The sequence below is a fragment of the Girardinichthys multiradiatus genome, chromosome 8, assembly GCF_021462225.1.
Source record: "Girardinichthys multiradiatus isolate DD_20200921_A chromosome 8, DD_fGirMul_XY1, whole genome shotgun sequence".
NCBI classification, from domain to species: Eukaryota; Metazoa; Chordata; class Actinopteri; order Cyprinodontiformes; family Goodeidae; genus Girardinichthys; species Girardinichthys multiradiatus.
The window spans coordinates 16304153-16448331 of record NC_061801.1 but is presented as its reverse complement, the minus strand read 5'-3'; the positions used below and the strand labels follow the sequence as shown (position 1 = coordinate 16448331).

At 39.0% G+C, this 144179-nt stretch overlaps 1 protein-coding gene across 2 annotated transcripts; it reads left to right on the top strand.

Annotated features, from left to right (window-relative positions):
• Positions 1 to 29880: 29880 nt before the first annotated feature.
• ntng2b (netrin g2b) lies at positions 29881 to 137240 on the top strand. Of its 2 annotated transcripts, none has more exons than XM_047372963.1 (39): positions 29881 to 30238; positions 31182 to 31925; positions 48733 to 49376; positions 86647 to 86819; positions 89370 to 89399; positions 90674 to 90781; positions 97742 to 97828; positions 99746 to 100105; positions 103059 to 103172; positions 104273 to 104359; positions 104452 to 104559; positions 104726 to 104827; positions 106562 to 106666; positions 106883 to 106957; positions 107176 to 107262; positions 107482 to 107544; positions 107866 to 107964; positions 109053 to 109127; positions 109233 to 109349; positions 109470 to 109568; positions 112950 to 113051; positions 113309 to 113416; positions 113585 to 113686; positions 113934 to 114035; positions 114735 to 114836; positions 115094 to 115201; positions 115364 to 115465; positions 115602 to 115709; positions 115866 to 115967; positions 116112 to 116228; positions 116365 to 116466; positions 117202 to 117279; positions 117421 to 117498; positions 117587 to 117694; positions 120101 to 120208; positions 122106 to 122180; positions 125079 to 125246; positions 135744 to 135878; positions 136764 to 137240. In XM_047372963.1, the coding sequence occupies exons 2-39, from the start codon at positions 31707 to 31709 to the stop codon at positions 136982 to 136984; spliced, it is 4878 nt and encodes a 1625-aa protein (XP_047228919.1). In that variant the 5' UTR covers positions 29881 to 30238; positions 31182 to 31706; the 3' UTR covers positions 136985 to 137240. The 2 variants fall into 2 exon arrangements, with proteins under 2 accessions (XP_047228919.1, XP_047228918.1); XM_047372962.1 differs by having other exon boundaries at positions 117406 to 117498.
• Positions 137241 to 144179: the final 6939 nt, after the last annotated feature.

The following is a 144179-nucleotide window of genomic DNA, read 5'->3' as shown; positions in this document are numbered from 1 at the left end:
CATGCCAAGGATGAGATGTGATTGGAGTCCATATCTACAATTAAAAACTAGAATGCATTTTATTTTAACAAAAAATGTGCAAATAAAACCACTGGTGGCACATTAGTTATCAGAAATAAACACCAAGAATTAAATCAAGACTCTTTTTTTGGCTGCATTGGAAGAGCCGGTTAACTATAAATTCAACAACTAACACAAATGTCCTTTAAAAAAGCCATTAGCACTACAAAAATCTGGGAAAGGTTATAATGTAGTCTTCAAAAAATTCGGAGGCCACCATTCTACATTGATATTGATGGTTTACTGGCGTAAAACATATAGAATAGTTGCAAACATTTTCAGGAATGCACAGCATCCTAAACAAGGTGAAACTTTCGTTTGCTCAGTGAAACTCCAAAAAGTCCACACTTGATAAGAACTTCTTTGAGGGTTACTTTCAGGGCACAGTAGGGTTGATGCTCCCTGCAGGAAGTGATAGAAGGATGAGTTTGGGAGTTCAATGTTCTACTGGTGGCTGAGGTCATTTTGTTCCTCATTAATTGACGCAAACTGTAAGATGATATTTTGTAGAAAAAACAAAATCTACACAATTATAAGTCCAGTGAAAGAAAAATGCCAAAGTCATGCCAAAATCTTCAAAGCAACCAACATGAGCTCATATCAAAAATACCTGGTCTGCACTGGGCCTCTTGGCAATGGAGTTTTTGCACTCTCTGCCTTTTAAGGTCCAATATGCTCAGATATTCAGCTTCTCCTCAAGGCCTTCTACTGGCAGCTCCTACATGACAAAGCAACATTGATTAGGATGTAACCATAGTCAGAAAAAACTTACAATTAGTACACAAATATACAAAGCATTTAATTGTACATCAAACTTTTCTAAAGCTATTTGACATAAAAATATTTGGTTGCATTTAAATGCATGTACTTCTTTCTAGAAAGGGATACAAAACATCTCCAGGGAGGGACTTACAGATGCTACATCCCATAATCACATAGTCTGTAAAGATTTTGGTGGCCTCCATGGCTTGATACGAAAGACCGACATGGCAAGCAAATGGAAGTAAGACAAAAGAAAAAGTAGTAAAATTGGAAATAATCATGAAATAATTCTAAAAGTTGACCAGATCTAATAGAAAGATAAACATCAGAAGCCAGTTTCTGATCTTGGGTTTTGACCTGTTGATATCTATTTTAGTGACTTTTGATTTAAAATTAAGAACAGTAATCTACAGTATTTACCGTAAATATTTTTACAGCCTTGCTGAGAGGTAACTAATACTTTGTATTAGGATCAGAAGCAACACCACACTGTCTGTGAAAGAGTAGCCCCTTTAAAACAAAGTTCTACTAGAAAGAAAAAAGATTAAGAAGATGCCATTCTAAGCCCTCTAAGCATATTATGTTTTAACATGGTTTTCTTTTTGAAGCGTAAACATCAGTCCCTGTGTGTGTATGTCTTGGAGAATGTGGACTCTTACCTGAACCTTACGATTTACAAAAACCACCCAATATTTTAAAATTCAACACTTAACAATTAAGACTGAAAGAGGTTTAGGATAAAACAGAGCAACTTTGCTGTAAGATGTTCAGCCTTTCTGTTACTTGCTTAAAGTCCTTCTCTCGTTAAAAGGAACAGCCTAATGGTAATATCAACATGCCTCTGTAGAAAATAGTTTTCTTCGAGGCAGCTTCTTCCACTTCTTCGTGCTTTCTCTGACTTGGTTTAAACACTTAAATAATACTTTAAAGTACACTTTAAACACACATGTGAACTTTTTTTTTTTGCTTCTCCTGTATATCTACAACACTGTACAATGTACACTAATTTGTTTTCCCTGCTTGAAAGACTGTTAACAGATCTAAATGACATTTTACATGGAAGGTAAGCTACATACAACATGTCTTACCAGTCTATAAAAATGAAAGGTTGCTGAGCAGACTGAGTCTTCAGTTCGTTCTTATTTTCCATCAGGGAGAAAGTCCAAAACTTGAATGTTGGTGCAATTGCAGTGTAGAAAAGGTGATTGACAAGAGATGTGTAAAAGAGATTTAGTTAGAACATATCATTTTGAGTTTCTATAGTTTAAACTGTATTTTTACTGAGACTGTGCAAAAGACCAAATTTTTTTGTGTATTTCTGCAAATGGCACTAGGACCACTAGAAGGAGCCAGAGCAGCCTAATTGTTTCAGAGATTACCTGTCCCATATTCTACTGTCAGGACATACTGACAAATATGTAAAACATACATTTTTACAAAAGTTACCTACTGCAGCTTTAAACCAAACCACATGCAAGAATAGTAACGCAGAGCATTTTCTTAGAGCATTGTCCATTCTCTTCACAGCTTCATATGTTTTTGGGAAAGTCTGGCTGATGATGCTATGGCTTTGTAGGTTTTGGTGGATACATTCAAAACACATGAATTGTATGGGTTCACCTCCAGAAGTCGGGCTTATCCCCGGGTAAAATTTATACCTGAAGGTGCCACATTTATCTGCTCGAACAGCTAAACAGAATGTCCAATAATTATATTTACCAAATTTAATTGAAAAATTTGATAAATGTGATTTTTGTGTCCCAGACATTAACATGTTATAGTGTGAAATATGCATATCAACATTTCAATAACAACAAAACAGACCCTGTGAAGATGCTGGTTGACGCTGGTTAAAGATTGTCAGCATCCACAACAAAACACTTGGAAGGAGCCATTACTCCAAAACCAACATAAAAAGCCAGATTACAGTTTTAATATACACTCGGAGACAAATACTTAAATTTTTGGAAACATCCTGTGATCTGATAAAACTTAAATTTGAGTATTTTCTCTGAATGATCACCGTAACATTAAGAGGCATTTAGAACACCATCACACCATGTGTGAGCAAGGCAAACAAACTTGCCTCGGTTACACCTTTCTTGTGAAGGAACTTGCCAAAACTACAGCGGAACGCTTGTGGAAGCTCTGATTTGTTGTCAGACAACACACAAAAGACGTTTCTTTTTATACAGTGGCTTTCTTGTTGCAGAGATCATCTTAACTTTAGGCAACCACAGTTTCTACAATTTGAACTATGAAGGTGCAAAGATGAGAAACTATGAAATAAATGCTTAGAAGGACAGTAAAAGTGAGGCAAAATTCCAGGTTCTGTGAAATGACTCTCTCCTTTTAGTTGTGCAGGTCTTACAACAAACATATTGATCGTGCTTACATTAACGGGTACTTTGAGAGCTGCAGAGGAGAAGCCTGCCCTGGCTTTACTGCAGTCCTGGAATCACTCAAACAGCAGGGCTAATCTCTAGCCAGACCCCCACCCAGAGCTTATTTCATTCCCATCCTGCATGGGCAGTAATAATGCACCTATATTAACACTCATCACCTTTACTTCCTTACCCCAAGTCTGTACGTTGTGGGAAAATATCCCGGTAGTTCTACAGAAAGGCCTCAGAATGATCAACACACAAACACATACTTAGTGAATACACAAAAGTGCAAATGCACTTACCTGAAAAACAGCATATCCTGTATAAAGAATCACAAAACAAGAGAAACCCAGCCGACAGATTAAAAGCATCAAGGAAATCACCCAGTTGTTGTGGAGCAGGAAAAATAATTGCACGAGAATCAATGCTAGTTGTCTGGGCCTAATAAGGGCGATATCGAGGACTGGAAGAAGAAACGCTTTTAAGTCCAGCAGACCTTGGGTCCACATACACGAAACCCCCTGCAGTGCGCAGTCACTGTAGGGTGTGGGATCAAATGATAATTAACAGTTTCCATTCAGTGATGGCACACAGTCCTGATGAGCTGCAGCAATGTTCACACAGATGTTTCAAATCGTTTGATTCAAAAAGGAAAATAAAAAGGCTAAAAACCACAACATGGTCAAAGGTTTTGATGTTTGGTGGCCAACTAGTGCAAAACACATCTTTGAACAAAACTTCAAAACAAAAAGCAGCCATGTGGCCAATAATAACTGAAGAAGAAATCAACAATTTACATGTAAACTTTAGTTTAATGTGATAGGATTATAGAGTTAGAAAGTACAAACATGTTTTTTTTATTTTACATGAGTAATTAAATAATATTTAGTTATATAAAGTGTTTGTTAAAAGTAATCATGCGCATTTTGTCAAGAAACAACTACAAATATGTATGCATATGTATTAAGCTCCTTTTACCCCTCAACTAAATTCAGTACAACCAACAGCTTTGAAAAGTTACTAGATTAGTTACTATAGTCCACCTTCAATTAAGATAAAAAATACATACTTCTTTTTCTTGACATTTTATTTAAAAAAATCGTATGTCAGAAATTATTTATAATCTTGTCAATAATCATTGAAAAAACCTGTATTTGCATTATTTATTGAGGAGCTTATTTTGCATGTTTTTACTAGTATTTTGAGAATGTATCTTCGGTTTGTGACAGATGCTCTGTGTTTAATCTGAAGAAAAAGGGGTGAAAATTTAAATCTGAAGATATGGGATGCAAAACTGAATACATATGCATGCCACAATTTCTGATTTTCTTTTATAAAAAAATAAGCCATGTATCATTTTCCTTTTATTACACTTTTATTAAGTATACACAACGTAATTCATTGCAGTTTGGGATTTTAATATGACAAACTGTGAAAAATTTAAAAGGTATGACAATTTTTGGAAGACAGTATAAAACAGTAAGGTTTGCATGTGAATAAATGACTGCATATCTGAATAACATCTGGCCAACATGGAATAACTTTAGGATTAAAAACATTTGTATCCAATGCATTAATTACGAACAACAAATGGAGGAAGATGGTCAACTGTGTACCTTGTTTTGCTGTTCCATCTTAGAGGGATAATTAAACACACATTCAAATGCTAAGAGATTAGAGGATATAAAATATCAGACTAAAGTTGGAATTTTTTTTTATTTTTATTAAAGTTATTACATAAAATAAAACAAAGCCTGTTTTAGAAAAAAAACCTGAATAGATTTTCTCGGACATATGGCATACTGAGCATGGTCGGGACAACATACAAATGCATTATTCATAAAGTTCCCCAGGATAGCAGTTCATTGCTGCTTTTAAGCCTCCAGACTCCCTCCCTCCCCATTCTCTTTCACTGTCTGGGAAGACTTCCAGGACTGGAACTAACTCCTGTTTTTTCCCTCCAAAGTGAACCATAACCCAGGGTGAGAGAACTATAATTTTGCACATAAACAACTTTAGTTTGACATTTCTTGCAACATGTTTTGTCTTCAGTGAAAACCTTTCTGTGTCTCTAATGGAATATTTTTCACACTTTACTTCAAGTACTTTGCTTCATATATCAATTTTTATGGTATTAAACCTCCCATTAAACCTAGCAAAACCTCCCATAACATGAAAGTAGTGAAGATGCCAGAGTGGCACATCCAAGGGGCACTGTGTAATTTTTGGGGTCCCTGTGGCAGACCACTTTTTCCAGTAGTAATGCTTTAAAATGTCCAAGCAGCAGCAATGCCCACAATCCTCTCCCCTTTATAAAGTCCAGTATGTAGGACGCATTAAATACAACATCAAATGGCCCACACACGTTTACATTCTGAGCTGCTGGAAACTTGCCTTGCAGTGAGGAGGAGGAGGACCTGTGCCAGATATGGATATGAAGTCCTTTTGGAAAGATAACAAACCACAATCTATTTTTCCCATGTTTCAATGCTAATAAATCATGGTGCAATTGTGAATCTCAAATTCCAAATCTTAGATTGGACCAAGATATGAGTTGTATTAAAAGTTGTATTAATATACAACATTTTCTCTTACAGTTTCAGTGTAAGCCATTCGGCTAATTTGAAGGCTGACTTTCTTGTCTCTTAGGAAGTTAAAAATTAGAGATGCTCCGATAAGAGTTTTCTGTCCAAACTGCGGTTTCCAAAAGATTTGAACCACTGCCAACAATTTTAGCTACTTTGTATTTCTCTTTAAGAACCATATTTAACAGTGTTGAGCATCTTTTTTATGGATGTTCTGCCTTAAACAGGAGAAATTAATCCCTGTAAGAATGTTTGAAAACAAAGAAAAAAGATGACTGAGTTTACATTTCCAACTGTCTGTAGTATTAGTGATTAGCATGGTTAGCATTAGTAGATGTAAACAGCAGTCTTTCATGGACCTTTACTTTAACTCCCCGATCTTAGTAAACCCCTTTCTTAAATTCCTTTTCCATAGTCTTTAAAATCTTTGGCTTCCTACCTCTGCCAGACTTGTTTTATGCTGCGTCTGAATGTCTTGACAAAACCCCTCACACTGGTTCTTGACTCTTGGAAACACTGTGAATGATGTTTATCCTCAACCTGCTTTGTTAACATGAACAATTTTTTTCTCAACTATAAATTGATTTATTTTGTTTTGGCACCATAAATTTTCAATGGACACTTGAATCCTTACTGAAGTCCTGTGTGAAAATTGGAATAAACGCTAAGTTTTAACTTGATTCTTTGAGAATTAAAGCACATCATTGCATAACAGGGTTAATGCTTCTTGTTAATAAACAGGCCAGTTCTTAATGGGGTTTATAATTTTCACCCTGGCTTTTTATTTTTTTGTAGAATTATATGTTTTCTGAGTGCAGTATAAAATAATGTAAGCATCCAAAATTAACAAAGACATTTGAAAAATCAGTGTTAAAACTGCTTTGCTCTGTTTAACAGCACTTGGGAAAAGCTTTTAAAACAGTTACATTTTCCTCTGGACCTGATAATTTTTCCTTAATTGTGAAAAGATCAGGGCTGCACGGTGGCGCAGTTGGTAGCACTGTTGCAGCAAGAAAGTCCTGGGTTCAATTCCCGGCCAGGGGTCTTTCTGCATGGAGTTTGCATATTCTCCTCGTGCATACGTGTGTTCTCACTGGGTACTCCGGCTTCCTCCCACAGTCCAAAGACATGCCTGTTAATTGGTCACTCTAAATTGCCCTTAGGTGTATGAATGAGTGTGAGCATGGTTGTTTGTGTGTTGAGCTGCGATAGACTGGCGACCTATCAAGGGTGTGCCCTGCTTCTTGCCCATAGACTGCTGGAGATAGGCACCAGCTTCACCGTGACCCACTATGGAATAAACGGTATAAAATGACTGACTGTAAAAAGATTCACAAAGTCACCCTACAGTGTGTACACCATACTATTTAAATGCATTACATTCTCAATGTACAAGGAACTGTAAGGCCTGCTGTTGATCATTTTTATTTTTACATATACCTGTCATGTCTGGGAACTCAGGCATTCAGAATATTATGACTGCAAAACTTCCCATTGCCTCAACAGATTTTGCTCTGCAAAGGAGGAGTCCAAACAAATCCTCCTCTTGTAATCTTTATTTTTATTGGTTTAGTTTGGAAGAGCTACCTGACGATGCAGGCTGAAGGGATAAAAAAAGAGAGAACAGATGTTGAAGTGGCATTGAGAAAATAATGAAATATTTACGAGACTTTGACAGCAAAGTAGCTAAAGATACACTTTAAAGGCAATGAATTTGTTGTTTAATGCCGAACAAGAACACAGAAAACACTTCTAGAAGAAAGATAAATTAGTTGTTTACATCTTGTTTTCAATTAGTGTTCAACTTGATTTGGCTTCTTAATTTTTAGCAAAAAGGTAAATAGATGTAAGTAGATACTAAAAGGTGGAGAGTAACTTTAAAAGAAGAACTCTTTTCACCCTTATATTACATTTGAGGTTTATCACTTTAAGGTATTCTAATTTTATTAAAACTGTTGGCACAAAACATGTAAAATCCAGAGTTTTGTCATATTTGAGTTTAGTCTATTTGGTTTTCTTATGTGTGCATTTATGCTGCTACATTGTCACATTAATCTATCTGTTGTTTCATTAAATGTTGAACATTGGTGATGATAATGGCACATATAGATAATATTACAGTGTATAATGGGACATTGTGTGCACATATAAAATTATAATGTAATATAAATAGATTCCTTCAGCCTCATATCCATTTCCCCCGTATCTCTAAACTGACCCATGAACTGTTAGATGTAGAGCTTCCAAAGACACCAGCCTCATTACCCAGGCTTCTCTTTGCCTGAGCCAGGTCTTTTATACCCCCGAGGAAGGACAGAAATAAACAAAGACCACCACTGATTGAGAGATGGAAACAAAACACTGTGGCAGGAAAAGGTTACAGTGGCTGTTATATTGTTCAGTGGCCGCTGGCTTTCAGTCATTAAAAAAAGACTTCCAATCATCTGTGACAATATCTCAGTTATGCAAGAAGTGTCACTATAAAACAGCTATTCACATGAGAATTATGTCATTTAGTTACTGCTTGCAAAGCAGTGTTCCATTATCAGAGACACGTTAGCAAAATGTAATAATTTTGAAATATGTCAATATCAATAAAGTGTAATGACACCTTTATTGATATACATATACATACTAATTTACAAAGTCTCCACAAAATGTGATTTGTACATTAGACTGTTCTGTCAAATGAATAGCATATTGTTTTCCCATATTTAAATGAAGCATCCGGCATGGGAAAAGCCAGCCTTATGAGTGTTTAGGTGAATGATAGCCAGGGCTAAAAGGCCAACGGGTCAGTGTGGGAGCAGAAAGTTTACTAATTTAAAAATGATGAAGAGACAACTGGTTTTCTCTCAAGAGCCGACGCGTGGGACCTTTTATTCAGAACGCATCTCTGAATACATCTTCATACAAAATCCCAAAGAATCCCAGAGAATCCCTGACACGAGTCAAGATATATATACACAACAGTCATATCATTGTTGTGTATGTAAGACTTTTTGACCAATCAGATGTACCCTTTCACTTACGCACATTTTGGCACTCACAACATTGATTCTCAGGTGCAGTTCCGAGAATAGAAGTCCAGCCAAACATCTGGAAAAGATCAGATTGGCCTATGTGATAGTTTACAATAACATTCTCATCATTTATCTGGACTGCTGAACCAATGTCAAAGTGACCTGGCTGGAGTCATGAGATTTCCTAGCCGAACTGCAATAACAAACCGATCAATCATTCCTCACGCTAAGAACTTTTCTCTAATGTAATCTGTTCCCAGACAGGCCTGTTTCCTTATGCACAGAACAAAGAATTCACAGAATTCATCTTTGCATATGGTAAGAACAATAATAACACTTTTAATCTAACAAGATTAACAAATGTTAATCAGAACTATCATTAAACTACAAAAACTTGAGACCGGAGCAGACGTTCTGCATGACAACAACCTTGAACATAAAGCCAGGGCTACAGCAAAACAGTAAAAGCATATTTATGTGTTAGAATGGCCCATTGAAAGTCCAAATCTGAAACCAATTGGATTGAGAAGTATTGCTGTTCATAGACACTCTCCTTTTAATCTGACTCAGCTTGGGCTGTTTTGCAAAGAGGATTTCCAGATGTCCAGAAATATAATTTCCTTAATTAACAAAGCAGACAGAGCCTAAAAGACTTGCAGCTGTACTATCCGGTATAAGGTCTTTCACAGAGTACTGATTGATGGACACTGAACATGAATGCTCACTACACTTTTCAGATTTTGTTTGTAAAATTGTTTTAGAAAACCACCCTTTTTCACAATTATGCACTGCTCTGTGTTGGTCAGTCACATAAAGTCCCAATAAAGTACAGTGGTTATAATATTTCACAATAAAAATTAGTTCAAGATGTATAATTAAATTTGCAAGGCACTGTTAATTTTCCTGTTAAAGAGTGCACAAATGGCTTGGTTAATTTCAAACATTTATTGTTATACTTCCACAGTTTGAGCTATTTTAATAAAATTAGCACGCTGTAAAAAGTGAAAGTTCCTGTGAACATGTGAGTGTTCACCCCCGTGGAGTTAAAGAATAAAACGTGATTTTCAAATAGTATCTTTGTGTGATTACCTTTTCCAAGAAGCAAGGACAACTATGATCTGATGCAATAAGGGTGCAAATTGCTCCCACCTGCTGCACTTGCTGAGCTTGTTTTAATGTGAGCGTATGAATAAGACGCGGTGTGCAAGAAAATGGAGCTAACAGCAGGCACTGTGCATTTTTTCTGGATAAGGGCCTCACTGTCTGCAAAAGAACCTTGTACAAAAACCAAAATATATTCTTTGTCCACCACACACATTTTATAAGAAACTATATAGAGTTTTATAAAACATCAGCAATAATTTTTACATATACTTTACTTCCCATTTTACAACATGACATCATGTCCTCTGTGTGTGAAATAGGATAGACACTGCATGTAGACAGATGAATGAACTGCAGCTACAGGTGACAGGAGGGGTCAGAATGGCGGAATAACCCCCGGGATGGAACAAGGGCAAGGTTGTATGAGTGAATCAATGAGACGAAAAGTTGGTATTGATTCTGCTGGATTTATCCCCCTCAATGTCAACGAGTAACATCAGTCAGATGAAGAGGCTGTGCCCCGTTTGCCTGAAGAGCAGCAGGATAAATCTCATTCTCCCTTCTACTGCTCATTTAATGAAGTATATAATGGTCTGAGTAGGCTGAACGACTGTTAGCAGACCATTTTAGGGAACAGACTGTATATCTGTTATCCTCCTGACTTTAATATGCAGCAAAACCTCCTTTGGAAATTAGGAAGAGTGCTCACACAAGAAAAATTGCACATTTATCCTTCAGTTACTGGTAATTTTGAGATTCAGCTTTTCTGGTGTAGCTGCTCTCCTGCTGAAGAGTGAAATCCATTAATTAGGTGTTGATGTAGTGACTGAGAAATCATTAAATAGCACCATTTAAAGGAATGAGTCAATAAAAGTTCAAAGTGGTACATCAGGATTAGTCAACCTTCTCTCGTCTGTTATGAATATTCTCTAAAACAAACATAAATAAGTGGTTATATTAAGGTGTTACAAAGTTAATAACCTCTAAAATCATAAAGCGTGCTCTGAAGAGGCATAACACTGCGCTTGAAAGCTAAATGACAGAACTACTAAAATCTTGAAAATGTGAATTGTTTGTAATTATACAGAGGATTATCTCCTCTGTAGGTTTGGAGCAAAGACAAAGAGAGAACAACCATGATTAAACATTACACTTAGAATACATAATCTTTCCAGTTTTTCCACGGATATAACATGTTAAGACTAATTCAATCCCAGGACAAAACATACAATAGTGACGAAACAAGGACATTAGAGATTGTTCAGATGAAAAAAATATGTTTTTGTTCATTTCAATAATTTTATTCCCTCTGTTCCATTTAAAAACAACATTAAGAGTAATGCACATTTTTCAATATGTCCACTTTTTTAAACCTTTTTATACAGTATGGTTTGTAGCAATAGGACACAGCAGCTATTAACACAAAAGTATTTTTTCATGCTAAATAAAACTAAAGAAAAATGCAAACCCTAACAGATTTTTTTTTCAAATCAACTTTAAACATGATTTGATGTGTAATATAACAGACTTTTAAATGTTCAACTTAAAGTCAAATGCGTTTGGGACCACAAAGTGAACTCGATCACTCTGAGGGTTTTCTGGTTTCTAAAGTTTACTTCTTTGACTTATCCATATATTGATTGAAAACCATGCTGAACATGATACAAATGTCTTTTCATGAAATGCATTGACTACACTGTATTCTTTATACCCTGCTTTAGAAAAAGTATTCATCCTACTTGATATTTTCTGATATTTTGGCACTTATGACAACTTATGACCACTTATGAACATTTGAAAAGTGTGACATAAAATTGTGTTCGTTCCCCCCTAAGTTAATATTTTGTAGAACCACCTTTTGCTAAAATTACAGCTGTGAGTCATTTGGGATGTCTTTGCCAGCTTTGCACATCAAAAAACACAAAATGTGTAAGAAAGCTCAAGCTTAGTCTGTCTGAATGGATGGATAGTGTCTGTAAACGGCAAATTTCAAGTCTTGTCTGGGCCTTTCTAACACATCAATATTCTTTTGATCTAAATAATTTCCTTAATGGAACATAAATCTCCACCTCAGTCTCAAGTCTTTTGCAGCTTCTGACAGGCTTTCCTTAATTTAGCTGATGGGAAGATGGATCAGATGTCACGTCCCTGCTGAAGACAAGCATCGCCGCAGCATGATGCAGCCACCACCATGCATCACAATGTGTGTTCAGGATGAGATTGAGTATGAGTTTTCCATCCCACTTGGCATGCATGACAAAAGGTTCAACTTTGATCGCATCTGACCAAAGCATCTTCTCAAATATGTTTGCTGTCTCCCCTTGTAGAAACTGGTTGCAATAGATTTTATTTAAGGATATCAGAATGAAGAGGGCTAAATTTCTACTGAATACATTTTGTAAGGTAAGGTAAGTTTATTTATATAGCGCTTTTCAGTAATGAGACACTCATAGCACTGTACATGAGGAAGAACAATTACAATACGATCACAAAGAAAATAAACACAGATACAGATACAGAAAAACAAATCAAATGACACTTATAATCCTTGGGAGTAATAATAATTAATAATCCTTCCAAGTTTACTGGTAGAAATTGGTTCCAAGCCACTCTTAATAATAAAGCATCTTATGCTAAAAGAAGATGATAATATTGATAGTCTCATCATTCCACTGAATTCTAACCAGGGAAGCTGAGTCACTGGTACAAAACAGCTTTAATCCACATTTTCAGGTGCTAATAATATATTGCTTTTACTGGTACTGAAGTTGAATTAAGTAATAACAGTCCATTGTAGTCTAATTAAGAAAGCTGGGTCATTGGTGTAAGAGCAGCTAAAGTCCAAATTACTAATAATATTTGGTTTTCACTGCTAATCCTTCTGATAAAACTAAAAATCAATGCAAAAGTAATGAAATACTAATAATAATTGGCTTTTGCTGGTAATCCTTCTGAGAAATCTGAAAATCTATGAAAAGTAATGAAATCACACAGTTAGGTAAAGTAAGATAGGAGGGAAAAAAAATCATATTTCAGACTATTCTTAGCAGAATAGAGTCTGAAATAGTACAAAAAACCTCAGCAGGGGTAAGCAACACACGCATAAGTAAAGATTCAGCAAGAGTACAGTGGAATCTTGAGGGTGCGAATGTAAGTCTGAGTGTGTTTGCAGGAATTAGACTGTCAACACTGATAGTTGCGCCATTGTCCTTGAGAAGAGAGGTGGAAGTTTTATCAATCGGCCGCATAGTCCTATCAGCACATAGCTGGTAGGGGAGTGCTGGTGAAGAGCGTCGTGTTTATATAACATCCAGGAGATATTTTGTCGATAGCCAGTTAGCAGAAGTTGCCAAGACCACATTGGGGCACCAGATTTAGAAAAACAATAAATGTTGTGGTTCAGGCAGTTGTGAATTTCCAACTACCATGAGTTTTACTAGTATGTCTCAATTGCGAATCCAAATAGCCAAATTTCTGGTATTTTCCGCAGATCTGGAGCGTACAACTTCTCCAACATTATATCCTTTAACCTCTGAGTCCAACTGCTGCCAGGCTGCGATTCTGTTCAAGAATCGTGTCCAGCTTGCGATTTTGCTCTCTTAACATTCGAGTCTGAGTGTTGATCGTTCTACAGACTCCTTCCAACATCGCAGGAAGCTTTGGGATGCTTTGAACAGCTGCCCACGTTTTGTGAATCACTCGATAAGCCAGGTAACCACCAACTCCAAAAAGCAGAAATCCTGTTATCAAAAGTCCAAATATGTACACATTTTCTACATCCGCGACTGACCTTGTAGTCAGGCACACAATCTTCCACTGCTGCCAAGAATCCATTGTGTATCCAGGGAAGAACGTCCCGTCTGGACAAGGGGGTCTCCTTTACCCTATCCTTCCATTGAAAAAATTTTTTTTTATCAATTACAGGTCCTTCTCAAAATATTAGCATATTGTGATAAAGTTCATTATTTTCCATAATGTCATGATGAAAATGTAACATTCATATATTTTAGATTCATTGCACACTAACTGAAATATTTCAGGTCTTTTATTGTCTTAATATGGATGATTTTGGCATACAGCTCATGAAAACCCAAAATTCCTATCTCACAAAATTAGCATATTTCATCCGACCAATAAAAGAAAAGTTTTTTTAATACAAAAAACGTCAACCTTCAAATAATCATGTACAGTTATGCACTCAATACTTGGTCGGGAATCCTTTTGCAGAAATGACTGCTTCAATGTGGCGTGGCATGGAGGCAATCAGCCTGTGGCACTGCTGAGGTCTTATGGAGGCCCAGGATGCTTCGATAGCGGCCTTTAGCTCATCCAGAGTGTTGGGTCTTGAGTCTCTCAACGTTCTCTTCACAATATCCCACAGATTCTCTATGGGGTTCAGGTCAGGAGAGTTGGCAGGCCAATTGAGCACAGTGATACCATGGTCAGTAAACCATTTACCAGTGGTTTTGGCACTGTGAGCAGGTGCCAGGTCGTGCTGAAAAATGAAATCTTCATCTCCATAAAGCTTTTCAGCAGATGGAAGCATGAAGTGCTCCAAAATCTCCTGATAGCTAGCTGCATTGACCCTGCCCTTGATAAAACACAGTGGACCAACACCAGCAGCTGACACGGCACCCCAGACCATCACTGACTGTGGGTACTTGACACTGGACTTCTGGCATTTTGGCATTTCCTTCTCCCCAGTCTTCCTCCAGACTCTGGCACCTTGATTTCCGAATGACATGCAGAATTTGCTTTCATCCAAAAAAAGTACTTTGGACCACTGAGCAACAATCCAGTGCTGCTTCTCTGTAGCCCAGGTCTGGGGAATGCGGCACCTGTAGCCCATTTCCTGCACACGCCTGTGCACGGTGGCTCTGGATGTTTCTACTACAGACTCAGTCCACTGCTTCCGCAGGTCCCCCAAGGTCTGGAATCGGCCCTTCTCCACAATCTTCCTCAGGGTCCGGTCACTTCTTCTCGTTGTGCAGCATTTTCTGCCACACTTTTTCCTTCCCACAGACTTCCCACTGAGATGCATTGATACAGCACTCTGGGAACAGCCTCTTCGTTCAGAAATTTCTTTCTGTGTCTTACCCTCTTGCTTGAGGGTGTCAATAGTGGCCTTCTGGACAGCAGTCAGGTCGGCAGTCTTACCCATGATTGGGGTTTTGAGTGATGAACCAGGCTGGGAGTTTTAAAGGCCTCAGGAATCTTTTGCAGGTGTTTAGAGTTAACTCGTTGATTCAGATGATTAGGTTCATAGCTCGTTTAGAGACCTTTTTAATGATATGCTAATTTTGTGAGATAGGAATTTTGGGTTTTCATGAGCTGTATGCCAAAATCATCCGTATTAAGACAATAAAAGACCTGAAATATTTCAGTTAGTGTGCAATGAATCTAAAATATATGAATGCTAAATTTTCATCATGACATTATGGAAAATAATGAACTTTATCACAATATGCTAATATTTTGAGAAGGACCTGTACGTTGAGAGTCCAGCTGACCAAATCCATAATTTAAAAGTTTAGAGGACATGCAAAGCGAGGCTCTGAGAAAAATACAGACAAAAAGCAGAAGCAGGGATCAGCAGGGAGGGAGGGAGAGAAAACGCCTGTGTCTTCCACCGAGAGCAAGAGAAAAGCTATGTGAAAACCACATAGCATTTTCCTTTCTCTTCATGTATGTGCTATTTTGTGTCTACCACATAAAATCCAAATAGAATACACTGATGTTAATGGGTTGTAGTGTGGCAAAGTTCAAGGGGAATGAATGGTTTTGCAAGGCACTGTACATAGGTGGCAAAGCCCTACTTCAGTACACTCTCCTTGCAGAGAATCCTCCTCACAAACACCTAAATCTATAAGGAGAAACTTTTTGAACACAACAAATGTATAAACAAGTGAGCAGAATCACTATTTGAATGACCCTTCTAAGCTTGTGTCAGTCATTGTGGAAGAAATTTGTCCCCGACAAAGAAAGCTGGTCACCATGACTGCAGCTGGGCATTTTTAGAAGTGAAACTTGTAAATGAGTGAGTAAGTGGGGATGAAGGTGTGAATGGCTGACTGCTTCATGGAGTAAGATGATGGGCTAAATGTTGAGTGTAACCTTTATGAGTGAAATGAGCATCCATGTGCTGGAAAGGCACCTTCAGAGTCTCTCATCGATCACATCACATCAAATGAGGACTTAGAGGAGGTTCAGCCACACTGCAGCAGAAAGAAGGCCGGTGTTGTGCAGCACCTGAACAAATACACACAACTGCAGTGCAACTCACACATGGATTCATAATAAACATGTCTGCCATGAAACATAAAAGGACTATAAACAACGTTGATTTTCACAGTCTGCTCCTTGAACATACAGAGACACCCACCACTGTGGAAATTGGACCCAGTGGGGCGCCAGACACCAACTGGGTTCTCTACAAATGCTGTTAATCTCAGATTTAGCAGCTTGTCGCCCCTTATTACAAAGTGACTGATATGAAGAGCAATGTAGAACAATGTTTCCTTGCGTGTTATTTCTGCTCATGTAAGCATACCCTCTGGATTGAAGGAAAAAAGGCTAAATACAATAAATAATAATTAAAACCACATTGTGGTGTAATTTCTTGGAGATAATCAATTAGTTGTGGCTAGCAAGATTTACATGTCTGCATTTCAAGGTATTTGGCTGTTTAATTTGTGTTCTGACCAAGTTTTTTGTTAGACTGGTTATCAGGTGTGATAACTGCAACCTGCTGGAGATGCAGCTTTGGCCTCTGTGTTCATTGTTTTTGATTTGTTGCAGATGCTCAGTATGTTTGGCTAGGTTGTCAGCATATTAGGATCACCTGGGCGCATAAAAGCTACCTCACTGCAGTTTTTAGCAAGTTCAGGGAGAAAAACTCTGAATCAGGTTTCACAGCGCAACTGGACTTTGATTTATTCTGTTTTTGATCTTCTGTCACACTTAAATAATTCAAATCATGTAACATATTTTAATATCAGAAAATTGTAACCTCAGCAAATACAAAAAGCCGTTTTCAAAATGTGATTTCATGTACTAAAGGAAAACAAAACTAAATCTAAACCAAACCGACCTTGCCTGAAAATATAATTTCTCCCCTTATTAAAACATAAATTAACTGTGATTGATCACATTCTCTTTTTCAATTTCACTCGCCAAAACCCAGACCTGACTACTACCAGACCTGCAGAATCAAGAAATTATTTATATACCAGTGGGGAGAACAAGTATTTGATACACTGCCGATTTTGCAGGTTTTCCCACTTGCAAAGCATGTGGAAGTTTTTAATCTTTATCATAGTAACTCTTCAACAGTGAGTGATGGAATCGAAAACAAAAATTCAGAAAATCACATTGTGTGATTTTTAAGTAATTACTTTGCCTTTTATTGCATAAGTATTTGATCACCTAACAACCAGTAAGACTCCTATCTTTCACTGGCCTGTTAGTTCTTCTTTAAGGATGCATTCACACCAGGAAAGTCCTTTAGTCCCCTTGTTTGGTCCAGACCAAAAGAGGATTTTATTTTTTTGTTTGGTGCGGTTTGCTTTCACATTGTACTTTTTGCGAGTGAACAATCATTTGTAAATAAAGCCAAGCGGGTGACGATCATTGCTCCCATTGGACAGTAATGACAGAGGCGGGACAGAGCACAGACCCAGAAATTTAGGAAAACAACTGTAGATGTGCTGCGTGCAGCAACTCTGTTCTGCATATTTGTGCCGTTATTACATTTGCAATATTGTTAGAGTCAAGAGCAACTCATTCAACACAGATTTTGCAAAGTTCTATTCATAATTTTTTGAATGGTGTCAGAGAATGCATGTGCCCCGTCCCACAACATGCCAGTTGCATTGCCAAGCAAAATACAGTTTATCAGGTATGATTTGAGTACAACACACACCTTTGCTACTGGCTACGGTGGCTTGTTAATTCCAAAGAGATGTACGTTTTCTGTAGTTGGTTCAGATCGGGGCCGGTTCATATTCAGACCATATGTGGACTGCACCAGAGTCCTTTTGAAAGTGGACCAAGACCACCTGAAAAATTGGGTCTCGTTCCGGTTGTTTGATCCGGACCAGGGTTCGCTTGAATGTATTCACACATGCACAAAAGGCCCAGACCAATGGGGGAAACAAACTTTGGTCCGTTTAAAGCGGACCAAAAGTGGCAGGTGTGAATACACACTAAGAAGCCTTCCTGTTCTCCACTCAGTACCTGTATTAACTGCACATGTTTGAACTTGTTATAAGACACCTGCCCACACACTCAATCAAACAAACTCCAAAATCTACACAATGGCCAACACCAGAGAGCTGTGTAAGGACATCAGGGATAAAATAGTAGACCTGTAAAAGGTTGGGATGGACTACAGGAAAATAACCAAGCAGCTTGGTGAGAAGGCAACAACTGCTGGCGAAATTATAAGAAAATGGAAAAAATTCAAGATGACAGTCCATCTCCCACAGTCTGGGGCTCCATGTAAGATCTCACCTCGTGGGGAAGGTGAGGGATCAGCCCAGAACTACACAGCACGACCTAGTCAATGACCTGAAGAAAGCTGGGACCACAGTCTCAAAGAAGATCATTAGTAAAATCCTGCAGCGCACGCAAGGTACCCCTGGTCAAGCCAGCACATGTGCAGGGCCATCTGAAGTTTGCAAATGGCCATCTGGATGACCCAGAGGAGGAATGGGAGAAGGTCATGTGATCTGAGACAAAATTAGAACTTTTTGGTATAAACTCCACTCGCCATGTTTCGACAAAGAAAAAAGATGAGTACAACCCCAAGAACACCATCCCTACCATGAAGCATGGAGGTGGAAACATCATTCTTTGGGGATGCTTTTCTGCAGAGAGGACAGGATGACTGCACTGTATTGATTGGAGGATGGATGGGGCCATGTGTCGGGAGATCCCACCAGCTCCTTCCCACAGTAATACTACTGACTTCACTTGTCTAATCACTGCTGACCAAAAAGAACTCAAAGGCCTGTATCAGATTTTCCAAAAAACGTTTTGATGAAAAATATTTTGTGGATTGACAATAAAAACAAAAAATCTTTTTGGAGGGTATGCATGCCATTACATTTGTTGTAAAGCTGAAACAGCATATCAGAGAAACAACATTATACAGACAGTCAAACATGGTGGTGGTAGTGTAATGGTATTAGGCTGCTTTGGTGCTTCAAGACTTGGATTAGTTTCTGTAATCGATGGAACCATGAACTCGGATCGTCCTGGCCATACGTTTGTGACCCTAATAACAAGGGTTGTTGGGTGTTGCAGGAAGACAATTAACTGAAGCACATCAGAAATACCACCTTTGAATGGCTCAACGTGAACGATCTGCATGCACTAATATTTTCGGGCAGTCGGATGAACTTTCACTGCCCGATCAAGCCCACAGGCGATACAGATTTTAGTGTTTGAGATGCTAAAGCTAATGGGTGGTTGTGGAAGTGTCAACATGGCAAAAAAAAAGAGAGAAGAATGACAAAATGTGGGTTAATCAAAACCAACATAATCATTGGCGTATTTAACAAAAACATGGCAATTGCATGTTGTCTTAGGTTTAGGCAGCCCTAGTTTAAACAGTTTTTCCCATGCAACACCTCAATGATAATTGTTTCACTCAGACACTACTAAACAAATAACTGACAGTATTTTTTTATTTCATTTTATTGAGTTAGAAGGGAATTAAGTTACTTTTGCTTTAACTTGGAATGCTGCCTCCCTTTATTTGTTATACTTTTGAACACGCCTGATCTCTCAGTTGTTTCATTTCACTGCAAACCAGTGTTCAATGATACATAATTAGTGTATGGCTAATTACCATACCAATACTGCGTGCATAATCAAATCTAATTCAGCACTACTGCAGATACATTTTTTATTATGTCACCGATAATGACACACATTTCATGCATTTTCCCCGTGTATTAAAACATGCATATATATCAGTGGTTCAGTGGAATGCTGCCCATGAGGTACGCAGAGGCACAGTAATGCACTTCATTGATATAGGTGCCTCATTCTGTGTATGATATTATTGTGAACCAGAATTTTTTACAAAATTGTTATGGTTTGGTGTCTTAGCACAAATCAAAAACTTAAAAAAGGATTATTTTAATTACTGGGTGTACCATAAGAAAAACTGTCAAATTCTCTGTTTTATTTATACAGTACAGACCAAAGGTTTGGACACACCTTCTCATTCAAAGAGTTTTCTTTATTTTCATGACTATGAATATTGTAGCTTCACACTGAAGGCATCAAAACTATGAATTAACACATGTGGAATTATATACTGAACAAAAAAGTGTGAAACAACTGAAAATATGTCTTATATTCTAGGTTCTTCAAAGTAGCCACCTTTTGCTTTGATTACTGCTCTGAACACTCTTGGCATTCTGTTGATGAGCTTCAAGAGGTACTCACCTGAAATGGTTTTCCAACAGTCTTGAAGGAGTTCCCAGAGATGCTTAGCACTTGTTGACCCTTTTGCCTTCACTCTGCGGTCCAGCTCACCCCAAACCATCTCGATTGGGTTCAGGTCCGGTGACTGTGGAGGCCAGGTCATCTGTTGCAGCTCCCCATCATTCTTCTTCTTGGTCAAATAGCCCTTACACAGCCTGGAGGTGTGTTAGGGGTCATTGTCCTGTTGAAAAATAAATGATGGTCCAACTAAACGCAAACCGGATGGAATAGCATGCCGCTGCAAGATGCTGTGGTAGCCATGCTGGTTCAGTATGCCTTCAATGTTGAATAAATCCCCAACAGTGTCACCAGCAAAGCACCCCCACACCATCACACCTCCTCCTCCATGCTTCACGGTGGGAACCAGGCATGTAGAGTTAATCCATTCACCTCTTCTTTGCCGCACAAAGACACGGTGGTTGGAACCAAAGATCTCAAACTTGGACTCATCAGACCAAAGCACAGATTTCCACTGGTCTAATGTCCATTCCTTGTGTTCTTTAGCCCAAACAAGTCTCTTCTGCTTGTTGCCTGTCCTCAGCAGTGGTTTCCTAGCAGCTATTTTACCATGAAGGCCTGATTCACACAGTCTCCTCTTAACAGTTGTTCTAGAGATGTGTCTGCTGCTAGACCTCTGTGTGGCATTGACCTGTTCTCTAATCTGAGCTGCTGTTAACCTGCGATTTCTGAAGCTGGTGACTCGGATGAACTTATCGTCCGCAACAGAGGTGACTCTTGGTGTTCCTTTCCTGGGGCGGTCCTCATGTGAGCCAGTTTCTTTGTAGCACTTGATGGTTTTTGTGACTGCACTTGGGGACACTTTCAAAGTTTTCCCAATTGTTCGGACTGACTGACCTTCATTTCTTAAAGTAATGATGGCCACTCGTTTTTCTTTACTTAGCTGCTTTTTTCTTGCCATAATACAAATTCTAACAGTCTATTCAGTAGGACTATCAGCTGTGTACTGTATCCACCTCCTGCACAACACAACTGATGGTCCCAACCCCATTTATAAGGCTTGAAATCCCACTTATTAAACCTGACAGGGCACACCTGTGAAGTGAAAACCATTTCAGGTGACTACCTCTTGAAGCTCATCAACAGAATGCCAAGAGTGTGTGGAGCAGTAATCAAAGCAAAAGGTGACTACTTTGAAGAACCTAGAATATAAGACATATTTTCAGTTGTTTCACACTTTTTTGTTCAGTATTTAATTCCACATGTGTTAATTCATAGTTTTGATGCCTTCAGTGTGAAGCTACAATATTCATAGTCATGAAAATAAAGACAACTCTTTGAATGAGAAGGTGTGTCCAAATTTTTGGTCTGTACTGTAGCTAGGAAAATAACTTCTCATTCATATTTCTCCAAGTCATAAACTTCCTCCCATCTTTACTGCAAATCTGTTTTTCATACCTAATTGTGACATATATTCTCTAGATATTTTTTAGGTTTTTTAAACATGGGCCAAGATTATTGTTTGTTGATGGATGGCTCAAAGTACGCAGACTTTCATTTAGCCATTACACATCATCTGCTTTAGACTGTTTTGTCATGAACCACCACTCAGCATGGTGAAAAGTATTGTGTTCTTGTTTTTATTGACTAATTATACTGTATTTATGTCTATTTACAGAAATCCTCATCTAAAGTGTTGCTGACTACTGAGTATTCTAAGGGGAGATAATATTTTTTCCAATTTAAGCTTCTCTTAATTGGCTTCTTGTTAAATTGAGAATAGAACTGAACACTCTTCTTCCATGTAAAGCCCCTAATTACCAAGCTCCATCTCATATTAGAGATCTGATTGTTCCATCTCAGACTAGAGGTTTACTGCTGGCTGCGAGAGTTTCTAAAAGTATATAAGGGTAAATAGAATTGAACTGAATTGAATTGATTGCAGCTTACCTGAATTTAACGGAATCAATTTGAATTTAACTGAATTCAATTAAACTAAATTGACTCCAGGGACTTAGTTGGGACCTGGTCCTAATAAAACAGAACATCCCTTCCGGGATTCTGGTTAGAAGACAAACTAGGGTTAGAATAAAGTTGTCAACATGAACTTCATCTTGTGAAGTTTATGGTTATAGGCTGTGCACACTAAATGAAAATCAATAAAATGCCCCAATAAGCAAAGATTAGTGAGCTTCTCTGTGTATATCTTCTTTCTCTTTCAGCTTTTACCTTTCAGGGCCACCAGAGATAGTCATCTGCTCTTGACTTGCACAGCAGATGTGGCAAAGGTTTTACGCCGGATGCCCTTCCCGATGCTGGACGAGCACAAATAGGACATAGGACACTGCCCCCCCTATATATATATATATATATATATGTATGTATGTATGTATCTATATATAGATATCTATATATATATATATATCCTCTCCTTGAGTCGACACCTTAACATGGTGGATGGTGCAGGGGTTTGAGTGCTGGAATGATCCTAGAGGCTATGTATGTTTGAGACCTTTATGCCAGACAGAGACTCCTGCATCACTTCACTCCTGTGTTGTCCTTTCAGCAAACAGAGAGAAGGAAAATGAGATGATTCCTGTCCTGAACCATGTCCAAACCCTGCAGGTGGTCTTGATGAAGGGTATATTTTTTTTTATCAAGGTCTGCCAGCTAGGCTACCCTGACAGTCCTATCATCTGCCAAAATACAAACATAGAGAGGGAAAGAGAGGGGGAGAATAGAGATCTGTAAAAGAAAGAATGCAAGGAGAGTCTTGTCTGTTTTTTTAATATGATATACACGAGTCTCAAGAATAAAAAAAGGAGGAAACTTAACAACAGAAAACATGTCTATATGAGCTGGTAAGTACAAAACAAACTCTGTTATTTGGTGTTTTTTAAATCTTCACCCTGCCATTCTGCACTTTGCACAGTAAAAGATTAACAGTGACAAAGGAAATGAATGCTGCGACGCATTGTTTGGCAGCATACTGTAATGCTTACAAGTCTGGACATGTTGTTCTATTGTTATTGATGCTCTTATTTGGGTGGACATAATTTAATTCCAAGAAACAGTATCACTCATTCATCATGTTGAGGGTTGACATTTCTATCAGGCTTATCGATGCACAGTCAACTAAATTTAGTAAAGTGTAAAATCATGTACAGATGTGGATAGGTTGCTGTTGGTTAAAAATGACCATCTTATATGTTACAAGAGAAACACAGAGAAGTCTTTTACACAAATCGACCAAAATTCTATCAGCCTCTCAGCCTACACATGTAACCTGCAGCCATTTGTGGAGAAAAACTGTTCAGTGCTTAATCATACTAAGTCACGTTTCAAGCCCGGCTGATGCTCTCTGACCACCGCTGAATCAGTGATGAACTTTTGATTTGAATCCTGAGCAACAGGCTACTGAGGAGAAAATATGACAGCTTGCTGCAAAGGTTTCAAATTCTGCTAGCGGTTAAAACCTAAGGCACCTTTTTCGAGGTGTAGAATTGAAGGTGAATGCTGCTGAATCATTTTTCTCAGCCTACGACAACGATACGTGCTTCATCTGCGACTTAGCAACCGCTTGTTAGGTTCAGAAGGGGCCTTTTTACCGGTTTGAGTGTAGTGTCAATTATAGGCCTGTGTTACTCCATATCAATAGCCTCTGATGGAAGGTGCCAGTGTGGGGAGGGAGATATTTCCTTTATTTCATTGCTAACAGTCCCATCGAGTCAAACCCTTAATGTGAAAAAGGGTAAAAAGACATCCAGACAAAGATGGCCCAAAAGGATAACTCACTTGTGAACTGACAGAGTTAGATCATAATTTCCTCAGGTTCTACATTTTTTTCTGTATCTACACATTTTTATACATTTTGTTCCTTCTGTTTCCTTAAGATTTGGTCTAAAGTCTGAATTATGGAATGTCAAAATATGTGAACTGGGAGTAAGTGCCCTGTCTTGGTATAATAGTTTTTTCACTAGACTCATGTTAAAAAAACAATGGTTTCCAGGACTGGCTTTAGCTAGTGTGGTTCTTGCACGAATGGTGCTGTGGGTGAGTCTCTCCTTGTGCCGTCCCAGAACAATTGCTTTTCAGATCCTAAACAAACAGTGTAAAGAAATTGTAAAACCTTTAGTCAGGTGAAATCAGTTGACTAACTGATTTACTACTCTTTGCCCTCAAGAATGTGTTTTATGGCACAGTGAAAAGCTTTGCTGGTGTACATTTTCCTTTAGATAGTCACTGAACATCAATCCCATCAGCAAGAGGTTTAATGTCCATTTCAATTTGCATATTTAACAGAGAAAACCTGCACCCAGTGTTATTGTATTATTAATCTTTCTTTCTAAATACTAGGACATTTGAGGTGGTACACCAATATGTCAGTCAGTCAGTCAGTCATTTTCTACCGCTTATTCCATAGTGGGTCACGGGGGAGCTGGTGCCTATCTCCAGCAGTCTATGGGCAAGAGGCGGGGTACACCCTGGACAGGTCGCCAGTCCATCGCAGGGCAACACACAAACAACCACACACACACTCATTCATACACCTAAGGGCATTTTAGAGAAACCAATTAACCTAACACCAATTGGTACACCAATATGGATATCATTTATTCAGGTAGGAAATTGAGATTTATTTTTCCTTCATGCTGATATGATAGAAATGTGAAATTAAAGGGTTAATTCACAGCCTTTCTACAGAGTCTATTTGTTTTCTTTTTTGCTTTTCACCATAGAAATCATGCCTCATGAAAAATGCAGGAAGAATACCTAAAAAATATAAACAGAAGAAGCCTTCATGATATTGTTGTTAGACTATTAAGTAATAACTAGTTAGGTGATGTTTAGGAATGAATCGATTCTTTTGAACGGCTCCTTACCTTGAACAATAATACTCGAGTCATAGTTAGTGTTTTACTTCTTTGCTTGCTTATAATACTACTTTTTCAATGTAATTTAACTTTAAATTCAAACTAAATTCAATTCATTTCAAAAGTACTTAGTTCATCCCAAAAGGAAATTGAATGTTGTAGATCATATTAAACAGGTTTCTTCAAAGAGCCGTTGTAGATGCTGATGGCTGTGGGCAGGAAGGATCTCCTGTAGCGCTCCGTCTTACAGCACATCTGAAGAAGCCTCTGACGGAAGACACTCTGTTGTTGTAGGACAGTCTCATGAAGAGGATGCTCAGGGTTCTCCATAATGTTCTTCATTTTATGAAGTACCCTTCTTTGCACAGTGATCTCCAGAGGAGTTCCCAAAACAGAGCCAAACTTTTTTTTATTCTCACATAAAATGTTAAGTCTGTATTCACAAATCTTCTGCAAAACCCTTTGTCATTTGCAAGCCTTGAAAGAGGTAAATGTTTTTGCAAAACATTTACCTTTATACAATCAAAACTATTACCTGTATGCCTGTAAATCTCATGCAACATTGTTTCTCCTCTCCACTTGACATTTTTGGCAGGTTTAATTTGACACTTAGTTTACTGGCATGGGTGTTTATTTCAGTGGTTGACTCAGAGATTTGTTTGTCCAGTGTTATGATATCCAAGAAGCCATAGAGGGAGCTCTTGAAAAAATAAACTGCCTAACTCTGTATGGCTGTGTATGGCTGTTTTAACTTCTGACGAGCCAGGCAAAATCCTAAAAAGGTACTGACTGAAAGTAAAGCTAAAAGACAATAAAAGATAAAGTGCAACATATGAACAATAATGTACTACTTAAATCTCGTGGAGATAAAAATAATAACTCCAACTGAATCATCATAAATTAACTGTGATTAACTACATGTTATGGAAAAATAAATTCAGTTTCTCCCATCAGGCATTGATTACTGCCACACCTGTAAAGTTAGGAAATCACTGAATCACTGACATAGAACATGCCTAACAACATGAGGTAAGCTAAAATAGTTTAAAAAGCAACACATTATGCTCCAGTCTTAATAAGGTCAAGAACCAATGAGAACCAGTCACTGACAAACACTACTCACAAAAAGTTTGGGATATTTGGCTTTCAGGTAAAGTTCATGGAAAACGTAAAAAGTTCATGCTACAGTGATATTACATCATGGAAGTAGGGCATTTAAGTAGAAGCATGCCAAACAATGTATTAAAACAAAAACCAACAACAGTGCTAGGTATACCACAACAAAAAATGTCAATGTCTCAATAATGATTCATGTGTCTTCGAGCATCAAATTACAATGCTTGACAATGATGCCTCATGCTATTCACAAGCAGACTTATTGTCTGCTGAGGCATGGCTTCCCACTATTTTTGAAGGATGGCCCTCTGGTCATTGAGGTTCTGGGGTACAGAGTTACGAGCCTCAAGATGGCGACTCAGCCGATCCCATAAGTTTTCTGGTGGCAACAGTGGCTGATGCATTGTGCTCTCCTTGACGTCTGAGAAGTTGTTGGTGGCCATCATTTCTGCTCATTGTGAATTGACTTTCATCAGAGAACAGCGCTGAGGCTCCCTGGCCCATGCAAGACCACGATGCCTGTGCATGGTGGTGTGGTCAGGTACCCTTGCAGGTCATCTAGCACATGGACCATGGTGATGTGAACTGTTTTGAATGGTCTGATGTGACATGTGTGCCTCTCACCTCCCTAAATGTGCCTGGAGTTAAACGGCATTCATCATCTGCTTCTGCAGGGTACAGTTCAAAATTAAGCGGTCATCGTTGTAGGATGTGGCCAAAGGAAGTCCACCTCTATGCCTTTCTGTGACTCTTTCAGTCTCTCTGTACCTCTGTTGCAACCTGCTGATGACACTCTGTGACACTCTAAGCTCAAAAGCCACTTCTGTCTGGTAACTTCTGTTTGAAGCCACACAATGGCGAGGTACTGTTGATCAGATGTCAGGTGTTGTCTTGGTCTCATGATGCCAAAATAAGAACAACATGATGAGGAGGACAATTAAGATACCAATTCTAATTGAACCAAGAAATGTATTGGTCAAAACGTGGATCAAACATGTGTTGTAAATTTTGAGAACCATAGTGTGATCCAGTACCCATAAATGGATAAAACAATGAAAGTTTTTAATCTTCCTAGAAGTGGCTGGCCTTCCAAAATTACTCCAAGAGCACAATTAAGACGTATCCAAGTTTTTACAAAAGAACAATATCTAAAGTAGTGCAGATCTCACTGGCCTCAGCTAAGGTCAGTGTTCATAATTCAACAAAAAGAACAAGACTGGACAAAAATAGCACCTACCTTCAAAACAAAAAAACCACTGCTGACCAAAAAGAACAGAAAAGACTATTTCACACACAACAAAAATAATAAAGAAAGACTTTTTGATGAGCCTTTTCATAAAATATTCTGTGGACTGACACGACAAAAGTGGAACCTTTTAAAAGGTGTGAATCCCGTTAAATCTTGTATTACACTAACACAGCACTGAAGACAAGAAGGATCATCCTCACATTCAACATGGTGTTGGTAATGTGATGATTTGGATCTGCTTTGCTGCTTAACGTATCGTAATTGATGGGACCAGAAATTTCTAAAAGTTATTTTGTGACCTCAAGCTCCAGTGCACTTACAGACTAACTTCCAGCTGTCACAACTGTTGCTAATGATGATACATCGTTTATTAGGTTTAGAGGGGCAATTATTTTTACATAGGAACATGTTTGTTTGTTTTTGTCTTACTTAATGGGATCTGTATTTGAAAACTGATTTTAATGTACTGTGTGGTAATATTTGTCTTATATTAAAATTTGTTTTATGGTGTAAAACATGAGTGTGATAAAACAGCAAAAATGTTTGTTTGTTTTTCTTTCAACGGCAGGCTCTTGTGGTAGTCAGGGCGTCGAGGTGGATTGAGTTCTTTGACACAGATTCTTCCCCTAGAGGCTGTTGGCGGTCCCTGCACAAAGCCCCGGTTGAGAAACGGGTAGATGACTTCCTGTGGAGGGTGGTACATGGGGCCATACCTGCAAACAGGTATCTGGCACACTTTACTCCTGCGGGGGTGGGTTCCCCTTTTGTTCTACAAATGAAATGATAGAACATGTGTCAACTCTTACTTGCAGTTTTTGCTGTTTTAAAAGTGTTGCTTTAGAAATTGGTTAAAAGTTTTCCTTGTAGGTTTTTCATTTATGATCACAGATGTTCTGTAAAGAAAAAAAAAAAAACATGTTCATGTATTGTTACATTTTATTTTGGAGGACGCGAAGTTGACACTCTGGTGAACACGGCAAAATCATACAAGGTAAGAGGGTTCTGAATATGTTTTTTATGTTTCTAATAGATTAATTGCTGCGGCTAAAAGTCAAGTTTATAATAAACTTACAAAGAATGGAATACTTTTGCAAGGACATGGGTAGTACTTAGTGCTTTGCATTCAGTTTATTTGTCTATTTATTTATGAAACGGCTTACTGGTCATTTTTATTTTTAAATAACTGCGTAGCCTATTAATAAAGGTAACTTAAAACTCAAAAAACCTTCTTTCTTTCTTTCTTTTCTTTAAGTCTTTTGCTCCTGGTCAGTTTGCCCCATTGACAATTTGTGCCCCCATTTCAGAAATCCCAGTTGTCATTTTGTCCCGTGCTACTTTCGTTTCAAACCCGTGAACCTTTTCGTAGTAAATCGCTGCATATCAGATTGTCTCTCATGATAGTTAGGCATTTTAATGAATTATGGAGAGATGTGAATTACACTATTTCACTTCTTATTTACTTTTGGACAACTACACTCGGAGATTATGACCCCTGATCAAACTGAAATATTTGTAAGTGACATCCAACTTCTAGAAATCCTACTGGAAGAGCGAAAGAGCCATTGCCCCTAGATTTTCCGTACCAGCACCATGGACAGCGCATACGTTCCGCATAAGAGCCATTAATTGCATTACAAAAGGTTTAAGGCAGTCACTTCTTTTTCTTTTTTAACTTTAGCTTATAGGGAAGTATAAGAGAACGTTATGTCATATGCCATAGTGTGTGATCATTTTTGTTCACTGTGATGAAATCAGAAATTTAAGTCACAATTACTTTAAACGCGACAATAAACTAATCTACTACAAAAAAGTGGTATAAATCTTGTTTTAAATCCAAATCTGGGTCGTGTCGAAACTGGTTTCGAACTACAATTACATCGCATGCCGCTCCGGGTTCCTGCTCGGTCATTTATACTGAGCCGGGCGCCGGTTGGACCTGATGGGGGACAGTTGAGAGCAGCAGCGGACACGGGAAGTTGCAGCGTCCCGTTTCACGAAGCTGGGCTGGAGCAGATAAAACCTGAGATAGTGATTGAAAGTGATGGTAAAAGGATTTAGCCTTGGCATTAACATCAGAGAGGGAGGGAAAAAGAGAGATACAGTGAGTGAGTGAGAGAGAGAGGGAGATCGGAAACAGACAGGGAGAGAGGAGGAGGGAGGGAGATATTTTCCATAAAGCCCTTTCCCCCCTCCCTCTCTTTTTGCCCTTGAGCATCCCGGGTAAACCCGAAGCTTGTAAAGTGGGAAGAGGAGGAGGAGGGAAGGAGGAGGAGAGGGGGGGCTGATCGGGGCGGGCTCAAGCCTTTCTTCAAACTCAATATTTTATACTTTTGATACTCCCTGACGGTGGAATTCATTCCTCTTTTCCCGGCCGATCCCAGATCTAGGACACCGCTGAGCCATCAGTGCTCAGCCATCCACGGTGTAATAAAAAAAAGTATCCAGCGGACTGCAAAAAATACAACAAACAGCGCGCCGGACAGATTGATATCGGGAGTACAGTTAGGACGGCGGCGGGGAGCGAGTACAGTGGATGATCGGAGGGAATTTATACAGCTCAACGGCCTCTTAGAGACGCGTGCAAGAAGTACGTTTTCTATCTGATCAAGCATTTTGCAACAAGGTGCGTTTGTTTTACTGCACATATCTGACATAGACATGAAAAGAACCCCTTAGGGATGGTCGGATTGGACAGACGGGTCTTTGATCTTTAATTGTACTTAATTAGGAAGAAGCGACGAGTGGAAAAAAATGTTTTTGTAGTGTGTAGAGTGAGTGATGCTGCACGGTCGGGAGCATAACCGTGGAAACCGACACACCCCTGAATGATCGGTGCCGGGAAATTGCTTCGCTTACTTGACAAGTGAACAAAGTCTGCATGGGTCGGGACAGGCTGTTCACGGACCGGACTTCTGTCACTAAGGGGGGTAAAGGTCGGATTACAATCCCTGGAGATTACGATGGGGCGGGGGGAAACTCTTTACTGTATCATTTATTAATGTATTCGATCAAAAAATTCTAAATGAATTAAGTGATTAATTTGGCTATGAAACTTTCACAGTTTCAGCTCAAAGTAGATTGCGCTCTTAAATCAAGAGGTTTGTTTGGTGCACTCAATTAACCTGAAGAAAACTAACTTTATTCGTATGAAGATGCAAAAATATTCTTTTAACTCTGTTTTTGCACAAGCTGAATTTCAAACAACAATATGAATATATAGCCCATTTAGATTTTGACTGGTACTTTTTATAGTGTAATCGTTGATGCAACATCTGTAGCCCACGCTGCAGCACAGCAGCAGCACGTGTTCTTACGCACGAGATTAAGACACACAGAGTGGCGCTTTTTGGCGGGTTTTATATAGAAAATAATGTAGAAACATAATGCAACGTAGATTAGAGGGAGAAACTTCAAAAGTGTACTTGTAGTAGACATAAATAACTGGTGAGGCAACTAGTATGATGAATTCCGTTCATAAAAAGTTTACATGCTGCAAAAGAAGAATCTGTCAGGTATAAATAATATAATTCTATGATTTTGTTAACTTTTCCTTCTTTTGTCCTTAGAGCGCTCCAGATCTATGAGAGGAGCCCAGGCGGTCTGAACTCCTTCAATGGATCTACCCGAAGACGCAGCAGCTCCTTTTTCATCTTCCCCGACAGGCACTTTTGCTCCGCTGCAGGACCCCGCTCTCTGAAACATGGATCCCCGTGAGCATCTCCCACCCAACTCCCTGCAACATTATGGTAAAAGTGCACGCTGAGATTCATCTCTGTAACGGTATCCGCCTATCTTTTCCTGGGGAAGGCAGACGTCCCATGAAACAAACTTTCTCCCCTCTCTCAGTTCTCCTGGGGGACGTCAGTATTTGTCAGGCGACACTGAGTGAAAGCTGCAGATCCACTTGTCCCATCACCTGGGGGATTTGAATAAAAAAACAAGAGTCAAGTCCTTTTTAACGTCGTGTAGTGGTCAGAATGCTCACTCTCACCGTGTGATCACCGCTCCATGCGCTTTACCTCTCATCTGAGCTCTGTGCCCCCCTCACCCTGTGTCGGACCCTGCTCCATACACCCCTCCCCAGTCCTGCAATGCTCCTTCGGGCAGCGTTGTTGCTGTTGCTGCACTGTTTGGCCTCCACCCTCGGCCAGTACAACATGTGCAAGTCCCTAGTGAGCACGGACGAAGGCTCGGTGTGGGAGCATTACGCATGCCAGCCCAGTCCCGCGTCCATGAAAGACTACATGCGGATCAAGGTGGATCCGCCTGGAATCACGTGTGGAAATCCACCCGAAAGGTTCTGCACTCTGGTAAGTTTATCCATGGACCCATGATACATGATTTTACCATTTATCAATATAATAATACATAAAAGGTAGAATAGAATAGAATAGAAATAACCTTTACTGTCCCTCATTGAGAAAATTTAGGTGTACCAGCAGCAAAGTGACAGGAAATCGAAGCATGCAGATTCACACAAAGTTAAAAATACAAAAAAACAGAAAGTGGGAACAAGAAACAGTACAGAATAAACAATACTTTGCAGTTGTTAAAAATGGCATGTTCCAATTTAAATAAAAGTGTAACTAAGGATAATTTTAAAAATGCACAACATGTGCACATATATTTGTGCATAAAAAAGAACAAGAGACTATTTACAAGAAAACGTGCAAATACCAGTAGTGATGTAACAATACTGCAACAGCTTCATGCATGGGGTGGGAGACATTGTCTAACGTTATTTTTTGTCTCCCACCACCTGCGCTAGGTAGAGGGGGCATCCTAGGACAGAGCTGGGCTTCCTGGTGCTCTCAAACCTGCAAGATTTTTTATTAGAGATAGTTTGTGATATTTTAGAACTTAGGGTGTGCCAGAAAGGATTGAGTTGATGTGAATATTAAGAGTGAGAAAATTTGTGAAAAGCAAGAAGTTGGAGCAGGATTTACACTTACAGGGCTTGACCTTGAAAAAATACAATGCAGACATCAGGACCTTTCACTTCCAAGGACACTAAATGTCCTGCAGGCCAGTCCTGGCTAATAAAGGTGTAATAGTTTGAAATATAGGGTAATACAATCTCAGTCATAAGGCTGCAATTAGGCTTCTTTTTATTCTCTGGCTGAATGAAAAGTTTTCTGTCTGAGCTTTGACTCATGTCTTGACTCACTGTGTGTGAACGACGAGATGTTTTTCTTGACGATCGACCCGCTGTCACTGAGCTTCCATTCATTGGTGATGACCGCTGCTGAAGGCGCCAGACTTGTGTCCAGAGGCGTGACTCAAAATCTCAGAAACAGTGTTAGAACAGGATTGTAGACCTCTCTATATCATGTTATATAATCATGCAATTCTGTTAATTAGGTGTTTATCTGCTATGTTAGAGGGGATTTGCTACTTTGGAAGAAATTTTGCTTTCTTTGGGCATCGACTAGTAATTAACATGTGAAGTTTTCCATTTAAACAGGAACATGCATACATTAGATATCTAATGGTTAATGACTTGTTTTAGCAGCGGATACCACTGTTGTCTTGAGTGAAACCTCTTGACTTTAGAGATTAGATGGACTGGAGAGAGGCAAGACGTGAAGTGATGCCTGCTGCCATAACGTATTGACGTCTGCCCCCTAATGGTCCAGGCCTGGAAACTTCTATAACTATGTTTCTGAGCGAGCAATGATGAAATATTGATGCACTCCTTAATGGGCTTCCTTACAAGGGGTTGGCCGGCGACGCTTCATCCCAAGGATCCTGAGTGTGCTGCACAGCTGATGAGACAGAAAGAAAGAAAGAAAGAAAGAAAGAAAGAAAGAAGGGTGATGGAGGGTGATGGAGGGTGATGGAGGGTGGGACAGGAAGGAGTCTTGCCTTAGTCAGCACTTTCTCATTGGACAGGAATTGCACAGTGGAAAGTTTTGGTTCCTGTCAGGTCGTTTGTGGTTGTGGGGATTGAAACAGCTCCCAGAGTGCACTGATTAGGGGGTTAGATAGTAAAGTTTACAGGAGAAATGAGAGATGTCAGCTGAATATTCCAAAATATAGTGACCACTTTTCTCAGGTAGGCTGTTTTTCTGAAATATTACCATCCATTGAACATGTGAAGGTTCCTTTGCCCCATGTTTCCTGTAGAATGTCGAGTATTTCTTCGCTGCTTGCTTACGTTCAACACACCAAATTGGTATTGGCAATCATATATTAATCTGCACCACCCATTGACCGATATCAATATATATACCACATTTTTCAAAGGTTTCCAAACTATCCATAAACAATTTTCTATCATACCATTGTAACCATATAAAGTGCCGAAGGGACCTTCTTTGTCTTTGTGAGGCATAGGAAAATGCAACAAAGCCCTTCACCCACTTGTTGCTATGCACTGTTGGTTGACAGAAGAATGTTTGGCCAAATGAAAGAAAAATTCAGATAGGGAAATATTTCTGGTTATGACAAACACAGTTAGTCATTGTGTGTACACTGAAATAGCTTTTAAGGTAACTGCTTTAAAACTACAGTTGGCAACATTGTGGCATGTCTCATGTAGAGCCTACTGCAGGCTCTACATGAACAGAAAGCCTGTCTAATCAACCACCTAATATCAGCTTGTCATACTTGAGTTTTTCTATAAAAAGCAGATTGGCTAAAAGGTACCCGAGTCTGCACAGTAAGTACATGAAGGATAGTGTTACATTTTGGTGGCTGTTTATTTGACTTTTCCATTCTTTACACCGATATATCATATTAACTGTAGCATTTAGGATGTTAGAATATTTTTGGTAGCAAGGTGTAATAAGGTTTTATAAAGTTACGGTTTCAAAAAGATAACCAAAGGATTTTCTGTCACGTTGTTTTCACAATTTAAAGTTCCATTATTGAGATGCCATAAAAAGTGCCAGAGGGACCAAAGTTTTGTCTGGCTATGTGGAGCTTTGAGTAATGCAGTGCTGCCACTTCCTTACCTGTCACTGCACACTGCTGGACAGCTGGCTGAATAAGGGTCCTACACATTTGCACCTGCAAGAGAGACAAATTAGGCTTTTTGGAAACATGTCTAGTCATGCTTGTGATATTTTTCTACAAAGAGCAGAAAGACAATAAGGTATAATTTTCTGTGTGATCAGCTGGGGTTTATTTGAAGTCTCCATGTCAGAATAACCTGCAATATTTTTCCTGTTGTATGCATTTTGTAGATTTTCTGTCTTAAATAAAAACAACAAATACATTTTTTATATTTTAGTTTTAATGTTTTATGTAAATACCATACAATTGTGGTATTTTTAATTAAACTGACAATCTCACTTCAACCCATGCTTGATTTGCACATCATGTTTTTTTCAGGGCAACTGCATTTTGCCCCTTAAACCATCCCGAGTTTTAGCAAATACACAGAAAAGTCAGTGTCTATCCTAATTGGTTTACTTTCCCACTCACTCATTGCGCAATCCCACAAATCAAGAAAAAATCATCACACTTGGGAATTGAAAGAAAAACCCAAAAACCTGAATATCCCAATGCGCCGTCGTTCGAGTCGTTCCAGTATAAAAAGACTTGCAATAGACTGCGGGAAATGCAAAGTATTTTTTCCCTCCATCTCTCACCCTGCAGTATGAGTGCTACCACACACTCTGGAAAAATTCACTTTTCGAAGCATAGTGGCTTCCATTGCTTCCATTGCTTTACAGTAAATTTTGCGCCCTCCTTCTCTTTAGGGATCCATTTTTTCTATTCCATTCATCTCACTCGTTTCTTGGGAATGCAGCATTGTGTCAGCACAACCAAAGCAGCCAGCATCATATTGGCTTCTTTCAACGTGACACGCTTCCAGCACTTTGAAAAAGATGCTACTGTCACCAGTGAGGAGCTTCAGTAGTTTTTTGTAGTTTCATAGTATAATATCTACTATAGGGCTTGTAGAGGGTGATGGAGCAAAAGATATTCGAGGCAGGATGCTGCAGATAGGCAGCTAATGATGAGAAAGAGATGAGCCAGATCAAAGCGAAGCACCAAGATGAAACCCTACAACTGTCCCGCAGAGGTATTCACAGTGCCTGTCTTAAAAACGTAGCATTTACATGGGTATGGCTGTTGTTTGTTGCAGTGTTTTTTGGTTTTGAAACCAAACCTTCAATCAACTCTTTCCCTTGGGTGGAGAACAGAGAGCAGTCAAATGCTAATAGGAATGTGCATGTGTGCTGGAATGTGGCGTTAACAGGGACCAGTGTAGATGAGTTGACTGTGGGTGTGCATTAGTATGTCTAAGGAAGACAAACACACACACACACACACACACACACACACACACACACACACACACACACACACACACACACACACACACACACCTTGCTGTTCTACAACAGATTTGCCCATTTTAGAAGCTAGAAATCAGCCAGCTCTAAAAATAGACGAGAAGAGAGAGGAGCCGCGCAGCAGTGGAAGAGGAGCATGCAGAAAGGGGAGAACGATGGCAGCTGGTAGTGTGGATCAGTGCATCTCAGACTGGGCCTATGGCCATAATTCAGGCTCACTGCCTGGTATAGCCTTGCCAGACCCCGATGGCCCGCCCTGCCCAGCAGTGGGCCATCAAGGCCCCGCGAGGTTGGGGGGGCATTTAAATCCAGCAGTGGGCCATATCTAGATGCATCTCCTTAGTGTAAATGATGGAACCAAGGTGGCCAGTGTCCTGATAAAACTCAACTGGGGGTGAATTTGGGTGCAGCATGAACAAGGTTTCACGCTACAAGGCATACAGTAATTGGCAGAGGGAACAGATAGTTACGGAGAGCAGGCAGCGAGAATGAATGTACACACAACGGACGTGGGGGAGGGTGCAGTGATGTAATGGTGTGGCCCGTTTTCCATTAGGACACAGTTGAAAGTGATCTGAGAGAGTTTAGATGTGCTGGCAGAATGGCAGGATAGTTTTAAGTGAGATTTATCCTTCACGGAGGTGATTCTAAGAGGGATTGGCCGCAGGCGCTTAAACAGCCTGAGGTGGACTTGGCAAACCACCTTATCAACCAGTCAGGATCTCAGGACAGATACCTGTTTGAAGAGGAGAAAATGTGTCAAGAGGCTAAGAAACAATTTGAGTATGATTACCACCACAATCAGTAACATGGATGACAATTCGAAAGCATTTTTTTCCCACTGTTTACTTTGACCAGTCAGACATTTTTCTGCCCTACACATAGTGATCGATACAGATACTTCGAAAATAAAGACAAGGTTTCTTTTAAAAAATCTTGAGTACCTAAAGAAAACTTTGCTTAACTTTTTTTTGTTTGAAGTGTTAAATAACTTTTGATTACTCTCGCTCTTTGTTCCGATTAAGACTTCTCTCATTTCAGAGGGGTTTTTACATGATGCGGTCCACAAAAACATTTACTAAGTAAAAATATATACCTTTAGCTTTCTAAATGCATTAAAATAAACATAACATCTCTAGGAACTGTCCCTGTATTGCAACACAAATGTTTGCATGTTTGCTTTTAGTTAAAGTCAAAATCAGGAGAATTTAAATATGGCCCAAGGCCAACATGTTAGTCAGAAACTTGAAAACTAGGTCTGAACACTTGAACTCAACTGGAGAGCAATTGTGCAATTTGAGAACATCTTTATGTCTTGCTGTCTTTGTGTAAACAGTATATAAAAGAACTTCAATTTATTTATTTTAGAACACGTAACAAGTGTATTGGAGTAATTTAGAAACGGTCTTATTAATTAACTAAATATTTGCTGGATAACAACTTTCTTTGCTCTTTTTTCCAATTTCCATTTTAGTTTTTCACCATATTCTCATCTTTCTGCATGTATTCTTTTGTATTGTATTATATGGGTAATGCACAGTTTAACTGTTCAATTGGATGTGTTTGTAAAGTGCTTAAAGATGTACCTGTCACACCTGATTCCCACTGCACGGTGACACAGTTGGTAGCACTGTTGCCTTGCAGCAAGAAGGTCCTGGGTTCAATTCCTGACTGGGGGTCTTTCTGCATGGAGTTTGCATGTTCTCCCTGTGTATGTGTGGGTTCTCACCGGGTACTCTGGCTTCCTCCCACAGTCCAAAGACATGCCTGTTAGGTTAATTGGTCACTATAAATTGCCCTTAGGTGTATGAATGAGTGTGTGCATGGTTGTTTGTGTGTTGCCCTGCGATGGACTGGCGACCTGTCCAGGGTGTACCCCGCCTCTCGCCCATAGACTGCTGGAAATAGGCACCAGCTCCCCCGTGACCCACTATGGAATAAGTGGTAGAAAATGACTGACTGACTCACTGACCTTCATCAAATGACTGAATTAACTCCTTAGCGTATAATCAAGTTCTAAAGAGGTCTCCTAATGACTTGTTACTATTTGATTATTATTGGATTCTGGTGTGTCGAAGCAACTAAACATCGTAAAGTTGCAAAATATTGTCCCTCAAGGATTAAGGTTTGAGATCCCTTTAAGAATGAAAAATATTGAAAAGAACTGTTTGGGAAAACCCAGCTTCAATAGATCGACATAATAATGTGCACAGCTTTGTGCCAAAATGGCAGAGGAACATTGGAAACATATGGCAGGGGAATGGCCTTAATGGATTCAGAAAGACATGATTACAGGACTCAAAATTATTATTTAAAGGTTGTATTACATTGATGTAAAGATGAGGTCATTTTAATCAATGTCAGTTGGATAAAGTTGAAAAATGTCAGGGGTTCAGAGTAGCAAGGAAATGAGGTGTAGATCTCTAGGTGAAGTAATGACAAACTTTAGGCTGTATGAGGTACTTTAATTAAACCTGATGGCAGTTAAGTGACATCCTCTAAGGTAGCTGCTGTGTTTTAGCAAGAACAATAATGCCTTCTAATAAAAAGTGAAATACTGTAAGTGTGCTGCACTTAAAGAAATCATTTAATATTCTGTTACACAATACACAGCTCAGTTGATTTAAACCCCTAAAACCATTTTCTTGCTTATCCTTTGTGGTTGGCTTAGGCTGAAAAACATCAATAAAATATAGCAGCTTTTCCCTGAATTCAGCTCTTGAGTGCTTGCTGAGAAAACAGCAACCGTGCTGAAAAATGTGGTTCTTCCAGAAAAGTGCATCTGCTGTACGTGCAGTCTAAGCTAAGTTTTTTTAAATACCATGTCCAGGTCCAACTGTGGGAACTTCAGCAGGATGAGCTCAGCTGCTGCTGCTTCGGAGCAGCACGATGTCTCTGCTCTGTCCTTCTCTCCTCCTCCTCCTCCAGTCACACATGCCTACAGTAAACATTTTTTCTTTCCTTGCACACACACAAACACACACACACATGCAGACACACACACACACCGAGAGATAGACAGACATAAACAACACCTGCCCACGCAAACGCACACCTAAGATACATTTACACGCACCGAGAGCTGTTTGGTGCTGGGGAAGACATTTCACAAGAAACTGATAAACAGTTTTTAAGGTAATTAAAGCAAAATCCTAGGACATTATATTGCACTTTATTCATAAATATACCACAGCCATGCCAGAGTTTAGATATATATCAGGTTGAAATGACATCTGAAGAAAATGGCCAAATGAGCAAAAGGTGACATGCTGTTAAAAAGGAGTTTGAGATAAAGCCTTTATTTGATTTTTTTATGCATATTTTATAGTTTCAATGGAACAGACACTGAATCAGTTTGAGGGTGAAAATCCTGCAAATAAAAACTGAAAGTTTTTATTCGAGGGATTTTCACCAGAATTGTTGCCAGTTTCTTGGACCTCTTAAAGCTTTTGCCAGCCCAGAAATCGTAGAAATTTAATCAATTATTTTTATTATTTGCTGGTAAAATAAATAAATTAGATTAAACTTTGATAGTGGTGGCAACTGCTCAACTGCTACTGGAAACAGTAAATACTTTGCTACATTTGCTAAATCAAGTGTTGTTTATTGAGTATTTATTGCTCTGATTCCCACTAAACTACAATCAGCTGTTAAATCTGTGTCTTATTAATCTGTTCTTTTACACTTGTGCAGAACTTCTGACCTCATCCATCTGTGACGCTTTTTTCACGTTTGCTCCTCCTGAATTCAGATAAAATTTTTATCTAATTTCATGGCTACATCTTAAACACATATTATACATTTGCTTTAAAAATGATTAGCTGTGCAGTGGCGCGGTTGCTAGTGCGGTTACTTCACAGCAAGAAGATTATGGATTATGGTCCTTTATGCTTGGAATTTGCATGTTCTCCACATGCATGAGAGGGTTTTCTCTGGGTACTATTGCACCCTAACACAGTCCTAAAATGTGCATGTAACGTTATTGGACAGCTCAAAGTTGCCCTGAGGTGTTTTATTTTATTCTATTTTTTTGCCCTGTGATTGACTGGCGAACTGTCCAGGCTCTTCTGCCTCTCGCCATTTATGACCATTTATGCTGCTTTGTTTCTTATTTAGTTTCAGTCTGCAGCTGTCTTTGTGTTTAAATTTCACATTTGTTTCACAACTGCAGTCCTTAAAAGATAAAGAGCTTTCTTTGGGTGCCAAATGTTTGGAGTCATATACTTATATTAATTAAACAATTGAAAGAACCTTTTTTGGTTAGGGATACCCTCATATTTGGATTTCCCCCCCATGTATGTGCAGATTTGTCAGGCAACAGAAAACAGAAAAACCACATTCATTCGCCTCAAAAAGAACTTCCAGTATGATGGAAAGACATCATAAGTGAAAAAGCAATATCCCTTTCCCATCCCTTCTGTGGCCTTTTTAATGGGAAGGTCGTTCTGTTTGATGTTTCCTCAAAACATAATAAATTTTGTTGTGTGCGGCTGCCTTTATTCCCCTTGCCGCCAATATAAAATAGAAACTTCTGAAACTGGAAGGAGAAAAAGGAACAGGAGAGCACAGCAAAATGTTTTGAGTGGAGAAAAATGATCATAACACGAAGAGAGATGAAAAATAGGACAGCATGTAAAAAACTATAATTTCCATGTAAATACATTTGGGCATCCCCCAGTGGGCCCACCACCTGCAGGGGGAACCGTGAGGGACCGGTGCAAAGAGGATTGGGTGGCAGACGAAGGTGGAGACCTCAGCGGCCCGATCCCCGGATGCTTAGGCTGGCTCTAGGGACGTGGAATGTCACCTCGCTGGGGGGGAAGGAGCCTGAGCTTGTGCGGGAGGTCGAGAGATATCGACTAGAAATAGTTGGGCCCGCCTCCACGCACAGTGTGGGCTCTGGAACCCATCTCCTTGAGAGGGGTTGGACTCTGTTCTACTCTGGAGTGGCCCACAGGGAGAGGCGGCGGGCTGGTGTGGGTTTGCTTGTTGCCCCCCAGCACAGCCGTCTTGTGTTGGGGTTTACCCCAGTGGATGAGAGGGTCGTATCCCTGCGCCTTCGGGTTGGGGAGAGGTCTCTGACTATCATTTCAGCCTACGGGCCGAGTGGCAGTGCAGAGTACCCGGCCTTCTTGGCGTCCCTGTCGGTGGTGCTGGATAGTGCCCCTCCCGGGGACTCCATTATTCTGCTGGGGGACTTCAACGCCCACGTGGGGAATGACAGTGACACCTGGAGAGGCGTGATCGGGAGGAATGGCCTCCCCGATCTGAATCCGAGTGGTGTTTTGTTATTGGACTTCTGTGCTAGTCACGGATTGTCCATAACGAACACCATGTTCAAACATAAGGGTGTCTATCAGTGGACTTGGCACCAGGACACCCTAGGCAGGAGGTTGATGATCAACTTTGTTGTCGTATCATCAGACCTTCGGCCGCATGTTTTGGACACTCGGGTGAAGAGAGGGGCTGAGCTGTCCATTGATCATCACCTGGTGGTGAGTTGGATCCGCTGGAGGAGGAGAAAGCCGGACAGACCTGGCAGGCCCAAGCGCATAGTGAGGGTCTGCTGGGAACGCCTGGCAGAGCCCTCGGCCAGGGATGTATTCAACTCCCACCTCTGGGAGAGCTTCGACCAGATCCCGGGGGATGTTGGAGACATAGAGTCAGAGTGGACCATGTTCTCCGCATCTATTGTCGATGCTGCTGCCCATAGCTGTGGCCCTAAGGTCTGCGGTGCCTGTCGCGGCGGCAATCCCAGAACCCGTTGGTGGACACCGGCAGTAAGGGATGCTGTTAAGCTGAAGAAGGAGTCCTATCGGCTGTGGTTAGCTTGTGGGACTCCTGAGGCGGCTGACGGGTACCGTGAGGCCAAGCATGCTGCGGCCCGGGCTGTGGCAGAGGCAAAAACTCGGGCCTGGGAGGAGTTCGGTGAGGCCATGGAGAAGGACTACCGGTTGGCCTCGAAGCGATTCTGGCAAACCGTCCGTCGCCTCAGGAGGGGGAAGCAGTGCTTTGCCAACACTGTTTACAGTGGGGGTGGGGAGCTGCTGACCTCGACTGGGGACATTATCGGGCGGTGGAAGGAGTACTTTGAGGATCTCCTCAATCCTGCCATCACGCATTCCCTGGTGGAAACAGAGGCTGGGGACTCGGGGTTGGACTCTTTCATCACCCAGGCTGAAGTCACCGAGGTGGTTAAAAAGCTCCGCGGTGGCAAGGCTTCGGGGGTGGATGAGATCCGCCCTGAGTACCTCAAGTCTCTGGATGTTGTAGGGCTGTCATGGTTGACACGTCTCTTCAACATTGCGTGGCGGTCGGGGACAGTGCCTCTGGACTGGCAGACTGGAGGGTGTGTTCCAACTACAGGGGGATCACACTCCTCAGCCTCCCTGGTAAGGCCTACGCCAGGGTATTGGAGAGGAGAGTCTGACCGATAGTCGAACCTCGGCTTCAGGAGGAGCAGTGTGGTTTTCGTCCCGGCCGTGGAACACTGGACCAGCTCTACACCCTCTACAGGGTGCTCGAGGGTTCATGGGAGTTTCACCAACCGGTTCACATGTGTTTTGTGGACCTGGAGAAGGCATTCGACTGTGTCCCTCGTGATGTCCTGTGGGGGGTGCTCCAGGAGTATGGAATTGGGGGCCCTTTACTAGGGGCCATCCAGTCCCTGTACGAGTGGAGCAGGAGTTTGGTCCGCATTGCCGGCACTAAGTCGGACCTGTTCCCAGTGCATGTTGGACTCCGGCATGGCTGCCCTTTGTCACCGGTCCTGTTCATAACTTTTATGGACAGGATTTCTAGACGCAGCCAAGGGCTGGAGGGGGTCGGGTTTGGGGACCAGTGGATTTCGTCTCTTCTTTTTGCAGATGACGTGGTCCTGCTGGCCCCCTCTAGCCAAGACCTACAGCATGCGCTGTGGCGGTTCGCAGCCGAGTGTGAAGCGGCTGGGATGAGGATCAGCTCCTCCAAGTCCGAGGCCATGGTACTCGACCGGAAAAGGGTGGCTTGTCCTCTTCAGGTTGGAGGGGAGTTCCTGACTCAAGTGGAGGAGTTTAAGTATCTCGGGTCTTGTTCACGAGTGAGGGAAGAATGGAGCTGGAGATCGACAGACGGATCGGTGCGGCTGCCACAGTAATGGGGGCGCTGTGCCGGTCCGTTGTGGTGAAGAGAGAGCTGAGCCGAAAAGCAAAGCTCTCAATTTACTGGTCGGTCTACGTTCCTACCCTCACCTATGGCCATGAACTTTGGGTCATGACCGAAAGAACGAGATCTCGGATACAAGCGGCTGAAATGAGCTTCCTCCGTAGGGTGGCCGGGCACTCCCTTAGAGATAGGGTGAGGAGCTCGGCCATCCGGGAGGGCTCGGAGTAGAGCCGCTGCTCCTCCACATCGAGAGGAGCCAGTTGAGGTGGCTCGGGCATCTATACCGGATGCCTCCTGGACGCCTTCCTCGGGAGGTGTTCCAGGCACGTCCCACCGGGAGGAGGCCCAGGGGACGGCCCAGGACACGCTGGAGGGACTATGTCTCTCGGCTGGCCTGGGAACGCCTTGGGCTCCCCCTGGAGGAACTGGAGGAGGTGTCTGGAGAGAGGGACGTCTGGGCGTCTCTGCTGAGTCTGCTGCCCCCGCGACCCGGTCCCGGATAAGCGGAAGACGACAAGTACGAGTACGAGTACATTTGGGCAGAGTGCTTTACTTACTTCTGTTTTTCACTCTTGTTAAAGTAATAAAACTCGTAGTGGCAAGTTTACTTGTGAAAGGTAGTCTTTAAGAGGTCAAAGAGCATGATCCTCACAATCACAGCTATTGCACAGATACTACAGACAAATTTGCCAAAAAAGCAATTTACTATATGTTTGCAAAAGTATTCACCCCCTAAACTATTTCAAATTTTGTCACATTGCAACCACAAACCTTAATATAAAGGAAAAAAGGCAGTACAGTAAATTAATATTGCAGGAGTCCAGTTCAGGTTGAGTTGAATACCATGTAGTAACAGTGCCTTTAAAAGAGATTTAAAGGTTTGGTGGGTCAGGGCAGATGTGCCTGACAATCATAGAGCCAAAGCTATGGTGGAAAGATAAAAGCACATCCATGTGTGTATGACCCAATCAGTGTCCAGACCAGCATACAACTGAGAATCAGTGGCAAGAATTTAACAACTGAATTTGTAGTGAAAGGTGGTTCTACTAAGCATTGGCTCAGGGGAGCTGAACACAATCAAAACCAAAATCATGTATTTGGATGTTGGTTAATCACAATAAAACCTAATAAAATGCATTGACATTTGTGTTTGTAAGGTGGCAAAATGGGGAACGTTTAGAGGGTTTTTAATACTTCTGGAAGTCACTGTAGGTGCATTATTGTTTAGGTTCCCAATGTCATCCCACAAGTCAAAACAAGAAACCCTCTCATCACTGGGCCATCATGGCAGCTGTTGTGATGGAGGCAAGAGCCCAACGAGGATAATTGCTGGAGGGGCTTAGCGACATGGGCCACCTGCTGCAGCATTAGGCCTGGATCACACAGAGAGAGTGTGTTTGCGGGAGTTTGTGCGTATCCTGGCGCAGATATGCCGGGAGCAGGGACAACGCAGTGGCAGGCGGCGGAGTGGGATAAGGAGGACAAGGTGCACAAAGGGCTTAAACATAGCCTCGTGTAAGGCTCTTGTGGGGGATGAAAATCTTTCAGCCTCTATTATTGTACTGTACATATCACCACTACTGTAGCTAATCCTGAAGGGCTCTGTGAGGTCAGCGCAAACTGATGAGCAGCAGCATGCAGCTGTTTGACACAACCAACAAAGTGTAAAGAAAAAAAAATATTGCATCGGTCTTCATTTCTATCGCTGCTTGTGTGGCTTCATTGTGCACAAAACCACTGCACAAACCTTCTGTGTATTCCTCTATCAGAGCACGAGCGCTAACCTGGAAGGAGTTTGCTCTTTATCTGGGACAGGATGACAGTGCGGTTATTTTTAATCGGATTTGTGGGTCGCGGGTCATTTCCAGAACAACAGCGTACTAATCTGTGCTTCCATGTGTGTAAACATGTGTCTGGTGCAGGGTCGGGAGGTGCGCTAACTGAGGGCGCAAAGGCAGCTGGACCTCCAACAGAGCAGCAACTCTCACTCCTGACATCTGCAACAATCTTCCTCATCTGATTCTAATTACCTTGTCTGTTTGCAGTTGTTTGCATCCAAGGTAGATTATCATCCTAAGTGTGTTTGTGCTGGCAGTGATCTCTATCTGAGTTGCTGCAATAGGTATAATTGAGTTATCAGGTAGTAAACAATCCTGCTATGTGAAGCAAGATGTATCATCTGTAGTTTGCAGTATATAGATACTGTCACATCACAGCTGTGTTTTCACATACATTATAATCCCAGATTTCCACAGCACCACCTCAGCGTTTGCTTTTGTTTAGAGTTTTCCCACTCTGTGTTGTCACCATAAATCAGATGATTTATAATCTCAGCCTCACAGGATTCCAACTTTTTCCTTTTGGTATTACTTCGCAAGACTGGCTTTGAGTGACTGCTCACTTTCCCGCCGAACAGCCAAACCGTTGCCGCTTCTCACTGGCTCTGGATTTGAAAAAGTGAACGTCTGCAAAGAAGCAGTGACACATGATCTATGCTTGCACAGTACATCAATATAATGCAGTATTGCTTTCACGTTAGAGCTTACATCATAAAGAAGAAACTGCTGTTTCATGTGATACTCCACCCAGATCTTTTGAAAATTGACCGCTCAGCCTCTGGAGAACTGAAAGGAGGCGATAAAAAGTTGAAATTCACAATAGTTGCAAAAAGACAAAGTTTTGGACTTCATGGCCACTCCCACAGCATTTCTCCATCTGTATGCTCAGCATGTTGCAATACTGATATTCCCATGCAAAACCTGCACTGCAAACAGATCTCTGGGAGGCTCATTAGTGTGTGCTTTGGTTTGAGCATGTTAAAGTGCCCTGCGGATTTCTGCCTCCATTTTCCATGTATGTGGTGAAAGGGAACTATTTACAGGCACCCTTTAATGCCCACAGGGGGTTTGAGTTTGAGGGTCCAAATACAAATTATGGGTGAAATCACTTTTAAAATTAATGCAGTCAAATGCTGCTTCACTGATCCCCATATTAATCTAGTTCTAACGTACATAAAATAAAATATTTAAATGTAAATTTTTTTTAGTTTGCATGACTTTTTCACACTGTCCAAAAAGTTGCACATGATGCTTTTTTTTTTTCTCTTTCTTTTGTATAAATGCTCAATAGAAATACTGATGTTGGAAGGTAATGCTTTCATGTTTGTCTTCACTCTATATGATAAACTTTCACTTCCCTCAAACATTAGGCACCGTATGACTAACTACTGTTTTAAAATGGCAAAATAATAAATTGTGTTAAAGCAATGTCCACAGGAACAGCAATACTGAAAACTACTAGACACACTTACTACGATATTTATATTCCAAACGTTTGCCAAAAAGCACAATAAAATAAACAGTATCTAAACATTCCCAGTGCTTTAGAAGCAATGGCTTATGGGAATTATAAACTACTAATTTTTGCACTTACCATAGCAGTTAGCTGTGCTGCAGTGGCATGATAACTCGCAATATAAACAGTATCAATAACTTGAAATTTATATTAATGTTTTCTGCCCTTACATAAGTGAATAATAAGAGCATCAATTGAAATGTTGTGAAATTAATTCTTCTGATCATTTGATTTGGCTTATTTATGTGCTGTACCACCAACTTTCCTCAGCTGATTAAATTTCCTTTCACTATTAAATCATTTAGTAGGTAAGCAAGAATAAAATGTATTGATCATTTTATCATGGTGTTAACATATAATGAAACCAAATTGCACTTCTCTTGTCTGGCTGAATAAGTATCTAATACAGATAGGAGATCAAGAAGAACTTATGAAGGGAGCAACGCCGATCATAATTCTTGATGTAAAAGCAGCAGGAAGGTGTTCTTGGTGATCTGTGTGACTCCTTGCTCAGCTGTGTCTTTCAAGCAGCCTGTGTCCAGCCCCAATTGTAGTCAGCTGTTGTAGAAAAGCAATGGGTGGCGATAATCCTCACCACTTTACCTCTTTGGGCTTGCCTCGGATATGCTCCACAGGGCCGGCATATTCATGTTCTGCAGCAGAGCCGTTGCTTCATTGCCTGTAAAAAAGGATGTTAGATGCCAACACCACTAACATCTCAGTGAAAAACAAAAAATAAAACAGCAGTCTAACATACATTCACATTCAAAACAATGAGACTCATTTGTTAGATCGAAAATGCCTTCGTTTATAACAACCCTTAAGCAGGATTTAAAAATACTTTTCATTAAGCCCACATTTCTGAATTAAGACTTTCCTTCTAACTTTCTGTGTAAACTACAGCTTGTTAATGCTAATGTAGTAAAATTAGAACGTCCATTTATTTCTCAGGAAATTAAAGAGGAGGATGAATTACTGCAACTCTAGAAACCAGGATTAATGTCAAGAAAATTATTCTAAACCTAAACAGAACATGTATTTGAAGCAAGTATTTGATGATTTGTTTTTGTTTACTTTTGTATTTAATTAATCAGTTGATTTAGTCAAAAATAAACCACAATAGTGAAAATATATAACTGACTTACGATAGAGGTAGGATATGAATGTGTGCAATTATTATTAGTTACAAGAAACTCTAAAATTATCTCAACTAAAAAGTTGAGAGAATTTAAATCTTAGAGATATTAAAATATTGTGTGGAATACAAGAGTTGACTCATCTGACAGACTGCATGACTTTAATAAATAGTGGAGCAAATAATAACCCTTATCAAAGTAATTAATGCTTCCTGGGGGCAAACAATGAGTCTTCTGAATATGATACAATCCAAACAGCACCAGAGCTGAATTTAGCAAATTAAGCACCAAGAGAGATGAGCGCAGATCTCTGGGAATTCTTTGTGCAAATATTTTGACTTCTGTTTTGAATGGGTGTTTCAGAAAGCTGGCAGATAGCAGTCAGCAATGTGAACTTTGGATCTAATCTGTTCTTTGTGAGTTTTCCAGCCACCCGTCTGTAACCCGAATTTGGAACGTTACACTTAATTTATAAAAGAAAGTTGTTTTTGAATATAATACATTTGGTGAATTTATTTGTGACCACAGTGCAGTTAGATTACCATTTTGTAATATGATTTTAGCATTGCAACAGACCTGATGTATTTTGGAATATGCAAATATAAGTAAGTGGGTGATGATTTTTTTTTCAGGTCATACAAGAAGATCTATAATCAGAGCGAAAGACATTTCTTACAGCAGATGGAAAGAGGCTTGTGGGGCTCTGTGAATAATCCTGTTGACTTTTGCTTGTGTAGCAGGGCAGCAGTTTCAAAGTCTTGGCATCAGTGGAAGTGGAGGATCAATTCTTTAGAGTTAAAGTGTGGCAGCACTCTGCTGCCCGTGCAAAGACGGTGATGATGCATGATCCCCCTGACCTTCACACTTCCTGCTGTGTTGTTTAGCAAGTTTACTTTTCAGACCTTCTAAGTGGCTTGGCAGGGTCTGCATTACTTAGTTTTTTTTGTTTTGGAGGAACACAAAATAGATTCTTTCATAATTGAGTTGTGGACATTGTTGGAGCAAGTTTGTATAATTAGAGATTATATTGCCTTGGAGGAGAGAATTGTACCTAATAGTGCCAAAGCTTTCTGTACTTCAACTGATACTTATTTTAATACATGTCAATTGCTTAATCAAAATATTATTAGTTTTAGTTATTTACTTTCCTTGCTGCTTTGTCTTAATCTCTTTTGTAGGAGAACCCATACTTGTGCAGTGACGAGTGTGATGCCTCCAACCCAGACCTGGCCCACCCTCCTCAGTTGATGCAGGACCGTGAACGCAACGGCCTAATCACCTATTGGCAGACAGTAACCTGGGGTCGACACCCAGAGCCCCTGCTGGCCAACATCACCATGTCTTGGAACAAGAGTCTGGAGCTCACAGATGATGTCCAGATCACGTTTGAATACGGCCGTCCCACAATTATGGTTCTGGATAAGTCCATGGACCACGGGCGTTCCTGGCAACCCTACCAGTTCTATGCTGACGATTGCCAAGACGCCTTCAACATGCAGCCCAAACGAGTGCGCGAACTCTCGCCTACAAACCTCACACGGGTCATTTGCACTGAGCAGTACTCACGCTGGGTCGGCTCCAAGAACGACAAGAACGTGAAGTTCGAGGTGAGGGAGCGCTTTGCTGTGTTTGCAGGCCCCCGGCTGCAGAACATGGACAACCTGTACACCCGCATGGAAAGTATGAAGGGACTGAGGGACTTCTTTACCTTCACCAACCTGAGGTTGAGGCTGCTGCGGCCTGCGCTCGGAGGCACCTATGTCCAGAGAGACAACCTGCTAAAGTACTTCTACGCAATCTCCAACATTGAGGTTCCTGCCAGGTGAGGGATAAATGTTTTCTTGCTTACAGGTCCTTCTCAAACAATTAGCATATTGTGATAAAGTTAATTATTTTCCATAATGTCATGATGAAAATTTAACATTCATATATTTTAGATTCATTGCACACTAACTGAAATATTTCAGGTCTTTTATTGTCTTAATACAGATGATTTTGGCATACAGCTCATGAAAACCCAAAATTCCTATCTCACAAAATTAGCATATTATTAAAAGGGTCTCTAAACGAGCTATGAACCTAATCATCTGAATCAACGCGTTAACTCTAAACACCTGCAAAAGATTCCTGAGGCCTTTAAAACTCCCAGCCTGGTTCATCACTCAAAACCTAAATCATGGGTAAGACTGCCGACCTGACTGCTGTCCAGAAGGCCACTATTGACACCCTCAAGCAAGAGGGTAAGACACAGAAAGAAATTTCTGAACAAATAGGCTGTTCCCAGAGTGCTGTATCAAGGCACCTCAGTGGGAAGTCTGTGGGAAGGAAAAAGTGTGGCAGAAAACGCTGCACAACGAGAAGAGGTGACCGGACCCTGAGGAAGATTGTGGAGAAGGGCCGATTCCAGACCTTGGGGGACCTGCGGAAGCAGTGGACTGAGTCTGGAGTAGAAACATCCAGAGCCACCGTGCACAGGCGTGTGCAGGAAATGGGCTACAGGTGCCGCATTCCCCAGACCTGGGCTACAGAGAAGCAGCACTGGACTGTTGCTCAGTGGTCCAAAGTACTTTTTTCGGATGAAAGCAAATTCTGCATGTCATTCAGAAATCAAGGTGCCAGAGTCTGGAGGAAGACTGGGGAGAAGGAAATGCCAAAATGCCAGAAGTCCAGTGTCAAGTACCCACAGTCAGTGATGGTCTGGGGTGCCGTGTCAGCTGCTGGTGTTGGTCCTCTGTGTTTTATCAAGGGCAGGGTCAATGCAGCTAGCTATCAGGAGATTTTGGAGCACTTCATGCTTCCATCTGCTGAAAAGCTTTATGGAGATGAAGATTTCATTTTTCAGCACGACCTGGCACCTGCTCACAGTGCCAAAACCACTGGTAAATGGTTTACTGACCATGGTATCACTGTTCTCAATTGGCCTGCCAACTCTCCTGACCTGAACCCCATAGAGAATCTGTGGGATATTGTGAAGAGAACGTTGAGAGACTCAAGACCCAACACTCTGGATGAGCTAAAGGCCGCTATCGAAGCATCCTGGGCCTCCATAAGACCTCAGCAGTGCCACAGGTTGATTGCCTCCATGCCACGCCGCATTGAAGCAGTCATTTCTGCCAAAGGATTCCCGACCAGGTATTGAGTGCATAACTGTACATGATTATTTGAAGGTTGACGTTTTTTGTATTAAAAACACTTTTCTTTTATTGGTCGGATGAAATATGCTAATTTTGTGAGATAGGAATTTTGGGTTTTCATGAGCTATATGCCAAAATCATCCGTATTAAGACAATAAAAGACCTGAAATATTTCAGTTAGTGTGCAATAAATCTAAAATATATGAATGTTAAATTTTCATCATTACATTATAGAAAATAATGAACTTTATCACAATATGCTAATTTCTTGAGAAGGACCTGTATAGTGCTTTGCTCTTCTGCTGACAGAGGTTTACATCTTTTATCAAGCAAAGGCTTACTATGTATGAAAAAAACTGCAAAAATGTTTTAGGTATCTCAAAATAATTTTTAATAAACAAGGAAGAAGGCAACGATGTTGCTGGTCATTTTGTCCCTATACCGTCTTGTACGTTTGCAGTTCGGTCATAATTGGGAATAAAACACATAAATGTGTAAATGATTGTTTCTATATGTGGGTAATAGATTATATGATCTGTGTGGAAATCAATAGGAACAGGCTGTAATATTCAATTATTTTCCAAATTTTCTTTATTTAAAATTAAGTTGTCAGGTCTGGTATGTACTACCAATAAAGTTAAACGGAGACACAACAGTTTAAGTACATGGGCATAAAAAGGGTTGTTCAATGTTTAATAATGAAAGCAGGAATAGATGAATGGAATTGTTTGGGTAGAAATTAGGGGCATGTTTTGGGAAAGTTTCAAACTGACCCAAAACCAGGCGAGATTTAAATCATTCATTCATTCATTCATTCATTCATCCATTCATTCATTCATTCATTCGTTCATTCATTCATTCATTCATTTATTCATTCAGTCATATCTGTCTTCAGGTATTATTAGTGACGGGTTCAGAAAAATTCAAAATATATGAGGATTTATGTTCAGTTGAAATTTTTATTATTTCTGAATAAGCAAGTTTATAGAAGTCAAGTCAAGTCAGTCAAATCCATCTGATTTTATGCAATAGTATCTACTAAATTATAAAAGAGACGTGAAAGTTGCCAGTGGGATCTACAGCTTGAAGCAATGTGATGTTAAAACTATTCGAACAAATAGAGAGAAAATGTTTTTTTTCTACAAAACATTATTACTTTGTTTGGGTGAAATTGAGTTTTTGGTTACCTGTTCTTATATTATTTAGAGGGTTTTTTTGCGTTACAGACACACACACACACACACACACACACACACACACACACACACACACACACACAACATACTTGATTAAGGCGAGAAAGAGAGCTTATAAGGTTACACTGTTGCAGATTTAGGGTCTGTTCTGACTCTTTTAGCAAACTCTTTAAATAGTCCACTGAGAAATTTGTTGTTAGAGGTGCTTGTATGTTTTTTACAAACTAGACCAGCATTTTGTGTGGAATTCTCAGTTGTGAACGTCTAAAAAGGCTGAACTTCTTTACCTAACATGTAACAACAGCACTGTAAAAATATTTGCCCTTACAAGCAGAAGTCCTGCAGTGAAAGAGTCATTTCACAGATTCTTTTTGCCCCTGAAACTGATCCGAGTCATTAAAAATTAGGGATTTGTACATATCAAGTCCCAGTCTGATACTTCATACAAAACAATGCATTTTAAATGCTTATTATCTGATTATCTGTAAGCATCCGTTTTTCTTGACACCAACAGATACTTTGTCCCAACCAGCGTTTCTGCAGTACAACCTCAATAACATCACTTAGTTGGGAAAGCTGTTATCATGTTTTGATAATGCGTCACCAAAATAAGCAAAGATTTATTGATGAAACAGCTTTATCATTCATTTCTGAAGATCTGACCTCACGTATAGCTAGTCTTTAATAAACTCTCATCTTTGTCCTGCAAAGTTTCCACTTTGCTAATGTGTTAGGCTGACATTAGGATGCTTCATTCCTGTCTTGATATGACTTGTTGATTGGAATGTTTTCTACATCATAAACTAAACAAAATCCTAAAATGTAGTAATTAAAGTTTTAGCTCTTTTGGATAGCTTGGTTTTTCCAGGGACTTCTTTAACAATCATTTAAAAATATCTTTATCAGGACCCTGACCCACACATCTGCTGACAATGTAAATGATGATTCCATTTTCAGAGTTTATTTACAGAAGCAAAGATGGCCAATGGGATTTGTAACTTTCACCAAACAGCAAAAACGTAACGTGGTTACCAGCCAGCTGTTAATCAGGGCTCTAACAGGGCTCAGGTTCTGTTCAGTCCAGACACTGGGAGAAAAACTCAAAACAGCAGGTTGTGTTGTGTGATTTCTGAACAACATGGCATTCAAGAACAACAAAGTGTTAATGTCTCACATGACTATTACACTTGGGCTATTCTAAAAGCCGTTTAGTTCTTTAATAATTTACTCTTAAAACTGGTTGAAGCAGAGTTCAGGTATTACATTCAAGCAAAAGTAAAGTAACTGTGTTTACTGTGCTTTAACCAGTTCTTCATTGCTGCACAGTGGACACGTGGTTTACACTGTTCCCTCTTGACTAGACGACTGCCATTTTGAAACTTGACTGTGGTCTGTGTAAATTTTGAATGTTCCCTAATCATGTATGTTAGTTCAACTGGCGACTCTAAATTGTGCCTTAGTCCTGAAACTGTGCATGGTTGTGTGTCTCTTTGACAAACCAGTGTCTTCTCCTCTCATCTGTTAGGTAGCCACTGGTCTTCCGGTGACCCTGAATAGGGTTAACTGAGTACAGAAAATGTATGGATGAAAGGATGGTCTGAAAAGTTATGCTTTGTCAAACTAACAGCAATAACCTATGTATTATTAAAATTCTTTAAAAGAAAAGTAAAAATATATCACAAGTAAGTACAGGGATTGGACAATGAAACTGAAGCACCTGTCATTTTAGTGTGGGAGGTTTCATGGCTAAATTGGACCAGCCTGGTAGCCAGTCTTCATTGATTGCACATTGCACCAGTAAGAGCAGAGTGTGAAGGTTCAATTAGCAGGGTAAGAGCACAGTTTTGCCCAAAATATTGAAATGCACACAACATTATGGGTGACATACCAGAGTTCAAAAGAGGACAAATTGTTGGTGCATGTCTTGCTGGCGCATCTGTGACCAAGACAGCAAGTCTTTGTGATGTATCAAGAGCCACGGTATCCAGGGTAATGTCAGCATACCACCAAGAAGGACGAACCACATCCAACAGGATTAACTGTGGACGCAAGAGGAAGCTGTCTGAAAGGGATGTTCGAGTGCTAACCTCGGATTGTATCCAAAAAACATAAAACCACAGCTGCCCAAATCACGGCAGAATTAAATGTGCACCTCAACTCTCCTGTTTCCACCAGAACTGTCCGTTGGGAGCTCCACAGGGTCAATATACACGGCCGGGCTGCTATAGCCAAACCTTTGGTCACTCGTGCCAATGCCAAACATCGGTTTCAATGGTGCAAGGAGCACAAATCTTGGGCTGTGGACAATGTGAAACATGTATTGTTCTCTGATGAGTCCACCTTCACTGTTTTCCCCACATCCGGGAGAGTTACGGTGTGGAGAAGCCCCAAAGAAGCGTACCACCCAGACTGTTGCATGCCCAGAGTGAAGCATGGGAGTGGATCAGTGATGGTTTGGGCTGCCATATCATGGCATTCCCTTGGCCCAATACTTGTGCTAGATGGGCGCATCACTGCCAAGGACTACCGAACCATTCTTGAGGACCATGTGCATCCAATGGTTCAAACATTGTATCCTGAAGGCGGTGCCTTGTATCAGGATGACAATGCACCAATACACACAGCAAGACTGGTGAAAGATTGGTTTGATGAACATGAAAGTGAAGTTGAACATCTCCCATGGCCAGCACAGTCACCAGATCTAAATATTATTGAGCCACTTTGGGGTGTTTTGGAGGAGCGAGTCAGGAAACGTTTTCCTCCACCAGTATCACGTAGTGACCTGGCCACTATCCTGCAATAAGAATGGCTTAAAATCCCTCTGACCACTGTGCAGGACTTGTATATGTCATTCCCAAGACGAATTGATGCTGAATTGGCCGCAAAAGGAGGCCCTACACCATACTAATAAATTATTGTGGTCTAAAACCAGGTGTTTCAGTTTCATTGTCCAACCCCTGTTTATACATAAAAGCAACTGTGTTTCAGCCTCAAATCTCATTACACCTTAATCTTTTAAAATGTACTACTAACTGTTTAATAGGCTCTTCATACATTTATGGAACTGTTATCTTAAGCTCTTACATGAATTCAGTAAGTTTCTCCTTTGGTGTAGTGCATTGTAAAATATAACAATTAGAAATACTATGGGCCTGATCTGCTAAGATCCCAAATAAGAAGCGCTAAATTGTGTGTGTTAAAAAAATAGTACATGCTATTATGGGCCCATTGCAGGTTATTTACTAAGATTGCATGCACAATTGATTACAGGTACAAAAGTGGTGCAGAAAGCCGTATTTAAATGAGGATTTTGCGTGTGTTACTGGCTGTCACTATGGAGAGTTTAGACACATTCAAGTACGCACACAGGTAGACCTCAGGTGGTGTTGGCAACTGCCCTTTTGCCCTGGATAAGAAAAAGACTCTCTTTGCTGGAGCTCAATTTTTTTCTTTGTTCATCAATATTTAAAAATAAAAATGACCCCCTCTGCTATCAATGCGCTCCAAAATGTTTTAAAATTTGACGGGCATTTATTTGAGTGCACACGCCCCCACCTTGCCCCTCCCTCCTCCAACTCTACTTTTTCATCGCGCAGTTTGGAGTGCAGGATCAAACAGCTGCAGCAGCACACTTCTCCCGTGACCCGCATGAGACAGACAGGCAGACAGGTCAGTGTTTCTGGAATCTCAGAAGGGACAAAGAACAAAATGTAAAAAAAAAAAAAAAGCTTTCAGGCACACATTCTGCATATTCCTAAAGGTGCACACAAGTTAGTTTTTTTATTTTACTTTCCTTTAGTGTCCCTTTACATGCTCCGTAATGCTTTCATGTTCTCTGGTGGCTGTTAATGTTGAGTTTTGAACATGCCACAATATTTAAGTTCAGTCCAGGTTTTCCATTTTGTTTAATTGTATAAAAAAGTTAAATAAAATGCATACCTCAAATGGCTTGTGAGAAATGGCTTTGAATCAGATTGGCCTGTGTCTGCAGTTCCATTGCATTAATCTGTCCTGTGCCAACATCTTTTTCCCCCCACCTGTGCAAACGTCTTTTTTCCCCCCACATACATGACCTCATGAATATGTTGTGGAACATGCAGCAAACTATAATCCATAAAGCCCTTTTTTATAGAAGCATTCCTCCAGTGCAATCCAGACAACGATGTGCCAAACATTTATGGTGCGCGACAGTTGTCCAGATGCAGGAAGCTGCAGCATTAAAAGTAGTTTTCCATGTGTTTTTATACATGCAAGCCTTCAGTAGATCAGGCCCTAAGAGCCTTGCTTCTCAGTTTTGAAACTTAAGCACATAAGAGGAAAATTTCAGGGAAACATGGTTGACAACAATCCAACTCTGCAAAATGTACAGCATGTAATGCGCCAATATATATATTTTTTGCAATCATAAATGACAGACAAAAAAAATCAGCTTGTGATGAACATACCCACTGGCTTTGACATGCACACAGAGCGACTGTGATCAGAGGGCTTAAGAATGACCCCCAGTCTCAGCATGAATCCTGGTGTGCCTGTCACTGGACAATAATAAATGACAGAAATAAAAGGCCTCCGTGGTCGAACATAAACCCTGATCCACATCCTGCCAGGGGATCCTGAAACCCTTACATAGCAACTTTGTGACAGTGAACAATGTTCTGGCGATCATGCACCTGCTCAGCATCAACAAGCCATCTCTTCTTCAATTCAGTTATTATTCCAATCAATACAGTGGGGCTGACATTTGAATGGTATTTAACATCCTTGTTGGGATGGGTGTGCAATGGGTCGAATTTGTGTATGCAAGTCCATTTGTGCGTGCGCGATGTTTGGGTTGCTGAGCACAAAGGGGGGAAGTGAAAATGAGCGGCTTAGTTGACCGATGTGAGGGTCTGTGAATGCGTGTCGGCGCGTGGGAAAAAGGTGTGGGGAGTGTTTGATGAAGTCCTGAGTGGATGCTGACACAGCACGCATACACACACACACACACACCAAAAGCCCTGCAGGTATTGATCACAACCACTTTTCAAGCTCAGCATAGAATCAGAGAGAAGGGCTATCAGCCCAGTATTCAGGGGGGCGAACAGTCCATCACAAAGCCATGAACCTAAACCAAACCCAGTAAATCTAACAACCAGCCATCAAAGTTTTCTAAGCCATGTTCAGACATGTCTGCAATTCATTCTGGTCACAAGAGAGAGAGAGATCAACAAGAAGGCTGAAAGCTGCTCAAAGTACAGAAAAGTTGCTCTGGTTTATCCTTTTAACCTTGTATCCTTGCTTAAAAACAAGATACAACCTCTTCTTCTAACATAAATTATTAACTGATTACAGCAAGCCTAGAAAACAAACGTTTGACTGCTGTTCTCAAATATTCTCATATTGTAGTTGTAAAATCTGTAAAAAATCAGATTTAGCTAAAATTGGCAGGTAAAAAACTTAAAAAACTGGAGATCGTTGCATCTCTACTCATTTATGGTTTGAGCTTTTATTAACTTTTTTCAGAAAATTCTTAAAATATTACTTCTCTACTGGAAAACTGTGTTGGTGGCAGCTTGTGATAGTGTCAGCATGCACTAAATCTGATAACAGAGGACCCACATTTAGCTCTGAGGAGAATGACTGAGGCCAGTCCGTCTTCCGCCTTGGCCACCCGCACCTCCCGTAACATTATCACCAATCAATAAGTTATTCTGGGCTGCCGGGAGGGGTATTAGGTGATAGCGGTGGAGGAGTCCTCAACAGTACAGTACAATCAGGGGTGTCTGATGCTTACGGCTGGGAAATTGATTCTGGGGAGCAAGACGATTAGTCAATGCTCCCTGGACAAAAGGGTAAGCTATTTCATCTCGTCTCATCTGGCCTTAGTAACATATTGGGATTTCCAATGCTTAAAATTTGAATAATGAATATTTCACTAAGCTGGTGCTCCATCGGGGATGGCACACTGAAATGGGTTTTATATGATCAGGACCGAGTGGCAGTGTACCGCAGGTCGCCACAGTAATGAGATATGCCGACATTATCAATGGAGAGAGGTTTGTAGTCACTTCCTGGCCGTATCGTCTGCCCTGGCTCCTGGCTGAGGCTCCTGTTCAGAACCCAGTTAAAAGTAATTATTATTAGTTGACTGTTCTTAATGTTCTAAATTGAGGCTGCACAGAGACAGCAAAACAAACTCTTTTTCCATCAATCAGTAAAAATGTTCTCTCTGCAGGATAAGTCCCTTGTATGTGTGCTGTCAGAGTGACTGGCCAAGGTCTAACAAGCCTCAGGTGCTCAGGGATAAATACTGCTGTTGTATCAATACATACAGAGCCCAATAAACCATTAGGTGCAAACGTAGGCAAGTTTAGGTTGATGAAAGGGAGATTTGTCAACAAGATGAAAACGTTCAGCAGACTGCCTCTGAGAGGGCAGCCAAAGGTGGAGCAAGTATTTTGAACCAGACAAAGACAGAAGAAAGGTCAAACACAGACCGATTCAGATTGGACCGAGTCAACAGAATATGATTCAGCGTCACTCAGTTCTCTCAAGGTTAAATGGGATGTGCTGAACCACTGCCTCCAGTATAAACTCTAAGCAAAGGTGTTTTAGATTTTAAAAGCCCAGGGATTTATGTTCATTTTGCAGGCTGGATTCAAACTGCAGATGAGGGTATTTCCATATCACCAGTGAACCATATAAAAGCTATCTCTGACCATCAAAAGATAGAGTAGCAAAGTCTCAGCTCCATCATCATTTACATCAGTGAAATGATATTCGCCAGGAAGGCTCACTCATGAGTACGGCTCTCAAATTCTCCCTTATCCATTCGACCTCCATCTCTCCATGCCTGCAACCTTCTGTCCCATCTGTCCGGACTGTGGCGCGGACTATAGCAGCCCACTAGTCTGCATTATGGGTTAGACATAGGGTCATGGATTGGGCCTTTTTAATGAAATAAACAGCAAATCATATGGTAGGTCTTTATAATGGAATAAAGCAAAGGCTCCAAGCTCAGGAAGAGCCGACTAAGTGGATTAAGGCCAAGAGAGAGGAAAGGAGATGGAGCAGGATGAGGAGCTAGACGAAGTCTGCAATGTCTTTTTTCATCCCTGCCTCTCCAGGTTTGTAATCGCTGCAGCATCAGGTTCTCTTCTCCTCAACTTCTAAATTTGATTTGATTGGAGAAGATGACATTTAAGAGAAGCCAAGTAGTCTGAGTGTCTCTTACTGTGTTATGGCAGTTAGCTGAATCAGGTGTAAAGAGCAACAGTCAGCAAATGTGCCACATTACACCACTGATCTTTCTTCCATTACAGCAGACATCGCCAGTCTGGTGCAAGTCAGGCAAAGTTCATGAAAAATAATTATAGCATTTGAAATATAATTATTTATTTATATTTAGAAATATATATTTTGATGTATGTTGAATTCTGCCAGGTGTAGAAGAAAAATAGCAAACAAAGAAATGTACAGACAAGGCTTTCTTACAATAAATGCTTCGATGAAGCAAAATTAAAGGCACTTTCGTGAGTGTGTCTGGACAGAGATTTGTGTCCTATGTAATCTCAGAATTACAGAGCAGTCTTAGGTCACCTGAGGTGGCACACTCATTGATAAATGCTCATCGATAAACTCATACAAAAGAACTAGCTACCTGTTTAGAGTATTGCATTTAAATGATTTGTGCCAATCCATCTCAAATAGTTGCTTATAAAATATCTTTTTTGCTGAACAATGTGCAAGTTCAAGACATTTTATTTGAGAAATGTTTACTTGGACCAAAAAGTTTGACTGCCCAGCCTGTGCAGTTTAAAAATAGTTTAAATACCTTCATTTGTATTATAGTAATGATAGTAGAAAACCGTGTACTGACTGGGCTCTAGACTTATTCCCTAATGGCACTCAGTAGGTTCCATCTTGTCTGAAAGTAACAACTAATTATTTTCCAGTGGTGCGAATTTGCTAACCTGGCAGGAAGCAAGGTATTCAAATATTATGTTTTTTTTCTTCTTTTTATTCACATGGTCACGTTGTTTCATGACTGCTCGACTCATTTATCCGCCGTGTGTCTGTGTTTCTCCCAGTGCTATTCTGCCCCCCCAGCTGATTGAGCTAATGTGCTGAAAGGTTTAAGCTCTCCATCTCCTTACAAACTGGCACAGGAAACTTTCCATTGCTGTACATGTTGTTAGCACCAGCAAGACTATTTAAAACGTCAGCTTTCATGTGTCTCTCAGTGTTTGTCTTTGTTTGGGGCTTTTTACCAGACGGAAGCAGAATTTCTTTGTAATTCTTCATGAAATGGTAATATATTTGCTTCATTAAATGTTCCAAAACTTAGATATGAGAAAAATACTTCAAACGGTATTTTGAAATATTCTTAAGAAACTAGTTAGTATTTTTTCACCAGTGGCCTCATTTATAATTTTAAATGATGATAATGGGCAGCAAGATGTTATTGCCTGTCTGCAGCTAACAGTAAGCCAGAGGCCTGAACAGGTCCCAAATCAATCACCGGATAAGACACATAGACAGAGACACATCAGAAGTCAACCCTGCACGGCATGAACATACGGTACTCAAAACATGGCCATTTTTGACAATGAGAAGAAGCCAGAGTGCCCAGAGAAAACTCGCCACAAAAAGATATGTAAATCCCAGATGCAATCCAACAGTGTAAATGTTTGGATGAGGCTTTTTGGAAGATGTTGCCACTTAAAGTGCACTTGTAGTTCATGCTTGTTCTAGCTTCTTCAACCACTTGGACAGTCTTTTCCTTCACAATTAGCCCCTTTAGGAACTCACCAAATCAGTGTGAGATTTTAATGGTATGAAAGCCTTAATTAAAACTTAGGCCTGGACTTCACCTCATTAATGTCAACTAATTAAATACAGAAAAGTATTGCATTAAAAATATTACCCTCAATCACACCTTCCTTAGTCCCCTCATTTCTGGCAAACTGGTAACAGTGATGCACACATTCCAACCCAGTAGGTGGTGGTAACACACCTGAAGTTTGTTTGTCTGATTCAAAGATGCACAGGATCCATTGAGTGCAACAGGAATAATCCCAAAGTATCATCTCGATGCAAAACACTGAATCGATATTTTAGCATTGACACCAGAGAAAATGTTAGGGACAACAGCCAACCACAGACCAGATGATGGGGTTCAGAGCCGAAATAAGTGAGTCAACATCTGACATGACTTTTTAGATTTACATATATGTCTTTTCATTTATTCAGTCATCAACCAAAAAGATTTGAAATAACAAAACCTTTGTTTATAGTGTCAACAATAACTACTTGTTAGCAAGAGGTTGCTAACTACTTGTTAGCAATGTGATTAATTACTTTGATGAATTAATTACAAAGTCTCAAATTAATTGATTTTTTCACCTGAATTCCACAACAAAACACCACATTTTTACGGTATTTGTAAAGCCAAGAAACCATCTAAACCCTATTCTTTGCCCAGATCTAAGTATTCTCGTCCATAATCTATTTCCTTTACATATATAAAAAGCACAATTAGAAGAGTTTTACAAAATACAATTGCATATTTTAGGACCTCTCTTCACCTTGTATTATGTCACTTCTGTTGCTTCTTTTTATACATTATTATTATTGTTTGTTTGTAACTTGTGTTTGTGTGCTTTCATTTGCTGGTCACTTTCCTGGTAATACGTGGAGAAGATTTGCTCCGGGGACAAATAAATTATTCAATTCTATTTACCCAAAAAACATCTGACACCAACATTGTTAGTGGACCAACTATGACTTCCCAGATTGTCTCCGTATTATTATACATGACACCAAAGTGGGAAAAATATTTAACTCAATAATAATGAGAGAAAGATTCTATCATTAAGTCACAGAAATGTTGGTCAGTTAAAATGCAGCCCTGTGTGGTCATTTAAGTCTGACCTCTCTACTAAAGAAAAATAATAACCATCTTTCATCTTGGAAAAGTAAACCTCAATCATTTTAAACTGTGAAAGGAGAAACCAGAGTGAAATTTTGCACCTTGTTTAGAGTCGGTTTCCCAGACTGAGAGGACATCCATGTCTCACAATGTCCTTTCAGATGTAAGTGCCAACAGAAAGGCTATCTTCAGTGACCAACTGCAGGGGATTAAAAAAGGTCTTGCTACAAAGTGTCTGTGACAAACTGTAGATCTCACCGTGGAACCAAAACACTGAACCCAGCTAGAAAAAGTAGTCTGAAAAAGTCCACTACTTTCCTACAGAGGCTGCTTTTTTGCCAGCCCACAAGGATGAATGAAGCCTCTGTTCTGTTCAAAAGATCCTGTAGAAGCTGTAGCTTCTCTGGAGACCAATGCATGAGTGGATCTGCCAGGTTCACCTTCTGCTTATCAACATGCTGTTCACTGTACAAATGAAAGGGAAACCAAACTGATTATGCACATCTGTGTGATTCAGTACAGCTGGTTGTTATTGAAAAAATATTCACAACCCCCGTCAGGTTGTGTCTTTTCCAGTACTTATGGAATTTGGAACTAGTTTTAGAAATATTTTCTTTCTACTATATGGTGCAATCTTTTATTGAAACTTTAGAACGAATGTGTAACACTGATTAAATTTTTTAATTCTATTTTGTACACTTTACTAATGCAGCATGTTGTGTTATATAAATGCAAGTGTAATTATTCAATGCAAATTCACTTTAGTCTTGAGCTGTTTGTTTCAGGTAAAAAAAATCTTAGAAATTCAGTTTACATTTTTCACGTGGTAAAGATGTTTATGCATTATTAAAATAAAAATATTTTTCATTACTTTTGGCAAAATCCCCCACTTAGACTCCAACATTTTGTTATGATCCCTGAGTGTTAAATTTTAGTTTTCATTTCTGTCTCTGTTTTCACTGTTTCCCTGTTGTTTATGTTCTCTATGTGTATCAGTTCATTTATTTGGGTTCAGTTTCTTATTTCTTGTGTTCTCTTTATCCTTATGATCTTTGTACATCTAGAGTTATTGTTAAAATTCTTTCCTGGGTTTCTTTGTGTTTCTGTTCTGGTTTGTTTATTAGTCTCCCTCCCTCCCTCAGCTCCCTGCTTTTACTCTTCCTCAGCTGTTTCTCATTATTACCTAATTGACTCACCTACAGCCTAGTGCCATTCTTCTCACTTCCCTCAGCATATAAGCTCTCCCATTCTCATTGTTCTCTGCTGAATCCTGTCCGCTTCCTGCCGCCGGATACTCTAGCTTGCCTTGCTCTACCTATTGCTCTGTCCATGTTCCATGTCCTGATCTCCTTGTGCCACCCCCCCTGTATGTTTTGTCTTTTGTCAATTAATTCATTCTATTCATTATACTACTTTCGGACTCTTGTCTGCATTTTGGCAAACAACCAACCAAACTTGACAACTCCATTTTAAACACATTTATTCAGACACAAAGGCACTAGATTTATTTATCTATTTATTTATTTTTACAAACTTACTGATGCCACATTCACTCATTCCCCTTCTGTTAACACTCGGAACAATCCCATTTTGACAATAAAGTATATAATAAACTATTCTAATATAAACTTTCACAAGGTTGGAGCACATAGAGAAAGGAATCTTTGCATAATTTTCTTTATCAGTACTGGGTCCTCTCTTATGCTCGTTTCTCTTCAGCTCTAAATGAATTAAGCCAGAGGAGTGGGAGGGAAATGGAAGGTTGATTTTGTGTTTGGTAAACCATTTCCGTATTTGCTTGGCCATATGTTTTGGGTCATTAACCTGTTAAAAAGAAGACCAATTTTTTAATGTTCATGGTGTTCTAACAAGGTTCCCAGGGTTGGTGGAAGAGAAACAGGCACACAGTATCACAGGTCCTACACCAAACCTTTACCTTGAATGTGATCTCAAAACACATTTTTAATTGTTGTTTTTTATATGTTGGTTACTCAAAGATGCCACACGTTGTTGCAGGTCGCATGAGTGTGCTTTGGAGACTACTGTCCATTGTTGCAAGATAAACATAGGTCTCATTCTTGATTTGTCCGTCACAGGTTTGTCTGTTTTAAACTTTAACACTGATTACCCAGATGATAGATATTGGTAGGTTTAGGCAAGTAGTCATTTTCTTGTAGCCCTTCCTGAGTGAAGAGCAAAAGACACTTTATTTATTTAAATGACATGTTCCCTTGTCTTTCCCATTTTGAAGAATGGCTAAGCCACATCATCTTTTTATCCCAGGGAGACGAGAAGTGATGGATTGCAAATTAAAAGCTTATTATTTAGATCAACTAAACAAAACGTATAAAAAGCATTTTTGCAGTTATTTATATTAGTTCTTAAGAAGTGTCAGTTGGTGTGGCACCACTGGATTTAATAAAACAATTAATAATGTAGTATAATATAATAATAAAAATGCTAGAGCTTCAACACGTCGTTACCACAGGTGCCTTTTTTGCCTTTTTGATGGAAGTATAACAGAGCAAAATGCTAAATCAGAGGAATTACAAACCCTTTAAAGGTAAAAGCTTAACATTTATGACCATTTATTAAAAATAAAGATAAACTGTTGCAGAAACACACTCATTTAAGCTTGCAAATCACCATTATAGAACCCTTGTGCAGCAACACTGTATCCTAAGGGAAGGACTAATTAGACCCCTTAATGGCTTTCTGCTGCTAATCCTACTTGTACAAAGGTTTCAATGGAAGCATGAATGAGGATGACAGAGCAGATAGTGGAGAGCCTCTGTGTTTCAGGGATGGCCCCTCCACTGCCCCTACACTCACCCTCTCCTCTTTGGTGCCTTTAGGTTTTGTGTGTGTGTGTGTGTGTGTGTGTGTGTGTGTGTGTGTGTGTGTGTGTGTGTGGGTGTGTGTGTGTGTGTGTGTGTGTGTGTGTGTGTGTGTCTCAATGAGCGTGTTAGAGCGACTTTGACTTTGGAGACTGACTCTCTTTTTTTGAAATACCCCAAAGTTTTCTTTTCCCGTCCTTAGCAGACGGAAGGTGAGCGGATGGGAGGTGTAAGTCTGGATAAAGGAGAGAAAAGAGATGCAGGCAGATGATGGATTAACTCCTAGTTTCAGAGGACTAGCTGGGGTGTGAGATTTTGTGATGAATGATGTGCGGTGTGAGGCTCTGTAAATATTATTCACCAGTTTACACGGCCACCATTTATCCATCCACACAGCTGAAATCTTTGTATCGCACTGGAGGGAATTTTTTTTTTTGTGACGGAACCAACAAAAAGTTGTACATTACTGTGAGGGAGAATGAAAAGGGTATATTTATTTTAGCATTTTTGCATTTATGTTCATTCATTTTTACTCTGATACCCTTAAATAAAATCAAATTACCTTCAGAAAGCACATACTGTAAATACCAATATTTACAGTACACCCATGTTTAATTTAAATACAGTATAAAGCTATGAATACGGCTGTTCTGTGAAGGCCTCAGATGCCTCATTATCATTGAAACCGTGTAACATAGTGGAGCAATATTTAATACATTATCTGGAAAGAATATGGCATAACTGTAACCTACATGACCAAGAAAGTATAAATCAGAGAACCAGCTAAGATGACCATGGTAGCTCTGGAACTCTGGAGGAGCTGCAGAGATTAGTAGCTCAGTTAGGAGAATATGTAAACAGGGGAACTATTTGTGGTTCACTCTAAAAATCAGGCCTTTGTGGAAGGGTGGCAAAAGGAAGCCATTACTAAAAGAATCCATCAATGGGACACAGAAAACACATGGAAGAAGGTGCTGTGGTCGTGTATTCCAGACTCCTTAAACACTATGTTTGCTGGAAAACTAGCATTGCCCATCACCCTGAGCAAATTGCTCCTATGATGAAAAATGGTGGGTGGAAGCATCAAGCACTATGGGTGGTTTTATAGAGTAGAGACAGGGAACCAGTCAGAGTTGATGGGAAGATGGATAGAGCTAAATACAGGGGCAACCCTAGAAGAAAAGCTGTTCCTGGCTGCCAAAGGTATGAGACTGGATCAGAGATTTACCTTAATAAAATAGAATGGTTTAAATCAAAGTATTTCCTATGGCCCAGTTAAAAATCAGACCTACCTCTTGCTACAAAATTGAGCAAATGAGTTGCTCTGCATAGACACTCCTTATCTAGTCTGACTGAGCTTGAACTATCCTGCAAAAAATAACTGCAAATTTACAGCTGTAACTGTAACCTAAGGTAGTTACAAAACTATTGACTCAGGCAGGAAGAATTCAAAATGCACAGCAGCACTTTCCGGATTTTTATTTATTTAAAACAACTTTAAAAACAATGTATAATTTAACTTGATTTCTTTCCACTTCACAGTTTTAAGCTGCTTTATGTTAGTCTGTGTCATAAAACTCCAATGAATACATTGAAGCTTGTAATGGAAAAAATTTAAACAGTTCAAGTTGTCAAATATTTTTCAAAGGCCTAGTGTAAACCAATGCTTGATATTCTGGTTTCTGCACAGGACACTTTCACTTTTGGCCCCTCCCATCTTGCACAGACTCCTCCCCCCTGAGTTATCTCCCTTTGAGGCAGCCAAGCCTTGGAAACAGATCACTTTTTAAATCATTCATGAGCACCCCTGGAAAAGAAAGGCATGCAGAAAGCTGCGGAAACGCATTGAGGAATGTGTCATCATTCCTTTCATATGCAATGATTTATGACACAACGGCTGTAACTGATTTGATAATCACAGTTTATTTCCTCTCAGAAGGGAAGAAAGTTATAGTCAGCGATTTTGCCGGTTTTCCTTTCATTTCTTCTGTCTCACAGATGAATATTTTTTGCTTCCTCATCCCCTTCAGTAGATTCCTCTTCTCTTCTGCTCTCCCAGTTTCCCTCCAACCTCATACCCATAAACATAATTTTAATAACACAAACACAAAAAAAAGAAGAAACCTCTTGCACTGTGTCTTACCTTACATCCAGTGAGAGAGGAATCTCTTGATACCGTAAGTGTGCTCTAAAGCTGAAAAGCAAGCTGGGAATTAAAAGCGGGAGAACATGGGGTTCAGGGAGGGTGTCCTTGAAGAGATAGATTGTTCTCAGTCAGCCACATTAATTAGCATAGCATTATTACTGACATGTTGTGATCAAAAACACACTGCCATCGTTATCATCGAACTGTCTCTGTCATTACACCCACAGTGATGGGTATGGATAAACAACTCATCAGCTGAAGCCTAAATGTGTGAGAGAGAAAAGTCTTGTGTGTTTTAATGAGAAACGTTTTGTCTCATACTGTCAGCAGTCTGTGTTTGATGTCAGAGACTTTCAGTTTTACCAAAATCTGGTCCTATCATGGACCTGGATGACAGACCTTTTAAGCCATTTAAGTCAGCCAGACAAATCTTTAGAGGATGTCATTTACACATGGAGTTTAGGAAACTCCTAAAGCATCTAAGAGCCAATTAATGAACAGTTGGGTATGGCTCCCATTAGACTGAACACTTCTGGCTTCCAGTGAATGTTGCCCAAAAGTTAAGCTTCATATGACATTTTATCTTAATATTGTTAATATTTTGGATCTACAACAACTAGGGGTAGGCATGGGCCAGTATGAGATTCCTGTAAGTTAAAGTACCACATGTGATGGTATTTAAACAATATTTAAGGTAAATGTGTAAAAATCCAGTGGATTTTATTCAAGAAATCACTGCAAGGGAGAAGTAGCATATTTATTATTAGTTATTTTGAAATATAATCCCTTTTTGCTTTGCCTTTTTTTTATCTTTATAGTATCACAAGTACAGCTAAAAAACAAACAAACATGAATATCATGAGAAACCAAATGCTACACCAATTGCCTTGCTGTGTTTGAAGAAATCCCAAAAGCTGAATTTTTAAGATTAATTCAACAATCCCAACGTGATATACATTTTGTTATTCTCAAATAGTTAATTTTAAAAATTCCTCAGTGAAAACCTTGACCATCTTCAGGTGATTTTAGTGATGGATAATTTATCCAGGGATTGGCTTTACCTGATCATTTGAGATTAATTGAAAATAATCAAACAAAATGTCCAGTCAGTTCTTAACTAGACACTCTTTGAAGTTCTAAAATATAATAAAATCTAACTATTTTCACAAATTTCATTTGTCTACTGCTGAATAATGTACAGAAAGTGACTTTAAAACACTCCTACTGAACACAGATTCTTTAAAACCCAGTTTCAGATTGATAAAATTTTTATTGTTTGTAAAAACAAACAATAGTACTCTCATTGTTTTTAGGACCACCTTGGATTGTGTCAGGCTTGAAAAGTACAATAATTAGCCAGCTGAAACCCAAGACTGAAATATGCCATAGTGAGTACAGTAACTTTTATGTGAAATCTCTTTGTTAAAAAGAGGATTATATCTGTTAATATGATATCAGTATATTTTTGTTTTGTTTTTGTCTGTTGTTTTTGGGTGGGGGGTTAGGCAAATGGGCTTTGTAGGGGTAGGTTAGTGTGACGCAAGAACCACCACTGCTTATTGCACAAACACTTACATAAACAGGCATGTTTGCTGGTTTTTGTTGGTTCTTTTACATCACAGGTGTCAAACTCCAGTCTTGAGTGCCAGTCTGCTACAACCTTTAGATGTGCCTCTGCTTCAACACACCTGAACCTAATAATTAGGTCATTAGCAGGATTCTGGAGAACTTGACTGCATACTGAGGAGGTAATTCGGCCGTAGATTCAGGTGTGTTGGACCAGGGACACATCTAAAAGTTTGAGGACACCGGCCCTCAAGGACTGGAGTTTGACATCCCTGTTTTACATTTAAGCTTGTGAGGATTGTAGGTTTTGTAAAGACAAGTGCATTAATGCAAGAGATAAAAGGCTTTTTTAAAGCGATAGTTAAGGTAAGAATTTGGCATTTAGCTATGACAGTTCACATTGGGAGTCCAATGGAGAGTTATACACATCAACAGTAAAACTGTTTTTTTTTTTTTTTCCAGTTAATAATTACCAACTATTAATCAGTGGTTTAATCCTATTTCTAACAAGCAGTAAGTAATTATCATAATAACAATGGCTTTCATTTAAAGAGCAGGAATAAGAATAACCACAGCTTTGTAATGAATAAAAAAACCAAAGGTCATTTCATTAACGGCAGAATTACGTTGCACACTTGCCTAAGAAGAGTGTCGTTGTGTGCTAAACACTAAACCATTTACACTAAAAAATAATTGTAAAATATAGAGGTTTGAAGAATATCTCATGATTACTGAATAAGTGTAAGAGTTTCTGTTACCCTTCAGAGTGTAGCCAAAGACAGCCATTGCCTTTTTCTTTTTTTTCCCCTAATTAGGACCCCCAAGTTTTAGTCCTTGTGCTAATTGTCTTGCTAAGTGCACAAGTGGGTTGTGATGCTTTCCTTTATGCCTTCCCCTCCTCTGTTCCATCCTCCTCTTTTCTTCGCCTCTCTTCTGGCCCGCAGCTCAGGTAGCTTTTCAACCGCTAAGACTAATGATGTTCTCTCAGTCTCAAGGTTTTGGTAGGATAATTATATTAACCCTTGTCCTCTGGATGATCCCAAGTCTGCTCCCTCTCCCCAGGCATCCTCCCCTCCATGGTCTCTCAGGAGTTAAACTTTAATATTCAACAATGGGTGTAAAAGAGCCATGAACACTATTGTGTGTTTTGTTTCAGCATGTATTTCTGTGTATGTTTAAGGGCCTTCGGGAAGATTTCACATATATAGTTTGACTGTTCCAATAAGGAGGCACATTACAAATATGAAAATCTGAGAAAGTGAAGTGATTGTGTGATCAAGGCCAACAAGTTCAGATGTGCTTGTGTCTTCAAATATTAATAACCTGTAAAAATACATCATGACACATTAGAGGTTCAAAAGTGCATATGTTAATTTTTTATGCTGGGGAAACAGACATCAGAGAAAAGGACACAGAAGTCAGGCATGGGCTCTACTTCTTATCCAAAATTGTTGCTTTTTTAATCTAATACATAAACAAGAAGCTGATATACATATCCCACAAAGAGTTATATCACCCTTCAGGGGTTTCGAGGCGCTGCGGGGGAACAGAGGAAGGATCTCCCAACAAACCCCATCTTATCCCAGAGTTTCTGCTTCTTCATCACTTTTTTATTCCTCCCATTGCCTCCCATCTCCCATTGCTACTTTCTCCTTGTTCACATCTTAAATAAGAGAACATTGAACAACCCCCATCCCCCCATCTCACACCCAATTTCCTCTCACCCCAGGTGTTACTCTTTGTAAGAGTGTTCATTAAAACAAATTCAGCAGCAGTAAGGAGTCTGCAGGGAGCTTACATTCTAATATCAAGCATAGTTTTATGGTGATTTCAGGACATTTATGGCTGGACGAACAAAGGCTGGGTCCCTATTCTGTGTAAGTGGCGTTAAAATGCATTGACATGTTTGCCTCAGTAAGACGGTGTCTGTAGTCTGCGTCATTATTCCCCTTGCATCACTATTACAATTTATGCACAGTCTATAATTATCAACCCCACCCCACCTCAGCAGAGTGAGCCTTCGCAGTGGTCATTTGCTTCAGAAGGTGCCTCGATTAATGGGTGATACATTTCAGCAAAAAAATATTCTAAGTACAGCTTGTCATTAGTATCATGGGGTGGAGTTGCTGATATGGTGCTTTCACACAGCTTCCCTTATCCCCCTGTAGCCTAAACAAAGAAAAAGGCATGCTGAAAAAAAAGCTGGTCCTTTCATTTAACGTTTTCAACCTTAAAATGTCCTTATTGTGTATTTTTAATGTAAAAGGAAATAAATCTTAGTTGGGGGACCTTGGTGATATATGTAAATATATATATAAATTGTGACTAACTTATATATACAGTACAGACCAAAAGTTTGGACACACCTTCTCATTCAAAGAGTTGTCTTTATTTTCATGACTATGAATATTGTAGCTTCACACTGAAGGCATCAAAACTATGAATTAACACATGTGGAATTATATACTGAACAAAAAAGTGTGAAACAACTGAAAATATGTCTTATATTCTAGGTTCTTCAAAGTAGTCACCTTTTGCTTTGATTGCTGCTCCACACACTCTTGGCATTCTGATGATGAGCTTCAAGAGGTAGTCACCTGAAATGGTTTTTACTTCACAGGTGTGCCCTGTCAGGTTTAATAAGTGGGATTTCAAGCCTTATAAATGGGGTTGGGACCATCAGTTGTGTTGTGCAGGAGGTGGATACAGTACACAGCTGATAGTCCTACTGAATAGACTGTTAGAATTTGTATTATGGCAAGAAAAAACAGCTAAGTAAAGAAAAACAAGTGGCCATCATTACTTTAAGAAATGAAGGTCAGTCAATCTGAACAATTGGGAAAACTTTGAAAGTGTCCCAAGTGCAGTCGCAAAAACCATCAAGCGCTACAAAGAAACTGGCTTACATGAGGACCACCTCAGGAAAGGAACACCAAGAGTCACCTCTGTTGCGGACGATAAGTTCATCCGAGTCACCAGCCTCAGAAATTGCAGGTTAACAGCAGCTCAGATTAGAAAACAGGTCAATGGCACACAGAGTTCTAGCAGCAGACACATCTCTAGAACAAGTGTTAAGAGGAGACTGTGTGAATCAGCCCTTCATGGTAAAATAGCTGCTAGGAAACCACTGCTGAGGACAGGCAACAAGCAGAAGAGACTTGTTTGGGCTAAAGAACACAAGGAATGGACATTAGACCAGTGGAAATCTGTGCTTTGGTCTGATGAGTCCAAGTTTGAGATCTTTGGTTCCAACCACCATGTCTTTGTGCGGCACAGAAGAGGTGAACGGATGGACTCTACATGCCTGGTTCCCACCGTGAAGCATGGAGGAGGAGGTGTGATGGTGTGGGGGTGTTTTGCTGGTGACACTGTTGAGGATTTATTCAAAATTGAAGGCATACTGAACCAGCATGGCTACCACAGCATCTTGCGGCGGCATGCTATTCCAACCGGTTTGCGTTTAGTTGGACCATCATTTATTTTTCAATAGGACAATGACCCCAAACACACCTCCAGGCTGTGTAAGGGCTATTTGACCAAGAAGGAGAGTGATGGGGTGCTGTGCCAGATGACCTGGCCTCCACAGTTACCGGACCTGAACCCAATCGAGATGGTTTGGGGTGAGCTGGACTGCAGAGTGAAGGCAAAAGGCCAACAAGTGCTAAGCATCTCTGGGAACTCCTTCAAGACTGTTGGAAAACCATTTCAGGTGACTACCTCTTGAAGCTCATTAACAGAATGCCAAGAGTGTACGGAGCAGTAATCAAAGCAAAAGGTGGCTACTTTGAAGAACCTAGAATATAAGACATATTTTCAGTTGTTTCACACTTTTTTGTTCAGTATATAATTCCACATGTGTTAATTCATAGTTTTGATGCCTTCAGCGTGAAGCTACAATATTCATAGTCATGAAAATAAAGAAAACTCTTTGAATGAGAAGGTGTGTCCAAGCTTTTGGTCTGTACTGTGTATATATATACATATATATATATATATGTATATATATATAAGTTAGTCATACAACAAATATACGTGCTTGTAAAAGAGCACAATGATGTCACATGTATTTAATGATACATGTGACATTAAATAGGTACTACCTATTATGTTTACAAATCAGGTAATCCTGAAATAATCCATGAGCATAAATAAGGAAACACAGGTCAACACACACTCATTGCTTTGCTTCTGTTGATGTTTTCATTCAAAACACTTTGCTTACATCAAAGTATAGACAAAACACAAGAGTTTGTTCTCTTGCTTCATGAACATAGTGCTTTATTTTGAAATTTAATCTAATCTTATGTTGCAGCTGCTCCTCTTTCTTGCTGTGGATACTGCAGGAGCCCACAAAACCTGTCACATGACACGGACAGATAGGGAGCCTTAACAACCATCTCTTTCACTGTGAAAGAGTGAAAAACCCAGATTTGTTCGATCAACAAAATAATGTGATCTGTAGTGCCTAAAATACAGTTTAGCCAGATGTGCTCATGAAATAGACTGTTTTCTTACAATTGGCTGAGTAACATGCAGCTTTACAGCTCACTAGGGGCATGGCTGACTAAATTGCAGACAGTACAACAACAACAGATTTTAGGGATTTACTTTTGTCAGGGAGTCTGCTAATAACCTTTAATTGGATTACAACATCCCTAGTATCCCTAGTGGTCAAACAGAAGAGTGCATTTTGTTTTAGGGGATAGGGAAAAGAACCAATTCATCCATTATTCTTTAATTGCAGTACAAATAAACAAATAAATATAGACAAGTAAATATAAAGGATTTAGGGAGTTTATTCTGCTAGGAGTTACTGATCATATGTGATCCAGGTTCATCTCTTCTTATTTGGACCTGCAAACGAAAGCAGAGATGGCATCATTTTATAAACTTGTAAGCTTTTATTTGAATTGAAATGCAATAGGTGCCTCGCTTTTCTACGCTTGTCTACTTAGTTTTTTCTTTCTAATTAAAAAAGTACAAAACATAAAACACATACTAACTAAATAATGCTACAAGGTCCCAAATTAATTTGTGATCTAGTTTTTTCCCTATGTGGCTTTATACCACAAAAGACTGCCCCCTAAATCACTGCTTATGTTTTGTGTGTTCATTAAAACACAAAACACAAAAGACTGCCCCCTAAATCACTGCTTATGTTTTGTGTTTTAATGAAAGTCCTATCCTCATACACATGAGGTGTCATCAAAAAACAAAATCCCACACTCTGAAAGCAACATATTACTTCCCCCCCCTATAGTTTTAAAAGGTCAGCAAAAACAACACACAGCTGGCATGTAACCCACACCTGAACTGATCCAATATATAGCCCTCTCACTCTCAGCAGACTATGCTGCAATCATGAGAGTAGTCCTCTGAGGTCTGGATGGGAGAACAGGACGTGCCCCAGCTCCATTATTTACCTGTTTGGTCTTGTGCATACACTGCATACTTCAGAGAGAGGGTGCCTCAAAGCAAGGTCCGGTTTGCCTGCTGCTCTTTACGTGACCCAACACAACCAATCACAGGGCTGCTCTCAGGTTGGAGCACCAGCACAACACGCAATAGCCATTTATTTTATGCTGTGTTAATAATTTACATGTAAGCTTAGTCCCACAAAGTCTCTCTTATGCCCTCCATCTATCCCACATTAAAGTGCATGGTCACAGACTGAGGCACTTTCTTACTGAAAGCATGCTGTGCTAAAATAAAGAATTATCCCAAAAACACACCAGGGAGTTTACACATTCACCATCCAGCATCCGTACTGCACACACAGGCTGCAAAGACACATAAGGTGTGGATAGCAAAGACATTCAAGGTCATTCCTCCACTCTGAATAATTTAAGACCTCCTTTTGCTTGACGCACCTCTCAATGTTTTATCCAGGGCCAAAAACAACCAGTAGCCCCTTGACATTAAATGTATTTAACAAGTAAAAGCACTATGTGTGTGTGTGTGTGTGTGTGTGTGTGTGTGTGTGTGTGTGTGTGTGTGTGTGTGTGTGTGTGTGTGTTGTATTCAAAGGAATAGCAGACACTCAGTTCTTTGGTCCTGTTTTTTCATGTTTGTAGACAGTCTTATAGAAAGTAAGAGGAAGAGAGGCTCAGGGCCCCCTACTGACAGAAAGCTGTAAGTGCAATGCAGAAACAAGAAAAGATATGGAAAAAAATGACTGTCAGGCAAGGTTTTGCCTGCAATCTAAATTTATTTAACAGCCATAACAATTTGACCATAAATATAGTAAAATAAAAGAGTGATTTCTGAATGCCCACAAATAGGCTCCGACCAGATGGTAGGAGTTCATCCTGTAACTGGTGGGTTTCTGGTTCTAACTTCTTCTCCGTCCATCTAAGTCTTTGTATCCTTGAGCAAGACACTTCACCTGCCTTGCCTGCTGATGGTGGTCAGACTGTATGGTGCCATCATTCTGCAGCTGTGGCTACAATGTAGCCTACCACGGTCATTGTGTGAATGTGTGAATGAATGGGTGGATGACTGATTGTAGTGTAAAGTGCCCTGGAGTCCTCGGACTTGATAAAGCACTATATAAGTGGACGCCATTTACCATTCTTAGTATAATTTTAATATCAAGGTGCTAATTCCTGTGTTGGGGCTTTCAGGCTAAAAAGGATGCAGACAGTGGTATGCTTTGAAATCTATTCCTCCACAGCAGAGTACAGAGCAAAAGAGGCAGTTTTTCAAGGTAACAAGTAGATAATGGCTATTTTTAATGTGCAAAGCCATAGTGTTATCAGCTATAATAATGTTTTTGCCTCGTGGTAAAACCAAGGGAACTAAAGTTCTTAGTGAGACAGGGAGGAATAGAAACAACCTGGGAACGAAAACCATGATCAGTCAGTATGATCCAGAGAATACAGTGGGGCTTGTGAAAAGGTTTAAACACATTCACAGTTTAGTTTCTGATCGATCTGGTGCAGTTTGATAGATTCAGATACTACCCTACTGTATGAACTAAAACGGTTTTACTCACTTTCCTGATGCATCACTAAATTATGACATATCACTGTAGTTTTTAGCAGTAATATGTCAAGACTGATATTGTGTAATTTAAATCAAGACATGTACAAGTTACTGAGTTGTTCTACTATGTGCATTCTCATATTGGCCTATCTGTCACAGGCATACAATCTTTAGGTTACTTGTGAATCATAGTTTTAGCCAACCAGCCATGCAGTTGCTTTTTGGATGACTCATATTTAAAAAGCATTTTTTTTGTTTCCACACTTGGTAAAAATGTATATTAGGGCATTTGCAATTTTTATTGATCTAACCAGAATGGGTTTCACCTATGTAATAACGTGTATTTTTAACTGTAAAAGTAAGTTTATATCAATAGTTTTTTTTTATACACAAATGCTTTGTGAATTTTAATTTTAGAGTTCATTATTACAGATGAAGCAAATGTAACTGTTGTGCAATATGAAAATGAGCGTCAAACTCCGATTGGTTAAGGCCCTCTTCACTCCATAGGAAAATACAGCTTTTTCACAAAAAATGCTAAATACTGATCAATTACAGGAAGAAAAGGAAATGTATCCAAGGAGTTTGTATTTTTTGGTGTCCACAATGAAAAATGAGTTATATAGAGCTGGAAATCTCTAATTTGGTTTTTAACTAATTTGAAAGTCTGGAACGAACTGACAGCAAAGTGAGAAACGGATTGGAACTCAGTGCACTGTAATCCCTGCTCCCCACATTCCTGTAGAGCAGGTCGGTTATAGATTATCTGTTTAGTCTTGAGAGAGAGTGGAAGCGCAGATGAGAGGATGGATGGTAGTGAGAGAAAGAAAAAGAGGTGAGGTGTGGTGAAGAGGGGTGTGAACGTTTGAAGAGCCCTCTGTTCAGCTGCGGATGGCTGCACTTGACGAAAAACATCGATCCTCTCCCTTCAGAAAAAGATATTTATGAAGCTGGAACATAAACGCAGTCATGTCCAATTAGCTGCTTTGTATTTACGAGGTGAGACGGGGAGAGGAAGTTGGAGGAGACGTGGTAATAAAGACCTCAGCTTAAGCCAATAAGGCGTGGAGCCGATCATTGATCTCTACTTCGTATAAACTCCCACCCTGCGCTTTGTCTCCCCTGCGATGCTTTGGTTACACAGTGTTTGAAGGTGGACGCTGTGTAAATCCAGTGTTAATGTGTTTTGGAAAATAATTAGCTTAGAAACATTTGTCTCCTTCAGCATATGTCTTAATTAGTTGTTTTATTTATTTATTTTAAAAATTAATTAAGTTGTGTGTGAACCAGTAGTAAAATTGTTGTGTACATTTAATGCAACATTAGCGTCAAAAGACCTTTATTGTCAGTTCGAGAGGAGTGTTTGTAGGACAAAAATGCAAACAGGAGCTTGGGAGTAGCATAGAAAGTAGCAACGTTTAATGAGGCTGAACAGGTAAAGAACAATCCAGGAAATAAAACAGGCAAAGTAACTGACATGAAACAGGGAGGCAAACAGTAGAATCCAGCAAATGAGAGGAGAAGAACCAGGCACCTATATGCAGAAGAGAATGGCGAGAAATGGCATGGGGAACAGGTGAGAGTAATCGGGTGTGTATGAGAAACAGCTGAGACCAAGGAGGGCTGAGTGGCCTGAGGGAGAGAGGAGTAAATGAGGAGAATATGAGAAGGGAGAAAACACAGGAAGAATTCCAACAGAAATATCTAAATACAACAAAGCACAACAATAAACCGCGAACCTGATCTACAATGAATGAACAAATGAATGAACATGGAAGTGCAGAGAAACAGACAAGAAAGAAACTCAAAACTCAAACACCTAACAAAGGCAATGAATAAATGTTATTTTTGGCAGCATAGCGGTGCAGTGGCTCTTGTGTTGTTTGCATGTTCTCAGTGCATTAATGTGAGGGTTGCCTTTAATTCCTTCATTTCCAACACGCGTGTTGATTCTGCAGTGCCTTCTAGCCCTGTTGGCATCCATGGTAAATGTAATGAAGTGTAAAATGTAATGTGGAAGGAAAATATTTATATTTCCCAAAAACATCAGCAAAACAATTTAAAGCCTTTCCATATCTTAGTGGGATTGCAGAGTGAACACAGCAGTCTAGGAGGGAGACTCAAAACTCTTTCTCCAAGTTGTAGGATTTTGTCATAGCAGATATGGTAGAAACCTGATTGCATAATTGCATAAGTCACATAAGCTATTATTTGTGAAATAATGCATAAAGATAAGCTTCAGCTCACATTAAAGGTGCCCTTTATAGTATACCCTGGTGTCACATGTATAGGCACTCCCATTAAATTCCCTTAAAATAAATGAACAGAAATTAATACTTTTCACTCTATTAGTTGATCAGTGGTATTTTTAAATTGTAATACATGACTTTTGTTTTCATGAGAAATAAATGTGATAAGACCCAAAGGCCCCCTTTTTCTTAGCCTGTCTTCAAAATGGGAAAGACAAAAAAATACATGCCTTTCAAGTGAAGCAGATGCATCTTGATCATCATCTAAACTCACCCAAATCAACAGTCAGAGCAATAACAAAAAAATTAAACTGTGACAAACTAGGCTGGACAAAATCCCGTGTTCATCTTGACACCATGCACACTGATCAAGTTACAAAGGGAAATCTCCAAAGCTCACTTTTAGAGGACTTCAGCAAAAAGTGGCATTGAAGGCTCACCAAGTCTCTATAATAACCATTTCTTTTAAAGCTACATCTTAACCAGGGGCTTCCATCTTAGTTAGTCTTCATTTCAACCCAGTGTTATTTTCCCACCATCCTGAATATGAAAGAATGGGCTTAGAAAAAGGATGGATGGATGAACATAAAGTCAAGTTGGCCCGTGTGTCATCAGCCAGCCCTGGTTTCGTTTTAAGCCTTTCTTTCCTTTACAAAAACCTTAAGACCCTGTGCTCATTAGACTCCACCTCCAGTGTTATTACCAGAGGTTGTGGAGCCTATTGTGAGTTTTTTCCAGAAGAGGGAGCAGTTAAAAGTGTAGAATGGCCCTTCTCAGAGACGGTTGATCGAACACAGAGTAGAGGGAGACCTTCTGGTCAGAGCTGCTTCAATACAATCTGTCATCACAGGTTAGAGCACACAAACACAGACCCTCCTCCTGCTCCTCCTCTGAGTTTCATCACTACAAGCATGGAGGCAGGCAGACTGTCATGGCTTTGACACAGCTGCCCTAATCTGTGCTGTACTGACTGCTCAGCCCTCCGTATCATCTAAATCCCCTCTATTCTCTCTTCAGACCTCTCTTCTCAAGCACATGTCCACAACCCAATTTACCCAATGCACTGTTCGGTGAACACTTGTGCAACGAGCAGAAGCAAAAGAGCTAAAAGGTTGTGGCGACACAGACTGACAAGGTCCGAGTCAAAGAGGGAGATGGAGGATAAACAAAAAACGAAAAACGTGTAAAGAACAGCTTCAGAAGAAAGTTTTTTGGAGAACATTCAGCAGGACTAAATAAAAGAAAAAAGTGAGTGATAGCTGTGTCCCTGGTGAGCAATGGAGGAATGCACATAAACTGCAGCAAAGAGACAGATAAAGCCCCATTAGCTAATGCTTCCAGCTGCTTTTTTAGACTGTGCCACCCCATGACTCCCCCTTGAAGTTTGTTTATCTTTCTTCTTATTTATCCCCATAATTGCTGCATCTCTGCTGTCTAAATCAGGCATTCTCAAATCATGAAATACTCAGGGCAACATGACTGGAAAAAGACAGTGTAGGGAGGATGGACTCAGAAACACATAAGTTAGAAGCTACAAAGAAGATACTGCCCAATGTACAATAACTGTAGAGCCTATTATTGTAGATAATGATGGGATATAACATAGGTATTTATTAACAGTACACACTTTTCTTATTTTTATGCTCAAAAGGAAACAAGCCCCGCATGGATTTTTTACATAATTATTATTTTTCTTTTTTATTGAACCCTGCAGAGGAAGAAGGTAGTGAGAAGAAATTTCCCCCATTACATGCTCCTTTGATACCAGAGCAGAATTCATACTGTTTACTATTATCAGCATTTTATTAGATTACAGAAATTCTAATAAATCTTGAATTTAATGCACATTGGCGGTGTAAGATGCGCATGAAGAAATATGCCCTTATTATTTTCTGCTGAAACAGCCTACGCTCCAAGCCAGCAATCCTTAAAGTTGTTTCACCTGAGCAGAAAATAACACAAATACCACTACTACATTTTGATTTCCCATAGCTCCTCTTTTTCCGCACTGTTTTGGTAGTTCTTCTTCTGTTGTGGTATTGTAGCGCTGTTTGTGGTGGAAAAATCGTTCAAAACAGAATGGGATTGTATCACCCACAAAATGTCCAAAAGACGTTACCTAGTGATCGCTTTTTCCCAAGACGGACTATTCTGGGGAGTTTTACTGTAAATTCATTTTGGTATAGTAAGTCATTTTCTAGTTTCCAACAGTAGGCTGTGCCTCCTGCTGGTATGAATGAATAACTGCCTTTTTTGCTGTTTATCACATTTATCCATGCCAATTTCACAAATCTGTTCAGATGCTTCCAATGTACGTCAAAAGATAGGCTGTGTTGTTAATTAATAGTTCTATATACTGATCCTATTGCTAAGGTCAGTTTGAATGCAAACATTTTACTTAAAAGTTAAAAAAAATGTGCTTTAGTCACCTAAGCATGCTGGACTAAAATAAAAGTTAATGACAATGTGAAAATGGAAAGGTTTCACACCTGGTGATGATGCAGCAGAACACTGTTAATTCTCATAGTTGTCAGTTGTATGGGATGCCGCCACTTGCATTATAATACTGCTTTGCTTCTACAAACCTCTGACTGAAGGCACAGGGAACTCTGATGGCTTTTTTATTGTCGTTGAAGTTTTTTTATATATATTCAAGGCATCTTATTAAAGCACTGTGACTGTTTCTTTGAGAAAGACCTAATCTGTTCCTAAATAAACTTTAGAAAATGCTACCTTTAACTCAGAATATGAAAAAATAAGGGTTCATTTATGAGGATGTTCACAAAGTTTCATATTAACACCCTGGTATGATTCATTTAAAATGCAGAGCAGAAAAAAACAAATACACATGTGGCTTACACACATTAACCAACCTAAAGTAAGTGCTCTGGTTGTGGGATTTTCCTTTCCTTTTCTTCGTTTCCTTTTCTCTGTAATGAGGGTTTAGTTAGTAATAGCTATGGAGTACTGAAGCATACAGCATATGGGCCACATTGAAGTGATCTCTTGGATGTGGTTTCCTTTTATCATCATATCAAAATATATTTTGATTCCGTTGTATAATTGGGTTTTTTGTCCACTTGCTGTCTTTTTATGGTGTGTTCATTGTGTCACCCACACCCTCTACACGTGTGCATGCATATGCATGCAAAAGACAAACCACATGGGAAACTGAAAGAAACTGATGCCAGTATCACAGAAACTGCACTGAGCAGATTGATGAGCAGAAACACTGACCTGTAATTACTGCAGCTAATTAAAACTCCGATTTATGAGTGGGTTCTAATGTAAAGAGGAATGAATACTCCTTCTGTTTTGAAAAAAAACTCTCCATTTCTATTTGCTCTTCTCTGTCTTCATTTAATCTTCCTGCTTCCTCCCTCGCTAAGTAACTAAAAACAATTCTGATGGATCCAGCTGTCCCATCTTTACTTCCTTTGTCTCATAGCTGCTCTCCTGCTTTGATGACTTTGCAGCAAAGGCAGACATCTTGCACATTATCATACGATTGTTCCCATGTATTATTTGTGAGTGAAGGGACTGAAAAGAGGGATGGGGAAAATCCCAGAGCAACCTGTCATATAGCAGAGAGACACATTACTCAAAAAGTCAGTGTCACATCATTCATGCGGAAGGAGTGCAAGGCTGGAAGTACTCGTGGTCTTTATCGGCAATATTGTGAGGTTGAGGTCAGAAAATTAGGTCAAGGGGATAACATGTCCAAGTGCAACTCAGAGGGTTTTAATTACTTACTCTGCCTTGCAAAATTATTCAAACTACTTGAACCTTTTCACATTGTCACATTTTAATTCCAGACATTAATGCATTTTAGTGGGCTTTTATGTGATATACCAGAATAAAGTATTGCATACTTGGGAAGTGAAAGAAATAAAAAACAAATTACAAATAAATGTATAAAACGTGTGGCATGCATGTGAATTCACACATCCACCTACCCATCAACTCTGAGCAGCTCTCCTGTCACTGCTGAAGAAAGGCATCGCCAGAGCATGATATTTCCACCTCCATGTTTCACTGTGGATATGGTGTGTTCATGAAGATGTGTAGTGTTTCGCATCTAGGTAAAAAAAAGTTTAGTTTTGATCTTATATAACCAGAGCACCTTCTTCCACAACATCACAATTGTGATTTTATGTTGTGTGTGCAACATAATATCTCAATAAAAACATTGACATTTGTTGCCATAACATGATAAAATGTGAAAAAGTTCTAAGAATATGAACAATAAATAATTTTATTTTTTACAAAATGGCAATAATCATTTAAAGTTGTGCAAGCTTTAATGTCAGCCTAAAGTATGCATGTCATCTATATAATTGCTAGGACAGGCTAGCTCTCTTTAAATGAGACCCCGCTCCCATCAGGCCTGCAAGACACAAATTGCCTCACACAACACCTAGAAAATCACTCTGTTCTCCAGTATTGATTTAAGCTGCAACTCTTAGATCCTGCACTCAGCAGTGCTTCTACTTTCAAGATGAGACAGATCAGATTTATCAGCAAAGATGCGGGAGATGAAAAGCAGTGATATGTTCAGCGCTGTCAGTCACTCAATGCAGGCGTTAGTCACAACACGTCTTTTTTTCCCTGATCTGTTGTCTGTCATCTGCACTTGCAAACAAATGCATCCCAAACACATAGAGTAGAACCACACATACACACACCTGTCACATTTGACACACATTCACTCTCTCATACTGACTGTTTTCTTCTTGAAAAAGAGATTTCCAATTTCAGTCTTTCCTATGTGGACAGCTCTTGTCCTTCAGGATGCAGGCAGGAAATGAGGCTTTGTTGGTGGATGGATTCTCCGTGGCATGTCCTGTCAGAGGAAGATGGGGGTAATTCATGGGGCCACCATCAAACTCGTGATCTGAGACACAATTTTTCCATCAACTCAGTTCTTGTAATTATAGTCTTTGCAAGTTTTATTATTTTGCATTTGTTAATGCAAAATTAGAGCGGAATTTCGAGACTACTCACTACATGCGCCTTAAAAACAAAAATAAATGAAAAATATGACAATGCCGTAGATTAGTGTAAGGAAAAAATATTGAAGCAGTCATCTCGTCTAGAATACAGAGGCCATTCTTTGAATATTTGATGTAGATGGATAGGTGTTCACTCCGGTGGAACAAACTGGATTGGAATCCAGTCGCTCAACTGGAAAAGGCTGTAATTTCAAGTCATACTTGCAGAGTGTCCTTAAGATTCTCATTTCCTTCATAGCAGACCTGCAGTTTGTGGATCAGTACACCTGGGCCCAACCCTCTGCTGAGGTCGACTGTGCACTTGTGCATGCACACACAGCAGAAATCAGAGATACACACACACATACCCTGGAATTTCACAATGTGTATTTAGAAAATAATTAAACTAATAGATATTTCTATTTGACAAACTACTTTAAGAAATTTGGAAATAGAGCATAATCATGTAGCCTAATTACATTCAGTAAGAGTGGCAGCTTTGGCTTCACACCATTTAGGTGAAATGTTGATTTTAATATTGTGTACAACTACAACTAAAAGTGTTATCTCACTTTTTTATGTGTTAATTTCTTGAGTGATTCACTGATGTTGCAGTCCTTCATGTTTTAGTTTTCTTCATTGTTAAATTTTTTTCTTCTTTGTTTACTTAACAAATATATGTTCATAATTTTGAGTGAAAGGCTATAATAAATATTGGCCCAAGAACAGATTAGGGTTAAGGAATAAATAAATTGGGAAATATTTAGTTTATCATCTTTTTTTAAGCATCAATTCTCAAAGTCCGCATTCTGACCTGGACCGAATGGCAGGTCAATCTGGACCCAGCCCACATCTTATTTTCAGTCCACTGTGGTTTTAAGAATGCAGAAAACACACAGCTGTGAAATAGAAGCCATTGTAAAATGAACAGAATGATGGTACTTTGTGGATTTGATGTAAAAAATCTGGGCTTTTCTCAACAGTCTGTTGAAATTGATTTATTAAAGCAATGCACCTAGTTTATGAAGCAGAAGAACAAGTCTTTCTGTTCAAATATGATTTAACTCAAGCTGCTCAGAAAACATCTTACAAGCCCAACTGTAAGTCAAATCAGAACAGAAAGGAAGCAAGTTATGGGTTTGCTTACTACAGGTCCTTCTCAAAAAATTAGCATATTGTGATAAAGTTCATTATTTTCCATAATGTCATGATGAAAATTTAACATTCATATATTTTAGATTCATTGCACACTAACTGAAATATTTCAGGTCTTTTATTGTCTTAATACGGATGATTTTGGCATACAGCTCATGGAAACCCAAAATTCCTATCTCACAAAATTAGCATATCATTAAAAGGGTCTCTAAACGAGCTATGAACCTAATCATCTGAATCAACGAGTTAACTCTAAACACCTGCAAAAGATTCCTGAGGCCTTTAAAACTCCCAGCCTGGTTTATCACTCAAAACCTAAATCATGGGTAAGACTGCCGACCTGACTGCTGTCCAGAAGGCCACTATTGACACCCTCAAGCAAGAGGGTAAGACACAGAAATAAATTTCTGAACGAATAGGCTGTTCCCAGAGTGCTGTATCAAGGCACCTCAGTGGGAAGTCTGTAGGAAGGAAAAATTGTGTCAGAAAACGCTGCACAACGAGAAGAGGTGACCGGACCTTGAGGAAGATTGTGGAGAAGGGCCGATTCCAGACGTTGGGGGACCTGCGGAAGCAGTGGACTGAGTCTGGAGTAGAAACATCCAGAGCCACCGTGCACAGGCGTGTGCAGGAAATGGGCTACAGGTGCCACATTCCCCAGACCTGGGCTACAGAGAAGCAGCACTGGACTGTTGCTCAGTGGTCCAAAGTACTTTTTTCGGATGAAAGCAAATTCTGCATGTCATTCAGAAATCAAGGTGCCAGAGTCTGGAGGAAGACTGGGGAGAAGGAAATGCCAAAATGCCAGAAGTCCAGTGTCAAGTACCCACAGTCAGTGATGGTCTGGTTGCCGTGTCAGCTGCTGGTGTTGGTCCACTGTGTTTTATCAAGGGCAGGGTCAATGCAGCTAGCTATCAGGAGATTTTGGAGCACTTCATGCTTCCATCTGCTGAAAAGCTATATGGAGATGAAGATTTCATTTTTCAGCACGACCTGGCACCTGCTCACAGTGCCAAAACTACTGGTAAATGGTTTACTGACCATGGTATCACTGTGCTCAATTGGCCTGCCAACTCTCCTGACCTGAACCCCATAGAGAATCTGTGGGATATTGTGAAGAGAACGTTGAGAGACTCAAGACCCAACACTCTGGATGAGCTAAAGGCCGCTATCGAAGCATCCTGGGCCTCCATAAGACCTCAGCAGTGCCACAGGCTGATTGCCTCCATGCCACGCCGCATTGAAGCAGTCATTTCTGCCAAAGGATTCCTGACCAAGTATTGAGTGCATAACTGTACATGATTATGTGAAGATTGACGTTTTTTGTATTAAAAACACTTTTCTTTTATTGGTCGGATGAAATATGCTAATTTTGTGAGATAGGAATTTTGGGTTTTCATGAGCTGTATGCCAAAATAATCCGTATTAAGACAATAAAAGACCTGAAATATTTCAGTTAGTGTGCAATGAATCTAAAATATATAAATATTAAATTTTCATCATTACATTATAGAAAATAATGAACTTTATCACAATATGCTAATTTTTTGAGAAGGACCTGTATGCCAGCAAACCCTTTCCTGCAAAAAGATTTTTAATAGATGTGATGTGCTCATTTATTAAAAACCTTCTGTTTTCACGTAGTTAGAAATACCTTAATACATAATTGTGAACACTTCTCCTGTTTTAGGTGAAGTGTTGTTAGAAAAAGTGTGGCAGGTTTCTCCAATCTGTTGAACCGTGGAACACTTCAGGGATGGGTGGATGTCTAGGGGATGAAGGGAGAATGAATAACAGCCAGAAAAAAACACCCAAAACAAAGCAAAAAAATCTTCCTGAACATAGTTACTGATAAATGATTAAGCTGGAACACAACACCAATAGTTTTACACAGCTGTACAAAAACACAGAATTATTCCCAGAAAATTTAGGGTATTTTCCTATTGAACTGTTGAAATTTCAAACTTTTCTAACCATCTCTGGATGTCCTTAATTTTTATCTCTCCTGATGTTTCAGTGTCCTGTTGCACTTCATTTATTTTGTTTAGTCTTGTGTGTAAAACAGGGTAAAAATTTGAAAGGTAACTGAGTTGATAGTGTTTATAATGAAATTTACTATAAAATTCTAGCATGAAGATCTAATTATTTTGCTTCTAAGCTGTAAGCAAATTTAATAAAAGGGATGTGCTGTTCACTAAGTGTTGCAGGCTTTAGACCTTATGTAGAAATTATTAGATTTTGATCTTTGAACATAACGTTTGAGAATGCCTGGTATGAAGCACAACACAAAATTTTCACATTTACTTTCTTGGATGCAAAAATACACATAAAATGATATTAAAATGCCTGCATATAGATTTACTGTTCACTAGCTGATATATAAATCAACAAAACATGTGATTTTTGCAATTGATCAATAAATCAACTAATTAAGATAAAAGTTTATAATTTTTTCAATTTACTCTTTGGATAAAGCAAGTAATGCTGCTCGTGAAATCAAATAACAGAATCAGACGGAGTGACAGCTGTACAAACTGTGCGAACAAACATCAAAACAGTAATAGGATGCTGCAGCTCTGTCAGTGACTTCTGAGGCAGAACTGAATATAAGTGAGACCGAAAAGTGACAGTGAACACAATGAACCTGCACATCAGAATAACAAGTCTCAGGGTATTGCATAAGTCAGTTAGTTTTGTAGTATACTGCTATTTGGGTAGCTGATGGATTTTGATTTCAGGAATGTTTTTGTTTTTGCACCAGCTGTCTGTAGCTGCTCCTGATTTTTTTTATATTCTGCAAAAACAGATGTTTTATTTCCATAAACACCCTGGCTATAATTACAACTTCCCCCCCGCAGCCTTCAGTGAGTCGCAGTCTGCAGTCTCACATATTTTATGACTGTTTTCTCTGATTTCTCTCAAAGGTGTAAGTGTAACCTCCACGCCTCCCAGTGCCTGCTGATTGAAGGGAACCTCCAGTGCCAGTGTGAACACAATACCACTGGGCAGGACTGCCAGCGATGCAAGAAGGGCTTCAAAGCCAAGTCCTGGAAAGCAGGTTCCTACCTGCCTCCACCAACTGGAACCCCCAACACCTGTATGTACCTGCTTCTGTATGCTCCCGCTGTGCTTATCCTAATCAGCATGCTGAGACATATACTGTGGATGAAGTTCTGGTTAGAACTTCGCACGTACTCATCACGGGCAAAACTATTACATATATTGGACTTTTAATCGTTTATTGAGTGTTTCATTTTCTAGCGTAGAATGAATTTTAAAAACAAAAAATGGGAGCATAAGTCATCCAGGGTCAAATAATATGCACAGGCTAAAAATATACAAAAATACATAGCAAGTTGCTGCTGAACTTCTAGCCATCATCAAACCCCTGGAACAATTCTGGGTGAACATTTGGCCACTCTTCATAGAAGAACTGGTAAACTAGTTCATTTAAATCAGTTAGTTTCTTGGCAAAAACTAGGATATTAAGCATAATCCACAAATTGTCAACAGCATAATTCAGAAACCTACTGTTAGCCTGCTTTATTCATTCCAAGAACAGTTTTGTTTAGTTTTGCTTGAGATCATTGCTATTTTGGGGGACCAAAAGGCCTTCAAGTTTCAAAGATCTAGGTGTTGATATAAGGTAAAGTTGGAGAATTTGAAGATAGTACTTTTTCATTATTCATTCCATTTTATCCACCAATGTGAAAAAGCCCCAAAGCATGATTGATCACTGCCAATCTTACTGATTGATACAGTGTTCTTAAATCTGCAAGACTCACCTTGATTCTTCAAAACATTCTTGTCATTGAAGCCAAACAGCCCAATCAATTTCTCATCTGACCATATTTTCTTTCCCAGGATGGATTTGACTTGTCCAAGTGGGCTGTTGCAAATTTAAGTCAAGCTTAAACATTTGATTTGTCTACAGAGGCTTTCTTGTTGTCTTGCTTTTAGTCCATGATAATCTAAATCTCACTTCACCACATCCCTGGTGTTCTGCAGTTTCCAGTACATGATAGGTTGGAGCTGCAGTATTTCCTGTGTTGTTCATGAACATCTAACCTATTTAGTTTCATTTGAAGGTGACAGTTCAGGTATAAAACTCGCATATATATAAATGTTATATATATTACTCATAAATGTTATAACTATATAATTGTTTGAACTGTTGAAAAAATGGCTCTAAAAGACTTCACCTTCTTTTGACAATCGGAAATTCTCCATAGATCTCACATAGTTTATTTGACTTTCCAATTGTTATGAGTGCTGGTCAGCTGGAAAAATGATGCCAAAAAAACATCTTGATGCTGGTAAATACCAGCTGCACTCAATCATAATCATTAATGAGAAGATAAAGATCAAGGTAAAAAATATTTTAAAACATTCAGCAACATCATTTAAACCATTTAGATGGATGTATTTGTACATTTTTGTAAATTCCCTGTGAATTACACAAAACCTTCATAATTTCAAACTTGTGGGGAAAAACATTTTAGATAAATCTTGAAAAGACAAAATGACATTCATGCCCATGATGAGTGTGTGTAAACGTCTGACTTCAACTTTCACAACCTCTTTTCATACATATTAGCTTCAGACAATAGCGTGGTAAATGTGAGAAAAAGAAATACCACATTTAATTTAATTGTTTCTCAACAACCAAGCTGCAATTTAATTTAATTCTTCGTATCTAACAAGCGTTGACATGCTATTTCTTTTCTTCATAAAATGATTTAATGTGGAAAGATTTTGTTTGACTCTTTTCCTGATACATGTAGAGGTGTTACCGTGACTCCCAGGTCTTGAATGAAAAGTAGAACCAAAAGACCAGGTTTAAAAGAAAGACAATTTTGAAAGATGACAGGGACACTAAGCTCGAAGAGTTTCTGTGACCTCCCTGCAGAGACCAGATCAGGGATGTGTGATGGCACAGCGGTGTGTCTGGAGGAAATCCTTTTGGAGAGAGTAACCAGCCACAGCAGCTAACTGTGATAAAATAATAATCTAGGGCAGCCCCTCCTCAGTTTTCTGCTTTTACACAGACACACTCTTTATGCACTAAGAGAAAAAGCCACACACAGAAACACCAGCGGAGATGAACACTTTTATGTTTACCCACACTGCAGAAAGCCAGCTTTTTTGCCCGTCATGCTGTTGTTTCTAACTCACTTTTACTAGGAGTCGCACACACCTTCAGAACCTCATGCCTGACCTTTTAAAACTTCTGGATCCCATTAGTGGCATTTAAAAAATGCTAATGTTTGCAGCTTCCATTTGGACGCAATACAAAGTAAAACAGCCATAGCTTGGAAAAGACAGAGTGCATTACACATTACAAGGCTAAATTTAAGTTTAGTCAGAAAATAAGCTTTAAATAAACAAAACAAAGTGGAAAAATACTTAGCTAGAGAGCATGAACATAAGATGCTGGGAAAGAGGAAAATTTGGGATGAGGGGGAAGGCGGTTCAGATCCTGTAATTACTCTGGGACGATAAGAGGTGGTCCTCTGCAACCCTTATTTTTCTTAACAGCTTTCTGCCACCTGAGTCTGATAAATGAAGCAGAGTCAAGTCTTTAGGCAAATTGAATGCATAAATAAACAAGTTCTCATCTCGTTTTCCCTTTCTTATTCTCTTTCAGGTACAATTGCTGGTTCCCCCTCCGGTTCTAGTAAGTAATAATGCAAAGCAAAGCAGAAGATTTGGTACTCATTTCTATTTCTTGTCCCAGCTTGCTTCTTACCCCTTTCTGTTGCACTGAATTTTTTAAGATAACCATCTATTTTTTCATCTGTATCCCTGCTAAACTCCACATCTCTCCCTTGTGATGTTCAGCTGTCTCTCTCCAGTTGCTCATTTCTTTTTTCCTATCTGTACACTTGGTGGTCCCTCGGAGCTTCATTATTAATAGATCTCTCTGTCGCCACGTCCTTTCATCACAGAACACCACACTAACCTGCACAGAAGGAATTCTTCCACATATCTGCTTTTTATATTTAGACTAATGACAGTTGCTGCTGATGGATTGAATGAAGGAGGCATGAGAGGGGGTTGTGGAAGTGTCGGTGGATGGAGCAGCAAACAGCCGAAAAAGAACAGAGGGAGAAATTGGAGATAAGGATGTGGGCATATGTTGGTTTGTTGTAATGCAGTGTGATTCTGGGTGAGGGGAGAGGGAAGGAAGGAATAAAAGGGAATTTGATTAGGGATTCTCTCTGTGGAGAGGCTCTCAGCCTCCGAGCTGTTAGACAGAAACAATCGGCAAAGGAGCAACATCTACCCTGACAGCACTGGGCTTTTCTCCACATGGCCCAACTGTAAAAGGCTGGTGGATGCAGGGATAAACTTAACAATTGGATCACACTGCAGAAAACTGTTCTTAAAACACGTCCTTTAATAATCAAACACAAATGAGTGATTATTTGAACAAATAATGACTTTGATAAATAGAAGAAAAATACTCTAGTTGGCAGGGTGGTTTTAGCTGTGGAGATCAAGTCACTCAGGTTACTTTTAAATCACTGGTCTAAAGATTTTTTGATGATATATTTTTTCCTCTGTTTTTAAAAGAGTGCCATACTTTAGCCATATTCGCTTGGTACAGCTAAATCAACGCTTGTTTCACCAAAATCAGTAGTTTTTGTTGTTTGTAATTTTTAACAAAGTTTTTTTATTTTCTTTCAGCTTATACCTTTTTCAATTTACCAATCTTAGTAGGAGTCTAATGAAAAATATGCCAAATTGATCACTGTTGTTAAATGGAAAGCAAGAGTTGACAGGTGCAAGGTGGGTCTTCACTTTTGTCAACTATCACTGAGGTGCAAACTGAGCAAAACATCTCAGTTTTTAACATTTTCAAAACTTGGACTTTCATTTGTTTTGTTTTGAAACAAAAATCCACATCCTTACTTTCACACAGTATGTTTTCTTTTTCTGTAAATGAAGATAGGCAAGGAGGTGAAAAGGAGGTTGAAGCTGAGACTGAAGCAACAATCGTATCTGAAGATGAATGGTCGCAGGCTGTTACAAATGCTTTTGGAGCTTCTTTGGAAGGTGTGAAATGTAGTTTAGCAATAGTTAGAGATACAAAGTAGATTTTCTCTATATTGTAAAAATGTAGCGGAAGTCTAACCTCATAATGTCGCTTCAGTCCTGTCTTGTGTACACCAACAGACATGTAGTTCTAGTAACACCTACAGTAGCACACACTGCAGAAAACAATTGTCATTATCACTAAGTCCTAAAACAACAAATCTACATTTGCACTAAGGTCACAACTACAGAAGCAAAGTGTTTTTTGTGAATCTTCCAGAATAAAATGTTTAAGGTTTTTTTTTTCTCTCTTAAAATCCCTCTTTAAGAGTTTGACGCTTACTTCACCAATATTCCTTAAAGAAATGCTTGAGTATTTTGGGAAACATTTGTCTCCCTGTCACAGAGCTGGAACAGATGATTGACAACACTGTCATGTCTGTTTCTCAGATACGATGCTGCAGACAGCAGATGTTTAGTTTATCCGGAGACTGAAAACTGCGGAAAATAACAATCCTGGCTTACAAGACAATCAGCACCAATAAAAATTAAACCATGAGTTAACCTTTCTTTGTGTTGCAGTCTAAATGAAAAATATTGATTGATTGAGGAACAACTCTTCTGAGCACACTGTGCAGAGATGATTAAAGCCAATCCAATATGTTATCTGCAGATGTTCTAAATGGACAGTTTCAGTCTTTGGTCATAAGCTACACTGGCTTGTTGATTAACTTACAGAGAAATATGTTGTTAAATTTTTACAAGCTACATTGCCAGTGAGAAATTTGAAAACACTCATGGACACAAGTGCATTTAAATAGTTTGGGTTTTTTTCAGGGTTAAATTATTACACAATATAAATTGTCAGTGATTTTTAAAAACAAGAATATGTTTGAATGTATTGTAAAGTCCCTTTAATCTATATAGGGTCAAGTTTATGCATACAGGCTCAAATTTCTACACACACACTAGTAGTCTTCGGTTTCATGTCTCTTAGCAGGTTGCAGAGAAATCTCTATTGTAGTAATAAACAAGCTTCTGGCAGCATGATCAACTGCTTTATCCACTCCCAAACCAGCTTCAATCTGTGTTTGGGATCATAATCCTGTTGGTACACCTAACTGTGTTCATGTTTCAAAAATCTGACCAAATATGTCACACACATATGAGAAGAAATCGGTTGGGATGTTCAAGAACAATCCGAGAATCTCAAAGGCTAATTCCTAACTGGAATATACTGGAATAACAATGTCAGGGGTGTCTAACACCAGTCCTCAAGGGCTGGTGTCCTGCATGTTTTAAATCTTTCCATGTTCCAACACGATTGAAAGAGCTGAATTACCTCCGAAGCATTTCATAAGCTTCTTCAGGAACCTAGAATAGACCCCTCCATTGAATTGAGATGCTTTGAACTACAGAAACATCTTCAACATGTAGGACAGTGACGCTTAACCAAACTTTGAACACCATTGAGTGTCCCTGTCCATAATGGTTTTTTTTTTTACATCTACTTGAACTGAGAGGATGGCAATCAAGAAAGAAGCCCTTGTTCCAAAATCATGGCTCAATCAGACAAATGATTAAATACAATTGGAGAAGTTAGCTGAAAATGTTAAGCCTAAGAACAGATAAGCTTAGAACATTGTGTTCTGGTGCATTGTAAATTGTAAATCAAATAAAAAAGTGGTCAAACTCTCTCTACATTTTTTAACTTCAAGTAAACAGAAAGATGGTTGGAACCTGGACACAGTTAGGTAATCCAACAGGGCAATGATCCCAAACACATCAAAACTGGTTTTAGAATGGACAACATTAAGTTTCCAGGCACATCCTGACCGCAACACTTTTTGAAATTTTAGACTATGCTTTATACTAAAGCCAGGGTCACACCAGGAAACCAATTAAAATGAGCTCTGCTATATCTGATTAATAGAAAAATCAAGTATACAGACACAATTATGCCAGGACCTTGGTGATAACTAATTTCTTTATAACTTGCTTAGGAACATCTGACGAAATATTAGCGGGGGTGTGTGTATCTATTTGAGATTGTCTGTACATTTCTGACTATGTGGGTTTGGAAAAAAGTCACAATAAATTAATGAATGTTACTTGTTGTATAATCCTTCAACCATAAAAAGAGCAGAACAACTGTAAATATGATGTTATGCCGATGAAGACATTATGTAATTCACTGCCACTGTTAATTCCTTACAATTTAATACATGTCTGTTACATGCTTTGCTCCAAAACCCACTGAAATGGTACATCAGATTTGTTTTCCACAAAGTAGCCAGTCTTAACAAGTGAATTGAAACATTCATTTTGCAATGTTGGACAAGTGTACACACTGCTAGCTCTACTGACAATGTATGCATGTACTGAGAACTCTACAATAGCATGGAAACTTAAATTTGGACATAAAATTACACTTGCATCGTTTTAGAGCTGAATAGGAGAACATACCTGCTGCAAACCACAGTCTTGAAACTGTGAGAAGTAAAAACATTTATACATATATGTACTAATGCACATACATTTTTATAGTCAATATTATAAGTCAAATAAATTGTTACAAAATTCTCAGTTAACTTTGTAAGGAAGTAAAAATGAGTAGGTTTTCCAAAATGGAAAGTTGAATTTTAACTTTCAAGTTTTTCTTTATTTGATCATAGTAGAGTAGCAGATTTTAAGCAGTCTTTTTACTGTCTACATATTCAAAAGCAACTTCCAAAAGGAAGCCTACTATTGAAAGTTTAAGAAAGCCTTTTTTCTATCAGTCAGGAAATTCTGAATACTTCAATAAGTGATATGTGTGTTTCTTTCACTGAACGTTTAAATGATGCAGGCACATTGTAGCAGGAACTTCCCACACACTTGTGACAAACCCAATGTGCTCTCCTGTGGATGTGCTTATAGACTCTGACAGGCAGGGTGTTTGTGTCAGTGTAGAAATCATACATAATTCATCCTCCAACTTACTGGAGGTCTTAAGCTGAACATTGACCGTTTCTCAGACTATTTTTATCGCTGACATTAATGTTAGATGTGGATTGTCCTGTCTTGAAAGCTAGGTTGTCAAAGTGTTGTGGACATTGAGACTTTATTTGTTCTTACTGACTGCTCTTAAACCAACCCGGATAGATGGGGAAAGTTTCTGTCAGCTGCTTCGGTGTACAGTAGAGTGGTACTTAAAGCCCTTAAAGCACAACTTGCCTTCATTCTAAATTAAAATCTGCCATCTTGGTAAGCAGCGGCACTTTTAATGTTGTGCAAAAACAAAAGTCAAAATGTGGGAGGTGCTTGGATTTCCACATCAGTGTGACATCATCAGACTTTTTTTTAGGTCTTGAAGGAATCCATTAAATGTGGGCTTTTTAACAGCATGGCACATTTGTTGTTTGGCTGACATTGTTTGGCTGACATTGGAGGAAACTCAAAAGAGTTCAATGACTAGCAATGACTCTGAAGAGTCTGACAGAAGCTTAAACTACAGGCATTTGTAACCCTTTTAAAGTTCAATAGGAAGAATACCAGTTTTCCAGACAAAATAGCATATATGTTTCTGTTAAAGTTCAGTCAAGCAGCAGTTACTTCTATTCTTACATTTGCTCTTATTTTGAGTTGTAAAGGATGAGCCCAAACATGATCACTTTCTTTGCATCTTCAATTCAAAACCATATATTTGTGTTATGGCTACAGCAACGGTTCTTAATACTGTTACCTCACAGCAACAAGGTATTTCGTTCAAATCCTGGCCAAAGCCTTTCTGTGTAGATTATATGTACTATGTGTGCATAGATGGGTTTTTGCCAGGTACTCTGGCTTCCTCCCACAGTCAAAAAACATGCATGTCAAGTTAATGAGCCACTCTACAGTGCACTGATAAAGTATTGAACTTTTTTATATTTCATCAACAAAATTCAATGTATTTTATTGGGATTTTATATGAGAGGCTAACACAAAGCAGCAAATATTGAAGAGTGGATTGGTGAGTTGGAAGAAAAATGAACATGAAAAGTGTGACATGTATTTGTATTCAGCCCCCTTTACTCTGATTCAGGGCAACCAATTTGTTTCAGAAGTCACTCAATTAGTAAATAGCTCCACTTGCGGGTAATTTAATCACAGTACAAATCCAGCTGCTCTGTGAAGGTCTCAGAGATGTGTTAAAGACCATTAGTGAACAAACAGCATTATGAGGACCAAGGAATACGGTACACTGGTCAGGGAGAAAGTTGTGGAAAAGTTTAGAGTTGAGTTAGGTTATAAAACTATTTCCAATAATGGAAAGAATAACTGCAAACCTGCCAACCATGGCCACAAATCTAAATTTACAGGTAAGGCAAGGACAGTATTAATTAGACAAGCAGTCAGGGGGCCCATTTTAACTTTGGAGGAGCTGCAGAGATCCACAGCTCAAATGGAAGAATCTTACCAGAGGACAATTTTTTCAACAGAATTTTTGCGCTACACGCAAAATGCTACGTTGGGCAGAAAACTAACACAGCACATGCCCCTGAACACAACATGCCCTCCATTCAAATCTTTGGTGGCAGCATCATGTTGAGGGCATGCTTTTCTTCAGCATGTACTGAAAAAGACTTGAGCTTGAGGATGAGGATGAGTTGCACATTCTAAGAGGACAATAACCCCAAAATGACAGCCCTGTCTACATTAGAATAGTTTATATCAGGGGTCTGCAACTCCAGTCCTTGAATGCCGCTGTCCTGCAACCTTTGGATGCATCCTTGCTCCAACACACCTGAGTCAAAAGGCTAAATTATCTTCTTGGTATGTCAAAAAGGTTTGCAATTAAAAATGTATTTATTTCTGGTCTGTTGGAGCATGAACACATCCAAAAGTTGCAGGACAGTGGCACTTAAGGACTGGAGTTGCAGACCCCTGTTTTAGATCAAACAATATTCATGTTGTAAGATGGCATAGAAAAGATGTAAACTGATTTTCACTTACATCCAGTCTGACTGGGGTTGATCTAGTGTGCATTGAGGAATGGTTAAAAAAAAATCAGCCTATCAACACAAATTCACACCACATTTGAATCATTTTCCTTCTACTTCACAATTATTACCAAACTTTGTGTTAATATGTCACATAAAATCCTAATAAATGACTTCAGGATTATAATAATTTTAAATGGTTTGAAAAAAGGAGTGTGAATATTTTTCATAACAGTGTGGTTGTTCGTCCTGCCCTTTGATTGTCTGGTGCCCCTTCTCTGAGGTGTACTCCACCTCTCGCCATTGTCCACTGGAGATAGGTATAAGCCCCCCCATGACCCTAAACAGGATTACGTGGGTACAGACATGCACCCATGTATCATGTTCAGACAGTAAAGAAAAAAAAGCAGTTTAATCCTGAAAACATACATGATACTTTCATGTATTATAAGTAGCACAAATTGTTCCGCTGTCCTTCTGGATCTTAGGCTTAGATGAGTGTATTTAGGTTTTAACCTGACCCTGTTGTATGTAAACTACTACTTTGTGTGTATGTGCGAGTGTATGTGTGCATGTTTAGATTTATTGCAGGCATATGGTGCAGCTCAGTGGAACCCATAAATCATCTTCATCCCCTCTGTGTCCTCCTGGGGATCTGAGGTCTTAGGTCCCATTCTCACCAAGCGGCCGCCATGACTGTTTGCACAAGCACACACTATAACACACACGCACACACACTGACACACCAAGCTTTTATGCTGCTGTGTAGTAAAGGTCTTGCGATGTTATTAAGTAGTTCACTGCACACCATAATTGTCCCGAATGATAAAAACTTTAATGTTTCTTTTTCTTTTCTGGTAGCTTAAAGTTATTTGACAATATATTGGAAGCTAGAAAATATTTTCAACATCAATGCATGGGTTGATTTTGTTTTATATTTCAACATTTTCTTCTTGGGCATGTGAATAAAATTTTAAAACCATAGGAGGAATCAAAGCGAAGGGATTTATCATATGTTTTGCATTGTGGCTGCTGCCTGAGCAGATGTATTTATGAAATCTTTACATCAGACATACAGTATGTGTTAGACCGCCGTGTCATATTAGTTGGACCCTTTGTCTTGTCCCTGCCCCAGTTAAGTCAGTAGGCATGTTCAGAGGATTAGCGATCTATTGGCAACAGAGTCTGATCCACTGAGCACGCAGCTCATTGGTCAATCTGGACAGATGGGTTTTGGCATGGGGTGGGAGGAGGGTTGCAGGTCATAGAGACCCAATCCTTAAACCCTGTAATAAATCTACCAACCCAACCACATGACCCCCCACGTGACCACGGTTTATTTTTTTATCCAAAGTCTAGAACTTCAGAAGAGCTTTAAAATGCACAGTCACATGGTCAAGCACAAGCGGAAAAGTGTGCGAACACATGTTGGTGACATGCTGCTCTGCACAAATCCCTGAATTATTATAACAACTAAACTTGGCTTCAGTTATTGAGTGATTGGATCATGGCTAGAAAATCATGTGACACATTAACAACATCCTTGCTGTTTGACTCTATTAAGATTTTGTGCAGATGTTAACAGATTCTGAATCACAATGGCTTCATTAATGCGAAGCCAAATCAGTGTCTTACACTCTTGTAACAAATGATGAGAATGCTGAGACTGACAAGTGACATTTAGACATTATTATTTACACTTTCTTAGATTATTTTAGCAGAAGTGACAAATGATCTCATTATATGCAAATGCATTTGTGAGGAGCACACCTCAAATGCACGAGCACATGAACAGAAAGGATGTGCTCGGTTTTGTGTGTGAATAGTACGTTATTGAGTGTGTGCCAGAGGGAGTGTGTCATCATGGGAGAGTTAGTGAGACCATTTGAACAGACGGGTGCTTTTTCAGGGGATTATGATAGATATCAGCTCAGACTGTTGATGCTGTCCATGAGAGAACGATGGTGCTGTCTGATGGCTGGTAATGAAACTTTTATTTTGTGTTTTTCTTTGCATACAGATAATTCAAACCTTAACATCCCTGCTGCTGAAGTTGGAAACTCACTTGTCAGTTCTCTAAACAGTCATCATTTTGATATAAGTAAAGGTAGGCATGACACAGTAGTGTAGGACCTGCTTTAGGCAATTTAGTTGTGTTTTAGTATTGTTCTACTGCAATAGATAATTGCACCCTCTAAAAATTGCTGGGTTTAAAATAACCCAATTTGGGTGGTGTTGCTAACCCAGTTCTGAGTTGATTTGACAAAACAGAATGATAGTTAAGCTCAAAACTATTCTTACACCTTTAAACTAATCTATTAATTTAAAAAAAAAAAAAATCTGCCTGGAAGTAATATTAACGTTTTTGAGTGTGTTTCAACTAACAGATAAAGCCAAATAAATATAATTTTTAGTTCCCAGTTGTTTAAACAATCAGTAAATCCTTAAAATTTCAGCAAAGAATTATAATATTACACTGTAAGCTGAAATACTCCAAAGAGGTATAACTGTTGATCAAGCCTACTTAGAGTTAAAACCGCATACTAACAAGGTGACATTGCAGCTGTGTGTATTTAGGCATACTTTTAGACTCATTTCCAGGTAAAGCCTTGCAAAATGATGGCAACTTGAAGATTTTTTTATACTTTTAAATTAACTCATATCATGTCAAAGAATCAGTGGCAGTCTTTGTTATGGGCCATATGGGCAGTAATTGAATGCAGCTTTAGAAAGACATTATCAGTTTAAAAAAAATTACAATACTTCTCTGTCAGTTGTGTCTTGAACAAGTTATTTTATTGCTTTTATGTAGTCAATGGGAAAGTGGCATCCCCGAAAGTGGCAGGTTAAAATGACTTGTTAGGGAGCTAGTACTTTTTCATGACCAGATGATGAAGTTTTGTGCTTGGGAGTGTTAGACATTTCAAATTAGTTTATTTGTTTTTTAATATTACGGTTATTAGTCTATAGCTCATATTTTCTGTTAACTTTAGCAGCAACAGAGTTTAAATCACTGACACCTGTTTACAGCCATCTTTGGTAATAGAAGCAGTAAATCAGTCATTCAAATTCATATCAAAGAGTTTTAAATTATTTATGTTCTCAAACAATTAAAAACAAAACCAAAATCAACATGTGGATCATTAAACAAGAAATCCTGCTTTAGGGCACATCTACTAGGTTTAGTTATTAAATGTTATTACCAATTTTTCTGACTTTGACGGGATTATTTTTCGGTTTCACAGAGTTAACGCAGTGTAATGATCACAATTGTATTGCTAGAACATCACCTTTTATTCCCAGCAAGAGTTGTTCCTCATCCTCTTTCCTCTTTATAGTGATTCTGTAGAAGTTATTAAATACAAATGCTGTCAGAATCATTAGTTGTATTTTTAGTGCTTAAAATCACAGCATTTATTTTTGCTTCTCAATCCACACTGCTGTAGACCAATCAGCTTTTAACCCTGTTTTGGAAAAATTACACAGAACAATGTCCAGGTTAAATCACAGTTCCAGCAAAATAAGTTCAAAGAAAATAATTTCCGGGTCTCATGGTTGAAATGTGGTGTATGTAGAGTGAAACAACAAAATAAAATAGCTCTGCAGCAATTGTGCAATTTTCATGACTAATAATAGCAATAGAATAATTTAATTTGCAGAAAGCGTTGTGATAGATGACAAAATGTAAGCATATGCAGAATTTAAAGGTGTACAACAAGGCAACACACAATAGAAGACGTCTATTTCCATTTTACAACCACATGAACAATGGTCACACCCATAATATGCACAGTGTTTGTAAGCTGAACAGTGTTTCCAGCAGTGAAAGGCTTGTGGAACAGCTTTTGACTTTAGCCTATCTCAGCAGTGTGAAATCACACTTTCATTGTGTATTCTCACTTCTGAAAAAAGCTAGGCTTTTTTCAGATAAACAATCTGAGGCAGCATCTCTTATGCTAATGCCTTAGCTTGCTCATTCCTCATTGCATTTACATTCTCTGTCCTCCTGCACCTGATTCAACAGACAGCAGAGCTCCAGCAGGAGAAAGCAAATTTACAGAGAGCTCAGTTCCTCAAACGCACCACGCTTTATCCACCAGCACCTTATCTGGGCCTCCGCTGGTACCAATGGGACAATCTGACACACTTCCTGTCAGAACAGAGATTCATCCTCCTTCCTCGTCCTCTCTGCCGGGGGAACACAGAGTTTCCCCAACAACACGGGAGTTCACTCATTCAGAAACAGTCCCTGAACACTCACATGCGTCTCATCTTGTCCCAGAAGGTTCCTTTCATCACTCTGTCAGTAATCATCATCATCACCATACAGCCATAAAGGAGTCCAATGTCCAAGTTCAGCATCATTCAAGCTTAACTGAAGGAGGTAAGGCACACCCTTAGGGGCTGACAGAGAGTAGAATAGTCAAATTGACTTGGTAGATAATTTTCCAACCAGGATGATGGTATTTATTGTATAGAAACTCTAGAAGTAGCAATTTCCACTAATATGCTCTTCTTTACAGACTGCCATACTTTTCATGTTACTCTGCATTACCTCACATGTCAGAGAGGTTTGTTGAGTTCACTGAGATCTATTCGGTGTGGGTGTGTGTGAGTTAGAGGTATGATGAGAGAAAGTTTAATGTGCATATGGGGAAGTCTGGGAAGGAATGACTTCAGTTGGCATTGTGCTTGCATCATTCAGAGACATTAAGGGGATTGAGGAACCAATGGATCAGATCAAAGAAAAGACAAGAAGACAAAGCAGACAGAATCAGGGCAAAGCCCAACTTAACCCCACCCTGGCTGCAGCAGATTACAAACTACAGTGTCTGTAGCATTAATGTACAAAGTCTGAAATTATAAATAAAGCCATCTTGTATTGTTAGAGGTAACTGTCTCTTGCTTCAGGCATGGTGTCAGCCTTCCAGCAAAGGGGCAGGAGAAGAGCTTCATCACTGTCTTTCCTTACAAAGCCCAACCAGCTCTCACACACCCCTTTGGTTTAAGTCGCTGCAGAATGAGCAAAAGCCCGGGATGCTTCAGCTGCCAACGTCTGATGTCAGACAGTTTGGGTTGAGCTGACTGAGATGAATACCGAGAATCATCCTGCCCCCGAGGCAGCGCAGGTTACCAAGATCAAATTCATTTACGCTCTCCGCTGCGCAACAGCACCCCCCGGAACAACCATGATTCAGAATCCTGCTTCACTACAGCGAGCGAGTGTGACAGATGTGTGAGAAGGCGGGTCTGGTGAGGCCAGAGGAGGACACAAGTAGAAACGTAGGCAGGGCAAACTTTGATGAGATGCAGTGATGGCAACATGCCAGTTGTGTGAAATGGTCCGGGGTGCTGTGAGAACAGCTGCCGACGTCCTGTCTCAACAGAGCCACGGGGAAAGTAGGGGAGGGAAGGATGAAGATGAGCGAGTGGACGGGAGGTAGCCTGAAGGGGGATGCACCACAGGGGAGCAGGATGCTTACTGAATCCCCTCCATCTGAAGAAGAACTCACATCTAAACACCTCACGGGGGGAAACACAGATGGAAGCATGCAGCTCTGTAGTTTCTAGCGGTCCAGTGATCATTAGTCCCTCAATGATGTTCATGATGGGGTCACTCACTTTGATTGGCTATTCACATTTTTAGTAGTAATCATCTCTTTCAGGAAGACTGTGGTGCTTTTACACCATCAGTAATTAGTTCATTTAGGGCTTTTAAGCAGTTCTTTTTTCAGGCTGGAATAATGATACAACATAACTCAAATTAATTTTGAAAGAAGGAATTGGGTACACAAGTTTAAACTGATATTGCATTTTCTCTCATCTAAACAGGGTTATAATTATGCTTGTGTATATGGATTATGTTGTAATCCATGTACTGTACTGTACCCTCTAATATTTAATTAGCAGCATAAAAAGAAAAACTGTTTGTGTCCATCAGTAAGCTTTGGGAATAAATCTGGCTGGATATTTGACCTTTGGTCAGCCCTGTCTGTGTTGATGTTACGCACCTCGCTGTGGACAATGACAGTGGTGTTCAAGCAGCTTCCAGTTTATGATAGGCTTAAGCCTTGATGGTTCTTGAATTGTTCTTGAACATCCAAATAAATTTGTTTTCATTGGAGGTGACAGTTTGTGTCAGATAAGTAAAACTGTGCCACAATTGAATGGGCCGCTGGGCCACTGATGTCATTGATGAGTGTACGTAAACGTCTGATCTGCTCTGTATAAACTAAACTAGTGTCACATCTCTACTCTTTTTCTTGGCTCAGTCTGTTAGCCCAAAAAGCATACAACAGAGGATCTTGGGAATAATACAAAGCCCTGAAGGAGAAGGAGGCAGAGGCAATTTAAAAATGCATTATAATTGGTATGTGTGTGCGAGGTTGGCTCGAGTTGATTAGAGTAGTTTTGTGCTCATCTAAACATAGGAAAGTACATCCATGAGAAGATGTAGCTGTATTATAATACTGTTATTTGATTCTTTAGTTGGGTATATTTTGGATGAAAAAAGGGAACAAACATTCAGACATATTCCTGGCATTCACATTAAAGCAAAAGCACGTCATACCCACGTCACACCCACAGTAAAAATGTAGCAATGAAGGAGCTGCTTAAGCCCCTCTGACTATCACAGCCGTTTTTTACCAAACCCTGGGCTGAGACCTCCAATGGGCCAATCTGCTATCTGACTGAGAAAAAAAGACAAAAAGAAAGAAAACAAGGTCTCAGCAGAAGACAGGAAGACGCTTTCAGGTATCTTTACCTGCTGCAGTATAAGCGTAATTATGAAGTTTTTATTGTTCAGGCAGCGGAGAAAATAGCTGGTAAAATACCTCACGAGATCTCTGTTCTTGTTTTGTTAATTACGATTTTGGTTTCTCAGTCTCCCACAAGTCCATACATGAGAGTCATGGACACAAAGCATCAAGCTTCACTGAGCATGGGCAAGACAGGGAGGAAGAGGAGGAGGAAGAGAAAACATCTAAAACGACACGTATTTCACGTAAATGTAGTGGTAGATTTCTCTCAGTGCAGTAACAGTGCGCTATTTAAAAAAAAACAATATTATGGACGCTGACAGCACAGAGTGAAAAATGGCCCTATAAAAACTCAAGGTCAAATCTATATAAATTCATCTCTTCACTGACAAAACAGTCTGTCATTCAGAAACTTTTTGACACCAAGAGTATCATCACATTCACTTAGACAATGACTGAAGGTGAGGTGTTCGAAATGAAAAACAGAAAGGTGAGCGACAGAGGTTTTGAGAAAGGGGGAAATAAATTTCACCTCCTGTTGAGGATTTTGGTATAAAAGGTGTTGCTATGTATTAGGGGTCCACAGGTCTGGAGAATTCCAACACAAGACTTACGGCCACAAACCAACATCTTCACCTGGACATGAAGGGAGGAGGGAGGAGGAGGAGGAGGGACATGCAGAGGCAAAAGGTATCCATTTTATATGGAGAGCTGTTGTTTTAGTCATATATACAGTATATCTATATATCTATGGATATATATATAGGAGCAGGCATCTCTTTCCTACTGGCAGTGGGGAGTATTTATTGTATGCATATCTTTATTGCAGATGGCTTTAGACAAAAAATAAACAAATCTAGCAGATGGGAAATATTGAACTACCATACAAGACGCTCGGGCGAGCTTTATTTTGAGGAACATTATACATTTTTTGAGGACTTGAATGAGAGATCAAGAGACAATTTTAGACTTTCCTGCTGTTCAAAACCTGAACAGACATTTCTATAGAAATGTCTGAAACATCCTTAACTATCATGCAACAATGGCTGTAACGTCATCATTTAAATGCAGATGTAGGCTCCACATTGCATCAAAACAGCACGTAGACAAATAGCATAGGCTGCATCTGCAATTTATTATCTGGAAACCATTAATATCTTTGTACTGCAAATATTTTTTCTATCAAGGGAACAACGTTTGCAGCTTACATTGGCAGAATTACGTAGAATTTAAAAGTAAATGTTTATTTGGTTTATTTGGTCTGCTCTGGATACAGCTTTTAGAGTCATTGTCCAGACTGTTACAGAGGAGCCATAACTGAACACTAAGTGGGGGCAGAAACTGTTAGCTGCTGTAAAAGTTGTTAGAGCTGGCTATATACAGTGCTCAGATGAGACACATCAGTGTTTGCTAGCTCACACTGTCATCATAAATCAGTTGCTACAGCTACCAAGATTAAATCTATGCATTCTGGTATTCCACTTTCATTGTCTGATAAAAGCAACTTTAAAATAATTAGCTCATCATAAAAACAAGAGTTTTCTGCAAAGCTGATTGGATAATTAATATTTTTTTTTTTTTTACAATGATCAACCCATTCACTTTTCCTTAAATTGAGTAACTTTAAGTCATCAATCATTCAGTGTTGAGAGGGCAAAATTGCTATGCAAAACATTAAATTCCACATCTTACCACTGTAAAGAGCCAAAGAAAATTAAAAGAACTATTGTAATACAGTATATAATATTGAAATTATTTTTGCTATTTCAGTTAACCTTATGATTTTTCAGACCTCCACAAGTCTGAAGAGTACACACATGAAACTGGTGGCCACAAAATACCTTCGTCTGTGCATAGAGAACATGTTGAAATGAAAGGTATACCTCATCTTTACATGTGGGGGCAATATTACACTGAAAAGTACATTGTAAAAACTTTTAAATTCATTTTGCTTCTTATAATAACTGAGGTGAGTCAGACCCTCATGCATCTATGGGACACATGCTAGAGACTCATGGACATAAAACAAAAACCTCCACTGGGCATGAGGAAGACAGCAACGAGACTGAAAGAACAGGTACATTTTAATTTAAGAATAGTCATTTAGCTGCTTTATCACCACAAGTTAAACTTGACATTTAACAGCAGAAAATGACCCTCTGACAGAAAAAGGGCAGGGATGCATCTCAGTGTCTGCTTACTTCCTGGCTTTCTTTATGACAATGACAACTGTGGTGTGACAGTTTTTGAGGAAGAGGCACATCAACCGCATGGCCACAAAACACCTACCTCATCCGAGCCACACGGGGAGAAACGTCATGAGCAGGAACATGAAAACATAAAAGGTATACGTTTGGTTTTTGGGTGTGTCTCATTTTAAAGCCGCTGCTGCACTGTTCATCTTGCCATGCCGGGTTGTGTAACTGAATGTATAATTTATAACACACTACCGGTCAAAAGTTTTAGAACGCCTTTCTCATTTAATGGTTTTCTCTAATGTTTATGACTATTTACATTGTACGTAGATTCTCAATCAAGGCATCAAAACAGTGTATGAACACATATGCAATTATGTAGCAAACAAAAAATTGTAAAATAACTTTAAATATGTTATAATTTAATTTTAAAGTAGCCGCCCTTTGCCGTAATGAAATATTAATCTTTAGCCGTCTCTCAATGAACGTATGGGAAGTTCTTTCAAGACTCTTTGGACCACCTCAGAAGCTCTTGGAGAGAATGCCAAGAGAGCAAAGTAGTCGTCAAAGCAAAGGGGCTATTTTGTAAAAATCGCAAATATAAAAATGTTTAGAATTATTTTTGTCGGGGAAGGACTGTGGGTCGGACCAAAGCGCAGACAAGAGCTCGGTAGCCGCATCATAGTTACTTCCTTGTTTATTCATAAAAGTCCAAAAGGTAACAAAATACACTGCAGGGATGAAACAAGGACTAGATCAAAACTTGCGCAAACCTGCAGGTACTCATAGCAAGGCATAGCATAGTCCAAACGAAGCATAGGTATCCAAAGCGTAGCATAAACGAAGCATGAACAAAGCATAGACATAAAAACGTAGCATAGAAACGTAGCATAAACGAAGCATAGACATCACCAACATAGAAACAAGGAAGCAGCGAGGAACTAAACAAACAGAACAACTAATATACACAGAGCACAGAGAGGGGAACAAAAGGCAGGTAATCAAAGAAACAGGGAACAGGTGTGACAAGGAACAGGTGAAACAAATACAAAGGCTGAGGATGGGTGAAAGGACTGAAACAGAAAACACAAACTAAGCAAGAGAATAAATCAGAGGAAATAAAGAACTAAAATAACTATGAACTAAAGTAAACAGAGAAACTAGAGGGGAACATAGAAACAATAACTTAATAAATAAACAAAGAGCCATAAGGAGAATCAAAATTACAAAATAAACCAACAAGTCCAAAATGTCACTCCATGACAATTTTACATTTTGTTTACCACATAATTCCATGTGCGTTCATTCACAGATTTGTCTCTGGTGAGAATCTACAATTTAAATAGTCATGAAAATAAAGAGACCCATTAAGTGAAAAAGGCGTTTTAAAACTTTGACCGGTAGTGTGTATATACATACACACTACCGGTCAAAGGTTTTAGATACTCTTTCTCACTTTAGTTTGTCACTTTATTTTTGTGACTATTTAAAAAGTCACAAATAGTAAATAGTTGAGAAAGTGTATCTAAAACATCTGACCAGTAGTGTAGATAGATAGATAGATAGATAGATAGATAGATAGATAGATAGATAGATAGATAGATAGATAGATAGATAGATAGATAGATAGATAGATAGAGAGATAGATAGATAGATAGATAGATAGATAGATAGATAGATAGATAGATAGATAGATAGATAGATAGATAGATAGATAGATAGATAGATAGATAGATAGATAGATAGATAGATAGATAGATAGATAGATAGATAGATAGATAGATAGATAGATAGATAGATAGATAGATAGATAGATAGATAGATAGATAGATAGATAGATAATAGGATGTTTTGAAGTTAATAATGATAATTGTGGCATTTCAGCTCACACTAGTTACGAAGAAAAAGTACATCAGTCTCATGGCCACAAAGCAACAACCTCATCAGAACATGGAAAGGAGCAGGGTGAAAAAAACACAGAAAGGCAAGGTATCTTTATAGGATGTGACAGAAAGAAAGTTTAATGGTTGCATTTTATGCTTGAACGCTAGTTTATTTCTGTAGGAGTCAATGCAAAGTTAATGCTATTCTTGAAAAAGATTAACTTCAAAAATCAAGACAAACATAGGGAGCTGAACCTTTTAAAATTATCTCAAAAGATCTTTTTCGTTTTTGGCAATGTTCGTGAAAACCCCGATGTTCCAGTCTTCCACAACCACGAGAACCACGGACACAAAACAAGCTCAGTGGGGAATGGGCAGGAACACACTGACGAGATAGGTATATTGTTTACTTGTGGGGAGATTTCTTTCTCATTTTATTAAAGTTATTAGGGAATACATTTTTTTTTTCCTGAAGGGAAATAAACATAAACATCATTTTCTAAAAGAAACTGAAAAACTGGATCTGAGGATAAATAACAATGAAAGATTATTTTTAAGAAATATACAGGGTAATTAATTTTTCTGATTTTGTTCTTTTCAATCATGTCTTGTCAGACACAAATGGGCACGAAAGTAATGTCCACGTTAAACCCGCTGGTCATGAACAGGAGGAGCATCCAGGCAGAACAGCTAAAATCAAAGGTATCAGTTTAGCATACAGTTGTAAGATTGTTTTAATAGATAGGCACATGTAAAAGTTTAAAAATCAAGGTTGCAAATTGTCTTTCAGTCGCAAATTGATAACAAACTACTGTTGCATTACTTAAATACCATTAATGTCACCCCTGTGGTATATTATGACAGGGATAAAAGGTGGTAATATCATGGTATATGTTGTGTGTTGCTAACGATGTTTATCAGTCTCCCATACGCCTCAGCAACAGTTTCATGAAACTCATGGTCACAAAGCTCCTTCTCAGCAAGGTGAGGCAAAACATCCACAGAGAAAACCTTCAGACAACTTTCTGTCAATAGATCCAGGGGTGGAATAGCCATGCTGTAGTTAGCTGAGTTTCCCCAAATCAACAGCCAGCTCACTGTAGTTGCTTGTTTTCCACCTCAGCTCTAGTTTCTTATATAAGTTTACCTGATGATCCTAATCTTTCTATGTTATCATGAGAACGCATGATGACCCAATGATATTAGCTGCCCCCAAATGAAGTGAACAAGAAACTGAGAAATAAAAGGGTAATTTTCATATTATGGATGATTTTAGAATAATATTAAAATCATGTGTTGTCTTAGGCTACAACACATCTGGGGAACATGCACATGGGGCTCTTAAGCATCAAACATCATCTCATCATGGGGAGGAGCACAGAGAAAGACAAGCTGAAAGAAAAGGTAATTATTTTAGGTGTAGTGGTTAGCGCTGCATTATATAGTGGAAGTGTAGTGAGTGATGTAGATCAATTATTATGGAAGACTTGAAATGCAAGACATGAAAATTGCATGAGATGCGTTTTATAAATTGGAGCTTTTTTCCTGACACAATAACTGGTTAGCTGATAATAACATATTACACATGACTTTGGTTTTTCACATTTTAATAACAAATATATAAAAAAATTAAGTTCAAACCTTTTGCCACATGGACCAAAATCCTTAAGTTGCTCACAGTCCACAAATACTCTTCTTTTTTCAAATTATTCAGTTAATTTATCATAAAACATTTGATTTTTACATTTAAACTATAACCTAAACATGCATTTTTTTTATGCATTGAAGAAAGTAGTCTGAAAAACTTTCTTCTCATTTTTTGCTGAGCAACAATTACGGGATATGGGTCACTCTGCTTGTAAATAAATAAATTGGTGCGCTAAGTCTTCTTTTGAATATAAATCGCTGGATGTTTAGAGGTTTACTTACTATTAACTTAAAATGAAAAGCAAAGGAAATTATTAATAAAAGACAAATGTGTCCATATGCATCAAAAGCCTGTGCTTGCAGGCTAGATTTATGTTTCCATTGTCGAATTGCGGTGTGAGAGGTTGAAGTGGATGGGTACATCCTCGAAATGTACTTTGGAAGTCCCTGCTATTTTCCTTTCCAAAGTAAGGCATAATGATAATACGTGTTTTGCCGGTCTACTATGTAGTGTTAAAAATGAACTACTGAACTAAAGATGAACAAAAAATGAACTACTACATTTTTCCTTAATTTAATATGGACTGTACTGATTTCTGAGATTTTGATTCTCATTGCAGAAGAGAACCATGCTGATAAATATTTTTCACATGCTCACAAGTTGTGAAGTCTGACAGAAAAAGTAAATATCCAATCCTAAAAAAATTAGACTGCAAAAAAAGAAGAAAAAAATCACTTGCCTTTCAGGGCTTCCATAGCTTTGCCAATATGTTACACCTTGTAAAAATGTATGAAAGTAGAAATAGCCTCCTTTTTTTGTATTAACAACAACTTTGATGAGCCAGACCAGCACACATCTGTGGAATATGCACATGTAATTCAAAGTCAAGCATCATCTCATCATGGGGAGGAGAGAAAAGGTAAATCACCTGTAGTATTCAGAGCATAATAATGTTTGCTTGATGGCTGCCAAATGTTGCAAAAAAAACAACAAATCCTCAAAATTTCTGTTATGTTTGTGATAGCTGTTTCAGTCCCCCACGAGTCTGATGGACACATTCATGAGATTCACAGCCATAAAACATTAACTTCGTCTGAATACGAGACAGATAAGGGAAGTCATAGTAATACTCAAAAGACAGGTATCTATTTAACTTGTGTTGGTGGCAATAGTCTTTTTATATTAGTGTGCATGCCCACCAGAACAAGCAGAGGGTGATGTGAATGTTTGCTCCTTATATTAATGAACATTATTGCATCAGTCTCCCAGATGCATGAGGGGCACGGACAAAGCCACAAAACAACAGCCTCACATGGACACGGAGAAGACGGGCATGGACACAATAAAGTAGAAAGGACAGGTATATAGTATGGATGTAAATGTAGCAATGATTTGAAGCAGGATTGATAAAAACATTCAAAAAGACAAAATGCCCCACAACCTTGTCAGATTTTGTTACAATAGAACCACAAACCTTAATGTTTTTTTTTTTTATTGAGATTGCATGTGATGGAGCAACAGCAATCAGTGCATAATTGTGAAGAGGAAGGAAAAGGTTTAGATTTTTGTATGAATAAAAATTTGAAAAATATGCCAAATGTTTTGGATCATCATTTTTGAGTGTCTGATTTGCATAACTAGAGACTGAAATATTTGTCCATACCTTATGCAAAAAAGCTCAAGATTTGTCAAACTGGATGGTGTCTATAAACATAGTTTCTAAGTATTGTCAGAGACTCTGAACTGAACTGTAACACATGAGTATAATTATTCTAAACAAATCCACTGTAGCTCTAGCTATATGTTTAGAGTTGTGGTCCTGCTCGAAGGTAAAGTTCTGACCCCAATCCAGTGTTTAGCTGTATCCATCTTCCCACCAGCTCTGTGAGGCTCCCCTGTCTCTGCTATCCAGCTGGGACAAAGCAACCCCACAGCATAATGCTGCCACTACCATGTTTCATAGGAGACATGGTAGTTCCCCGGTGATGTGCAGTGATAGTATTCTGCAAAGCCTAGTGTTTTGCATGTAGTTGAATAAATTACATTTTTGTCTGACATAACCAGAGCACCGTCTTTCATATGTGTCCCCCGCATGAGTTGTGGTAAATGGTTCACGACTTTCTTTTAACAATGACTTTTTTGTGACTGTTCAAAAAGCCAGATTTGTTGTTGTGTTGAAGGATTTTTTCACCTGAGCTGTGGATCTCTGTGGCTCTTCTAGATTTATAATGGGTAGTTCAGCTGCCTCTGATTAATGCACTCTTTGCCCTGCCTGACAGGCAAAAAGTGGTCAACTATGTATCCTTTTCCATTCACTTCACATTTATGTGCTACTTAGTGGAGGTCTATAGTTAAAAAATCCAATTAAATACACTGAAATTTGTTTTTGTAACAGAATTTTCTGATTCTGATTCTGATTCTGAAATGAGAAAAAGCTGAAAAGGTATGCATAATTTTTTAAGGCACTGTAAATTTATGAAAAATAAATACTTATAAATACTGGTATACTTTTCGAAAGTAGTGGGAGCCGTGTATTATTGAAGTTATATTGATCGATTGTCACAATATTAGGTAAATAATAAATAAATATCCCAAAAAAAGTGCCACTGAAACATAAAAAGTATAATAAGCTGAAAACGTAGATGGTATTCTTAATTGGCAAATGATTTATTTCAAATCCCCACAAGTCTAGTGGACATGTACATGGTAGTCATGGTCAAAAATCAACAACCCCACATGGACATGGAGAAGAGGGGCATACACACACAAACATTGAAAGCACTTTGAGTGCCTTGTTGCTGAAAAGCGCTATATATATAAACTTGACTTGACTTGACTTGAAAGAACAGGTACGTGTCTTAAAAATCGGGAATAGCCATAAGTCGAAAACTGTAATGTTTATACTAGTCATCTTCTGCTTATCTGGGACTGGGTCATGATGGAACAGTCTCAGCAGAGACACCCAGACACTCCTCTTCCCAGATACCTCCACCAGCTCTTCTGGAGGGAACCCAAGGCGTTCCCAGACATAATCCCTCCAGCGTGTCCTGAGCTGTCCCCTGGGTCTCTCCCTGGTGGGAGGTGCCTGAAACATCCAGTGGCATCCAGGCATCCAGTGGGCATTCGAAATGCAACCTTGGCTGACTCCTCTTGACGTGGAGGAGCAGTGGCTCTATTCTAATTGCCACCCTGTGGAGGAAGCTCATTTCAGCCTCTTGTATACGGGATCTCAATGTTTTGGTCATGACCCAGAGTTCATGCCCATAGGTAGGTGAGTGTAGGAACGTAGACTGACTGGTAAATTAAGAGCTTCACCTTTTGGACAACAGACTGGCACATTACTGCGCCAGCCGCACTGATCTGTCTGCCGATCTATCATTTCTTCCGTCCCGCAATCTTGAACAAGATCCTGAGATACTTGAGGCAGTAACTCCCCTCCCATCAAGAACCATGGCCTTGGACTTGGAGGAGCTGATTCTCATCTCTGCCACTTTACACTCAGCTGCGAACCACCCTAGTGCATGGTATAGGTCTTGGCAGGAGGGAGCCAGCAGAACCACGTTATCCGCAAAAATTAGAGATGAGATCCACTGGTCCCCAATCCCGACCCTCTCTGGCCTTTGGCTGTGCCTAAAAATCCTGTCCATAAAATTTATGAACAGGACTGGTGACAAAGGGCAGCCCTGCATGAGTCCAACATGTACCAGGAACTGGTGCGACTTAAGGGCGGCAATGCGAACCAGACTCCTGCTCTGCTTGTACAGAGACCAAACGGCCCCTAATGAAGGGCCTGGACTCCGTACTCCTTGAGCACACCACACAGGACACTATAAGGGGCTCGGTTGAATGCCTTGCGCCAGGTCCGCAAAGCACATGTGGAGCGGTTTGGTAAATTCCCATGAACCCTCAAGCACCCTGAGAAAGGTGTAGAGCTGATGGATGAAAACCACACTGCTCTTCCTGGAGCCAAGGTTCAACAATTGGCTAGACTCTCCTTGGCACAGGTATTCCTGGGGAGGCTGAGGAGTGCGATCCCTCTGAGGAGTGCGGGACCGCCACCCCGGTCTGTCAGTCCAGCGGCACTGTTCCCGACCGCAACACAAGGTTGAAGCGGTGTATCAGCAACAATGGCTCCACAACATCCAGAGACATAAGCTACTCGGGGCAGATCTCATCCACCCCCGAAGCCTTGCCACCATAGAGTTTTTTTAACCTCCTCTGTGACTTCGGCCCGAGTAACAAACAACCCCCACCCAATCCTTTTTGCACTGGTCCCTTATGGTTCCCCGTGCAGCTGGTGGGCCAACTGGGGAATGGTCACGTGTCTCTCGTTCAGGCTTGGCTTGGCCAGGTTCTGTAAGGACTGACCCGGCCACCAGGCACTCACCAACGAGCCCCAACCCCAAGCCCGGCTCCAGGGTGGGGCCCTGGCTCTGCCGTACCATGTGACGTCTAATGTCTCATTTTTGTTGTCGTCCTGAAGGGTCCTAAACCACTCTTTGTCTGGCCCGTTACCCAAACCCTGTTTGCCATGTGGAGACCCTTCCAGTGGCATTCAGCCCCTGGGAACATAGCCTTATGGGTCATCCAAGCACTCAAACCCCTCTGCCACGTTAAGGTGGCAGTTCATGGAGGGGTAACTCTAATGTTACTATTAAACATATACATTTACTGAAACTCACCCTGTATAAGTGAGATAGATATGTATGCAAGCATTTATAAATGAAAATGTGTATTTCAGATCCTCATGAGTCTCAGACCTATGTATATCATGGAAACAAATCAACTACCTCACATGGACATGGAGAGATGGAGCATAAACACAGAAAGGTTGAAAGTACAGGTAAATATTTAGATATAGAGTTAGAACTTTTTGGAAACTTTTCAAAATTTAGAACATATATTGATTTATAAAATGTATCCCCTAAAGGGCTAAAAGCTACAACAAGCTGAGATCATTTACCTGTTATTTTGAAGTTATAATGATGGATGGTTACAATATTAAGTAAATAAATAACCAAAAATGTGCCACTGAAACCTAAAAAGTTCAGTAAGCAGAAAACGTTGGATGTATTGTTAATGGCAAATGATTTATTTCAGATCCCCACAAGTCTAGCGGACATGTACATGGTAGTCATGGTCACAAATCAGCAACCCCACATGGACATGGAGAGGAGGGGCATGCACACACAAACATTGAAAGGACGGGTAAATGTTTTCAAAAAACAGGGATAGATATAAGTCAACAGCTATGATGATACTAATATTGAATATATAAATTACGGTAACTGAAAGCCTGTGGAAAATAAATGCACAGAAAGTAGACATTTATGCAAGCGTTTATACTTGTAATGTAAATGAAAATATGTATTTCAGATCCTCATGAGTCTCAGACCTATGTACATCATGGCCACAAATCAACTACCTCATATGGTCACGGAGAGACGGAGCATACACACAGAAAGGTTGAAAGTACAGGTGAACATTTAGATGTAGAGTTAGAACTTTTTGGAATATTTCAACAATATTAAGTATGTATAGATTTATAAAATATACCCCCAAAAGAGTTAAAAGCTGAGATCATTTACTTGCTATTTTGAAGTTATGATAATGGGTGGTCACAATATTAAGTGAATAAATATACAAGAAAGTGGCACTAAAACCTAAAACGTTCAATAAGTAGAAAACTTTCCATGTATTCTTAATGCCAAATGATTTATTCCAGATCCCCACAAGTCTAGCGGACATGTTAGTCATGGTCACAAATCAGCAACCCCACATGGACATGAAGAAGAGGGGCATACACACACAAACACTGAAAGGACAGGTACATGTTTTAAAAAAAACAGATACATACACCACCGGTAAAAAGTTTTAGAAACACTTTCTCACTTAATGGGTCTCTTTATTTCGTGGCAATTTACATTGTAGATTCTCACCAAAGGCAGCAAAACTATGAATGAACACACATGAAATTATCTAGTAAACAAAAAGTGAGAGATCACTCTAAACATTTTTACATTTTAGATTCTTCAAAATAGCCACCCTTTGTTTGATTACTGCTTTGCTCTCTGGGCATTCTGTCCATGAACATCTTGAGGTGTCACCTGAAATAGTTTTCCAAAGAATATTGAAAGAAGTTCCTAGAGGTGCATTTAGAGACGGCCAAAGGTTATTATTTCAGTCATCACAGCAAAAGGCAGCTACTTTAGGGAATCTAAAATAAAAAACCTTTAAAGTTATTTTACAATTTTTTGTTTGCTACATAATCCCATGTGTTCATTCACTGTTTTGATGCCTTCAGTGAGAATCAACGTACAATGTAAAAAGTCATAAACATAAAGAAAACCAATAAATGAGAAAGTGGTTCTAAAACTTTTGACTGAGAGTGTATTTCAAAAGCTCTAATGCTACTAATATTAAATATATAAATTTACTGAAACACCCTGTGAAAATTAAATACACCAAAAGAACATATTTATGCAAGCGTTTATACTTGTAATGTAAATGAAAATATGTATTTCAGATCCTCATGAGTCTCAGACCTATGTACATCATGGCCACAAATCAACTACCTCACGTGGACATGGAGAGATGGAGCATACACACAGAAAAGTTGAATGTACAGGTAAACATTTAGATATAGAGTTAGAACATTTTGGAAACTTTTTAAAAAATGAACTATGTGTAGATTAAAAAAATATACCCCCCAAAGGGTTAAAAGCTACATCAAGCTGAGATCATTTACCTGTTATTTTGAAGTTACAACGATGGATGGTTACAATATTAAGTAAATAAATAACCAAAAATGTGCCACTGAAACCTAAAAGGTTCAGGAAGGAGAAAACGTTGGATGTATTGTTAATGGCAAATGATTTATTTCAGATCCCCACAAGTCTAGCGGATATGTGCATGGTAGTCATGGTCACAAATCAGCAACCCCACATGGACATGGAGAGGAGGGGCATGCACACACAAACATTGAAAGGACAGGTAAATGTTTCAAAAAACAGGGATAGATATAAGTCAACAGCTATGATGATACTAATATTGAATATATAAATTAACTGAAACCCTGTGGAAAATAAATGCACAGAAAATAGACATTTATGCAAGCGTTTATACTTGTAATGTAAATGAAAATATGTATTTCAGATCCTCATGAGTCTCAGACCTATGTACATCATGGCCACAAATCAACTACCTCACATGGTCACGGAGAGACGGAGCATACACACAGAAAGGTTGAAAGTACAGGTGAACATTTAGAGTTAGAACTATTTGGAAACTTTCAAAAATATTATGTATAGATTTATAAAATATACCACCCAAAGAGTTAAAAGCTACAACAAGCTGAGATAAAGTTAAGTAAACAGAAATTGATTTATTTCAGATCACCTCAAGTCTAGCGAACATGTACATGGTAGTCATGGTCACAAATTAGCAACCCCACATGGACACGGAGAGATGGAGTATACACACAGAAAAGCTGAAACTACAGGTAAACTTTTAGATATATAGTTAGAAGATTTTGGAATTTTTTCCAAAATATTAATATATATATTTATATATTTATAAAACGTACCCCTTAAAGATTTAAAATCTACAGCAAGCTGAGATAATTTACCTTTTATTTAATTGACAATGGTTATTTCAGATTCTCACGTGTCTCACACTCATGAACATCATGATCACAAAGCACCAATCTCACGTGGGCATGGAACAGCAGAGGATTCGCACCGAAACTTTGAAAAGACAGGTATATTTATTACAAGTAGGAGTTATTGTAAACTCAAATATTGCCAGATATGCAGCAGATATGCTTGCAAAAATGACCTCCCTGAGAATTAAAAAAAGAAATAGTTCTACAAACTGGTAATTTTGTTGACAATGGTTATTTCAGATTCTTTGGAGTCTCATGGACATGTCCATGGATTTGGTCAGACCCATGGTCACAAATCAGCAACCTCACATGGAAACGGAGAGGAGGAGTATCCACACGGAAAAAATGAAGTGAAAGGTATATTGGTTGGTTTAGTCAAAGTTGAGCTAATTTTGGAAACATCATCATTTTGAAAAAATAAAACCTCAAATTGAAACTCAGATAAGATATCTTTAAAATGTTTTTGTGATCGTAATAAAAATACTTATTCCAGACCCTGACAAGTCCCAAGGACATGAGACTCATGGTCACAGATCAACAACCTTACAAGGACATGGAGAGGGGGAGCATGTATCCAGAAATGTTGAGAGGACAGGTAGATCTATTTGATACAGTGCATTGCAAAAGTTTTTCAACTCCTTGAACTTTTTACTGTTTTGTAACATTACAATCACAAACTTCAAAGTATTTATTGGAATTTTATGCTGTAGGCCAACACTGTCTTATTTGTGAGGTGTTTGGAAAATAATGCTTGGCTTTCAAAACAAAATCTGAAAACGGCAGAGCTGATTTGTTTTAGGGAAATATTCTGCGCCACCTGTTGCTGTCAGAAGTTAACTAATTGTTAAATAGAGGCCACTTGTGTGTATGAATCAAGCCACTGTTGAACATTTTGGCATACATAAAAAACACTGTGTGCTAAACATGGTGGGGGCTACATTATGCTGTGGGTATGTACGTCAACAAAGACAGGAAAGTTTATGGTAAAATAGATACAATAAGATTAAATACATCCCACATAGTTAGGAATATCAGAGTAGAATGGGCTGAACACAAATGCATGTCGCAAATTAATTTTCAACTTCAAAACCACGCACTACATTTTTGTGGGTCTAATCACAAAATCCAAATCAAGTAACGTTTGTGGTTGCAACTTGACAAAAAGTGGAAAAGCTCAAGGGATATGAATACTTTTGCAGCACAATGTATAGTGGTAGTTTTGTTCTTGTTAACTTGATAGTTTATAACACCTAACATAAGGCCTAAAGTACAAAAAACAAGTATTGCAGTAGATGTTTAACTGTAATCTCAATGAGATTGTTGATTCCAGACCCTATCAGGTCTCATGGAAATGCACATGAGACTCATGGTCACAGATCAGAGCATGGAGAGGAAAGGCATATCCAAGGTACCACTTGGTTATTAATTAATGTGCAGTTTGTATAAAGACAATAGAGTCCATAATCGTTCCTCATTAGTTAGATTTGGAAGCTCCTAGTAATAAAAAGTGTTGTCTTTGCTTGTGATGACTCAGCTGCACATAATTCAGAAGAACATGTCCACAAATCCACAACTTCATCTGAACACAAGCTGGAAAGTGGAGGCCACGGGGAAACTGAGAGGACAGGTATCTGTTTTTACTTGTTCTTATAGAGACCTTCTTATAAATCAACATTTGAGCTTTACTTATGTCACTGCTGATAATGGCATTTCAGTCTCCCATGTTTTTGAGGAACACACACACAGTACTCATGGCCACAAAACAACAATGCCATCAGGGCACGGGGAGGATGGCCACAGCCACAGAAAGGCTGAAAATGGAGGTACTTTGTTTTTATGCAGTCATTGCAACGTGTTCATAGATTTACAGTAGCTGTAAACACTACATTACCTGTGATGCAGTAAAAGCAGAGTAGATAAGCATTTACAACAAATTACACTTGGCAGCTCATGGTCAGAGCGGAAAATGCATCTAAAGTTATCCCTTCAACTAAATAATTGCCTGCCAGTCAATATGAGCCCTACTGCTAAATCTTGATCTGGTATTAATAGTAGTGTCATATTATTTTATGAAAATCTTCAGTGATATTGAGGGCAAGAAGTAAAAAAAAAAGAAGAAAAACAACAATAAAGACAAAGTAAAGATGTAAAATGAAGCTTTACTCTGAACGGAGTGTTGCAAATATTTATTAATGCACTGAATTGGTATATTCTTCACGCCGCTATCATGTCTAATCAGAAAATCACCAGCTTTATTGTAAGTTTGGTCTATATTTCACAAACAAGATGTTTATATTGGCAATTTTTACTCACAAATCTGTGAATGATGGTTTTGTAGTAGTGTTTCTGCTATAGTGCCATGAAACGTTTTTGCCTACTGAAAGATTTCTTAAATGTTTCAGATCATCAAAGCCAAAAGAAAATAAGAAAACCTGATTAAATACAGATGGGAATGTAATTATTATTTCATGTATTGTGTGAAAAAGATATTCAAACCTTCATGGCCCTATGTGGGAAAGTATTTGCCTCCCAAACCTAATAACTGGTGTGCCATGCTTGGCAATCATTGCCTTCAAGTGTTTGCGATGGCAATGAGACATCACTGTGAAAAACAGAGGTGAACTTGCTGGTGTGATTCAGATCATTGGTCAGTTGCATAACTCAACTTAAACTGATGGACTCAATTAACTGATGGACAGCAGCTCCAAATCATCACACTATCCCCAACATGTTTTACTGTTGTTATAATCGTTCTTTTCAAGAAATCCTGTGTTAGTTTTACAGCAAATGTAGCAGAACACACTCCTTTCCACAAGTTAATCGTTGGCTATTTAGTCCACAGAGCATTTTGCCAAAAGTCTTGAGGATCATCAAGATGTAATGTATAATGGCTGGTATACACTGTTTGGACCATCGCAGACAAAAGACAGGAATCGTAGAAAAATCTTGGAGAAATCTTTGGTTCTGGCTCAGGATCCGCGGTCTTACGTCGCATTGAGAGACAGGTTCAAAGACGGCCATTTTTAGTGTCTTGCAACCATAGATACCCTACGGTAAATATCTGACAGTGTCAGAATTACTGTCTCAAAGTGTGGTAGCTGCTACGACCTACATCTCCTCATCTGCCAATAGAATTACAGCATAAAACCAGCATACCAAGTTGGCCTATTTTCCCCAGCCACAACTGTGTCCACATTCTCCTCCTTCTCCTTTTCTTCATATTTGTTTTGGGGAACATAAATGCCGCAACATAAAGAGCTGCGTCCTTTGCGTGTTTGTTTTGGTAGTTTCTGGCTGCACAGATGGATGGTACACACTGATGCGGCCCACGCTGATGACGTTCCTTATTGCCATATGTCGTAACCGATTTAGTAGTAAACAGTCATCATACAATGTGCACACATGAAACGTCATACCAAAGTTTATTAGATCCACATTGCATAGTCTGTTGTTGAACAGCCTTATAAGATTGCTTATAAAATCACACAGTGTGAGAAGAGAAAAGACGGGTCTTTGTGTTCCTCATGGTCAGCAGTGGGGTCTCCCATAGAGATGCTGTTTTTGGTCTTTTATGGCCTCCTGGATAAGTCCTTGCTGTGCTCTTGGAGTATTTTTGATAGGTTGGAACAGTGGTGAACCTTCCAAATTCCATCTTTTCTCCATTTATGGATAATGGCACTCACCGTGGTTCACTAGAGTCCCAAAGCCCTAGATATGGCTTTGTAACCCTTTTCAGACTGATGAGCTTTTTTTCTTATTTGTTCTTGGATTTCTTAAGGTCAAGGCATGATGACTTGCTTTCTTAGATCTTTTACCCTGCTTCATGTCAAACAGGTTCTGCTTAAATGATTTTTGGATTCTGCGGGTTGGGCAGTAATCAGGTGTTTATGTGGCTAGTGAACCTAAACCAAAAAATAAGGCTAATCACAGTTAATTCATGATTTAACAAGGAGGACAGTTATATTTTTACATGGAGCCAGGTTGGTTTGAAAAGCTTTGTTTGGTTAACAAATTGACTTATTTGAAAAGTGCTTTTGGTCTTTACTTAGGTTTGTCTTATATTAAATTATGTTTGATGATGTAAAACAAATAAATCTGACAAAAAAGCAAAAATGGAAGAAAAGGGAGCAAACATTTTCCATAACACTGTATGTCACTTGATAAAACATCCTGACTCAATCCATGTTAAATAAATACAAATTCATTTTTGAGTTGTGACTCGTTTGTAGAGCACATTGTCGCTGAAAACCATGAGAGAGGAAGAGGTGGTCACTGGACTGCAAGACACGGTACTTGGAAAGAAGACGAAGGGGAAAGAGAAAAAGGGAAAAAGAAAGGTAGAATATCATAGAGATGTAGTCACACAGTGGTTCATAACTGGTTGTACATATTGATTACACAGCTGAAGTGGGCTTATGGGATTGTCATATCAGAGTTTATTGTTTTTTGCAGCTGTTTATTAGCAGTATTTGCACTGAAGCGAAGCTTACTGTCCTGCTTAGGGTCTATGAGTGCTGTTTTGTTATCTTCCCATATACACTATGTTACAAATAGTATTTGTCTATCTACCTTACATGAACATGAGCTTTGATGACATCCTGTTCTTAAGCTATAAGGTCCAATTTGTTGATGGAGCCACCGTTGCCAGCAATAGCAACTTTAACTATTCTGCAAACATCTTCCACAGGTTTAGGAGTATGTTCAGAGTTATATGAGAAAACAAGAGTTGCAGCCTCTGCTTCAATTCATCCCAAAGGTGTTCAAGAAGGTTGAGGTCAGGACTCTGTGAAGAAGAGTCAAATTTTTTAAGCACTAACCTTCATACACCTGCAGCCATGGAAGTGATTGGAACACCATAGAATTAATTGATTTGGTGGTGTAACCCAATACGTTTGGCAATATAGTGTATAAACATATTTAATGAGATTCTAAACATGAAGAAATTAAGAGCATTTTTGAAACATCAAGTTTTGTCACATCTTTGAAGTAAAGACTGCAATGGTTGTAAAATGTAAAGGGTGGCATTGTGAGTTAGTTGCTTTTGCTGTGAAGTCACCATCTTGTTTTAATTTTTCCCATACTTATTAATCACCTGACCATTTAGAGATGAAAGTTCAATGCTCCATACACATACCATGAGTGACCCTAGTGGTCAAATATGAGACCACGTACTTAACCAGAAAATAGGTCAGACTACCCTCTTCTGGGAGCTAGTATCTATTGCATAGCATTAGATTGAGTAACATTTGCTCTAACATTTGTGTAGCCTTTACATAATTTTTTATTCAGTGGCACTAATGTGTTATATGCAGTAAAAACACATTATTTCTATTATTATTTACATACAGTGTATAAAAAGACAATGTTTTTATCCCACTGACTGACATTAATTCAGACTCAACTTTTCTAAACTTTTTTATGGCTTTCTTCAAATTTAGAAGTTGATTTCTATTTCTTTAGTATTTAATAGAGTTGCCTTTTAAACGGCATAACATGGGTTAAATGTTTGGGTTTCGTTCCCCAAGTTGCTGTTATTTTGCCCATTCTTCTGACTAAACCAATGTAACTGAGTCAGGCCCCACACACCTTTTCAGCTCTGTTTGTGTTTGCCTTAAATGGCCTTCACAGGTGTGCCCTCTTCTCAAAGTAATTTACTACATATGCCACAGTATCAATGCTGGAGTGTTATTTACTTAAAGTCCTGTGTCTTCTCAAGTGTGACGGGTGTATAACTTTGAACAGAAAACGTTCTGTTCAGTTCTGTAAACAGCTTCCTGTAAACATCCAAGCAGTCTTGAACAGGTTCCACTCTGGTTTCCTTCTTTTTAAAGTTTTACAGAAAAATTATCTTCACTGATAACAAACTTAACATGTTCTTATTTCCACACCAAACTACTGGTCTACACAAAATTAATCAAACCCTGTTTATACCTCTATAGAAAGCAACACTTGACATTTCCGTATCAATACATTTTTCCAACTAGTATATGTCCAACCAATTAAGAACAATGCAGTAGTTATAGTTTGTCACCTTTACAGAACAATTTCAACCCATTTTGCAGGTAGACTCTAGTGGGAACCCTATACGCCTCATTTCTCTTTAGACTCCTGTGTTGTTCTGACACTGTCCTCTAGGCTATACAGACTCGTGCTGTGAGAATGTAAAGTGCAGTAAAAGACTGTAGCACAGTGAATAACATGAATGTTAAACAAAGATTCCTTCACTCCCTAAAGGGCTTCTGAAACTCTTGATCTCAGGAGAGCCCCAAGTCAAACAGTTACTCGGGATCATATACGACAATTTTAAAGGTAAGAGATCAGTATTTTTAGCATGAGGTTTGAACAACGGGACAGAACAGTTATGGCTTATTACACCTTTTGGATCCTCTGGTATGAAAGCAGAACCTTTGTGGAAAAATTCCATCACATTGTTCCATGTTTTTCATCTGTTTATTTTGTTCATTCTGTCTCTATGTCTCTGTTCCCCTCTCATGGTTGTGTTCGCTTTATGTCCATGATTAAGGTAAGAAGCTGCACTGTATGTTGTTCATACTCTTGTTCAAACACCTAATCACTGTTCACCTTTTTTTTCTCCTCTGAAAAAGAATGCTTGTTTGGAAAATATGTAATTATTACTTTGAACTCACAGTCTTTAATAATTTCCTCTTCCCCTCACTATGAGCTTTCACTGTTAACTATTCACAACCGATAAATACCAATAAACCAGCATCTTGACTCATAACACTAATTTGAGGAAGAATGTCCCATTGCCTTTCCAGTCTGCAAAGTAATTGGACATTTATATTTAATTAGGCAGGTCTCCCCTACTGCTTGCATGGTTCCCTCAGTGCTGAGAGAGACAGTTTATGGTTCTCCGGCTCATTAATATTTTAGCTTGCATCATCAGTCGAACAATAATAAAATAATAATGTGATGGCTGATTAAACAGCTAAACTCAGACTTTTTAACGTGCATTTAAATGTGTATTTGCATAAACATGCCTGGTAAACGCCTCTTTAGAGGACAGTGATGCCTTGCAGCACCCTATCATAGCCAACTTCTAAAGCTTAATAAAAGCTTAAATAGGAAGTAGCCCCAGCCAAGATAATCACGGAGCGAGTGATCACAACACTGCTCCACCGTTGTCTGCGCCACCTCTGTACAATGCAGAGACCTCTGTTGCTAATATCATTAATCTCTTTCTGAAGAGAAATTATTCCAATTATTACAACAACTTACTTTTTTTAGTTTTGGTTAGCTTTAAATTCAGAAAGGCCGCTAATTTATTAAGGATGTAGAACAAAACCTGAACCAGAGCCTTTATGGACAATTTATGTACAAAACTGGTGCATGTATTGTCTTTTACTTATTTATTAGTAATTTTTGATAGAAATCCCAAGAAAAGTCATAATAAGGAGGAGGCAAATATTCAGCTTTTTTTTCCCACAGGGACACGTGTTGTCATTGATAAATTATAAAAGCTATAGGGGAATGGTTCATTATTGGCATGACAAAAGCCTAATTGTAACATTCACATAATATTTCCTGCTCTTGGAAAAGTACCTTGTTTGTTGCCCTAACCAATCAGAAGAAGGATTTATTAAATAATATTTACTTTATTTTGTGTCTGCAATGTCCATTTTTTTACTTTCTGTAGAATTTCAGCCTGTATTTGAATTATTTGTTGGACACAAGTATCTTCGTTGTTGCCCTTCTTGTTGACCAAATGTTTTACCTTACTGTGCATGCAGATGCACTCACAACCACTAAATGTCAATGCTAAGCAAGTTCTGCACTGGTGGCAACATCATTTTTCACTGCCCTGCACAATCATCAAAAAACAATGTAAATTGTCATCACACAAACTGAACAAATGCATGTTGAGAATCTGTGGTCACCTCCTCAATAAGCAGGTGCAAAAACACTCACTCATAATAATATATAATCAAAATCTACTGTATCTTCTCTATGCATTGTCATTTGTATTTACACCTTGCTTTATTATAGCATACTATATTATAACTATGTATATACACACACATGTAGACGACCCACTTTTACATATAATTCTGTGTATCGCAATATTTCTTTCTTAGCAAAGCCATCAGTTTTAAATTCATATTAAACTGTAAAATATTTCAGCTGTTCTTAGTAGTTTTTCAAAATGTCCACCTCAGATACAGTGTTTAAATAATTTTCACTAAACCTCTAGTTGGTTGGATGTTTAAGTCTCTTATTGAATTGAAAACTATGACATTCAAAAGGCAAATGTAGCTTTAAAGTCGAAGTGCGGTCTACTCTGGCTGTTAAAGAAGGCTGCAGTGAGTTATATCACCAAAAACTGTGAAAGAAAAATCTGAATACTATTATAGAAGATCTTATTAGGTTGAACAACAACTTAATCAAACTGAAGCAGTCCATTGCACAAATGAATGTGTATGTTTCATAATTTTAACCACACCACGTAGCAAGTAATAATTGCTAAAACATTTGATCACAAACTTGCATGACCCCAGTAAGTTGTTATTCTATGCATGGACGACCCATGGATCTTAAGGAGAGCAGGCTTGAAGAGGAGGACTGCCCCAAATGCATCTCATTTACATTTTAGTTAGAATCTTTTATAAAGCTTATCTAGATCATTTTATTGCCCTGCTCTCGATTGCACCCATCACATTAACCAGGGTCAGGCTGATTTTGCAGTTTTAGCTTCAGGTCCGGAAACACTGACTATACCTTTTAACTCCAATTCCCCTGTTTATGATTTTGCAACTTATAATCGAGTCATCTGATAACATAATTAAATTCCCAGGCAGAATTAGCATGCTTGAACCTACACGAGATTAAATGCACATAAATACGCGCCCGCAGAAACACACAGGATGGAGGAATTCCCTTCAGTAATCAGTGCAACACACCGAAGCAGACTCAGCAAACCTGTGAGTGTTCTAATGGATAGGGAGTGGTTTGTCTTTATGGAGACCAATATAGAGTGAGAGATGTGCCCCATAAAACGCAAGCAGAGCCGTTTATTCTTTAAACTAACGTCTAAACCTGCCTGATAAATTTGTTAGAACAGATCATTTCATATTTCTTGCTGTCACCCAGAATACAATTCTCTCCCTTTACCCGCTTCATTGAACTAAAGTCAAAATTTATACCAGTTATTCTTGAGTGCTAAGTTGTTATCTGTCTCTTTTCATTCAGACTGTGAGTGCTACGGCCACTCCAACCGCTGCAGCTACATCGACTACCTGAACATCGTCACTTGTGTCAGCTGCAAGCACAACACCAGAGGCCAGAACTGCCAACACTGCAGACTGGGATACTTCCGCAACGCCTCTGCCGAGCTGGATGATGAGAACGTCTGCATTGGTCAGTCTGCTGGGAGTCAGTGAGAGTATGCAGAGGGTAGGGGGGGTTGATGATCCATGTGTTTGTCTCAGTACACCAGCACAGCGTGAATTTCTTGTGTGTGTCAGACAGAGAAGCAGATAAAAAGATGCTGTGGCTACTTTTAAAATTAAGGCAATTACTCATATGATGTTAGTTTTTTTCTTTTAACAGAGGAATAACTGATCAACAATGCAGGGTGGAGTGTTAAATTTTAATGTGCAAAAACAAAAATAAATTTTATACCATAAAATAAATATCAGTTTGTCAGAAAATACTTTAAAATAAGCTCCAATACGCCATGCCTTCAAAATTCATGAGATTGTTATAAATGTTGGGTATTTTTTATATGTTTACAAAATTTGTAATAGGTGTGTTCTGTAATTTCTGAATAAACTTCAATATTGGCCATCAATAGCTCCCACAGTATAGGCTCCTCCACAAGTTAGTTAGAACATCTCACGTAGCACTGAACAATCCACCAGTGAAAAGTGGAAAGAGTATGACACAACAGCAAAGCCACCAAGAAAATGGCTGCCCAAATAAACTGACAGGCTGAGCAAGAGGAGCATTAATCAGAGAAGCAGCCAAGAGGCCCATGATAACTCTGGTGGAGCTGTAAAGATCCACTGCTCAGGGTGGAAAATCTGTTGACAGGATCACTATTTATTGTGGACTACACAAATCTGGCCATAATAGGACAGTAGGAAGATTGTTGAATTGTTAGAGACAATTTGTAAGAAGTACCTCTGCAGTTTGCCATAAGCGATGTTGAGAACACAGCAAACGTAAAAGCAGATACACTTTTTGGCCTACATACAAAATGTTATGCATGGAAAACTAGAAAACTAACACTCTTCACACATCACTTTTTCACATGCTGTTGGAAGTAGTTATGGGGAAGCTTTTCTTCAGCAGAACAGAAAAGCTGATCAGCACTTGTAGGAAAATGGATGAACCTAAAAGCTGGAAAATTGTGAAAGAAATTACTTGAGACTGTGGTAAGGGTTCACCTTTAATCAGGACACCGACCCTAAACATACAGCCAGAGTTACAGTGGAATGGTTTAGATCAGGGGTGTCAAACGCCAGTCTTTGAGGGCAATTTTACTGAAACATTTAGATGTGTCCTTGGTCCAACACATCTGAATCAAGTAGCTGAATAGATTCCTCAGCTTGTAGTCCTCCTAATGACCTCATTATTCGATTCAGATGTTTTAAAGGAGAGATACCTCTAAAAGCTGCAGGGCACCCATCCTCAAGGACTGGGGTTTGACACCTGTGGTTTAAATCAAAGCATATTCATGTGTTAAAATGGCCTAGAGTAAAGATTTGTGGCAAGACTTGAAAATGGATGTCTACGGACACTGTAACTACAGCAGAAGGTGGTTCCACGAAGTATTGACTTTGTATTGACTGAATACAAATGCATGCCACACTTTTCAGATATTTTTTAATTATTTCAAAAATCATGGGTCTTTTTCCTTCCTCTTCACAGTTTGATTTGGTATATTGCAAAAAAATTCAAATAAGCCATCCCAATGGCTGTAATGGGACATAATGTGAAAATAAAATATTTTATTTTAGCAAGGCTCTGTACGTGTTGTACAGAACAATATTCCCAATTTTTGTATTTCTTTGTTTTTTTCTTTTACCACAAGTACATTCAGGCTCATATGTGATTAAAAGTGTTCAGTGTTCATGGTGAGTTATATTGGATGTATCCTGAAGCAAGTGGTAAAATTGACACTTAGAATTTAAAATATACCAAACTCTCAAATACTTACGAATCCTGCAGACTTCAACAGAAAATGAGATGAGCATGCTCCTTTAATTTAATTCTCCTTCCATAAGATTATAGTCCATCACAACAATGTTCACAGTAACTGACATGAGCCAAATAACTTTCCATTGTCTGGAGATAAAACTTTGTGTTTTAGGGCTTTTGCTTTGGTACCCTGAAGCTAGACGGACTGCAGCATGAATGATGCAAGCACCCTCAGGCACCCTTAAAGCTGAAAGTCAACACTTTAAAGTGGCATTATATCAGAACCAGAACAATGAAGGACTTGGCTGGTTTGAAATTAGCAGACTGTTACACATTCATATTAGAGGGTGACACGGGAGTGGATTTTCTCTCCTGTCCCATCCCGCTCCCACAGAAAAATGTCTTGTCCTATCCCAATCCCAGGCCAGCATAACGAAAAAAATCTTGTCCCGTCCCACTCCTGGTAAATTGACTCCCACTCCCATCCCGCTCCCATTCAGAACGACTCCCACTCCTGTGCCGCTCCCATTTTTGTTTTCTTCATTTAGTCTTTTGACAATTTCTTTGTTTGAAGGACCAGTTAGGTCCCTGTTTTTAGCTGTAGTAAAGGCCAGTTAAAGTAAAAAGAATAATAATGAAGAAATAATAAAATATCAAACAAGGAAACAGACCATGCCTATCTTAGTTGAATAAACAAAATGTACATAGTTGTATTTTACTTATTTATTAAGTGATTGTTTCCTTTGAACAATGACATCACTTTTATGTTTCAAGTTGCTGGAACGAAAGAAAAATGCACCTAGTAAGAGAACTGTACTTGTTGAACAAAAGGACAAAAAGGCATTACCTTCATAATTTAGAAACTGTAGCTCAATGGTTCACAGCCCTGGTCCTCAGGGACTCCTTCCCTGCAAGTTCTAGATGTGTGTCTGCTCCAGAACACCTGATTCAAATTCTGACATGACCTCCTATACAGGCCTCAAGAATGGAGGGTCAAACTGGACAAAATTATACAATAAATAAATGTTGTGAATGTACCATAAGTGAAGTAAATGTAACATGAAAGAAATGTAACATTAAATGTGCCATTAAATTAAAGGTACCATTGATTTATTTAATACATCATTAGAAACAATAAATGTACCATTATATCATGACATGGACTATTATGCAATTAAATGTGCCACTGAATAATTAAGTATAATTTTAAAGACGACATGACGTAATTAGTGGTACACTTAATATTTAATGATGTATTAAATAAATTGTACATTTAATGGTACATTCAATTTTTTTCTATTTCACAACATATTTATTTAATATCTTCCCTTGATGAAGCCTTTCTATACGGAGTCTGCGAGGGGACATGGGGGATTTTTTTCTTTTTTGTGTCCCCACGCAATAGTCTTTGCGTTATTTCGCAATACTTTGTGGGATAGTTTCCAAACCAGATAACTGCAAAAATTAAACAAACACTACACCCGTTTTGAGATTTATTGAGTTTTATTTTGAAATCGGCCTTAAATAAAATTATCTTCAAATCAGATTAAAAGACAGTTTTTATCCACAAGCTGTCAAACAAACTACTGAACAATAAAACTGCACGAAACCACATCTGTGACACTTTGTTTGCTTATTACTGCTGCATGATGTGTACTTTTTTTTGCACGCCGTTAGTGTTTTTGTTTTTATCGTGATTTGAACGGTTCTTCTTATCCTAAGCATTTAATCGCATTGTTGACTGCGTGTTAACCTGCATATGACAAATAAACCATATAAATGACATATCAGTGCTGTTTGTTTTATGAGCAGTTTGTCATCTGTGCTGTTGCTCCAAAATGCCGAACGCCAAAGTATTGCGTGGGGACGCAAAAGAAGTAAATTTCCCCATGTCCCCTCACGGGCTTCCGTACCTTACCTCTTAAATCTTTAGAGCACATGCAGCAATTTTGTTGGTCAGATGAGACTTGACACATGATGGTACTTTTGGTTTGATGAATGAAGAGATGCAGGACTGATTTAATCCAGAATCTGCTTTACAAGTGTCCTTTAATCACTGGTGAACTTGGTTACGACTAAACATGTTTTACAAGCAGCAGACTGCATGTTGACACCGCTACATTCAACTCTCCTGAGGTTCGGTAATATTTGCGACTTTCCTGTCAGCTCTATGAGTTTAATAGATAAGTCTTTACTTCTGACTTTACGTTACAAATCCAATTTTACCACGTCCAGTTCTCCACCTGCGTTTGCTCCCTCCATTCTGAACGCAGGTGGAAAACATCGATCAGAAGCACTGTTGGCTTGTGGGTCGTGTAGTTCGTTTGACTCGCATTATAGTATAGGCTTCTTGGAAAAAAACTACACAATGGTGGCGTCGATTCAAGTTTTTTTTTCTTAAAGTTTATAACAAAGTCTCAGTTTACATTTCCAAGGACAATTGATCCTAGTTTATTTTCCCTCCTATTGGTCAGCTCCCGCTCCCGTCTGCTCCAGTTCATTTTTTATCCCGTACCGTCCCAATCACGTGATCTTTACTGACGCTGTCTCCCGTCCCGCGGGATTCCCGTGGGAATCCCGTGACCCGTGGGACTCCCGAAAAAATGTCAGCCTCTAATTCATATACTGCCACTGTTTGTTTACATACATCACCTGCTGTTTTTTTGGTTTTGTTTTGTTTTTTGTTTTGTGAAGCATACGTCTTAGACACCACTCTGTTTTTATAGCTGTGGAGGTAAAATCTGGTGTTGGTTTTTAGCCATCTGTTGGTGAACTGCAGGAGGCTGAATGGTAAACCCACCACAGTCAGAGCACACACAGGGCCCTGCCTTGGAGTCAGCACAAATATGGCCCCATCAGCTCCTCTGCCTGCACAGTGGCATGCCGAATGTGGCCAAAGACATGAAGAGTCTCCAGAGCAAGAACCATATTTGAAACATCTTGGCTTTCTAAAAACACATTCCGGCATGCAAGCCCATTGTTAATATACACTACGTATGACCCAGAAATAGAAATACAAACTACATTTCTGTTATTTTTTAATTTTGGCCTCTGAGCTTGACATTTTAAATAGTTTACAGTAACCTTGTTGGCAAATTCCACTTTGTCAATTTTAAGTCCATAAATGAAATCAGACTTGAATTCAGTCTCATAAAAGCTGGTAAAGAAGTGGGATTCACAAGCAGACAAAAACCTATTTCTTCCAATTCCATGTAATAAAACCGTGAAGGAACATGCTTACAAATAGAAACTGTAAACATCCATGTTTGCCACGGATTTGATTTAATACAAAACACCAAAAGTGCAAATAATCAGTTTATTTGCAATTCTCGCTGCATCTTGTTCAGCAAGGTCACGCAAGGTCATATATCAGTTTATAACATGTCATCCATCTGAACATAAACTCTTTAAATTCTAAAAGCAAATAAACATGTACAAATCAGATTTTCAACAAATTAGTAAATAATGCTGAATAAAAAAGGGACTTTTGCATCTCTGTCAGCTTTTGAAAATACCATATTCCTGACACTTCACTTTTAAATTCAGACATCATGTGATCAAAAAGACTTGCACCTCTACACGGCTGAATAGTTGTCATCAACGTCTCAGATAAATACCTTCTGACATGAAAGGACACCTGTCATTTTTTGGGTTGTTTTTTTCGCTCTGCATGTGAAGAAAGTCAAAGCAAATTCTTCAAAGCTGTGAGATGTGTGCTGTTGTCTGGAAGCATGTGACAGTTTATGGAAAGACTGGTAGTTTAACCTTAAGCAGACCTTCAAACAGTTGGTGTGCTGATGCTGTAGACACTGTTTTAGTTCAGAAAACTAAAAATACCTGCAAATATGACAAAAGAGCTTTTAGATGAGCCTTTTTGCACTTTGAAGACACTTCACTCCCCTGCTGCACATTTGATGAAGCTTAATTTTACTCAGGAAAAATCCAAAACATGGTTAAGCAGAAATAATCAACTTCAGTGAGTTATGAAGGAATTAATTTTCCTTTAACTTTAACTTTTAAACATTTTGCCACATTACAACCTTAAACCCTAATGTTCTTTAATGGGATTTTGCATGATAGAGGAACACAAAGTAGTGCAAGCGGTAAAGAAAAAAGCATTTTCAAATTCAGGGGCTGAAGAGAACCAACCAAACGCTGGCTGCCACAACAGTAGGCAGGCAAGAGCAGCGCAGGAAATGCATAATGTAGCTAGAGATTTTACATCTTAAATAGACCGCTCAAACATTTTGGTATGCTTGGTATATTCTGCAGAGTATGAGGAAGATCACTTGTGAAGCAGCAGCACAGCTGGAGTTGACTGCCTGAACTAGCTGGCAGGTGTCACCTCATTAGTGAACAAACCGTCCAGGGAACATACAGGTCAGAGATGAAGAAAGACAGAGACATTTAAAGCAGGGTTAGGTTATAAACAGTGTTCTGAGCTTTAAAAATCTCAAGGAGTACTGTTCTTTCAAAAAAATTAAGAGTGTGGCACAATTGCTAACCTAATAAGGTCATGAAAGGAGGGCATTAACCAGAGAAACAGCTAAGAGGCAAATGGTAGTACTGGAGGAGCTGCAGAGATACACAGCTCAGGTGTGAGAATCTGTTGTCATGCACTCCACTAATCTAACCTAGAAAAAGTTTGCTCAAAAATAGACATACCTGAATGACCCCTTCTCTTTTCCAATGGTTATAATCAGTCTGATAGAGAGAGGCATCCCAATCCTTGTGGTTTTTAATATAACAATGACCATCAGAGGGACCCTTTGTGGGGTTCCTTGAGACGACATTGTTGTAAATAAGCACCGTTTAATTAAATAATCTGAACTGAAACTATCTGTGTAGTTATGCTGCTATAGGCTTAGGCTGCTGGAGGACATAATGACCACTTTCACCCTCTTTGCTACATTCTCACACTACTCTCCTATTTTGCATTATTTGCTGTTATTTCAGCTTTTAACTTTGTTCTCTCTTTTCTCTTCCTAGAAGCTACACCTGGTCTGGCTCTGTGTCTACCTGTGACACCTTTCTGGAGAGGGGAATCGTCGGAGCTTTTGCTGGCAACAACTTAATGCTCACCCTCTACCGATGATCCACATAGCCCTGTCTTTTAGTGTTTAACCCTTTCCCTCTCCTAGACATGGCGATTGACTGAGCTTTTACTGTAACTAATTATATGTGCTCTCTTTCAGACTCTAACTTTGAAAACTGGCTCAGAGTTTATCTGTTCTTTCTTTCTAGGTGAAACGACTAAAGGAGCTACATCCATTAACATTTACTTTTCCTTCCCATAGAAAGGACTCCTGGATCAGTGCTTCTTTGTTCTCTTTGTGTCTCTGCTCTGTTCTCTCAAACCCCCAGTCGGTCGTGGCAGATGGCCGCTCACACTGAGCCTGGTTCTGCTGGAGGTTTCTTCCTGTTAAAAGGGAGTTTTTCCTCTCCACTGTTACTACATGCATGCTCAGTATGAGGGATTGCTGCAAAGTCAACGCCAGTGACTGTCCACTGTCTCTTCATGCTCATCCAGGAGGAGTGAATGCTGCAAGTCTCTGACTGGATGCAATCTGCTGGGTTTCCTTAGACAGAAAAACTTTTTATCCAATTTGAATAAATAACTAACCCTGACTGCACTGTTCAATGGTTAGGATTAATTGGAATGTATGTACCTGACTGTTGTGAAGTGCCTTGAGACAACATGTGTTGTGAATTGGCGCTGTACAAATAAAACTGAATTTAATTGAATTGAATAGTTTTATTCAGGAAGTTATGTAGGGCACACGGCAAACATGTGAAAAAAGGTGCTCTGGTAAGATGAAACCAAAATCTAACAATTTGGCCTACATGCAAAACACAATGGGGGACAGAAAGGAAACCCTGCCAATTCCTTTGAACATTATCTAAACCAGCAGTCTCAAACTCCAGTCCTCGAGGTGCGCTTTCCTGCAACTTTTAGATGGATCTGTGTTTCAACACACCTGAAATAATGATGTCATTAGTAGCACCCTGTAGGACCTGACTGCCTGCTGAGGAGGTAATTCGGATGATTCAGGTGTGTTGGTCTAGGAACGCAACTACAGATAGCAGGACATAGACCCTCAAGGGCAGGATCATCCTGCTGGGGACATTCTTGAAGAAGGATGGTGGAAGCAGGTACAGAGATATCCCAAAAGACTTGCAGCTGAAGTTTTGATTCAAGGAGGTTCAATAAAAATATACTCAAAATCCCAAGTAAATACATGTAAGTTTGTGGTTGTAATGTAGCAAATGTGGAAAAGTTTAGGGGGTGTGAATACTTTTGAAAGACTGTGTAAACAAAACTTATTTCAATGGGAAAATAAATATAATCTTTCTTACAGGTGAGCTTAAAAATTAACTACCAATTTTTTACTTTTAATACCATAGGACACTCACAGTACCCAGTCTCAATGATGCTTTATATGTTTTTACCTTATTTAAAACTGGAATTACAAAACAGAGCAATAGACCATTGGCAAAAACACAATAGCAAAAAAACAAAGACAATGTTACTAGTAGGGAATCAAGTCAAAAACAGGAACAAGTAAATTAAAAGCAAAGATAACCTGTTGCTCGGGGTTGCAGCTTTTGAAGGGCAGACATTGTTTTATTGCCTTTGCTTTGGATCTGAATGTTATGCTAATTATGAAGGTGTTAATATATGATAGAAAGACTATGAAATTGGTTCTGTGTGAATATAATACTTGCCATAAAATTTGAATAAATGAACAGCAAACAACCTGTCAGGGTCTTTAAGGTCACTTTTTTTCCAAAGCCCCCAACTCTATTAAAACTATGTAAGGGAATGTCATTCCAGGTAGAATTAGGATGACTAAGAAGGTTTTTTACATATTCCAGTTGAAAGTAGCACTGGGAGTGGAGAAATCAAGTGCATCAATTCCACTAAGATGGCATTTATTTTTCCCAAAAATGTAAAAATTATTATATATTATATATCTAATGCCTGGGTGGGATACACCAGTCTGAATAAACCTTATGCGTTTGTTCTTTTTAATCTTCCAAAAAGAGAGAGCTCTTTGAAGCCACATCTGATATTTTAATCCTTACAAATAGTAATTCTAACATTGTGTGTAAAGCATTTACACAATAGTGGTCCTGTTTCTCTTTATTAAACACATTTATTTCTGTTAAAAGTTCAACCAGAAGCACTAGAGAAGGAGCTGATCATGTCAAGGAATTTTTGGATTCTGTGTTTTGTTTTTTTTTAGAAAAAGGACGGTATTGTCAGCAAGCTGAGAAACTACAATAATTGCATATGCTAGGTTTTTTCCTGTTATGCTTTTTTTTATATTAAATTATAAAATCTGCATAGCAAGGACAAATACATATGGAGATGCTGGGCAGCCATGTGTACTTCTTCTAAATCGAATTTTTAGACAGTTTTATTGATGTGTTGCAGTTATATAATATCTGAAAACTTTTTATTAAGGTTTCTCCATATCCAAATGCTTCTAAAGCTTTAAACATAAAGATTTGTTCAATTGTGTCAAAGGCTTTAGAAAAATCTGATGAATCCTTTATATTAAATCAGTGTAATCTATCAAACACAATTCTCATTTTATTAGTTATATGTCTACTACGTATGAAACCAGAGTGAGTTTCATCAGTAATTTCCTCAAGAATATTATAAATTATTATTACTATTATTATTATTATTATATGTCTTTTTGCAGTACACCCAGCAATAATTTTCTGATCATTTTTTAGTAAAGTTATTTGATGCCAATTATCACGGCGCAGCTTGTCTGTTGTGGTTTGGGAATTAATATTATAATACTTTGTGTCATTGTTGGAGGAAGAGTTTCATTTTTTAGGCTTTCTTGGTAAACTTTATGTAAGAAATATGATCGCTGTTTAGAAAATCGTTTTTTAAATTTTGAGGTTAGCCCATCTGTGCCTGGTGGTTTTAATTTCCCAATACAATTTTCCATATCTTCAACAGAGATAAAAGTGTCACACTGGTTTTTACTATGTTCAGAAATATTTTTCATATTTTCCATTGAATTCACTTTATTTGTAACTGTCTCAGTAGAACATCGGCATTCTTAAAGATTTCTGAAAAATTGTTCCCAAAAGGATGAAATGCAAGCAAGATTCTCGCTGATAACGTTGTTGATTTTTAGTTTTGTAACACTGTTATTTATTTGGTGGAAACAGTAAAAGTTTTTCTCTCGGTCAAGTCATCTTTGCCTTGATCGCATTTGACCTTGGAAATGTAAATACTGTTCCTTGAACCCCAGATTGTCTGCCTTTAGAGAGGAGGAACTTTTCCGAACTTTTATGTTGGAGATGTTTGATAACGTTTTAAAGATGAAACTGTTATGGAACAGCTAAAAGATTAACACATTATAAAAGAAATTGTCTCTGGTATGCTCACACCATCTTGCCCAGGTCTCCCAGTCGCAGTAAACAAAAAAAAAACCTGCACATTCTCTACAGTGTCTAAATTAACACACCTATTGTTCTCAAAACTTTTGTAAACTCTTAAGATAATTACCCAAGAGGCTGTCTCCTTTTATGGCTGGGGCACAACAGCAGTGCACAACCAAGACACACAAAGCAGGCAGTCCCATGCAACAAAAATGCTACAGTTATTAAAACCCTGAATATTAATCAACTGAGCACAAGGCTACATATTATCTCTAAAAGTCTTTTTTGTGTCTCTTCCTACAGAGTGTAACTGCAACCAGCTAGGCTCTGTTCATGACCGGTGTAATGGCACTGGTTTTTGCCAGTGCAGAGACGGAGCCACGGGGGCCAAATGTGACGACTGCCTGCCAGGATACTATTGGAAACAAGGCTGTTACCGTGAGTGCAAGCAGAACACGGAAAATATTTCAGCATTTCCGGGACCTTTTCAAGTACACCGGCCACTTAACACATGGCCGCTCCCAATGTTTTCTTTACACACAGGGGAATAGATCATGTAGCTCATTAGTGGCATCAGCTGCTCTTTAAATTGATGACCCTGTCACACCTTAACCCCATTACAGAAAATCGCCTTCCTCTCCCATCTACCATCTAGTCAGGTGCCTCAGTCTTACTTATATATTAAAAAGCAGACATGGATGCAGTTTGGCTTTGATTTATTAGTAATGATAAATGATAAAGAATACAGTGTAATTAACAGTGGTGCCGTTTGTTTATGGTTAGATGTCAAATACCTCAACGCAACCAATTGTTTCTGCTGTAAATGAACAAAAGAATATTTTTAGCCACAGAAGCCTGATCCTCGATTTTCTTTAGCAAACTTTTTTAGGTCAGGTATTTATAAATATCCAACTGCTACTGTGCTCTTACTAATGCCTTTTTATAGCACTTTAATGATGCTCCAAGTTCCTCCAATCATGACTTTACAAATTCCAAATGTGCATGCTTTGTTTATTTATTTATTTATTGTGCTAGGTGTGACAAAACAGTTTTGACTTGACCCTGGGAAAGTGCAACCTCAAGAAAAACTGGAAAAGGGCTGCAAAAACATTAAAAAAGCAGGTGTTACTTTTTCTTGTCCCCAAGGAAAAAACTAGAGCATTTATCTTGCCTTTCTTCCTTCCCCCGCTGTCCTTCCTGCTTTGTTCTTTCTGCTCTGAACTCTGCTCTTCCTGCTCAAACTCTTATTTCCTATCAAACTCACCTACCTTTCCTTCATATTTCTCTCTCTCTCTCTCTCTCTCTCTTTGCCTCTACTCACAGCTAACATTTGCGACGAAGAGATGCTGCTGTGCCAGAACGGAGGAACGTGTTACATGAACCAGAAGTGCATCTGTCCTCCAGAGTTTAAAGGGGTATTGTGCCAACAGTCCCGCTGCGAGGCGGGCAAGGACTGCAACAGCGCTTCTTCGCCGCACCTATCCACAGCTACCCTGCTGCTCTGCACTCTAAGCTACCTGCTGGCCACGTTATCACACCACTGAGCCATGAAAAGCCGACCCCTCCTACCCAACCTTCAGACACTGCGAGTGTGTGCTTATGAGTGTGTATGATACACACAAAGGGGATCGACCCAGAACATGAGAGGAGGGCCTGTCGAGTCATGGACCCCACAACAGCACTCAAACAAGCACACACTCTCACCAAACACTACCTAAGCTCTCGCAAGCACACGTAAACACACCTCACAGGACTGTTATGACACCGAGAGAGTGCTCAAGTGTGAGAAGGACATCCAGAGAAACAAACGCCTCAGAGAAAAACGATGTAGTCAAAGGGGAAGAAAATCATACCAACCACTGTTCCCTTTATTCCTCAGCTGGAGCAATGTGCATCAAACCAAAAAGCATTAAAAAAAACACTTAAATCACCGCAGTTTTACTTCTAAGGGAATGGCTGTTGAAAACCACCATAATCTATTTTTTCTGTTTTACTTCTTCTTGGTTGAGTTAAATATCTCTCACATGTTAGACTGACTGACAGCTAATGTGTGCGTGTGTGAGAGAGAAAGTGTATCTAAACGTGTGCGCGTGCGTGCGTGCGTGCGTGTGTGCATGCGTGTGTGTGCGTGCGTGTCTGTGGGTGTGTGTGTGTGTGTGTGTGTGTGTGCGTGCGTGCGTGCGTGTGTGCGTGCGTGTGTGTGTGCGTGCGTGTCTGTGGGTGTGTGTGTGTGTGTGTGTGTGTGTGTGTGTGTGTGTGGGTGTGTGTGTGTGTGTGTGTGTGTGTGTGTGTGTGTGTGTGTGTGTGTGTGGTCAACTTGATGGACGGGTCAGAATGAACTTGTTTAATTCTGCTGCTGCAGCCTACATAGTATATTAACCAAGTTTCATTTCACCTCAAAAGATGAGACTTGATTTGGCATTTATTCTATTTCTGCTGCATTTGTATTTTGAATTGTACCTTCAGTCATTTTATCTAAATGCGCCCACTAGCAGTCGCTGAGATTATACATATTATATAATATCCAGGGGAAGGGGTTATGAATTTAAAAAAAAGAAGAAGAAATTAATCACAATTATGGTTGTTGTAGGAATGAGTGATTGTTGCCACGCTTAATGAGATTTAATCCTCACACAGTATTCAGGAAGCAGAGTCTACCAACTTTTAACTAATCAGAGGTCAAAAGGAGAGAGGAAAGATGTAAACCACGTATCAATTATATGACATTATTTGAATATTTTTTGTAGAAATTATTTTTGTTTGAAGTTACAATAAATTTAAAAAAAGCATTTACAACTATAATTCCAAATGTGCATTTTATTACACTGTGTAAAGCTTACAGTAAATATGACTGTTATTTGACTTCTTGCTTGTACTTTATTTCATTCACTTGGGAGTCCATACTGATATCATTTGAATCATGTTCTTTAGGCAGATTATCAAAGGATCTACACATTCACACATGAAGCTGCTTCTTTACAAAAAAGGTTCAGCGTGATTTCTGTCTCTATTTCTCCAACAGTACCAAAAAGTTCAAGCTTAAGTTTAGGATTACTTTCAAGTACGTTTTACTTCTTTAGATACAGCAAAAAAACATTATTCTCACATCCCCCCAGCATGATGCTGCCACCGCCGTGTTTTACCATGTGAGTGGAGTGCCAAGGGTGTTATGAAGGGTTGGTTAGGCCAAAAAGTTACATTTTGGTCTCATTTAATCACAGCACCTTTGTTTACATGCTCTTACATGGCTTGTGACAAGCTGTAAATGCTACTTCTTTCAAGAAAGTGTTTTGTGTTGCCACTCCTCCAAATAGTACAGATTTGTGGAGTGCAGGATTAATTGCAGTCATGTCTACAGAGTCTTCTACATGAGCTGAGGATCTCTACATCTCCCCCAGAGTTACCATGGGCTAATGACTGCTTCTCTAATTAGTGTCACAGAGCAGCTTTATTTATACTGAGATTTAAATAAACACACATGTACTCTATTGGTGCGCTCCATTAACCTCGGAAGTCAGAACTGGAAAGTCTTAGTATACATCAGCGTTCCAGTATCCTGCTTGTTTCTGTTCCTATTGCTAGCAACTGTAACAGCAGTCTTACAACAACAACAATGAAAGGAAACACTGTTCTACGTGATATTTCATGCACACAAACATTATTGAAACATTACGTCTTATGAACGCTGAAAGGTAGTATGTGTACGACTGACTACGTTACATAAAAAATACAGAATTGTTAAAAACAGTCACAGTAAGAAAGCTTTACACTGTTCATGCAAGTAGCAGCCTTCTTGGGAATCTATCAATGCCATTGATGCGGAAGTCGGGTATGGCCCTTTTGCTCCAACTTTCCAAATCATAATTCCGACTTTGGGGGGCATTCCAGTTGTAATTTCCTAATAGAACGCACCATATATACTACATAATTGGCTCCCAAAAGCAATTTGTTGCAGTATATTTAATTGAGGGGTATCAGCCTAAAAGGGGCTGTCTCCAAATACAGGCCAATTTTATTTTTGCCATTTTATTTGTAAAAAGGGTAAAAAACATGTTTTCCTTTCTTTCCACTTCACAATTATGTACTACTGTCTGTTGGTTAATTACGTAAAATCCCAATTAAATGCATTAAAGTTTATGATTGTAACTTGACAAAATAAAATAAAAAGAAACAAGGCGTATGGATACTTTTGCAAGCCGCTGTATATGGAGGAAATCTCCACACCATAAGTGATGGAGATGGTGATCTGTTGTGTACATGTTGTGTGCAGCTTAAAGACAAATCTGGTACTTCTCGTCCTAGATAAGGTTTGTGTGATACATGTGTGCAGCAAAAACACCCATCAAGGTTTTCCTTGTTACACTTCTGAGTCAGCAAGGTTACAAGAGCATGAAGAGACACAAATTTGGCATTATATCAACATAAAGCTCACGCTGCAGATAAAACCCAGACTAAATCTGCAAGGAATAGAAGAACAGGGATTTTGGTATTACACCTCTCTTTCTGAGCTGCTGGTTGCTGCATTAGCAGTTCTGTGTGTTGGGCTTATCCCCTCTGAGCCTGAACGGTTGCATGAAATGAATCATGGGAGTGAAGAGCTTAAGAACCTGGAAATAATCTTCATCCACCATGTAAAGTAAGTCCAAGTATCTGGTAGTACTTGAACCTACAGTTATTAAGGTGGTCCTCTAATATCAAACTCTAGAGCAACCAAAACCTTTTAAAAGAATCTGAGCACATCCTGCAACGATGCACCATCCTGCAGCTAGTCATCTACTTTGCTCCAGGTTTTCAGCTAATGTAGCTTAGGGTATGACCTTGTTGCCACCATAATATCCCATTAAACCGTGTTATCATTGCTATTTTCACATTTTCATGCTAAACAAATAACTGGGAACAAACTGTGCTGGTGACGATGAACCAAGAAACTGCTTAAAAATTTAGCTGCTCACTGTTTATCTGGAGAAATGTTGATCAAAACACTTTCAATTATCACAAGAAAATCTTGCTGCTTGAAATGACAAGTTTTGCACAAAATATTATATTATGTAATGGAAAAGAAGTGCATGTCTTGAAATAAAATTAAATAATATATTTATACAATGTTTTGTATTTTAAAAAATGTTAACTTTAAATTATGATTAGGTAACACAAATCTGGAGATAACGTTTATTCTGAACCATTGTGCAGTATTTAGGAACACATTCCAAACAGTAATATTTAATACTTGTAAACATTATGACTTTATTAAGGCAAAACTGTCAATTGTGTCACAATTTGGCTCTATTGCAGTAATTAATGAAAATTCACATCTACTCAATTAAAAATAAAGCTACATTGCATTTTCACTAAAATTAACCTGCTAAAACATTAAAAATGAATGAGGGTAAACTATAACCCACAGTTAGCACCCTATCTTATAACAAATGAGACAATCTGAGCATTGAGAGTATCGAAAGATGAAAGTTAAGGCTGCACATATCTTTATGGAGAGTGACTTTAGGTCAAAATAAATTTAAACTTTGTCAAGTTTATACATTCCAAAAATGCTTATTTAAGTAAGAAGATGAGACACAGGACAAGGCTGCAGGCATATTAGCATTAATCTGATTATGTTAAAAGTACTTGACATATAGTGCTGCTGATGTTAAAGTCTTAGGAAGAGATATGAGAGGCCAGCAACCTTAGTTTATCTTTGTCTTCTTGCAGCTGCCTGAATGGGACTGCAAGTTTGGGAAAATAATGTCTCTATTTGTCCATGTCATCTTTGTACCATTTCCCCAGCTGTGCCTGGGTCTTCTGTTTGGATTATTTGTAGATTTCACATGGGTCCACATGGCCTCTACATCTAATTGCCCTAAAATTTCCCCCAAACCACCTACCTCCCTTTGTTTTCAAGATGCACACACCAGTTACCTTCCTCCTATTGTGCCTAGGGGCCTCTGTCAGTAATACTTTGTGCAGCATACCATCTCCGTACATGACCTGATTTCTCTTCTAGGGGTGTGATTTTCTCTGGGTTTTTAGTTGAGCTGGTCTTGTGTTTCATCTTCTCAAAAAGACACTTACCTTGACATAATATCCCTGGAAAAAAGCCAAAGAGAGCACCTCATGTTTTTTGGGAATGGTCATGTATTCTCAACGTGAAGCTCTGCCTTGTCTGATCAGTTACAGCTCCCTACATCAATCATCACATCCAGCTTGCATCAGAAAATCACACCAGACAAATTAATTATTTATTCAATAGCAGGACAAAGAGGGTTTCACAGAGATACTTACAAATAGTGTACAATGGGACAACAGCAAATGAGACCTCTGAGAAGAAGAGCTTTGTTCAGATGTAACAAAATGCTCCTGTGGGTTCAGAACTGACTTCAGCCATCAGCTATCTAATAAAGAGATTTTACTGAGAGATATGTAGCATTTTAATAAGCATTATAGGATTTTTTGAAATTCTGGTTTTAAAACTATTGTTGAATGGAAAATATAAAATTTTGCTATTTTAAGATCTGTATTCTTGCTTGTCTATTAAGTTTTCTTTCATCTGTAATATTAAATATCAGTGTCTTGGCCCTAGGCTATGTCAGCTGACATTCATCTTCATCTTTACATTAACGTTATTTGAAATACGGATTCATATGCAGATACCATCTACTGTCATTTCAGAAAATATCCGAGTGACATTTTGAATAACTTATGTAATCTTTGACATTTTTATCAAGAAACCTCCCACGGCACCTTTTGTAATTTACCTATAACTTCATTGGCAACAGCTTTAATGGTGCTGAAGTATGTTCAGTACATCTCGTCTTTAATTTAAAACTGTGCAACTGTTGAACAGAAGGTTAGAATGAAACCAAAAATCAGCTCTAATATTTTTCTTTAATTGCAAGTTACAGTATGACACATTTTAATACATATGAGAACGGGATTATAGTACATATTAGTGGTTAGCACCATATGTTGCAGAATCACACACACCTGTTTAGCGTTAGTCATGAGCCATTTCATTTTGACAGCATACAATGCTTTGCAAAAAGGTTTATATTTCTTGAAACTCTTACATTACAACCACAACTTCAATTAATGTTTATTGACATTTTAATGCAATTTTATTCAGCTTATTTATATAAACTGGTCCACTTTATATAAAAAAATATATGATGAATTTAATCCAATCATACAGACAGATTCAAGCATTACATGCATTCTTATTAAATCCTCGTTATAAAACAATATAGTCACGTTTAGTTTATTATGACAGTTGGTTGAACATTTTCTATCTAAGGAAATCCAGTCATTTGCATTGAGTGACTGACTTGCACAAATCCCTCATGAATAAAGATGTAAGCAACTGTGAGTTGTTAACTTTGCAGCAATCCCTCATACTCTGCATGTATGTGGCTACAGTAAAAAAGGAAAATATCTGGATTCTCTCTCATGGTGAACATCCATCTGCTACGACTGACGGAGGATTAAAAAAGAAAACAGAGAAGACACAAAAAAGCAAAAGAAGAGGCAAAGAACCACTGATCCAGCAGTACTTTCTATGTTAAACAAAAAGTAAAGACTTAATGGCAGTAGTAGCTCTTTTATTGGCTTCATCTTGGAGAGAAAAACAGTTAAATGTATAAGCCCTGAGACAGTAGTAAAATCTGTGCTACTAAAAACAGTAATAAGCAGAGTTAGTCATAGCAACAGCTCCTTTAGTTGCTGTGTCTAAGGGGGAGACAAGGTTAAACACACAAAAGACAGTAAAGTGTATTATCTATGTAAGAGAACCTGAAGGCAGTGGCAGCAGTAGCTCAGCAAATGATCCCTTCCAGGAACATGTCACATTTAAACACAAGGCCAGGTCACATCTATGAAAAGAAAACAACAGAGAGAGAACATGGAAGCAATTACTGTGAAGAATGCATGATTGAAGAGTTGTAGTAGAAAGTAGCAGAGTGAGGAGAAGTGGTCAGTATGTCCTTCAGAAACCTATAGCAGCATAAATACAAAAATAGCTCAGGATAACCTAAGTCACTTTGACGATAGGCTTTATGAAAAAGGAAAGCTCTAAAGCTTTTGTATGTAATAATATTAAACAAAGTAGTGCATTATTGTGAAGTAGAAGAAACCACATAAATATTTTCAAACATTTTCATGAAAATCTACAAAGTAGAACCACATTTGACTGTGTTGTAAGCTGCACGGCAAAGAGTATATCTCCACCAGCTCGTCACATCTAAACTTTGCAAGTCTTCTTTGCAAAATAAGACAACATGCAAACATAACTTCTGGCTTTGCCACAGGTTCTCAATTGGGTTAAAGTCTTGACTGGGTCATTCTAACACATGAACATATGTGATATTGGAAGCTTGGGATATTGTTTTGAAACTTAACCACTGCTTTAAACTTGTCAGTAACCTTATCCCTGACCTATCTGCTGTGCTCCTTATGTCGGGGTTGGAGATCTCTGTGTCTTGTATTGTTTGTGTTTGTTTTTCTAGAGGTGCGCTGGAGAGCTTGAGCGGTGAGACAGATGTGTTCCATTCACCAATGATGCACATGAGTCAGCATGTCAGCGCTCAAGTGTTAGCCTTCAGTGGTAGTTACTCAAGCCGACCTTAGAGCCACTCGTATTGGTTGCTTCAACTTCTGTTAACCTATTTCAGTCTTTTCTAGTAATTGTGTCGGTGACTACCTGGATGTTGCCCAGGCCGGCCACGGACGGACTTTGCCTATGGAGACCTC

Bases quoted from the DNA above. Each gene is read 5' to 3' on its own strand.
- ntng2b (XM_047372962.1), top strand. From the start codon at position 31,707: ATGCTCCTTCGGGCAGCGTTGTTGCTGTTGCTGCACTGTTTGGCCTCC. The intron at 106,667-106,882 runs GTATCTTTATAG...CCGATGTTCCAG, and splicing joins AAAAAACACAGAAAGGCAAG to TCTTCCACAACCACGAGAAC. The intron at 115,968-116,111 runs GTATATTTATTA...TGGTTATTTCAG, and splicing joins CCGAAACTTTGAAAAGACAG to ATTCTTTGGAGTCTCATGGA.